At 43.1% G+C, this 144,179-nt stretch overlaps 4 protein-coding genes across 11 annotated transcripts in view; 1 reads left to right on the top strand and 3 right to left on the bottom strand.

Annotated features, from left to right (window-relative positions):
* Positions 1 to 52,750: 52,750 nt before the first annotated feature.
* eng (endoglin) lies at positions 52,751 to 88,644 on the bottom strand. 2 transcript variants are annotated; one of them, XM_028974831.1, is made up of 14 exons: positions 88,508 to 88,644; positions 86,848 to 87,059; positions 79,233 to 79,369; positions 68,545 to 68,676; positions 62,768 to 62,936; positions 62,468 to 62,627; positions 62,273 to 62,375; positions 61,871 to 62,072; positions 61,308 to 61,444; positions 60,613 to 60,846; positions 60,072 to 60,138; positions 55,528 to 55,635; positions 55,377 to 55,435; positions 52,751 to 55,263 (listed from the first exon to the last, which is right to left on the bottom strand). In XM_028974831.1, the coding sequence occupies exons 2-14, from the start codon at positions 86,906 to 86,908 to the stop codon at positions 55,246 to 55,248; spliced, it is 1,587 nt and encodes a 528-aa protein (XP_028830664.1). In that variant the 5' UTR covers positions 86,909 to 87,059; positions 88,508 to 88,644; the 3' UTR covers positions 52,751 to 55,245. The 2 variants fall into 2 exon arrangements, with proteins under 2 accessions (XP_028830664.1, XP_028830663.1); XM_028974830.1 differs by having other exon boundaries at positions 55,388 to 55,435.
* A 3,328-nt stretch (positions 88,645 to 91,972) lies between these two features.
* Positions 91,973 to 99,253, bottom strand: ak1 (adenylate kinase 1). 2 transcript variants are annotated; one of them, XM_028973927.1, is made up of 8 exons: positions 99,113 to 99,182; positions 96,453 to 96,507; positions 96,106 to 96,141; positions 94,739 to 94,774; positions 93,931 to 94,094; positions 93,046 to 93,162; positions 92,752 to 92,943; positions 91,973 to 92,061 (listed from the first exon to the last, which is right to left on the bottom strand). In XM_028973927.1, the coding sequence occupies exons 3-8, from the start codon at positions 96,110 to 96,112 to the stop codon at positions 91,993 to 91,995; spliced, it is 585 nt and encodes a 194-aa protein (XP_028829760.1). In that variant the 5' UTR covers positions 96,113 to 96,141; positions 96,453 to 96,507; positions 99,113 to 99,182; the 3' UTR covers positions 91,973 to 91,992. The 2 variants fall into 2 exon arrangements, with proteins under 2 accessions (XP_028829760.1, XP_028829759.1); XM_028973926.1 differs by lacking the exon at positions 96,453 to 96,507 and having other exon boundaries at positions 99,113 to 99,253.
* Positions 99,254 to 100,748: 1,495 nt separating this feature from the next.
* Positions 100,749 to 120,218, bottom strand: gpsm1b (G protein signaling modulator 1b). Of its 3 annotated transcripts, none has more exons than XM_028973517.1 (14): positions 119,993 to 120,218; positions 112,369 to 112,590; positions 112,047 to 112,182; positions 111,105 to 111,247; positions 109,896 to 110,019; positions 109,695 to 109,810; positions 109,435 to 109,590; positions 109,231 to 109,339; positions 108,804 to 108,918; positions 106,484 to 106,554; positions 106,232 to 106,390; positions 103,402 to 103,564; positions 102,723 to 102,928; positions 100,749 to 102,631 (listed from the first exon to the last, which is right to left on the bottom strand). In XM_028973517.1, the coding sequence occupies exons 1-14, from the start codon at positions 120,049 to 120,051 to the stop codon at positions 102,434 to 102,436; spliced, it is 1,977 nt and encodes a 658-aa protein (XP_028829350.1). In that variant the 5' UTR covers positions 120,052 to 120,218; the 3' UTR covers positions 100,749 to 102,433. The 3 variants fall into 3 exon arrangements, with proteins under 3 accessions (XP_028829350.1, XP_028829349.1, XP_028829351.1); XM_028973516.1 differs by lacking the exon at positions 119,993 to 120,218 and adding an exon at positions 114,784 to 115,277; XM_028973518.1 differs by lacking the exons at positions 100,749 to 102,631; positions 119,993 to 120,218 and adding an exon at positions 114,784 to 115,278 and having other exon boundaries at positions 102,739 to 102,928; positions 103,353 to 103,564.
* Positions 120,219 to 139,132: 18,914 nt separating this feature from the next.
* lhx3 (LIM homeobox 3) overlaps positions 139,133 to 144,179 on the top strand; it is an 8,197-nt gene continuing 3,150 nt past the window's right edge. The window contains exons 1-4 of one of the 4 annotated variants that reach the window (XM_028973500.1): positions 139,133 to 139,354; positions 142,670 to 142,841; positions 142,928 to 143,127; positions 143,657 to 143,808. In XM_028973500.1, the coding sequence (XP_028829333.1) occupies positions 139,285 to 139,354; positions 142,670 to 142,841; positions 142,928 to 143,127; positions 143,657 to 143,808 (594 nt within the window). In that variant the 5' untranslated portion in view covers positions 139,133 to 139,284. Of the gene's footprint in view, positions 139,355 to 141,459; positions 141,637 to 142,669; positions 142,842 to 142,924; positions 143,128 to 143,656; positions 143,809 to 144,179 lie in introns of those variants that run through there. The other 3 variants (XM_028973499.1, XM_028973498.1, XM_028973501.1) reach the window with 3 other exon arrangements.

The following is a 144,179-nucleotide window of genomic DNA, read 5'->3' as shown; positions in this document are numbered from 1 at the left end:
TGTAGATATAATTATGGCTTACAAGCCTTGGTTTTGTTCGCATGAAGTTGAAAGGATAAGTGGACAGATAATTTTTGGCCATAATTAATGTCTTCACAGAATCCGAAAAAAGAACCTGTGCCTTTTGATCTTTGAAAAGTAGCCTTACTGATCTTTTGCTGTTCATGAAATGCTGCTATGATGTCATAGGGTGGAGAATTTTGCATGTACAATAATTATAGAGTATCTTAAAATTTGTGTCATGCTGCTCTTCGTCAAAAGAATGAAGAATATTTCAATGGTTTTATTGTACTTTTGTGGTTTGAAATGTAGTAGTGTCAGTGCCATTTAAGAGTAATGCTAGTTTTGAAATTTGGGGCATTGACTTTGATGGCCAGACTATTGCATAACAGGAATTTTTTTTTTTTGTGAACAAATCCAAAGTTTGTAGGATACAATTATGAAGAACACAAACAGAACAAAATACCACCTTAAATATACATCTACTGTCATGGTGCGAACCACATTATTTCATTTGTGTTTACTTACAAACGTATTTGAACATTGTGGTGCTATTTGCAAATGTGTTCAATAGTACTGAATATTTGTCAAGCAAATTCATAACTCTTTTTAACATTAAACGCTTGAACCTCGTAGGTGACTGCTCTGCAAAGCCTTTCATATTTCTTGCTGATCTTAAGAAGAAATTCTTCCTTTTGTAAGGAAGGGAAAACAATGAAAGTCTCTTCCTGTGTTGATTAATTGTAAGACTCTATCGGTGGTAATCTCTACCATTGTCTTTTGTCCTCTAGCAGTGGATCCGATAGCATCAGGGCACAGAGATGAGAGCCTATGCAGTGCAGATCAGGTATTTTATATGATAATGAATAACTAGAACAGACTGATTGATTTGGCTCTAAGTTAAGGTAAGTCTCAGATGACCGCTGTTTTTAATGAGCTTTCTCTCTCTCTCTCTCTCTCTCTCTCTATCTATCTATCTATCTATCTGTCTATCTCTCTCAAAACTCTGAGGATAACTCCTAAATCTTTCTCTCCCCCCTTCTGTCTTTTAGCAATCTCTTTTTTGATCAGTACAGTTGCATGGAGCATGTGAAGGCTGTAGCAAATGAACTCAATGGAATATTATTTCAAGCAACATTTCCACACATATTCATTTAGTTGCTATTTCAGTGTAGTGCTGCAGAGGTCCTTGAGCAGTAATTGGCAAAACTTGTGATTCCTTCTCAGGCAGTAACACATGCAATTTCATGTTACTTCCGTAAAACATTTTTGGCTGTGTAGGGCATTCACTGAGGAAGTCTGCAGATCATCCATGTAAATATCGCAGACAAGATCCTTTTAACTCACATACACTCTAGAAACATTTAGTTCTAGTTTTATTGCCATTAAATATAATAACAGCATTTCAACATGTAAGGTATTTAAGAGCACTTAAATTGACATGAAAAGGTACAGATTAATAGTTTTAGCTGATGGGAAACATTGTGGTAAAATCAAGAAATCGTAGATGGCCTGTATTCCAAGAAAAACTTAAATGCTGAGAAAATTATTCACAGCATGTAATGACACACTCACACACACACACACACACACACACACACATTTACATTTTACATTTACGGCATTTGGCAGATGCCCTTATCCAGAGCAACTTACAATGTGCTTTCAAGTTACCATCGATGAAGAGATAATTTCCGGTTCACTAGGACCCCCAAATATGAATACAATCTTTTTATTCACTCTGTTGTAGATTCTGTACACAAGTTCGACAATAAGAAAAGTTACACGTTAATCTAGATATTCTTTAAAGAGGAAGGTCTTGAGCTGCCGTTTGAAAATACTCAGTGACTGAGCTGTTCTGACCTCGAGGGGAAGTTCATTCCACCACCGAGGGGCCAAGACGGAGAAGAGTCTAGATGAATGTTTTCCTTTAACCTTCAGAGATGGAGGGACCAGGCGAGCAGTACTGGAGGCTCGGAGTATACGAGGTGCAGTGCGAGGTATAATAAGGGCTGTGAGGTAGGATGGTGCTACTCCATGTTTGGCTTTGTAGGCCAGCATCAGTATTTTGAACCTGATGCGTGCAGCTACTGGGAGCCGGTGGAGGGAGCGTAGCAGAGGGGTGGTGTGGGAGAATTTGGGAAGGTTGAAGATCAGTCGTGCTGCTGCATTTTGTAGTAGTTGTAGATGTCGGATGGTACATAGTGGTAGACCAGCTAGAAGGGAGTTGCAGTTGTCCAGTTGTGAGATTACTAAGGACTGAACCAGTAGTTGGGAGGCCTGGTTTGACAGATAAGGGCGGATTCATCTTATATTGTAGAGAAGGAATCTACATGAGCGGGAAAGGTTGCTGATGTGAGTCGAGAAGGAGCGTTGGTTGTCTATTGTTATGCCAAGGTTGCGGGCTGTTGTAGAAGGAGATAAGGAGTGAAGACGAGTAGATCACTAGAAGGTAGTTCATATGCAACATAAATATCATACATTTTCATAAACCTAAACCTTTTGCCTTTTTATTTGCTCCAACAGAATGTCCTGTTTTCCTATTGCTGAGACCTTTTGTGACCACTTAAGCCACCACACTGACCCTCCTACCCACAATGCTCTGCATGATGTAAAAGTACTGCATGTTAATAAACAAGACAACAACATTAAGGCAAAACAAGACTCTGGATTAGAGCCCTGGGTCTAGTGTCATGAACCTATAACATGAGTAAAGAGTGTAAACTAATGTATTCTTAACCGTTTCATTGAAAAGGCTGCCTTCTCGTTAATATCCTGTTTGATTTTTTAATTATAATTTTCCGATCTCTTTGTGTCCCTTTACTGTCTGTTTTACTGTTTCCTGGAAGCAAGTCAGTCACCAGCAATAGAGACAAATTAGTTCCATGTCATAATCATAAACACTTTGTAACTTTCCAAATAAGCTGTTATTTAAAAAAAAAAAAAAATGTAATCAGGGTGTCACACTCGAGAGCAAAACTATATAGGTTGTCATGAGAGTGCTGCGATAATTATATATGCGCACAGGGATTAACAGCATGCAGCTGCTCTAGAGCGCTTGCACAGATACTGTACATACTGTCTAAGCGCCGCTTTTAAGCAACCGTCAGACAGCTGCTAATGATAAACTCCCTCTGTATGCATTTGTCATCTTTTTGAATTTGATACTATTTGATATACATTTAAATGTACAACATTTATGAGACACCCTTATACAGAGCTACTCACAATCAGTAGTTACAAGGACAGTCCCCCTGGAGACACTCAGGGTTACGTGTCTTGCTCAGGCACACAATGGTAGTAAGTGGGGTTAGGCTACAACCAGCTACCAGTTGCAAAAAAATAAGTTCAAGCACCATATTTGCATATTCGTATTTTTCTGATCTGACAGAAGACCCTCTTGGGAGAAACAAAAAAAAAAAAAAGACTTTCAATTATTCTCAAAGAATGTGAAGCATAAATGACAGCCTTGCATTTTGCACCATTATAATTATGGAAGCATTTGAAATTACCAAGTTTAATTATTGTGAACTTTCTATCAGTCCTGCTGTTTGGTTTGTTCTACTTGATATCTTTTCATTGGAGAAAAGTAGACACAAGATTTTTAACATGTATTTTAAATGTTGCCATTTACAGAATCATATGGAAGAAATATGTAATAACTAAATATCCAATATCTAATACCAAATGTTCTTTTATCTCTGCTTATAAGTGATTTAAAAATAATGGGAGTAGTTGCAATTGCCAGAAGTCAGTTTCACAATGAAAATCATTTTTTTTGTGATGTGAAGTGATTGTCATTGTGATACACTGCAGCACAGCACACAATGACAATCACATCACAAAACAAAGTGATTTTCATTGTGAAACACTGCAGCAGAGCACACGGTGCACACAATGAAATAGTCAACCAACAATAGACAACCAACTCTCCTTCTCGACTCACATCAGCAACCTTTCCCACTCATGTAGATTCTTTCTCTACAATATCAGATGAATCCGCCCTCATCTGTCAAACCAGGCCTCCCAACTACTGGTTCAGTCCTTAGTATCTCACGACTGGACTACTTTAACTCCCTTCTAGCTGGTCTACCACTATGCACCATCCGACCTCTACAACTCATACAAAATGCAGCAGCACGACTGATCTTCAACCTTCCCAAATTCTCCCATACCACCCCTCTGCTATGCTCCCTCCACTGGCTCCCAGTAGCTGCACGCATCAGGTTCAAAATACTGATGCTGGCCTACAAAGCCAAACATGGAGTAGCACCATCCTACCTCACAGCCCTTATTACACCTCGCACTGCACCTCATATACTCCGAGCCTCCAGTACTGCTCGCCTGGTCCCTCCATCTCTGAAGGTTAAAGGAAAACATTCATCTAGACTCTTCTCCGTCTTGGCCCCTCGGTGGTGGAATGAACTTCCCCTCGAGGTCAGAACAGCTCAGTCACTGAGTATTTTCAAACGGCAGCTCAAGACCTTCCTCTTTAAAGAATATTTAGATTAACTTGTAACTTTCTTATTGTCGAACTTGTGTATAGAATCTACAACAGAGTGAATAAAAAGATTGTTTCATAGTTGGGGGTCCTAATGAACTGGAACTGATCTCTTCATCGATGGTAACTTGAAAGCACGTTGTAAGTCGCTCTGGATAAGGGTGTCTGCCAAATGCCGTAAATGTAAATAGAAAAAGTATGAAATGTGTCCTCTGATTTTAACCATCACCCTTGGTGAGCAGTGGGCAGCCATAACAGGTGCTTTGCTCAGCGACACCTCAGTGGCACCTTAGCGGCTCGGGATTCGAACCGGCAACCTTCTGATTACAGGCCTGCTTCCTTAACTGCTGGGCAACCACTGCCCCATATAATGTTATAAACTGTCATGGTGAGATAGCATGTGAGCAGTCAACCCAAAAGGGACGTTTGAATGGGTTGCAACACACCACGCAACAAAATGTACAGTGTTTTTATAGCTTGGTTTGAAATTAGATGGTATTATTGTGTATTGCATTTTGTTTTATGATATGTATTAATGTGGATCCATGTAACATGGGCACAGTAATGAAACTCAATAAATACTTCAATACTTTCCTTTTATTTATTCAAAAGTTATGTCTGAACTTTCCCAAAGTTAACAATAAAACTTCATGAAGATCTCAAAAATAATTGAATCTGTCAAGTCCTGACGTTACTTTCTGCCTGTACATGTTTCTGATGCTTTACTTTTTGGAAGAAGTTGTCCCATGCTGCTCATCATATTGCCTGTCCCCCTGAAAATGAAAGCAGAAACAGGGAGCGTTTAAGAAATCCCAATCTTAGGTGTTACTTGCACCTCAAAAGCTGTTCTCAGGGTAGATAAAACAGGATAGAAAAAATGAAAAGCCATTGCTCCTCTCAATGAAAAGTCAATTTGCAAGGACATTACAAGCTGGTTCATTTGTGATGGGAAGAAGTCAACAGAAATCATTTAATATATGCAAGCCACAGCAGATTGTGGGAAATGGAGTCACAGTAGGTGGCTGAGCACAACAAGAAACGTGAATGTTATTAATCTGTGAGACTCTTTATGAATCCCTGCAAATGCCATGACCTGTGATTTACTGACCTCATTGGGCTGAGAAAATTCAATAAACACATTCACCTTTTTTCCATTACTGTTACACAGTTTTCAGTTGAATTATACTGTGAAAAGGTGCTCTACATTTGCTCTTAATAGTATGACTAAGCCAGTTGGAGTATCCACAATCAATCTGAAACAGTAACTAATTAGCAAAAAATTAGCAAAAATATGGTTGTCACATATTAACACTGTTAACAATTACAATGATTTTGCTGCATCTGCAAATACATATAAAAATCCAACTAGTGGGATCTCTGATCCTCCCAAAATTAACAGATGAAACCTTGTGGCATGGCTGGTTATAAAAGAGCAGTGTTACAACGTGGCCCTCTTTCCCCTATACCACTGGTATATCGACTAACAACCTCTCACGAGTCCCTTCCTCAGCCAGAGGTCAACACTTTAACCTCTGTCTTCATGGACGGGAACAAGGTCAAAAACCCACATGCCCTGGTGCGCAATTCGTAATGAATCGTGTCTGTATTTTTACACTAGATTTGTAGTAGTCTAGTAGTCTGTCAACAGCATGTCAGTTACATTGCGTTTACTTACCGCCCTGGTTTATTGGAGTATCACTGTCTCATGTTATTCTTATTCCCAAATGGAGGGTGTTCGGGGTGTTGGGGGTGTTGGCCACGACTGCTTTTAAATGTGGACCTTTGGGGAGATTTTGCAGAGATTAATGAAAGGAAGCATGAATGCACAGACGTTGTGGACACACATTTAGCGAGCGTCTCCACCCACACAATAGTCAAGTATCATTGACTCCCGGAACCTGGAGTGTATCTTGTGCTGGCCAAGCAAGATGGGAGAAGGCGTGATTGAGCACTTCTCCCCAAATCAATATGCCCAGGCCAGGGACTGAGCCAAGAGGACAGTAACGCTGAAATCCCCAGCTCCACCTACACTACCATGAAGACAGCCCCAGGAGTGAGGGGGAGAAGATGGCAGGGAGCGTGATTCATCTCCAGCACTCATTTACGGGGCCGCTCTGGCTAAGCTGAGCCTCATTAGTCACTCAAGCCCAGGACTACCCACTGCGCCCGTGTCGTCCCCCCACACCTTCTGCCTCAGCCGTAATTGTTTCCTGAAATACAATCTAACCGCCACAGACCGGCCTCCCGCTTAGCACCTCGTTTCCACTTGATAGCTGCCGTTGTGTGTACAATATGTTTAAAATACCAAAAATAAAATGTAATAAATAAAAATACATTTACAAGACGTGCAGGTAAGACGGAAAGTTTCTGTTCAGGACATGATGGACAGAGGAGAGAGTACAGGCTCCGAATGGAAAGGCGACAGGAACTTTTTGTTATTTCTAACCACATCCTGGTGAAAAGAAATAGTGTTCATTACAGCATTATGAGTCCGGGGCTTGTTGGGAGGTAGGTTGGACTGTGTGGGAGGGTTGCATAACCCCATCCTGCTGCTACATTCTGTTTTATTTCATACCATGTCTAAAGCCCCAGTGTCATCCTGTCCTGTCTCTACATCGGTCATTTTGCCAAACAAGTAAATTGAGCAGCTACATGGAATGTGCGCTGGTTGAGAGGTCAGACATAAATTGTAAAAAGCACTCAAAACTCACCATTTTGTTCTCAGCGCTTACAGGATGATGACTTACAGGAACATATAACCGCTAGACTTGAGTATCTTTTCTCGCATACTAATAATGTACTGTATATTATACCATACTGAACTGAATATAAGAAAAGCTCCCCTAATGAGCTCACATGATGACCACCCCTGCACACTTTTCATATATCAATAAAGTTATCAGTGGTAACAGTAGGTAAATGTGTGTTACTAATAAATGTGTGTTAAAACTAATTAAAACACACTTTCCAAAATGTTTTCTTTATAATAATCTCCATAAATTTGGTGTGTGTAACGTATGTTCCATAATAATAACCAATTTAAATACATTATAATGGAACATTAATTTTACTGTTTATCACAATGTACTAGTTGTATGTATTCTTTATTCAACTTTGTATTAATAACCATATATTTTATAAATACTTGTTTAAGTGGACTCAAACATTGTGTATTTTTGTGACCCTATGTAGTTTTTGAAGACTTAGACCATCCATGCAGATATTTGGTGTGAACTTGCTGATGCTTTGGAGCACGTCCAACACTATGCGCTCGCAGCGCACATGACCACAGCTGTCTGGTAACCTCAACAGCACCTCCAGGTCAAGCAGACCAAATATGTTAGCCACTTGGCATGATGGGACAGCCACTTGGCATGATGGGATGTCTGCAGAGATGTTTTGCTGTTCTTTCTTTTGGTCTATTTAATTAAAAGCAATAAGTATTAAGCCATATGATGGGATGTGAGGGATGTCCGCAGAGATTGCCATGATCATGGGTTGTTCTTTTGATGTGGCCAATTAAAAGTGATGGAATGCGAGGGGTTTCAATCTCAATGGGAGATGCCATGTTTGCAGAAGCTCTCACTGGGAGTCCCCGTTGTGTGCATCAGGGATTCGCCATGTTTCAATGGCCACACCTAATACATAGTAATGGCCAACCCACACATGATGGGGACAAATCAATAAGTTGGAAATGTTGGAGAAATGCCCACTAAAGGATGTAACTATGCTAATTAATATTGTATATAGGACCATGTTGGGACGAGCAGAGTGCACTTCGTCCACGGGACCACGGCTGCTTCATCTTAATTAAAGAAGCTTGCTGCATTTTTTTGACTTTTGTTTTCTGACTTAGATTATTTTCTGAATGAGTTTCAGGCTCATTCAGAAACAACATGACCTAAGTTTGTACTTAGAATTTGTACTTAGCACATAGAATGTTCTGCACTTTTTGGGGGCAGTGGTGGCCTAACAGCTAAGAAAGGAATCAGAAGGTTGCCGGTTCGAGGTGCCACTGACCAAAGCACCGTCCCCACACAATGCTCCCCAGGTGCCTGTCATGGCTGCCCATTGCACGCCAAGGTTGGTGGGTTAAAAGCAGAGGACACATTTTGTTGTGCTGTGACAATCACTTCACTTTCACAACAGTGCCAGCTACCATCTGCATTGAAGTCATCAGTGTCATACAATAAAACACAGACCGGCCCAATTATGAACATTCAACTTGTCAGGTGAGTAAGGAAACTAGGTATATAATATTAGCATATACAACAAGTATATTTTATTTCGGCCAAAAGCTATTATTCCTGTCTGTACAGAATAGAAGAAAGTCATCCCAATGAATTGGAATGTGCGCATAATAAACCTCTAATTATAAGTGTTCATTTTAACATATTCATGCATGTTTCTTTTTCTGTAGATATATCTGACATAAAAAAAACTGATGCAAAGCTTCCTAATCATTTAAAATACAGGGGGGGGGGGGTAATTCTACCGCCATTACCTTTGGCAATGATTTTCAGCCACTCTGGAGCATCTGCCTCCTGGCCTGTGCCCCCGTTTTGAAATGTGACTCATCTTAGTCAGAGGAACGACACGTCTCAGAGGCTGGTGCTTCAGCTGTACTCCATCTGTTGGCCTCCTCAGACAGCTTCTGCAGATACATTTGTTGGCGTAGCTTATTTATCACCAGGGTGCCTGACTTTGTTTATTTCTATACGCTGGGCTCTTTGCTATTCCGCTGTTGCGGAGAGGTACAAGGCTCATTGAGAATATCAGAAAAAAGGGCTAAACCTGTTACGAATGCACCATTAAACCAGAGATTGCATATGATGGACTTTTTTTTTTTTTTTTCTTAGAGCAGCGTGATTTATCCCTGCACCAGGTAGCAATTCTATCAAGCATTTTTGACGAGTGTCAAGATTAAACGATAACTCCTACCAATCACTGATGACTCACCTTGAAAACCGCCTCCCAGTCAGCTGATTGACCCCAATTTCACCACATATACATTGCATCTTAGCAGGAAATGACCAGGTCATTACACTTCATGATGCAAAGGATGATTTCTCATCAGCGTGTCGCTGGGGTTTCTTCACTACTCCACCTGATGTCTGACAGAGGAGTGGGCATGTCATATTTACCTGGTGCTTCGATGCAAGGGCCAGACCTCTGGTAATTTAAGCAGAGGTGGAAAAAGTCCTGGAAAAATGTAATTAAGAAAAGGTATTTTAACTTCTACTCAATTCTACTCAAGTAAAAGTAAATGTACCTATCGTGAGTAAAAGCAAAAAATGACTTGATTTAGAATTTACTTTGAAAGTTACTTTCAATTACTTGATGTAAAAACTGACTTGTCATAAATCCAATACAGAACTATTTGTTTTTATTCAACTTTTAGGCAGTATAAATGTACAAATGTAAAACATTTTTAAGCACAGTTGCAAATTCTGAATTGTATGGTCCAACTCAAACATTACAATAAAAAAGAGAAAGTAAAGCCAAAATACAAGTATTCAAAACATTTACTGTACATTTACATTTACAGCGTTTATCAGACACCCTTATCCAGAGCAACTTACAATCACAAGTTACAGGGACAGTCCTCCTCTGGAGCAACTTAGGGTTAAGTGTCTTGCTCAGGGACACAATGGTAGTAAGTGGGATTTGAACCTGGGTCTGGGTTCATAGGCGAGTGTGTTACCCACTAGGCTGCTACTTTCCCAAAATGGTGAAATTGTTTAAAAACTCCTTATTAATAAACTGTGCTTTGTTCTTTCTATAGCAAATGTATTAGTTGTCTTTAATGAAAAATTAGCTCACTGACTGCTGATAAAAGAAATAAAATAAAGCGTCCTGCCCAACAGACTACTACAGTATTAAACCGTAAAACTCTTGTTTAGTTTGAGCAACATAACAGGCAAAAATCATATACAGTGCATCCGAAAAGTATTTACAGCACATCACTTGCAGCCTTATTCCAGAATGGATTAAATGAATGTTTTCGCTCAGAATTCTACAAACAACACCCCATAATGACAACGTGAAAAAAAATTCTGGTGCATCTTGTTTGATCATCCTTGAGATGTATCTGCAGCTTAATTGGAGTCCACCAGTGGAAAGACCTGACTATATAAGGTCCCACAGTTAACAATCCATGTCAGAGCACAAACCAAGCATCATGTCAACGGAATTGTCTATAGACCTCCGAGACGGGATCGTCTCCAGGCACGAATGCAAATTCAGCAATCCACCAATAAGGTCTATATGGTAGAGTGGCCAGATGGAAACAACTCCTTAAAGGTTTATTTATTTTTATTTTTTTATTTTTTGCTTTTATACATGTCTTAGTGGTCCCTTAATACTGTATCTGAAGTCTCTTTTCTAAAATGGTGCAGAATTACAGCACATCCTGTATGGCGTAGTGTTTCCCTTTTTCCAGAAAAAAAATGTATTAACCCACCAGTTCTCCAGCATATCACCTGATGGAACATTTGTGCTAATTTTCACATCCAATCTATGAGCAATTGGAATGCTTCGCATGTTTGAAATGACGGTCGGTGGAGTTTTAGGGAAGGGGTGGGAAAATCCGTGGGTGGGCAAAAACAATAAGGAAACCTTTCCCCTCATGATGATATAAGGGGAAACAATGCAGATCCGACCACATGAGCTGCCCTCTCTGAATGGCCAAAGCACTCTTTACACATACCCCCATTTCTAGCCACTGCAGGACTATATAACATCTATATAAGTAAAATACGTGGGTAAAAATATACTTGAGTAAAAGTAAAATGACCTATTTCAAAAACAACTTAAAAAATTACTCACAAAAACTACTCAATTACAGTAACGTGAGTTAATGTAATTAATTACTTTCCACCTCTGAATTTAACCTATACATAACTATAACCTAGCTTCAACAGAAATAAATAAATAAACTCAAAAGGACAAATTTCCTCATATTGTAAAAAAAAAAGACATTTTATCCTTCAACTGGTGTAATGATGATTTGAAGCAAAACAGTGGTCTGGTATCTATCAAATATAACACAGATTGCAGGGTGAATCAATTAAACAACTCAAATTAAATGAGCAAATTCATGGAACGTGCTGCACTGCAAGCTCAACTCAAACGATGTTGAGGTGGTTAAAAAAAAAAAAAGCTTGGAGAGCAGAAGAGCTTTACACAACTCTCTGATCAGAGTGTTTTAGTAATTCTCTCTGATCTCCATGCTACTGAAACATCTCAGCAGATGCTTCAATATATTTCTGGAAGGGAGCTGATAAAGGACCATATGGGAAATTGTGTCCCACGGTGTGTTGTTATTCCCTACACGTTTGTTAAATGTTGAACCATAATCTCACAGTGAATTCAGCAGAGCTTTCTTAAACTTTCATCTATTATCCACAAATGTCTTATTTTACGGCAGCAAGCAATTTTCGTTTCTTATTGGCCTATTGCAGAGAATAGTTCCTTCCTTTTACAGAAGCTCTTTGCTAAAAACAGTCCCTGTCCTTCTATTGGACTTAATGACCAGATACTTGCTGCGCAGTGTCGCTTCTGCCAGAGCTGCCAGCTGCCCAGACTACTGGCTAAAGCTAGAACTTGTTATAGTAGCACCATCAGATAATTAGAATAAGAGGATAAGAATAATCCAAAAAATACTACAAGCCAGTAAAAAATAACTATAACGTATTATTCAACACCTTACTGTGAGGTTAATGAAGGACAGGGCAGTGAGGCAAATATTGAATTAAATTACTATTATCAACTTCCTTATTGGTTTTAGATGATCCCATCTAATTCACCTTTGACCTCTGTTTCTATAGCTAATTGCTAGCCGCGGTGCAAAATTGCTCTTTGGGCGCACATGCTTCAAGCTTCTGCAGGGTTGTAAGAGGCAGTGGTGGCGTAGGAGTTAAGGAACCGGCCCTGTAACCAGATGGTTGCCGATCCTCCAAGGGGCCAATGAGGAGCCACTCAGCAAAGCACCGTCCCCACACACTGCTCCCCGGGTGCCTGTCATGGCCACCCACTGCTAACCACGCCTATTTTCTGAGCAGAACAGTGCATTCACTGATTTCTGTTTAGTATAAAACTGGCTTAATGGTGTCCATCTTATATATAAATGAGCTCAACAAACTGGGTGGGACCTGGTTGTGGTTTAGATTCATTTATCCACATTGTCTCATATATGCTTATTGTAATTCTTCCGTAATCCTGGGCACTGTTATTGTCAATTATAATGTCAATTATATTATATTTCCAACAATGAAATATTTACTTGATCATTTCTACCAATAGAAATACTGCAGCGTTACTCTACTTTATAAGAAGAAACAGAAACTGTACGAAAGCAAATGAAGCGCATGAAAAAGATGTCACTCACTTTAATCCTTATTGATGGCTTTTGGTGGCAGGATAAAGCTGCAAACAAACATGTAGCTACCAAATCAGGACCGGCAATTCGTTACATTCAACTAACAATGTCTGCTTCATAGGGATTTTTAGGAATTGGCTGAAACATATTGGTACGGTGTTGCATACAATATGTTTATAATTTTATGTTTATAAAGTGAATTGATTGTCACATGTGATACACAGCAGCACAGCACATGGTGCACACAGTGAAATTTGTCCTCTGCATTTAACCTGTCGCCCTGAGTGAGCAGTGGGCAGCCATGACAGGCGCCCAGGGAGCAGTGCGTGGGGACGGTGTTTTGCTCAGTGGCACCTCAGTGGCACCTTGGCATATCGGGATTTGAACCTGCAACCTTCTGATTACGGGGCCACTTCCTTAACCGCTAGGCCACCACTGCCCCTACAATATTAAGATGCAACTACAATTTTTCGATAAGTAGCTTTAATTTAATTATACTGTTTCATCCAGTAAATAAAATGGATTACAATAACATTTTTTGTGCAATTAACTTATTTAGCGCTGTTATATGTAACACATTATTCCCCAACACTGTGCATATCACACTAAGAATTACCACTTTTCGCTGCAGCCAAAGGCTCAGACAGATGTGTTGTTTCACCCGTTATGCCAGCGTTTTAATTTCAGACAACATTAGCCCAATTCCCCAGATTTGGGAGGGGGCGCCGAGGATCAGAGAGACATAAAGCAGAGGACGCAAGTTCTGCCCCGTGGCCAAGAGTTGCCATTTTCCACAGTGTCCATTACGAGGGTAATGTCAGTGTACGACAGGGCAGCCGAGCATGGCCTTGAGGCGGGGAGATCAAATTAAGGATCAGTGGGTATGTACAAGGTATTAATCTAGCCCAGTTATTTTAACCATGCCTTTTAGTGAGCGGATCAAAAGGGCTTTGTGTCGTTTTGGCGCAGTTTAATGAAAAGAAAAAGAGAAAAAATAAAAAGTGAGGTCAGGCCTTGTCGATTACAGCTCGGATGGTGTGTGCCCCTGGACAATTTCTTCTGACAACAATTCCCACCCACTGAGTGTCTGTAGTCTCTTCTCAATGCTCAAGAGTAGTTAATCAGGCTTTGATAGCCTTCTTCACAGGCAAGTTATAAATAGCTCTAAAATGTGTTAAGCCTCAGAGGTGAGGTAAAAGGTCCTGTTAGTGTATACAGGATCTCCGCCCCCCACTCCCCGCCCATTTTTTGGTGAAACCCCTGGTGCTTCACTGGTCCTGAGATGTTAAGAGAGAAGGGAGCAGTGTCTTGAACAGTCTGCTGAAACCATAACCATTACTGCACAATTTTGTTCTTTTTAAGGAGCAATTATTCCGCCTAGAAGAATTTGCACGAGACCTGATTTTTACCATGTGCTGCGGAAAACCATGTGCCGTTTTGGGCCTGATCACATCTCCCGGCTGAAGGGGTGAAAATTCACAGGCATCCTACTTGCGCTGCTTCACACCAAATTTGGCAAGCAATTGTGAATTGAATGCATTAAGAGTAACACTTCCTGAAATAGACATGAAGTCAACACAAGCTGTAAGAAAAGCTGTCATTTGTTTCACATAGGCTAGTGGAGTCCACAACACCACTCCATGTATTTATCCCATACCCTGTGATAGTAACATGAAACTAAAGAATAATAAAGATCAGCCATAAGTAGTAACTGATCAATGGATTGGGGTAGAACATGCATTACCGATAATCCAACACAACAAACATGATGGGTGTTGACTGATTCGCTCACTCGCTGTCCATAAGCATTTATTTCTAATCAGGGACTTGGGTACTGGAACCAATCCCAGGACATGGTGCTCAGGGCAGGGACTGATGTTGAGCCAGTCCACCTCAGGGCACACAGACACACATTTCACTCCCACACATGGGCAATTTTGAGTCAACAATTCACCAAGTGTATGTGCCTATGGTTGGCAAGAAGACACCTACACTAACACAAGGAGAGCATGTAAACTTGTGGGAGCATGTCGCTGGCATGCAACTGTGCAGTCATTTCTGTTCATATTTTGACATTATGTCATAACGTTGCCATTGTTTATTAACCACATATACAGTCTTCGTGGATGAACACTACATCTTTTTATGAGATTAGATATTCATGAATGTTCGGTCTTGTATGGCACACCTATAAAGGAACACCAATTGCTTGTCATGTTCCAGTGCACTTGCGTAACTCAAAAAATGTCTAGCTGTAAAAACCAGGGAATGTAAATAGAGACTCTGTTCTCCCATATTCATATTTTGATGTCATACAACAACAACTTTCATGCACAGTAAAAATCATAAGCTTTTGCTATTGCTACTAGTAAAGCTATTATTTATAATAATATTTATGATTGGGATCCAATTAGTTGGCCCTTGGGCAATGGCAAAAAAGATCTATTCTTCTTTCCCTGGTTTCTTTTTTCAGCTTTTTTCAGCTGTCAAATCTGTGCTCTTGTGGGGAAGAATACCTTATACTGCTAGGACAAGCATTACAAAATTCACACATAACATGATATATTCAGTCATAATAACATGTTGAATAATATATGTACATCAGTCTGCACATGACAGGAAACATACTTTAATGCACACACCAGGTTTTCTTGCCTGAACATGATGCTGCTGAAATGAGTGGAAATGGTGTGGAACGTCTGTGGCACTTCCAGTGACTTCCATCTGTATGCTAAGAATCCATGATTTTTTTTTTTAACAAGACTCTGGGCCTGGTTGACAGCCTCATTATTTAGTGTAATTCACTTGTGTGATTTAAAGGGATTGGCGTAACTTGCCTCAGTCTTCACACATAAAAGCACACATAGAGAAAACTGGCGCACTCCTTTAAGCCTGTTAAACCAAAGGAGCCTTGGCTAAAAAGGAGGTGGTGCAGCTGACTGCTGCAGTAATTGTTCTTGTGGTCTCCTGATACATCATTAAATAATATAAAAATGAGCCTTCACAGCTTAAAACGGAGGCTGCAAATCTCTTTAATAATGACCTATATGCCTCTAATGAGCTTAGGAAGACAATGAAGCTATCACTTTAGAGGCAGAGCTGCTGGATGCGCTCCAACTCCGATATATAACACGCTCCTCACACTCCTCGACCAGGTCCTAAGTGTTAATTAGCACATGTATTTAACACCGTTTATAATAACAGCATGCATGTCACGTGAACGATTTTCAAAAGCCAGGCAAGCAGCAGTTATTGTGTTTGCACGTACGGTATATTCTTATAATCAGCCAGACATGCACACATATGAATAATGATTAGAGAAAAAGTAGCGTTTGAGATTCTTTGGCGAAACATATCACCGTTGATGTAGCTGAAACTAGTGTGGAGTGAGAGGGATGCAGAAAAAGTAGAAGAGATAAAGATCACCTAATACTAAAAAATATAATAACTGCATAATAAGATGCTGTACAGATACATCACAAGGTTAGGTGCACCTCATAACTGTATTACTGTTGGACATTGTGTGTGTGTGTGTGTGTGTGTGTGTGTGTGCGTGTATGTCTGTATCTTCTTTGGATTCAGTGTTTAATGTTGGGCATTCATTTCTGAATGTCATTACTGCTCGCTACGGTGTGTCTCTGTGCCTTTAAGGTTTATTTTAAAATTCGGAAGCCCTGAGTGCCTTGCAGACTGCCTGTCAGAGCACATCCCCATTTCTGAGCTCAGATCCAGCAGCACCAGCCTGCTTTATGTTCTATGAGTTCGATGCACGTCGAACTGCAGAGGCGGCCTTTTGTTTTCCGTGCATTTGAGCACTGTAGAGCACAATACCGGAAGGAAAAGGACTCTGTGGGAACTTTAAACTGAAAAAAATTACATACAATATTTTTTTACTGTGAGTCATCTTCGACAGCATTTTCCATTTTTATTCAAATCAGTTTTTTATTTCATGATAAAGCATACAGCTCAATCTCGTGATAGTTTAGCGTTTAATGTTAACTTTTTATTACATTTTTATTAAATTGATGCAGGGGAGCCGTCAGTTGCTGTTGTCCTTTATTCTTGTTGTCGCTGCCTTGTGACATGTTCAGACGGCCATTTATAGCCTAAATTCCATACGCCTCGCAGGAGCACCATTATGACACCGCACTCGTAGAGTTTTGACATTGCGACTGTCTCTAGGCCCGAGCACGGCACAGCGCGCCTCTATAAAGCGCAGCGAGGATAAGCTCATCAGCACTTGTAAAGAGAGAAAGCAGGTTAATATTGGTTGGAGGAAGGTGTCTCGGTGGGGGGTCAGGATGACAGATTGACAAGAGATGAGGGAGTAAGGGGGAACTCGGCTTGATGAAAGTCTATTTGTGCTGGGGTGCAAAGTGAGTGTCAGGGAGGAACTGTCAGAGACAGAGAGTGAAAGTGGAGCCAGGCATAGAGAATAGGTAAGAGAAAGAGTAAAGGAGAGAGAGAGAGAGAGAGAGAGAGAGAGGTGGTGAGATAAGATGGCAGTAAATATGGAGAGTTGTGAGAAACACAACACAATTTTTTACAAAGATGGATTGATGGATGGATGGATAGATGAATGGATGGATGGATGGGTAGATAGATAGCATGTGTTGTGCACAGTACATGTGGAGTTTGTGCTGTAAATATAAAAAATTCTGCTAATCTTCGACTGAAAAATGGACTTGGACCCACGTGTTTTTAAGTGTTTTTTTCTGTGCTATTTGTCAGATTGCCACATTATGGCATTTATTCATACCTACGAGGAAATTCAGTTTCACATATAATTCAGATATTCAGCTTCACATAATTTCAGATATTCACACATCAATACACATTAAAGCAAACACTAATTAAAAACATAAATTAACACAATAAAACATCATGCTATAGACCAGGTGATGCCTGTAATTTCACCTCTAGCCATGTAAATGTTCAGTGGTTGAAATTTGGTACAGTCTTTTCATTAAGCATGTTTTTGTTCCAGATTTTTTCTCTTTCCATTTTCAAAGGGCGTGTTATGCTGTGTTGGCATAAACAGCTGTTATGCAAATGAGTCTTCCTTTTCTCATCTCATGGCAAGATAAGAATTCAACATCCAAGGCCATGCTGGGTCTTTTAAACATTCAACCCTGGAGTCGACCGTGTCCTACACAACCGCTAATTTGCAAAAATTTAAACTGGAGTGTTTTCAATGAGCATTTTTCAATTCACAACTTTGTAATAACCCTAGGTTGAATGAAGTTTAAATCCCCCCATTTGTTTAGCCACAGTTGGCCAGTCTCATCCAGCAGGGCCCAGAGCATGTACTGCCTTCATTTGCATCTACGTAATCAATCCAATCTCTTTCACCAGGCCAGCAGACCTCTGAACTCTTGACCATTAGACTCATTCACACCCTCACATGGTCCAGAATCACCTACAGTCTGACTAATCATTACAATTAATGATTTTTCCCAATCATTGACATTGGCAGTTTGGGCAACATGCCTGTACAATGCCTGTATTGCACTATACTTCTTTTCTTTTTTTTCTCTATACAGTTGAATTTCTGTTTCAAAAACAAAACACTTTTTAAATCTGTAAATCTCTGTGCCCACTCAAAATTCTGAACGATTAGAAATGGTATCCAGTGTTACTTGTCTGGCCCGACTATGTTTTCACTGAAAATTAAAAAAATAAAAATCAGTTTCAAAATGGAACTGTCCATTGGATTGATGACTGGCATTCTTTTACAAAAAAACACAGTTTAAAAGCTTTGGGCCACTGAATACTCACTTGTTTATTGTAAAATTGGATGTGTAGAAATCAACTACTATAACTACCAGCCCAAATTACTACCTGGCCCAAAACATTTTTCACTGTACAATTTACCTGGGAACTCATGTGCAACTCATAGATTTATGAAAAATAGGGACATTTCCATGTAAAATAAATAGTATTGCAGCCTGCAGTATTTAAGGTGGAACAGACTATTTAAATAAGGAGGATGAATGCAAGGACGTACAGGAACCCTTGGGGGATGTTGGTTGGTCTGGGTTGGATCCCTGAGCATTCTGGATTTGTGTCTCCAGGGACCAATGGAGCGGGTTCTGAGGAGATGATGTTGGGAGCATGCCGACGAGAGAGGGCATGGTCCATTGTTGTATTGGCTGCCAGCTCGTATGATATGTAGAAGTAGAATCATGGATGGCATTTCTGATTAGGACCGCATTGAGACAGGACAGCACAAGCTCCTACATCTGATGCATCCACTTCTATGATGAATAAAAGAGCAGGATCCAGCTGTTGGAAGATGGGATATGTGGTGAACCGGTGATGAAGTGACTGAAAGGTTTGAATAGTAGCAGGGGTCATGTGAAAAATACGTCATGAGTTCATTGTGAGTGTGGTTAGGGAGGGTCTGTACATACCACCCTGGGTCTCCAGTGATGGAGAGTATAAGAGGTAAGCATACACCTACCATCCAGGGATGTCATGGAGGACATTGTTGATGAACTGCTGGAAGACGGCAGGTGTGTTGTATAGACCAAAAGAGACTCTCATAGTGCCCAGTGGGAGTGATGAAAGCTCTCTTCCACTCATTGCCCTCTCCGATGCAGATCAGATTGAATATCGAGCAAAGATCCAACGTTGTGAAGTAAGTTGCACTCGAGAGGGCGATCTTGGTGGTGATTGTTTTAAGTAAGTTGCACTCGAGAGGGCTATCTTGGTTGTGATCCTTCTTAGAAATGAAAAAGAACCCTGCCGCGGCCGGTGAAGTGGATGGACGGATGGTGCCATTGTGAAGAGCCCCTGCCACAAACTGCTCCATGGCCTGGTTCTCGGGAGTATAGGTTTCCCCGGGGTGGTGTGATGCCTGGGAGTAGGTCAATAGCCATATCAACCGGTTGGTGTGGTGGAAGTCGTGCTGCCTGGGGTGATATGGATGGTGCAGGATACAGTGAAGAAGAGGGCTGAGGCTGGAGGCATTGGCGGTGGCAGACGGGACCAAAACCAGACCTGAGAACCTGGAGAGATGGGGCTAATGGCTGGCCAGCCAGGGATAACCCAAAATGAGGGGTGCGGGGACAATGTTGGTGATCATGAAACCAATGGTTTTGGTGTGAACATCCAGGTGAAGGCACAGAGAAATAGTTTGATGGCCAGTGGTTCCTGCTTAAGTGGTTTTCTGGTCATCTACAAAGGTGATCTGGGTCCGGGAATAGGGTCAACGGCTCAGCTACAACTCATAAATGAGAGACAGAGTGGTATACACGGCTTCACCATTTCTCTCAGTGCCATTCCAGAGCTCAGGTAGAGCCAAGATGGGCTCCTAACCATAGGCTACTACCACCCATTTAACCTATCACCTTAGTGAGCAGTTGGCAGCCGTGAAAAGCACCCGGGGAGCACTGGGGACAGTACTTTGCTCAAAGGGATCACAGTGGCACCTTGACATTTACATTTACAGCATTTATCATCCAGCATTTATCAGACGCCCTTATCCAGAGCAACTTGCAGTCAGTAGTTACAGGGACAGTCCCCCTGAAGTAACTTAGGGTTAAGTGTCTTGCTCAGGGACACAATAGTAGCAAGTGGATCTTCTGGATTTGAACCTTCTGGTTCATAGGCGAGTGTGTTACCCACTAGGCTACTACCACCTCTACGGTTTGACGGTTTGATCCCGCAACCCTTCCACTGCTGCCCCTAAATAAACACGTATTGTATAGTGTCTTGTAACCGCTATGATGAATGTAACTACCCTTATAGCAGATATGTACAAGCTCAGGTGATTCACCTAGGTGGGGGACCAGTGTCTAGGTTCATGGAGGTAAATGCTGTGCTATGTGATAGTCATTGAAAAAGATGCTCAGACCAGGGGAGACAGTTGAACTTGCTATTATATTTAAATGGGAAAATAAAATGTACAAACAAACAGCCGGTATTCACTATAAAAAAAACACAACAAAAACGTCTCTCTTATACAACCATAACTTAATAATTCATGCATAACAATTTCAATAATTTTAAAGTCTCTGTCTTTTTCCTTCCTCCCAAGTTGAGTTGTTTTCTCCTGATCAGCAACGATGCAACAGTGCTGGGTTCAGTTCAGATTTCTCTTCTCAGTCAGTGCATTATAGTTTAGTCTTTAGGTCTTAGTCAGTATGTCTTAGTCAGTAAGTGCACCCATGTAACAGTCAAAGTCAATGATGTCAGGTCAAGTCCTACCACACCGGTGACTTGTTTGATGGAGAAGGAATGGAGAAGTTCCCTCTCAGATTGGTGAAGAACGTCCGCTTTCCCCCTCGTCAGGGAGAGAAATCCGGCTTTCAATTCCGACATCCAAGGAAGGCTCACTAAGGTGATAGGGAAAAAACCTAGCTTGTATAACAACAACATACAACCTGATTGTTTCAGGCATAACCTTAAAATCATTATGGCCTCTGTAAAATACTTGGTTTCTCAAAATGAAATAATCTTCCAATTTACATAGCATGGAATACTAGTTTTTTGTCCATATCCTTCTATGAGGTGTTGTTTTACTCTACTTTACTTTACTTTACTGTACTTAGCAGATGCTTTTATCCAAAGCGACTTACAAGAGGAAGGCAGCAGCAATTCTCGTTCGGTTTCTATAGATTTTGAGTTTACAGAACTGATAAGGCCTAACTTGTCAGGAAAAGAACCCCGTGAGGATGGAATTTTCAGTCTCATTTCGTTTGCAGATCTGAGAGAGCGTGCAGGATTGTAGCTGGCTAGTAGTGTATTGATATAAGAGGGTGCTCTTCCATTTACAGCCCTGTAGGCAGCATCAAGGATTTGAACTCAGTGCGAGCATTGAGAAACCCAGGCCTCCAGAGAAACAGGAAGCTAAATCAATGAAATGCCACATGTTTTAACAATTAATGATTAAATTATGATTAGTTACTCTTTTAACCATTAATTATGATTTCAAGTGTTACCATACAATTAACATTTAACTTTATGATGCTCCCAACATCATTCAAAATTAAATGTCTCAAAACACTTCTTTTCCTCAAGAAATGATTTTCTTAACAATTCAAGTCACAGAACATTCATGAAGTGAACTGTACTCATAAATTACAATTTTACTGTAAAAGTAACCATAAAGCATCATTTCACATTAAATTGCGCTAGCAGCAAGCAACTGCAGTTAGCTACTTTAGCTCAGAAAGACGGTCCGTACACAGACAATCACAGGTTCTGGGTAATTTCAGGTGCTTTGGGTATTTCTATTAACACTGGTTTTGGGGGTTAAAACAATTTGGGGGTTCAATTCTCTCTCTCGTTTGCGCGCCCTCTTTGTGGTGCTGCCTTGTACTGACTAACTTGATAGTACAAATGAGGGTGGGACTTTCTCCTCTCCTGCAATGGCGATACAGTACTGCATGGCCTGACCAATAGCAAATAAACAAAACTTGACAGGCACCCAAATAATGTTAATTAGTCATAGTTTGTTTTACCATGAGTGATAAGAACAAAAAAATAGCTTTTAATGAATTACACCATTCCTAAATGAAATGAGGGACTCTTTCTACTGAGTTACAGTCTGGCAAAAGAACCCTTCCATTTGTAATTTTGTCTCTAACTCAAATTCAAATTTTATTTGTCACATACACAGTCATACACGGTATGATATGCAGCAAAATGCTTTAGCGACTGCTACAGACCACAGTATTGCAAATATTGCAAGTATACAATGAACCAATATGCAAATATTGCAAACATAACCAAATATTACACCTTTATGTTGTAAGATTGGACATCACAGGAGCATGCTTTTGTTTTGCATAGCGACCATCTACAAGAAGATATGTGACATTCCTAAGCCAGAGGTGTTGAATTTTCACACACAACTATTGGCACAGGAATGTCACATATCTTCTTGTAGACGGTCGCTATGCAAAACAAAAGTATGCTCCTGTGATGTCCAATCTTACAATGTTTTTAACATAAAATATGTGTAACAGGTAGAGTGAAGGTGTGCAAATGAGTAAAGTGAAAGGAGAATTTGTACAAGAGTAAAAAATAAAAAAAAATGTAAGAAAAAATTTGTTCAACTTTCTTCAGATTTCTTTTATCAGTGTATAAATGACAAGTGATAGGTGATTCCATTTGATTGGCTGTCACCTCAAATCCAGAGGCAATCCCAAAAGCCTGCATACACACTGGCCCCTTGTGGTTAAGAATGGAGACTCTGGCTCTAAACCCAGACTAATATGAAGAATCATTTTTCAAAATGCAAATAATAATAATAATCTTTTTTTTTTTGGAGAGAGAGCGAACATTGACTGCTCTCAGTGCGAAGGTACAATGGACCCTGCTGAGGCAGCAGCAACGGGTGAAGAGCTCTCCTCACAGAGCCTTGTCGGGGAGCATCAGGCTAAATTCTCTGCATGCAATATGAAGAAGTGAGCAAGAGGGAGGAGCGAGATGGAGAGGGTGCTGCTCAGGCATTTCTCTCTGCCACGTGGCACTTGATTAATGGCACTATGAGGCTCCTCATCAAGAGGCAATAAAATATGGGGGCATAAGTCAGGCCTCATCCCAGAGTCTGGCAGGTGTTCAGGTTTCGTCCTTATCATGCACCCTCCAGTGTGGCAGCTCCGGCCCACAGCCATGGAGAGAGAGTATCCATCTTGCTTGCCATAATCCCTTAATTCGGTGCGGGGCATTGATCCGTCAAGATCATAATATCCTTTTGAGCGAAAATGGGACTATTAGTGGCATGTTGGTATTTCTGAGGCTGAAGATTAGAGGGGGGTGGAGGGCCAATTTTATTGATGCAATCTACATTCAGTTATTTCGGCCGGGTGCACAAGAAGTGGCAATAAAGCTTATAAGAAATCTGAATTTCAACAATTCGCCAGATTCTTCTGCACATCTCTTTTGATTTCACTCAGGTAGCATGTGGGACATTTCAGCGCCATACTTTTTCAAGTAATACTGCCTTTTTTAACACCCCTGATACCATACTCTTGAGTTGCAGAATTGGATTTTTGTCCTTATTGTGAGAGGCATACAAATAAACAGACCTTTGATGAAAAGTTCGCCATCTGTTTTTAAAGGCTCCGCTATCCTAATGGCTCCAGCCAGTCTCATGTTCACTCTCATTCACCGAGCATTGACTGTTTCTCACAGCTAGGCTTTGATCCTGACTAAGAGCCCATTTTGTTTTCTTTGAGCGCATTTACATTTGTCAGTATCTTTCAAGGCAGTTTCTTGATCCCAGGGTAATTTTTCATCTTAAGACATTAATTAGGCTGCAGAATTGTAATGTAGTCCTGCATAATTAGGAGTATGTGACACCATCTCGTTTTCACCCATTTTTTGTGTAGTTTTTAATATTTTGATGTGTGCAGGTTGCACACACATCATCTCAGCACTCATAAAATATAAATAACATCATAAAACTTACATTTTGGTGGCGAGAGAGTGAGACTAGAATTGAAGCATGCAAGAAGAAAAAAAAGCTGCTTTCTGCCATTTTGAAATTTATATTTAAAATACAAATAAAATAAGGCTCATAAATGTGTAAATATATTAAATACATTGAAACATGCCAGTCTAGGGGTACAGCCCATAACAAAAGAAGATAAAAGACGAAACCCACTAAGACGAGTAATTTATTAATGAAAAAGATAAATAAACAAATAAATAAATACGAAATGCATACAAAACGAATTGCAATGAATAACGACAAACAAAATGGACAAGCAGCCAGACACAACAATTTGCGTCGCCTCTCTGGGGAAGCGCAGGGGAAACCGGAAGTGACACCAACAGGAAATGCTAGGGAGGCGGGCGGATGGATGGTGCGGCAGGAGGTCGAGGCCCCTATTATTCTGGCTGTCCGCAGCAGGAACAGACGGGTTCAACTGGCAATCACCAGGCATCCTGCAACACAGCACAAAACACAGAAGGAAAGCACACCGAAACACCAGGACGTAGCAGCATGTCTAAAATATATTGCTTCATGTAAGAATGTATTGTCTCAGTATTGCAAGGAGGTCAACATCATCTCCTCCATATTCAAGCCCATATGGCCATTAGCATAGATTCTGAGTGGCTGCTTACAAGCAGATGCTGAAAAGTTGTGTTTGATGCTTTCATGAATGATGCCTTCAGCTGGTTACACATGCATGCAGATTGAGAAGTTTACCATAAACTTAAAGAATAAATATAGAAAAAAAATCACTGAAAACATAGAAAGTAAAAGTCAAATTGTCAAATCTTTTGTTAATTTTATGTCTGTGCATGGCAGAGACAATGTTAACATGGTTCTCCATGTTTGTGTGTCCCTCATTTGAGACTTGTTACCTCGGCAGCATCCAGTCATGTCTCAGAGAAGATGTAGATTGGGACATGAGGCAAATTAAAGTGCTCATAAGCAACGCTGCAGGTGCCCTGGCAGTGGAGACGCAGCGCAACAATGAAAAGTGTACTGAAGCACGGCAGCGTAAGCGAAAGGCAAACGGGGTGCTATGAAAGCAATAGGCATCATCAACAGGACACACATTGTGAGCCGGTGGGCTCCTTGTCATTCTGTTTATTCTAGATCCTTCTGCGTATCACCTGTTATGTTGCCAACAAGCCGCAGGCTGCAATAAAAATGTTGAACAACTTTGTCAGAGATCCCCCCCCCCCTCTCAATATTGTCACAATCATAGAAATTCACTTGCCACCAAAAAGCAATTTAATCAAAATCGTTCAGAACAAGATGTCTTGTCTTAGTGACAGGAACAATAATCATAAGCTAAAACAAGGTCACTTAGACAAATTTTTTTCGCCTTCTCTATTTTTCTCTCTCTCTCTCTCTCTCTCTCCAGACGTCCAGACAACTCTGACATCTGATTAAATAAAATCACATTAAGATTCAGCTGGGAAATGATGCAATACATTTTTAATGGATGTCCCATAATATGCTGGTTAGCAATATGTAGGCAGTCTGTATCCATTGCCATCCTCTGGGATGTAGGATCTTCAAGCATCATAGGCATAATTGGGGGGAAATCTGATTTGACTAAAAGGCTTCATCATTTAGAAGGTCTTTTAGAAAGCAACCAGTAAGATACATTACTGTGGAGCGACGCTTTAGATTAATCATCACAATCACAATTTGCACATTTCTGTCCCAAGCAAATCCAAAGATCAGGTTCAAGCTGCCTAGGTCAGCAACTGCTGATCAGCTGCTGAAAGGCACTTTAATTCAAATTACGAAGCAGAAAAGGTACAAACCTCCTCAGAAAGTCATCTCACAGAAACTGGATGGCAATTGAGATAAGTGATAATGCACTTTTTTGACACCGGGGTTACAAAAGAAGGCACCTGATTGCCCTCAGCCGCAGCGGGTGCGGTGTGATAGGCGCAGTAATGGGAACAGCCTCTCAGAGTCACTCACAGGAAGTCCCTTCACTCAGCGGTTTCTCTCGGCAAGCACCGCTGCTGATTTCTGGGGAGACATCAAGCAGGGCTTAAAAAAAGAAACACAACCAAAGAACATACACAGCACATACAGCACATGCAAACCTAACCAGGTTCTTAAAAAAAAAATTAGTAAGTGGCAAATTACCAATTTTTGCTGGCGTAGATACATTTATAGATAAAGATCTACATTGTGCATTTGACTTTCATCGGCGAGTAAATGTAACCTGGGAAGTAAATTAAAATTTTGCTTATTAAGAGTCTTTGTTTATTCAATTGCCAAAGACTGAACAATGAAAAAATGCCAGTAATCAGAAGTAACCCAATAAGTAAATAAACTAAAATAATTGACCTAAATGCTTGTTTAAATAATGGCAAATCTACTGCATGTTGTGTTAAAAGAAGCAATGGTAATTTGTTGTCACCCACTGACAGTTCACATAATATCTGAGGTGTCTGTGCAAAATCAAAGAATGCCTTGAACCTTCCATGCAAAGATCCGAGCTGATGCTGCTGTAGCACAAGCTGCAAAAAAAATGTTGATACTATTCTTGCATTCCTGCATATCAACACACATGTTGTCATTGTACCCAGAATAATAATACATTCTGACATTCTGACACTGCTACTCTGACACCTGGCGAATAATACAGAAGGAACTTCACAATTAATGATCATGGGCAGGAATTTGTCAAATTAGAGCTTGTTCTGGAAATTAAAAAACACAAATCATTAGACATGAAACATACTATGCAATGGAACAATATAATAGAATGTGATAAGGTAAAGTTTGATAGAGTATACAACATTTTAAAATGTCTTTTTCTTTTGAGAATCAGTTGCTAAATTCATTCAAATGATGTGTGTGTTTCTGGGGCAGTAGTGGTCTAGTGGGTAAAGAAGTGGACCCGTAATCGGAAGGTTCCCAGTTCGAATCCTGAACTGCCAAGGTGCTACTGAGCAAAGCACCGCTGCTCACCAAGGGTGATGGGTTAAAAGAAGAGGACACATTTCGTGCTGTATTTCTCAATCAAAAAAGCTCCTATAAAATTGGGCACGTTCACACTAGTAGAGTGTGAACGTGTTTTTTGTATTTTTTCTTCAATTCAAACCTATTTCATGATGTTGTTTTTCCATGGAAAAACACGGATACAATTCTAAGTGACCTTTAAAATTTGATAGTAGTTCATAAGCACCTGTCACTGACAAATTGTAGTTTTAAACAGTACAGTATTTTTTTGGCTTGAGCTTGAATCCAGCACTGGAAGCAGATACTACAACCTGACAGCTACCATATATGAGTCTTTTAGTATTCAGCAAATGCATCGACCATGTAATACATGGAAAAAAAGAATGGGTGTGATTTGGTTTATTTATTTATTTAATTTACAATGTATTTCCAAATGATTAATTATTCTATCAATTCATTCTTTTGCTGTTTAACCTGCAGGTTATATCAGTCACAGCGAATATAAATATGACCTGAGGAAAGAATGACATTCTGTGACTGCAAACACATTTTTTTTTGTTCAGAGCTGCATGCTGCAGTGTCTCAGGCAATGACTGACCTTTGCAAATGGAATTAGAAAAGCATGTCCACAAGAGCATCATTTAATTACTTGCCTTACTTTCATTTACTTTTCTAGGTATTTCCTAATTAGAGCTCTGCCAGCAACAACAATTTAAAACTTACTGCAAGGCGCAAACGTGACGTTTTAATTTGATTTAGTCAAATAATTACAGCCTTGACCTTAAAATGCATGTGTAGGACAGTGGAAGGTTTTTATATATATATATATACACACACACACACACACACAATAGAAGATTTATTTATATATATCACACGGTTTATAATTCACAGTAAGAATGTTGACCCTTTGTTCTGTCAGGCAGCTTTATCAGTCTAGCAAGCTTCAATTTCAATTCATCTCAGGACACACTCACCAGCACATGTATTAGAGGTACTTTACCTTGTACTTGCTTTATTAGTTGTACAAACTTCATGGGTATTTAGCTTTTACATTAAAGAGAATAAAGTGAATGTCTTAGGTCAAGATGATCAATTGGCCTAATGATATACACTGCTCAAAAAATAAAGGTAACTAAAAAATAAGACATCCTAGATCTGAATTAATGACATTTTCTTATTAAATACTTTGTTCTTTACATAGTTGAATGTGCTGAAAATAAAATAAAAAAAAATTATTGATGAAAATCGAATTTATCAACCCATTGGGGTCTGGATTTGTAGTCACACTCAAAATTAAAGTGTAAAAACACACTACAGTCTAATCAAACTCTGATGCTATGCCCTTAAAATAAGTCAAAATGAGGTTCAGTAGTATGTAGCATCCACCAGCCTGTATGATCCATTCAGTTCAAGCTTGGATCCATTTACCTCGAAATGGTTCAATTGCATCTGGTCATGTACATCTGTCTTTAAAACAGCCAGAGCTCTTCCAGTCCTGAAGAAACCCACCGCTGATCCTGCAGACATCAACAACTACAGACCAGTGTCTCTTCTATCATTTCTTTCTAAAGTCCTTGAGCGCTGTGTCTATAATCAGCTATCACTTCATCTGTCTCAGAACAACATTCTAGATCCCAACCAGCCCTTCTGGCAGTTTCTGAGAAGCTACATGCGGCCAGATCAGCAATCCTCTCATCTGTTCTTATTCTCCTCAACTTCTCTGCAGCATTTGATACAGTTAACCATAAGACTCTCCTGTCCATCTTGAAGAGACTTGGAATTTGGGGCTCTGCATTTAAATAGTTTGACTGCTACCTTGATGAGCGGTCTTACCAAGTGACATGAAAAGGATCCACATATTCTTCACGCAGACTCTCCACTGGTATCCCTCAGGGCTCAGTACTCTGTCCTCAACTTTTCTCGCTCTACATGAGATCACTTAGTGAGGTAATGTCCTCACGTGGGTTATCCTACCACTGCTATGCCGACAACACACAACTCATCTTCTTTTTTTCCCCCTCAGATGTACATGCCGCTTCCAAATCTGACATTTCATCTTGGATGGCAGCCCATCATCTAAAACTCAATTCCACCAAAACAGAAATAATAATCATTCCAGCAGATTCTCCTCAGATCTTTCAGGGCCTTGGAGTAGCTATAGACAACCAATCATGTAGATTCCTTCTCTACAATATCAGACAGATCTGCCCTTATCTATCAACATGACTGGGTTACTGTAACTTTTCCTTGCAGGTTTACCTCGGAATGCCATTTGGCCTCTACAACTAATACAGAATACAGCAGCATAATTGTTTTTCAATCTTCCCAAGATTCTGTCAAACCAATCCACTGCTACACTCCCTGCACTCCCATTAGCTGCCTGTATCAGACTCAAAATACTGACGCTGACTTACAAAGCCAAACACGGGGCTGCACCATCCTAAGCCCGAGTCCTTATTATACCTCGCACTGCACCTCGTATTCTCTGACCCTCCAGTTCTGCTCACCTGGTTCCTCCACCTCTGAAGGTACGAGTGAGACATTCATTTAGACCCTTGGCCCCTAGGCGGTGGAATGATCTTCCCCTTTGAGGTCAGAACAGCACAGTCGCTGTGAATTTTCAAACGGCAAATTAAGACTTTCCTCTTTAGAGAATTCTTAGACTAACTTGTAACTTTCTTATAGTTTGACTTATGCAAGAGTGAATAAAATGATTTGTATTCATGGTTTGAGTCCCAGTGAACCAGAACTGATGTCAGGATAGGGGCACCTGGGGACGCATCTGTGCCCCATCAGCTGCTGCAACATTCTTTGTGGACCAATTTATGTATGTTTCTAGTTTTTCAGTTCTGGCAATCACCACACGCCTGTGGGTCTGTTCATGTTGTTCCACTTTTGGTTTCACTGTTTTCGAACCTTGTGCCTGGTTTTGTTTCCATTGTTGTGTTATTATTACTAATGGAGATCGTCTTAACAAAAGGGGCAGGCGAAGGTCGTGGTCACAATGTAGAATCCGTCTGGAGATCGTCGTCACAAAAGGGCCAGGCAAAGTTGTAGATCATGGATTCATGGGCGTGGGTAAATAAGGCTGGCATCTCTGGGACCCCCCAGCTGGTCTGGCGCTCTCTGGTGGGATGGAGGTGTATTGGCCGTGACACAAACTGATGAAGGGTTAAAAGATGACTGACTACCTGTCACCAGCATGCTGATAGTTATTTTCTGGCAATCTGCTGAAATGTTGGAAAATGCTGTGTTTGTTGCCTTTTTCCACTTCTACATATCTGCAAGTAGTCCGTCTTGAATAAACCTCAAAATATGTGGCACACACTGAATGTACCGAAATGAAATGGCCTATTTTATTCCCAAGCCAGCACTGCAAATGAAGAGGAAATGTTTTTCAAAAACACTACACTTGCGGTGCAGGAGAGGCGGCCAAGTTGATTGATGGCTGTCTGATGTGGCAAATGATAGTGCATGGTTTCATTAATTAAAACGACTTCTTGGCCAGAGAGTTTCCTCTCCTGAGTTCAAAAATTCAATTTCTACAATGTAAACCATTGCCAAATAGCTGAACTAAAATGTTCCGTTTTGTCTTTCAGTTTTTATTTTTCAAACATCACTACATGAAGTTCGCAAAGTTGCATCCATGCTTGATTTGCATTTTATGGGTAATTACACCTTGGCCACTTTTTTCCCCTTTCCCAGATTTTCAAGGGTGTGATTCAAATAATTTTCACGTTGTTCATGGAAGCTACTAGAAAGTGACAGATTTGACAGCCCATTATTACCAATAACTCGGATGAACTTGATGAAAACACAACCGACAATCACAAATTATCCCTCACTTAGCGTGACATTTTGGACAAAAGGACCGCCTCGTTATTTTAAAATGTGCCTACATTCTAATCCTTTACAGTGGAAAGTCACTCTGATTCGCTGGCTTGTTGCTAACGTGGCTCACAGACTTATTTTGAATTTGCGGAAATCTATTACCCAATGACAGATCACTAACTGGGTGCCTTGCCACGCCCCCTTTTGACATCAATTGTACCTAATGAGTACATCTATTTCTATCCCTGTGCTGATTGCATCCATGAAGAAGGTTTGTCTTGCTTGCAATCGAAGGCCAACTGTCATTGCGTTTGGGCTTTCGTTCTCATGCAGATCATGACAAAGCGTTTGAATAAATATAAAGCACCATGTATAAAGTGATTGGTTGATTGCTGTTTTATTGTGTCAAAAGCACATAATACATTAAATACGTTCAGCGCTGGACAATATTTAAATAGGGATAGTCCCTATTAAAAGGGGTTTGTTCATGGAGCATTCTTATATGTCTAACACATCATTTTATTTATTTATTCGGATGTGAGTTGATTACAAATGTATAGCTAATTAATCCCACATCTTGCAAGTGTGGGAAAGGAGCTCAAATTCAAATTTTATTTGTCACATACACAGTCGTAACAATGCGTTCACACGAACATGATGAAGACGTCAACGGAGGCACTTTCCATTCAAGCACCTCTGAAGTGAGTCATGTGTCTGTGGGTTCACTTTGTTTGTGAAAGATTTTATGAAAATATCCCTGCGTACGAGATAAGCAATGAGTCACATTTACACCAGTTAACTGGCATGAACAACAGTCAGTCAGATAATGCTGAGTTGAGATAAAAAAAAAGAAATTTAATTGTTGTGCTCCCTGTGCAGCGGAAACATGTCAACGCACAGTTAACGAATTATTTTAGCGATTAATCCATTAATTTTGAAAGGCATAATTATTGAGTTGTTGTTTTTGTGCTCTATGGATAAATACAGATTTCTGACTGAATGACTCTGACAATAACGTTAAAAACATAATGACCGGCCTACGCGCCTGTTTGACCCATCCGAACCACAACGACAGAGAGGTGCATGGCTGACTGTGCTCAGTGGCAGTTCATTGACTTTCTCCTTCAGAGATAAAGGTCGAAAGACACAAAATGGGGGAGCTCCTGCTGGAGCCAATCATTAACGAGCCTCCCGCCCTGTCAGCTTGGATATTTAACAGCTGGACGATATTGAACTGCATGCATTTGTGCCTCCATGCATCTGAGGAGCATTATAATCTGGTTTTGTCTGCTCTGATACCACACTGATACCAGACAGGTACTCAGCTGTTTGTTTTTTTCTATCTGGAGGTGACATTATATAAAGCATTCATTTTCTGAAGATATGAGGCCGCTGATTGTCATTATTGTCTGGCCTGTAGGTGATTGCATGTGACAGGCTGGAGGTCCCGTGTTTGCAAATAATGAGTGCTGCCACCAGAAAGGCCAAAGAGTCAATGGCGCAGCCCGAAGGATCTCCCAGAGATCAATGGTGGCGCGCAGGTGATGGCACCAGCAAATTGCCCCAAATCAGCTACACACACACGGCACATCATGCAATCTGGCCAAGCAGGACTTGAGTCACACTGTCTACCTTGCCGTGTTAGAGCTTTGCTGGGATGAAAAAACATCACCGATTGCAAAATACTGCAAAAAAATACCCAGTTACACTCGGGCGAAGTAGCACTGGCCACACATCTGTACCAATTTAATGGTTTGATAATGATTTTAAGCATGCCCATCCAAATGATCCAACTTTACAGATTAAATTTAAGTGTTGCCTAATTATGCAAGCATACACCTCTACTGAAACCCAAATGCAAGAACTAGAGGTTGTACATAAAGTGTCGCGTATACGTGGGTATAAGTAACATGTAAATCAAGGTGTAATTAATACCTTTAACAGAGTTAAAATTGTATACATTTCACCAGGAATAAATATCTTTCTTCCAAATATCTTTAAATATCTAAATAACACAACAACTTGCACATTTTAGGGCTCTTACTAGGATGTAAATAGTAGGCTTTGTTACCAGGAAAAGCACAAAGTCACAATGCTCTGAACAAGTCCATTTTAAAGTCGGTCTGATAAGGGTGTTTGCTAAACGCTATAAATGTAAATGTACTTACAAACGATGTAAATGGCGTCTAAACCAGCTTAGCCTGCACTGTTACATACACCTGAGCACAAACAGTAAGCATTGCTTTCTACAGTAATGTGTAAATACTGTGCTTTGCTACTTCTTCTTGTAAAATAAATACTATGTATTTATTTTAACTCCATGGGGATAACCCTACATGTTGTGATTATCGCAAATAACATTACTTTCATTGTTCCTACTGAGAATTTTTTTTTGAAAAATCATATTTGAAAAACCTTCCAACTTAATGAAGTATTATTTACATTTACATTTACATTTACAGCATTTATCAGACGCCCTTATCCAGAGCGACTTACAATCAGTAGTTACAGGGACAGTCCCCCCCCTGGAGCAACTTAGGGTTAAGTATCTTGCTCAGGGACACAATGGTAGTAAGTGGGGTTTGAACCTGGGTCTTCTGGTTCATAGGCGAGTGCGTTACACACTAGGCTACTACCACCTATTCTGCAGTAATTCACACACAGTACGGTTAGAAGTGTCATTTGATCTGCCACCCACCCATGTCTGAAGAACTTGGCTCCTCTGATACACCTGAGCTGTTTATTAACAGCGTTTCTCATGTAAATCAGGCCGCCCCCCAGCAGGGGAAATGTGTGGGAAACCAAATTGGATCGAATGCAATTCACTTCTCCCAGGGAAATGAATCAATAATGCCAAGAAATGGCTTTCACTAGAAAATGCCCACCTTGTTTCGAATGTTCACTTACGCTGTGCACTCAGGGCTTCGATAACTCCCGTCTCTCCATGGGCCGGTGAGGTAATCAAAAGCCCTAGTGTTCTGCTCTTCATGCTCTTCGACGCCCACCTTGTTCCGAATCTGACTGTAAAACCCAGGAGGAAGAATAGACTCTTTTTCTATTACAATTTCTCAATTACGTTGCTCTGCTGACTTGACACTTGTTCGAAAGGAGATTGCCATCACCCACAAACACGCAACGATATCCCTGCCAAGTGCTTCAGCTCACTTATAGACTGCCTTGGATATTCTAATCTTCTCGGCACAATCGCATGCCAGCTCCTTGATATTGAACTGGACCTGAAAGACTCACTGTTTTAATTGATCTAAGTCCAACTTTTTCTTCTTCTTCAAGATTTTTTGCCTCATCAGTCAGGTGACTAGATTTTCAAGTTTCATTAAAACAAAAAAAAGGTTTTCTCCACTCCTTTGATTCAAAGCAGTAATGTGTCACTGTCATTTTAAAATACCGCCCCTTAATCTAATGGAAAGATAGCAAGGATAAAGATAAATGAAAGGGAAGTATGTACTTGCATACCTTCAGTTGCCCAGTTTGAACTTTTTCCTTGTTTTTTTTTTCTCACCAGCATCCTGTATTACACTGTCGATATTTACACCACAGTCTGGCTGAACAGTCCATTCTGATTGGCTGGTAGGCGTATGCCAATGTCATGCAATGCTTGCACTGTTCCTGTTAAATTCAATCCCCATTCTGAATGAATGCAGTAGCCCTAATGCACCAGAACAGTCTTTGTAGCCATAGTAACCAGATGAAAGAGCAGCAAGGCCAGGTCTAACAGCTCGCACTATTAATGTTAATAAGACTTGAGAAAAACATTCAATGAGTATAAGTGAAAGGCCTTTTTATTAGATCAGCAAAAGGTTCAATGGTGCTGAAGGTTCCTTTGCCTCTGTGTTGCCACGTGATGTATTATGCTATACATTAGTTTATATGTATATATTGTGAAACTTTTGTCGTAGATATGAAATAATCTTTTTAACACGATTAGTGTTTGAAGACCTACAGCGTCATGACATTATTTTGGTAATAAAACCCCAAGAAGATTCATGTGTAATAAGCGATGTTTCTGTCTGACTTGCATGTTTGTGTAAACTGGCGCATGGGATGGTCCTACTCCGGCCAGCATGGAGAGTGCAGGGTGCATTAGTGGCCATTAGTGGGTGCAGGAGAAGCCCCATTTGTGTCTCATGCTGATAACAGACCCTCCCAGCAGACCGAAAGGACTGGAAGCATCCCTAATGACTGACCCGACTCTTTCCCGCATATCTGGCGAAGAAAATGAGGTGGGGGTCTTTCCGACAAAAAAAGCCCTGGTGGATGTTGAAGAAGTGGTAAACAGAAAAAAAGAAGAATAATAATAATTTTCTTTCCTGTCAGGTTAATGTGTTGTTGTTATACACAGAAAGTAATGTGATGTTTAAAAGTGTCTGTGTCAGGGCAGCAGAGCGAGTCTCCCTGATGCCAGAAAAAATACTTTGGGGAGCGACTGTGTCTGATGCCACCATTGATCTGGAAGTGGAATCTGTGACAAACAAAACAGGACCTGCAGGACTCAGCTGTCGTTCATGTCCACAACCCATCCTCATATGTGTGTGTGTGTGTGTGTGTGTGTGTGTGTGTGTGTATATATATATATATATATATATATATATATAGCTGCCTTGCTGGTCAGTGAGAATCATGTAAATGGTCATGAAAATAAAGAAAACCCATTGAATGAGAAGGTGTGTCCAGACTTTTGCCCTGAACTGTATACATGAATCAGAAGCAAAGAGAACAGTGACAGTGCCCCACAAAAAAAAGAAAGAAAGAAAGAAGGAAGGAAGGAAGAGAAATGCAGCGGCTCTGCTGGACTCGGGCAGACGAGACTCAAGAGCTGCCGTGCTGGTCACTAGGGGGCCCGAGTGCAATTAGAGCTTGTTTTGGAGCAATGATTTCCTGACGGATGGCTAGTGAGACACATTATTCCCGGCGCATGAGAAACACTTTGCACCGAGATATTATATCCACGCACAGAATGGAAGTGTCAGCCCAGACATATAAGCCCCCCCCACCCCACTGCCCCCCGCCCCAACACTCAGACATATTATTATTAAGCTATGATACACGGGCAGCTAAAAATAGGGACATCTTCCTCTCAACAGAGCCAATAAATAAATAAATAAAAGTGCCTGGCAATTATCACCTGCGCACCCCTGTTCAGCCTGCCACGCAAAACCACTATGACAGCCACGCTTTATCAAACGAGGCCAAAATTAAGTTTCGCCGTGACAGTGTTGGGCCGGGGCCCCCGACTGATGACAGATATACAGAAACGTGGAGGCTTGGCATTAACAGCTATGGCCTCCCCTGTCGGTTTCTGCTGTGGCATGCTATATACTGAACACACAGACAGAACCGCAATCTTTACAAATCCTGTCGGAAAGGCACCGGGTCCCTTTAGCGGGTAGAAGTGTGACAAGATGGATGTTTGGACCTACTCTTGTGAAAAAACATGATTCCACTTCACATCTAATGGACTGGCCAGGCGGTCCCAAGGGCTGTGGAAAAACAGTGGCCCCGCTCGGTGCTTATCCAACACTTCCGACGCCAAAGACAGAAGTCCCGCAAACGTGCATTTGTTGTGAGAGCTACTGGGAGAAGATCAGTCGAAAAAATTCACTTTATCACCTTACCGTACTTCCTGGGTCTCCATGGCAACCGCTCTTGACACCCTCTACAAGCAGATGTGCGATAATGTGTCATTAAGCTGAAGATAAGGAGTGTATTTAATGGAACAACACCTGATGTCACCTCATCACATCAACTGACAAAATTCCAAACTTTGGGTGACATTTACTGAACAGAAATTAATTAATTATTAATTGCAACAATTAATTATTCAAGACAAGCTTACTTGTACATGCATCACATTGCAATTTTTGGACAAAATGTGGTGTGAGGAAGTTATAGACGTCATTTATGGACTAAAAGAAGAATGGCCATCCGAAGCATTGCAGTTATAGACAGCTTGCCATTCCAACATGATGGATTCATAAAGAACAATGATGACAGGGTTCAGGTGTGGCTGGTTATCAGAGGGCATGACTTGTGATTAAAGGGACAAGAATGAATAATAATAATAATGACTAATTAATTGTTATTATTATTATTATCTTAATGGCAGCTTATTGTTCTCTTATTTGTACATTTGCTTTTGATAGACCATCAACGTTACGATCAATTAAGTAATCAGTTTTGGTTCACAAGGGCCAACTATGAATACAAATCATTTTATATGCTCGATTACAGTCTTTCTTGAATAAGTTAGACTATAAGAGAGTTACAAGATAGTCTTCTCTAAAGAGGAGGGTCAAAAGCTGCCATTTGAAAATATTCAGCAACTGTGCTGTTCTGACCTAGAAGTTCCTTCTACCCCTAGGGGCCAAGACAGAAGAGTCTCGGGCCTTCCTCATACCTTCAGCGGTGGAGGAACCAGGTGAGCAGCATTGGAGGGTCGGAGAGCCCGAGATGCAGTGCAAAGTATAATAAGATAGGATAGTGGCTTTGTAGGCCAGCATCAGTATTTAGAATCTGGTTACTGGGAGCCGGTGGAGGGAGCGTACCAGTGGGGTGGTGTGACAGAATTTGAGAAGGTTGAAATTCTGCTGCATTCTCTATTAGATGTAGAGGTCAGATGGCATTCAGAGGTAGACCTGCTAGAAGGGAAGTAAAGTAATCCAGTTGTGAGATTACATCTGGGTGGCCTGTGTTGATAGATAAGGACAGATCTATCTAATATTGTAGAAGAGTATCTACACGAGGGGACAGCATATTAGACCTTGTTTACATACAAGGCTACACCCCTACCCCACCTTGGACAATCAGACCACATATCCATACTTCTCATCCCAACCTACAGACCCATTATCAAGCAGTTCAGACCAGCCATCAGAGAGGTGAGAACGTGGCCCTAGGGCCTCTAAGGTCCTCTGCCCTCCAGGAATGTTTTGACTGCACAGACTGGGAGATGTTTAGAGGGGCAGCCACCTATGACCACTCTGAAGACTTGGAGGAGTACATAACCTAGGTTACCAGCTACATCAGAAAGACCATCATCCATTTCCAAGACCATCATCACTCAAACCACGAACCCTGGTGCTCCACTAAGCTGCGCAACCTGGTGAAAATCAGGAACTCTGCCTTCCAGTCCAAAGACAAAGAGGCTTATTCTACAGCTAGAGCCAACCTGTTACGGGCCATTAAGGAGGCAAAGCGAGCTTGTGCAGAGGATCCAGACCATCACAGGCTACAAGCCAACACATCAGGCCTACAGAAGCGACCCCTCCATGCCAGGTGAGTTGAACGACTTCTTTGCACGGTTTGAGGCAGAGATCAGGGATCCACTGAGGAAGACAACCCCTCCTCCTGATTACTGGCCCATAGCACTCACACCCATCATTATGAAGTGCTTTGAGAGGCTGGTACTGAGGCACATGAAGAAACAACTCCTGTAAGTATCTGCCCCCACTTCAGTTTGCCTACCGGCCAAACCACTCCACGGACAATGCAATCTTGTCTGCCCTTCATGCAACCCTCTTCCACCATGAAAAAAAAAGACACTTACGCCAGAACGCTGTTAATTGACTTCAGCACAGCACTGTCATCTCTCAGAAGCTTGTAATGAAGTTGGACCTGCTGGGAATAAGTTCTCCACTCTGCAGCTGGATCTGGACTTCCTAACTGACAGGCATCAGTCTGTGTCTATAGGAACTAACACCTCCAGGATCCTCAGACTGAGCACAGGTTCCCCACAGGAATGTTGACAACAGATGGTTGTCAACTTCAGGAAGAAACAAACTGTCCCTACCCCACTGCACATCGATGGATCTGCTGTTGAGATCCTTGGTGTGCACATGACAGACAACCTCTCCTGGAACCTCAACACCACCTCCACCACCAAGAAAGCCCAGCAACGTCTACACTTCCTCAGAAAGTTGAAGAAGGCCAACCTCCCTCTTCCCATCCTCACATCATTCTACCGGGGGACCATTGAGAGTGTTCTCTGCTGCTACATCACTGTCTGGTACGAGATCTGCACTGTCGCTGGGCAGAAGGCCCCTGCAGTGGATAGTGAAGACAGCAGAGCACATCATTGGGGTTCAGTTCCACCCATCCCTCTGCTCTTATCCTGTTCTCCCTCTTATCTTTTGGCAGACGGTTCCGCAGCATCAGAACTGTAACTGCCAAGACACCCAAGCAGTCAGAGCTCTCAATGCACTGACATTGCCAAAAAACTGTTAAACTCAACAACAATACACATTAAGCACCTTCTAACATTCTGCTCATTTTGCACATGTGTGCTGTTTTTGCACATTTCTGCTCATTTTTCATGTATGTCTGGTCCTTTGTGTCATGTTTGAAATACCCTGTGTATCCTCTTACAAGCATCAGGGGGGACAGTCCCCCCCTGGAGAAACTTAGGGTTAAGTGTCTTGCTCAGGGACACAGTGGTAGTAAGTAGGATTTGATCCTGGATCTTCTGGTTCATAGGCGAGTGTGTTACCCACTAGGCTACTACCACCCTACTATCAGCTTTAGTTATTATAGTTTAGTGTGTGTGTGTGTGTGTGTGTGTGTGTGTGTGTGTGTGTGTGTGTATATATATATATATATATATATATATATATATATATGTGTGATTTCACTATGGGGTGTCTGTGTGAAACAGCATTTCATGTACAGTGTATGCTTTTGTACTGACAATAAAGCTCTCTTCACTTTTGAATCTACATGAGTAGGAAAGATTGGTGATGTGAGTCGAGAAGGTGTGACGCCACAGGGCCATGGGTCTGTCACAGCAGGTGCCCATGCACCTGATTAGGGAGTCCTGATCCATTGCACCTGGCAGCAATTGGGCTTAATGGATCGAGACTCAATAAAACCGGAATGCAGCAGGCAGTCCATAGCTGCGACATTACAGAGGATTCTGTAATGTATGTATGTTTTCAGTTCCTGGCAATCGCTACACGCCTGTGGGTTTTTTGTTCCTTTGTTGTTTCCCCAGTTTTGTGATGGTGCCAGTTTTCCTTTGTTGGGTTCAATAAATCCCATTTGCACAATGTCCCGTCTCTGCGCTTCCTTCACGGACATGACAGAAGGAGAATTACTTGTCTATAGTTACTTTAAGGATGTGTGCAGTTGCAGACAGAGAGATTGTTCAGGTAGATAGCAAAATCCTGATGAGGTGAAGAATGAATATTAGTTTGGTTTTGGTGTGACTGAGTTTTAGATGATGGGCTGCCATCCAAGGTGAAATGTCAGTTAGACATGCAGAGATGTGTACATCTGTGTGAGGAAAAGAGAAGATAAGTTGTCTCATTGAGTGGAGATGAAAATACATTCTAGAGTTTTTGAATGTTGTAGACTGAGGCTTCCAGTTTTTCTCTGTAGAAAGCAGTATTAGCAGAGGTGAGGTTAGTGGAAAATTTGCATAGAAGATGCTCATAATGCAACAGGTCTGAGTCAAGTTGTGATTTCTTCTATTTCCTCTCTGCTGCTCTTAGTTCTCTGTGATTGCCGAGCGTATCAGAGAGCAAGAGAGCAGGGGGAGAAGTCGTTTTGGGTTCGGAAAATAGAGGACCGAGATGATCCATAGATAGGGGAAGTGAGGAGAGGAGAGTTAGTGGCCGATTTCAGTGGTAAGGAGTAGAATGAGTCCGAGGTTGAGAGGTGAAAAAGTGCAGGAAGATAGGCGAGACAGAGTGAAGATTATGTCGAATGAAGGATGGTTGGTAGTCAGTTTTGGATCCAGTAGGTAGAGTGAGGGTGAAGGACCGAAAGTGGTGGTCAGAGATGTGAAGTGGAGTGAAGAAAAAAAGGTTGATAGTTGGAACAAAGAAAGAGACAGTGAACAAAATGTAGATTCCTATGTTTCCAGAAGAGACCAATACAAAGATGGATTTGAAGCACTCAACCATGACTGCCAGTTGGATATGACAAGGAGACACAAAGTTGAAACTTACAAGGTATTTATTTATATCAAGACATATTGTGTTTGTGGAAGAAGATGGCGCTGCAGGACTCAGGTACATGATGGAAGTTATGATGATGTGATATTTGCAAAACATTATGTGTCTTGATGTAAAAGACATCTTGAGATCTTGAGTGATGCCTTAGTCCAAGGTTTTCTAAAAACATCCAATCGTTTGTGCAATTTGTTCACTAAGTTTTGTTTTCCTGTGGGTGGCCAGTGCAAAGAAGCCTGAAGCAGCTCCACACTTGTTCTTATCCCACTCCAAAGAAACCCCTCTGCCATTGAAAGCATCTTACCTTTCTTTCAAAGCCCATGGGAACCTTGAACACCAAAGCATGAAACAACAAAGCAGAGGGTGAGGTGAGGGATAAGGAGGGAGAGCAATGGAAAAAGAAGCGTTGACTGTCCTCACCTCGATGGCTGGTGAGTGGGTGACTTTGATATTCCCAGGGCATGTGCTGAAGGGGGCCTGCCGACAAAAAGCTCTCATTCACCATGACCTTTCTCTTGATTCTTCCTCAGAGAGTGCAGTCTTCACCAGCTCGCCGCTCTAATGACAGGCCATCCTCTGAAACAAAAGGGCAACTGGCAGGTTGACACAAAGTCAATACCGAAGACATGTTTGTGTTTGAACACATCGGATGGTGACCACTTAGTTTGCACCAATGACTTTGAAAATGGGGGTCTGTGCCCAAAAATGAGGGTTGTTGAGCAGCTAAAGCCAGGCTTCTAAAAGGGGCTTTATGGTCTAATGTGATCTTTACAAAATAAATATTGCACCAGAACGTTCTGTTTCCTGCACTGTGATACGAAGGAGGGAATTGCTGTTTGTTTCACAGCCAGAACTAAGAATAAAAAGCCCGTGCAGGTACTTTTTCCATTACTGGATTATTTTGACGTATCCTCTGTAAAACAAATCCATATTTTTAATTAATGAGGCACTTGAAGACAAATGCTTAGAACACCAGGGGGCAGTAACAGGAGTAATTTGATGAGTTTTTTTTTTTTTTTTTCTGGGTAAAAAAACTTGGCTAATTAGTGTCAACAGCATGTTTGTTACCCCTTACAGAAAATAAATAAATTCATTAAAATCTGCAATTAAAATAGCACAGCAGATCAGAGCATAAACTGTCTTTTCTTGCTGGTACGTAGCTAATGTCCATACATAGGTGCCACAGAAAGACCACAAGGGGGCATTAATTAACAAAGCAATAGCAAACATTTTTCCCATAAAAATTTAATAATACAAATCAAAAATGCAATAGTCTTCTAATATACTTTGTAGTCATGCTTATAATACAGCCGTATTACTCTTGAATAACATAAGAAACCTGCCGAACAGCTGCATGTTCTGGAGGATTCCCAGTAACGGGAAACATCTTGACGCTAAATGAAAATGAGCACTTTGATGGGTGAAGCTCCTGCCCACAAATGAATTCCGACCCGGATGAAGCCACAGCGTCCCTCTGAACCTCAGCGAAAGGGCCCCGTTGTGGACAGGCTACAAAGGGTTTCAGGTGGCCACCGGCCTTTGAAGGCCTTTGAGGGGGTCAGAACTCATAATATTTCCCGGAGATATGCGCACTAGCATGTTTGCTCAACCCTAAATTCGTTTTTTCCTCCATCCTTTGCCGGCCAGGGCGCTTTTGTAGTCCGGTGATTGGCTGTTGCTCACAAGCAACTTTATCTCCCTGGCCATGCCTCCATCTGCAGCCTACTCCCACCGACAAAAACTTTTGCTTGGCGTGCAAGGTTCTCATTCGTTCTAATTAAGGCAATTGAAAACAGAATAGAGGCAGCATTTTTATGAGGGGGCACCGCTGCTTAACATTCTGAGAGTGAAGCCAGTTGTCTTCACAGACAGCCGGAGCTTTACCTAAAGCTACTCCGCTAATTTGCATTTATGTTTCTTCTTGTTATTTCCATATCTCAGGCTTCAGGGAAATGCATGTGTGTATGTGTGTACGTGTGTGTGTAAGCAAAGTGTGTGTGTGTGTGTGTGTGTGTGTGTGTGTGGGGGGGGGGGGGGGGGGGGGGGGGGGTTGGGCATCAATCATGTTTTGCTTCAACTAACAAGGTTTGTTGATTAAGAGGATGTGGGGGAGGCATAAGATTTCTCTTCCCCTTTTCCGTAAATCAGCTTACTAAGGGGTGAGAGGTTGGGGCGTACACCTGAGAAAAGTAGCAGCTAAAAATGGAGGTGACTCCGCAGCCATGGCTTCTGGGTTCCGAAGGTGGCTGACAGTCTGCGAGCAATTCTGCCTTGGTGTCTCGGCTCTGGGTAAAATGGGATATTATTCAGAGTAATGTTCCCTGGCTTTGCTCTGGTCTTTTGTATAATGAAGAGGATCGTGTATTGAACAGCGATTTATAGAAATTCTGGTGCCTGTTTTTTTACTGAAGAATGAGAACAAGTGAGGTGTGCTCCCTCTACAGAAGGGGTTCACATTTTGTTCAACTGTTGCATTTTAATCTCAGCTAAAGGGCAAATGAAATATATATGGCTTGCTGATAGCAAACATTGAATATGGATGCGCCTTCCTTTTTTTCCACACTTGTTCCTGAGATGGTTTTAAAAAATCCGTTGATTGAAGGGCGCATTTCTCCTGACAAGAAAGAAGGGATTGAAGTAAAGCGTATGCAGAATAAATCTGCATCTATATGATTGATCAGTTAATTCAGTGGCAGTGGGCCCAAATCGAGCTGCTTAATCTGCAGTTAAACCCAAGCTTAACGTTAGGGCAAGCAAATGCAGTTTAGGACGTTTCCACGTTGGGCTCAGTTGCTTTCATCACCTGCATAGGATTCAATACGTGTTATGTTGGGATTTGAGCTCCTGTACGTGTGTAAAAAGTTTTCATCACGCTGCCTGCAACCTGTTATATCTTTTATTGACAGCATCACTGCACAGCATTCCATGTCACATTTGGTTTAAAAATTTTGTTCTTTGTGTTTTATTGATGGATGTATGCCACCAAAAAAACTATATGGTGGGGTAGGTAACCTAAAAAGTATGTGGTTAGCTTAGTCTGTGCTGACCTTCATTACTGGTGACATATTAAGTCACAACGCCAACTGTCAACTCTTCTCTTGTTGCTTTCTTTCCAAAAGAGACAATTGAATAAAATACAAATGGCAAATGGACAAATGCAAGCATTCCATAATGATTAATTAAGTCAGAAAATGTGAAACTACAGCGCTGCCAGTGTGTAGTAATGCAGCTACAAAAGCATACCATACCACATCACCTCTCTCTCTCTCTCTGTGAGCGGATGCCTCTGGGAACATAATGAACACTACCGATTTTGTAAATGTAGACTCATAGCTTTTTTGTAAGCCTGTATCAGGAATCTCCAGGCATACGCCTCTAGTACTATATGGAGATGTTTGACAGGTCACAGAGAGTTATCCCATGGCAGTGGAAATGACAAAACAGGAATCCACATATGATTTATTTGATGCAACGATGGTCTGTTGTTGTACTGTTCTATCCTTCAGAGGTTTGTGTTTATTCATATATCCCATGCTCTTGAAAACCTGACATTTAAATTATATCATATAGCCTATTGTATCACATGTTGTGTTATGTCCTCAGTCAATGTTTCCTGGAAGTTTCTTCCCAAGACGTTTCCTCCCAGAATGGTTTCAATTGAACCCTAATTCGGGCTCAGATGATCATTAATAAGTAATTTATGATTGCACTGTATTGGAAAGATAAACTTCTAATAAGAAGTATGAAGACTTAAGGTCACACTTTGCACAAAAGCACCAGTCTGACTAACTGGGTGGAACGCATTTGAGTTGCTATTCCTGGATGATGCTGTACTTTTGCATAGAATGACCATGACCGACTGATTATGGAAAAAAAAAACGTCTAGAAATTTCTGCCTAAGTATGAAGATGGTGGTGATTCAGCACCATCTACACTTCATTCATTCAGACTTATATAATACTATATATATTACATAATAGTCAGTGCAATGAAGTAACAGAATTTGTTGTATCTCAACAGAATTGCTTAGCCACACCTAAGAAGAAATAATGTATTTTTGTATAACCCAAAATCACAAGCAGAATGTCTCAATGGGCTTTACACCCACTTGGAAAAACTCCCTGGAAAACTCACACAAGTAATTTAGGGAGGGACCCGGTTCCGGGGTAGCATGACCGTGCATCATTATGTTGATCTGCAGTTCAATGGACATGAACCCCATACCATATAGAAAAATTATTAATTTCAAGATCGAAATAACATAACATGCAGTCTAAGTAGAAGGTAAAAACACATGTCACAATGTTAGATCATCACACTGGTTTATTGAGGCACCATAACTTAAGATGCATGACCTTTGGTTGCGACCTTCATCCCCATTTACTTGGGAATCTCAAAAGTTCCTGTGGTCAAGCATACACAGACATACAGTAGTAAGAACAATACTATGAACTGTACTGACATATCATGCTGCGCACTACGTGAGGCTGAGCAGAGAATGGGATTTTTGTTTACTGAGACAGACAAAAGATGTTTTATTTCCTCATATTTTCCTCTGCATGACTCACAGGCACCGGCATTTCTCACAAGAAGTTTCAGTGAGGCATCTTGCCTCAATCAATACAACGTATTCAGTAATGTCAGACTCTCGTTCTCTTTTTTAGTATTGTTCTATGGTTTGGAGCAATGCTACTGAAGCCTATTTCTGACTAACAAGGCTCTTGATTTCAAAGATTCAGCACAAAAAAACAGTCCATATAAAGAAATAGTATTTTAGCTAACATTGCTTCTCACAATAGGCCTGACACTTTTTTTATTTTTATTTCTTGCTAGGAAACACCAAAGATCTTTTGGAGTGGTGAGTCCCTCCACTCCAAAACCAGCTACAGAAAACCCTCTTTTTCATTTTATTTATTTATTTTCAACAACATTTTAGGAATTCACAAAATCTCCTTTATGACTATAGTAAAGGGTCAATAGGGCTAGGTCTTCTTTGTGCCAGGCTTAGTGCCTTTAGGGCTCCATTGCAAACAGGCTTAGTTATTTTCATAGTTTATGCAATTAATTAGACATTTTTATCAATTATATCAAGTAGAAGCCATAGAAAAATGAATCTTTTCTAACACAAAAGATGAAGTCTAAACATGTGAAGGCAAAGACCTGAAAGGGCAAATTATTTCTATTTGCATTCAGCGTGTGGACAGGCCATGCGGGAGGCACAGATAACAGCCTTGACGTAGCGATGAGAAGCAGCAACTCTTTCACTTGTGTAGGAGATGCAGAGCTAAATAACTGTAGAACTATTCTAGTCACGCAGCGAATGCAGCAAGCTGTGTGTATCTTCTGAGGGGAGAGGTCATGTGGAAGAGCTAAGGATTATTCTGGTGAGTGTGTGTGTGTGTGTGTGTGTGTGTGTGTTTGTGTGTAAGGGGTTGACAGAAAGAAAGATGGAAGAGAGACACTGAGGTTCTGTAGGTGTGTATGTTCATGAGAGCTTTTGGCATTGGCATATGAGGGGTGGTAGTAGCCTAGTGGGTAACACACTCGCCTATGAACCAGAAGACCCGGGTTCGAATCCCACTTACTACCATTGTGTCCCTGAGCAAGACACCTAACCCTAAGTTGCTCCAGGGAGACTGTCCCTGTAAATACTGATTGTAAGTCGCTCTGGATAAGGGCGTCTGATAAATGCTGTAAATGTAAATGTAAAATGTAAATGAGTGCAAAGTGTGTGTGAATGTGCTTGTGTGTGAGAAAGATCAAATTAAAGACAGTGTATGTGAGTATGCGATCTTGGCACCTATGCACATAGGTGTGTCTTTCTATGTGTGTGTCTACCCCATCAAGTGTGTGTGCATGTGTGTGTGTATGCATACTTTTATGAGATAAGAATGAGTTGTGTTGCTATATTTGTGTATGTACACATGTGTGTCTCATCTACTCAAGCGGACTTCTGATCATTAGGTTGCAGGTTTGAATCCACCAAGGTCCCCTTGAGCAGGGTATCGTCCCCTCACTTTGCTCCCCTGGCACCTTTCATGGCTGCCCACTGTTCCCAATTGGTGATGGGTTACATGCAGAGGACAGAGGACACACCTTACTCACTTTCACATTTTACTTTCACTAATATGTTAGTTGCATATTTATTACCGCATCAGCACAGTGACAGCACATGCATGTGTGTACTTGTGTACTGAAATGCGATATGAGCCACATATGAGCATATGTGCATATTTTGTGTACAGTGTGGTGCAGCAAGCTATGAGTGCCATGCATGTGTGTGTTTGTGTATACTGCTGTGCAGTGAGGTGAGAGCATCAGTATATGCTCAGTGGGCTGAAGCGTCAGTGCTTTGGCTGATCACTGCGCGGAAAAGCCCTTGGAGAGTGACCCCGGACAGGAACCCGCTGCTGCAGCCAATCCCCTCTCCCCGCAGTGGCAGCGCACAGCCGCTCAGCAGGTCGCTGCTCTCTGGCCCCCGCATCTTGTCACCAACAGATGGCCGTGCAATTTGTGAAAGATAATAGAGTCGAGGGGAGAGTTCTCTGGTGCAGTGGACTCTCGTGTGCATTCTGTACCATTCGTTCATTCTATCTTTCATTCATTCATTCATTCATTCATGTGCTCAACAAAAAATTATCTCAAATTTTATTTTTAAGGAGAATTGAGACTTTTTTTCCTTTGCTCGTCCCCAGCAGCGTGTGATTCTGCTGCTTCTGAACCTCTGCGTCTCAGAGAGCGACTCCTTCAAAGGGCTTCGGCAGTGGAGCACAATCGCGAACAGCCCCCGCTTGTGCGAAGCTCTGTTTTATTGACTCTTCTCGCTGTTGCTGATAAAGTAAAAGAGCATGAGAGATGGTCTCATGCAACTACATTCGAAACCGTCCCCGGAGCAGAGCGGGCACGCATGCACACACACACACACACACACACCTTCGCACGCACACATACACAACCACACTCGTGCACACTTATGTAAAGTCCATTAGCGTTTGCCGCTGTGACCTAATGTGCTTTGCCACAAATGCATTCCTGACAGCCTCTCAGAAGATAACATTTTCTACCGCAGTATACATGTGAAAAAAAATGTTAATATTCTACTTTGTTGAACTGTTTACTTTGGGTTTGGTTTATGACAGTTTTTTCATAAACCATGGCTGTCAATCACACTTTTTGAAAAGCATTAATCATGATTATTCAATTTGCAACTTAGACCTAACAATAAAACAAGCTACAATTCTTCGAAATGGTTTAAGAACCTCATGCTATTGCGTCACATTCACATTTCTGACACAGTGTGCTGTTAAACGAAATTGTGGATGCACCGTTTCACGCTGCTTTAGGAGCTTGCAGCAGAAAGTAAAAAAAATGATGGCCAATCAGTAGGTTAAAATGGCTACATTAACGTGAGTTCGACTCTACGATTGGTTGCACAGCAAACAGGCCCACTATCAAGCGTTGGCCGTTTGTGTTGCCGTGCGGTAAACAAAACACCACTGCGTTCATTTATATTAACGCTTAAAAAATGTTAATGAATCGCAGCTATAAATACATTAATTTTGACAACCCCAATATAAACTAATTACTACTAATTTGTACATTACTACTAATTTGTACTAATTGTTTTAATAAAGGTTCTGCACATTTACCCTGCAAATGTTTTTTGAATTAAAATGCATTGCATCAAGAGTTAAGGAAGTTAGGGGAGCTCGACTCCATCTGTAATATTTAAGACATTTAGGGGGAGCACTCGAAAGTTCTCCGCTTTGTGGTTTCTGTTGCACACTGAAAAAAGACGAGCCCTCTGTGTTTTATTAGCTAATGTAATCAAGAACACCCCAATTAATTTCGCGTCTCTTAATTAAACGTTCTTTCAGCAAGTATTCTGAAAAACAAGGATTTTAAGTGTCAGGATTTTTTTATGGCATCATAGCTGCGGGTGGACCCAGCAGTCACAGCTCAGCAGAGAAAGTGGGTGTCTCAGCATCACCGAGCCCAACTGATCAACGTGTCTCCCCTCCAGAGTTGTCATGACGGTGTCCCAGGCCCGCAATACAGCAGCAGCGATCCTCTGGGCCCGTTCCACCCTCCCTTCCACCTCCACCCCATCCCAACATTCCAAACGAAACTCCCCTGCAGACAGGCTCCACAGAAACGGGAGAACGGCAAACATCTGCAGCCGTCACAGCAGGCAAAACACGAAAAAATGGGGAGAGACGGCCGAACCTCCACAAACAAGCATTGTGCATGCAGAGCGTGTGTGCAGCTGCCATCGGGGGGAAAAACAAGTAGAATTTTAGAGGGGGGTAACGTTTCAAGCCTTGACGATCATGTTTTTGTGTGAATGCAGTGTGCGGTGTGGATCTCCTACGTCTTTATTTTGGGGGGTGGCTCGGCCCACAGACAGCTCATACGGATTTTTTTATTACATTGATTAAAATGTGCAGAGCCGTGCACCACTGGTCCACACTGGACACGGATTTTATGAACCTAAAGCATGAACAATGTCTAACGTCAATGGGCTTGTCTAACCTTACACTCGCCGGGTGACTGCAGTAAAATGTAATTATTCAAACTGGCTCAAAGTCAGAGTAAACTCTCTTTGTAACTTTGCAAGATCTCCATGCAAGATCATTGTGCACATCTGCACAAAGCTAGAAGTAGCTCTGCGGTGGGTTGGTGCCCTGTCCTGGGTGAGAGCCCACCCTGCACCCACTGTCCTGGGAGAGTCACAGGACTAAGTAGATGTGGCAAGCGGTTGAGTGAGAATATAGATGTAGAATAAAATGTATTATATATGCGAGCATGCACTTGCAGTGTGTCTCTTTTCATGCACGCCACCAGTACAAAGCAGGCACATCTACATTTACATTTACAGCATTTATCAGACGCCCTTATCCAGAGCGACTTATAATCAGTAGTTACAGGGACAGTCCCCCCTGGAGCAACTTAGGGTTCAGTGTCTTGCTCAGGGACACAATGGTAGTAAGTGGGATTTGAACCTGGGTCTTCTGGTTCATAGGTGAGTGTGTTAACCACTAGGCTACTACCTGTATGTGTGTGTGTGTGTGTGTTTTTGTGTATGTATATACAATTTGCAATTACTTAATTCACTATGTTCGTGTGTTTTGTATTTACAAATGAGATTGAGACCTGAGATTGAGTCCCAGTCTGTCTTTTCTCTATGTTATCCATGCGTTTCTGCAGACTTCCTTTGACTTCCTCCTGGGTACCTCCAGCGATGCAGGTTAAGTGAATTTGCTGTGATGCATGTTCACACTGTGATGGACTGTCGCGTCGTTCCTGAATTCCATGGAGATGCGATATTTTTGCAAACCTTGGTGCGTACCTCCTTTGGCATATGTACATTTCAGTGACTATGTATAGAGCTCCAAATGACAGGTGAAGTGAAAAACACTGATTACCTGCTTACAATGGTACCTGTCAAGGGTTGGTTATATTAAGCTGCGAGTCTACGGATCACTTCTCATGGTTGGAAAAGATGAGCAGAAGTAAGGAAAATAAGGTCAGAGGATTGCGAAAACAGAGGGTCTTCTAAGTTGTTCCTGGTTAGTGCCAACCAAAGATCATTCAAGAAAGCACAACCAGTGAGCCAGTGGCAGGGTTGCACATGCCTGAGGCTCACTGATGCTCTCGGGAAGGGAAGACCGGCACAGAAGTGCTGCTTCTGACCGCCTGAATGCCGGTCATGATAGAGAGGCCTTAGAACGTACAGAAAGGTCGTGGGGGGGGGTGGTGGCTGCAAGTAAATAATTGATAAGTAACAAAGAACCTTTTTTGCTTCTGAAACTTTGGTAACACTGGAGTCCGGACAGCTCAGGTGTGAGTAGCGCAAGTTCAAATGCAATGCACCCGATTCACCACATAGTGGCAGACAAGACAAGCAGCTGGTCCCCCCACGATGTCAGCGGCACAGATCTCTGTCTTGACTGTATATTCACACATAAACACCCATGAAACTGTCGCTCGCCTATTGATTAGAATCGTGCTGTTCTGAAAGGACTGGACCACTAATGCAACATGAATCCCACGTCAGGTACGACAGGAAGGATATTATTCATCACTCATTCGTGGACTATTGATACATGCAGGAGACGCGCTTGAAAGGCAACAAAAGGAGCGTGCCGTCCAACAGACCACTCCACACAAAGGGATGGAGGAAAGGTGATCCAATTTTACAGCTCCACTTACTTCGCTTTTAACTAAAGAAAGACTGAACGTCTGAAAGGCTGAACTCTGAACACCATAGGGGGGATGATATTCTGTATAGGCGCATTATGCCCACATAAAACAAGTCTAGTTACGTAAGGCTCATTTATATCACACAGGGTCCTGCTTAGATTATGACAATGAGGGAAAAGGCTCCATTTGTGTCTCTGCTCTCTCTTGCATGAAGAGATAGCAGAAAATTGCATTCCTGCGATTGTGCCTGGCTCTGTGGATAGTTGTGAGCGGTGTGTGTGTGTGTGTGTGTGTGTGTGTGTGTGTGTGAGTGAGGGAGACACAAAGGAGAGCTGAGCCTGTTCTGCTCTTCTGTTTTCACCTGCCTCTTGCACCGTTGCACGGTCTGACACTATCGACAGCCCCAGACGGGCAGGTGCAGTGGCACCTCAGATCAGCGAGACTCAGGTTCTAAATCACTCTAAGTGGCTTTGTACTTAGTGGGAATTCTAAGCATGGATCTGACACACCACTCACAAGTCCCTGTTTTTGGGCCATTCTGAAAAACGTACCATTATATATATCCACCCAGGCTTCTGCAGCGAAATACAAAAGCAAGAAGCTCTTACTTTGTGCCTACTTTCCCTGGCTTGTTTATTATAAGACCTTAGTGACACACAGAACCAGGCCACCCATTCAACAGTGACCAGTGAAATAGGGCTGACAAGGGACAACTCAGGTGCAGAATCTTTCTCAACACGACAATGACAGTAACATGAATGAAGAAATTTGGTGTCAGTGGGTGGCAAAGAAGGCATCTGGACAGGTAGAGAGGGGACACTAACAAGTATACAGACACCTGCCAAAATAGTGGCCACCAGTGAAGGACTGGAACATGCTGACAGCGATGCTACATTTACAGAACAGATGTTCCTAAATGCTTCTAGCAACGTGCGTACAGTCCAGTACACGATTGTCGTAGTTCTTCCTGGTAGATCCTGAATGGCTTCGCATTAGGCTCACAGGTAAACTGATGGTCCATTGAAGGTCATGTTTTTTACGTTTGGTGTCGTTTTTGTGGTATTTAGTGTCAATGTTCTTGTTTTTGAACAGAGTTTATGGGGAGCGCCGTGAGACCCGTCTGGGAATTTCTTGAACTGAGTAAAAAAAATTGACTTTTGTGATCTGAGGTCAAAGTCAGTCCCATAGTTGTCTACATTGATGGTATGGTCTCGTGTGCAAGCTGGTTGTAAAATTTAACAGCATGTTTCTCACCAGAAGATAGTGAAAAGATGTCAAGATAGTGAAACATGGGTGGTAGTAGCCAAGTGGGTAGCACACTCATCTATGAACCAGAAGACCCAGCTTCAAATCCCACGTACTACCATTGTGTCCCCAGGGGGGGACCGTCCTGTAAATACTGATTTTAAGCTGCTCTGGATAAATGCCGTAATTGAAACTTCACAAAAATACACCCAGTTCACCAAAAATACATTTGATTAAATTCCTTTTATTCAACTCTACAACACTACTATGACATGAATCTGGTCTGAATATGAATTTAATGATGAAGGTATGCTACCATGTGTCCCTGGGAACAAAAACATTGACACAGTCACAGCAGTCGCAAGATGTCTGACAAGAAAATGTCTGGGAAAAAAAGTCTCGTTGTGACTGTAACCCCTGCCGTGATCAAGTTCAACACTAAGCAGCGCGGCCGGGTGACAGTAGCTCGTCAAGATTAACCCCAGAACATCCTCCCCTGGCCCGGCACACATCCTTCCACTCCCTCTCGCCGATCAACCCCTATCTGTGTGCGAAAGGGGGTGCGCGCCTTTTTTTGGTTCCCCGCGCCGCTCCTCTATCTCTTCGCAGGAAGTGCTCGACGGAGGTGGGGAAGGGATTCTCAGGGATAACGAGGAGATTTGCTGACAGGCCGCCTGACTTTCCCAGCATCCTGTCAGGCCTCAGAGAGGGGAACAAAAAAAAAAAAAAACCCTGTCACTGACTGTCTAGGTCTCAAGGTTACTGCTCCTCCTCCTCACTGCACCGCGGCGCTCGTATCACAGCCACCTCTCTGTAACCGTGAGTGAGGGGCCTGCGGGCGCGCAGGACGATCTGTGCGGCCCCGCGCCGAGCAGATAAAGCCAGAGAGCCCGGCGCAAAACGCTGTACTCTGTACACTGTCAGAGATGAGGAACCGCAGGGATGCTGGTGGGAGAGGGGTCCGGGAGGCTTAAAAAAGCTCCGTTTAACCGAGAGAGGACAGAGTGTTCTGGGCTGTGTCAGTCAACAGCTCTTTTGTGAAAATGTAGGCAGATCACAGGCGTAAAACACCACTCTGGATCAGAAAACATGTTAATAAAACCCAAATAACACGTTAGGACAGAAATTATTTAAAATTGTGGTGTAATTGTAAATGCCACAATTTGAAAAGCTCATCAGATGACATAAATGCACTTGGGGTTTTTTTTTGTGGGGGTTACAGGGAAATGAAAATTTAAATCACTGACACAGAACATAACATGAATAGTTAATGCTATTGCACAAATGCTCAAATGACGATTTACTTCCTATTCTGTTAAGACCTTCTCTCAGTCACCAACAAAAAAAAAATCTGCCTCTCATTCGCACACAATCACATATACACACACATACTTAAAACATGTTCTCGCTGTATGTATATATATATATATATAAAATAACATGGGTCATATGGGTTCTACAGTACATGTTTGAACAAAAACGACTATAAAGTAGTGGATGATGATGATGATAAAAGCACTCTTTCCATATTACTAACAAAAAAAAAAAAAGAATAAGTTATCGTGAAATTATTCAATAATGTCACTTTTTAATACACTGCGAGAGTGATGAATTTTTCCAAAGGGGCTCTACAGGGAAATGCTATTAGGTTCTGCTATGCACCTAAGCCCTCCAAATGAAGGGAAAATGGTCCATACCGAACCAAAATGAAAAACTATACACATTTGTACATTTCATGGTGTTTTTTTAACCACAAAATTCACCACCAAACCAGATTTTTTTCCAAATACTACCAATTTCATACATATGTCTAAATTATTATGGAACAATGCAACATTCAAAAAGATGTCAGCCCTGATCAGTGCAGCTGTCGCTTGTTTAAAGAGACTGTGTAACAACGTGGGGATTTTTGATTTTCATGAGCAAGGGGGCTGCAGCACAAATGACGCAACGACACATGATGTAACTGGAGGGAAACTGCAGCAGGAAAAACACTGGGCCTGTGAATCCGACTTGGCCTTACTGTACGCCACCGAACATGCACATCTTCCCTTCATTATGAAGTTCTAGACTTCCCTTTACATAAAAAGTGGCTGCTGCTGTTCCTACGCGCTGTCAAAAAGTTACATCAAAAAACTTTTGAGGGGGAGACGTGACGAGTCGCCAACCCCCAATTTAAACAAAAAGAGCAGGAACGTTTCACGAAAGCAGTGTTTGTCCATTGCAACGGGCTGCACGGCTTCTTTAATAATGTTTCACAAAAGTTCATCTTTTGTCTCGCTCGTCCCCTTGTGGGCCTTATTGTGCCGCCATCAGAGAGGCACAAGTCGCTGAAAAGAATGCAGTGAATTTCCTGTTAGTTCTTGGGGGATATGCTTTGTTTTTCCTGTTGCTGGGAGTTGAGTGTGTGTTTTCTTCCCTTTTCTTTTCTTGTTTCCCTCCTTGTGGACTTCCCGTTTGCTGTCTTTGGACATGAGGCTAGAGAGGTGAGAGGAAAGGCCACAGATCAGACGGGATGGCCCCGCTTTAACATTCAGGGAGACGGGTGAGAGCGAATCAATTGGTGGTGTTGAGACGGTGGGGACGCCGGCGGCCCCTCTGGGTGCTGGGAGGGCTCAGGCCATGCTGCTGGTGGGCGTGCTCTGGGTGCTGCCAATGCTGGCGTTGGCGCTGCTGTTCTCAGAGGTAGGCAGGTTGGAAGAAGCCGGCGGCCGTTTGGTCAGACAGCAAGGGCATGCTGCAATGGGGGGGTGTGAGAGAAATAAATAAACCAGATGCCTTTCATGACATGACAGCATCTAACCATGAGGGGTCTCCATGTGAGAAGAAGCGTGGCCCGGCGCAACTAACCTGCGTCTTACCTGTCAGGTGCGCTGTGGCCGAACTCACTCTCAGAGCAGCTGGGTGTCCTGTCACACACATTTCTTATTTTCATTCTTGGATTCACGCAAACGCCAAATATCATTCCGTGATAGGAATTCGTGAATCAAACACTCTTTACCTGTGCGGATTTTAATAAACCACAGGGCACCAATCAGCAAAACCCCGATTAGAAAGCCCCCAAATGCGATGCCCAGGACAGCCGGCAGCCCGAAGTCAAAACAATGCCCTGCAACACATATAGATAAATAGATCTTTTAAGGTGACTGCTTTAACAAAGGTGCAATAGATTAATAGGAGCGAAATGCTGCAATAATGGCATAAACCTTTTAAATAACATAAAAGAAAGAAAGAAAGAATGCAAGAAAGAAAAAATAGACAGAGGGATATAAACACTCAGAATGTGTCAGAATGTCATTAATGGCAAAGGGAAGGCAAATAGGTTATTTTAGAACATCCATAAAGGTCATTGAAATTAATTATTAAAAGATAGAAAAGTTCAGTTCAGAAATTCTGTTTGACTTTAACATATATTTTCAGAAGATGCCTGTCGGTTCTCGTTAATATGCAAAGCCTTCACTCTCACTCACTCAGTGTCACAATTCACCTACAAGCTTTTGGACAACGGGAGGAAATCGGAGAACCCATAGGAGACCAACACGGGGGGATCATGTAATAACAACACAGACAAGGTCTTGGAGGTGTGAGCTCACATTGCTATCCACTGCACCGCCATGTGGCCCAGACGAAATTCAACTTTTGGGGACATTTGCCGAACCGGGTGCAGGTGGTCGGTGCTTTTTTGGGTGCGAGGCAGGCTCGCCTCGCTCGCTTTTTCAACGCGATGTGGTCATGCAGCCTGGTGCTGACAGGGACTCCCCAGGGATTTATTTTGCCTCGTGTCGGCCTGCTAATGCCGTTCCTGGCAATTACAGATGGGGGATAAAAACACAGAGCGGACGACCGCAAGCAGATGTGAAGCAGAAGGCCCCCACCGCCGCCTCCCAGACGTTGCGCCTGCTGACAAGCCACAAAAGCAGCCTGCTGGACCTGGCACAGAAACAATGAACATCCCTACCTGTCTTCATTCTCCCTTCCTCTCACGCTCTTCCTCCTTTTTATTTTCTACTTTAGAGGCAAAACAAAAAAAAAAAAAAAATCTCCTGGATGTCGCTGGTGTTGGAGTGCGGAAGCTAATCACAGCCCCCCACAGGCCGAGCCATCCTGCCGAGCTCACCTGGCCCTGCTGCATCCTGTGCCATGACTAAACCAAGAAAAAAAAAAAAAAACGTCCCCGAAGTGCCAGCGGTCTCATGAAGCAGGAAGTGAGGAGGGACTGGGCTCCTGCCTGCACTGCTTTTATTATCATTAACTACCTGTCTCAGCTTTCCTCTCTGCCTTTGTTTTATCTTCCCTGGGACACCCAAACAGGATGCTTGTAATATACGTTTACCCTCCAAAACCGGCCAATGGGGACGCAGCGGTGCAGCTCCACTATATTTGTCGGACTGTAGCCAGAGAAGGAGTCAATAAATACAAAACGCGGATCAGCACATAATACATAACAGAGGTAACCTTATAGGATCTGGACATTTTACATGTACTTACAGCATTAATAACATCATCATTAACATATCTAATCCATAAAATAGCACATTCCTGGAGCATTGAACAACAATCTCCAGATTTGTGTTTGTTCTGCACCCAAACCATTAGTTGCAGCATGATAACTATTGACCAGTGACTGGTTTGTTTCTTGCTGTATGGTCTCATACAACACTCTATATTCTCTACCTCTGTGGCATATTATATGGATAGTGTACAGTCATGGCCAAAAGTTTTAAGAATGACACAAATACTGGTTTTGAATACTGAGTTTGCTGTTTCAGTGATTTTAGATCTTAGTGTCAGGCTTTTATTTACAACTGCATATAGTTTATGCAAAGAGTCAATATTTGCAGTGTTGGCCCTTTTTCCAAGACCTCTACAATTCACCCTGGCATGCTGTCAATCAACGTCTGGGCCATATCCTGATTGATGGCAACCCATTCCTTCATAATGAGTACTTGGAGTTTGTTAGAACTCCCTGGACCCTTATCCAATTGAGATTAAACTGCAAACTGCATCGTTCTTCACCAATTTGTTCTTGGATGTTTGGGAGAAGTTGAGGTCAGGGGATGTTTTGGTACCATTCTTTATCCATGGAAGTGTTCTTTGGCATTGTAAGTGAGCCCACTCCCTTAGATGAGAAGCAGCCCCACACATGAATGGTCTCAGGATGCTTTACTGTTGGCATGACACAGGACTGATGGTGGCGCTCACCTTTTCTTCTCTGGACAATAATTTTTCCAGATGCCCCAAACACTCGGAAAGGGGCTTCATCAGAGAAAATTACTTTCCTCAGCAGTCCAATCCCTGTACTTTGCAAAATATCAGTCTGTCCTTGATGTATTTCTTCGAGAGAAGTGGTTTATTTGCAGCTCTTTTTGACACCACGCCATCCTCCAAAAGTCTTCACCACGCTGTTCATGCAGATGCACTCACACCTGCCTGCTGCCATTCCTGAGTAAGCTCTGCACTGGTGGCACCCCGATCCTGCAGCTGTATCTCCTTTAGGACACGGCGCTTGCTGGAGTTTCTTGACCACCACGAAGCCTTCTTCACAACACTTGAACCTCTTTTCTTGAAGTTTTTGATGATCTGATAAATGGTTAATTTAAGTGCAATCTTAGTAGCAGCAATATCCATGCCTGTGAAGCCCTTCATTTGTAAAACAATGATGACTGCACGTGTTTCCTTGCAGGTAACCATGGTTACAAAGGAAGAACAATGACTTCAAGCATCACCCTCCTTTTAAAGCATCCAGTCTGCTATTCTACCTCAATCAGCATGACAGAATGATCTCCAGCCTTTTGCTTGTCCACACTCTCACCTGTGTTAATGAGAGGATCACTGAAATGATCTCAGCAGGTCCTTTTGTTGCAGGGCTGAAATGCAGATTTTTTTTTTGTGAAAACTAGTAATGTCATTCTCAAAACCTTTGGCCATAACTAAAAAAAAAATACATATTATACATGCTGCACAGCACCAAGGTTGAGGGTCAATAATTTCATTATCATCTGATAAATCATTGAATCTTTGGATTTTATGACTTAAATGCATACATGACAGCCAACAAGAGCTGAGTATTCAGCCAGACCACTGTGTTTGAATACATTGAATTGAACAAGAAATAAGGACATTTTATGTCCTAATGAAGAAAAGAACCTAATGAAGAAAAAAACCCTGGCATTGCTTCACCCAGCAGGATATTTGCTGACAGCCTTCCTAGACCCAAATTCAGCAATCAAAGGGGCTGTGCGGTGGCTGTTTGTCCCTGAACATGGCTGGAGTCCTTTATGCCACACGGTTATTTGTTTTTCTCCCCCCAGAATAATTCTAGAAAGGACCCCTGCAAGCCAGCAGTTGAAACAGAGTTATTTGCGCAGCGGCGTTGACTGAAGGCTGAGCAAACAGAGGCAGGAAGCTGGTGAACAGGTGTGGAGGAGGCGATGGACACCAGGGCCCTAGAAGCTCCCAAACAGGAAGGACAGCCTGGGGGAAAAGCATCCTGCCAGAGACGCCCCACGCCGCCCCGTGGCCCTGCCCGCATCTGGAACATGTCAGCACTGCCTATCCGACCGCTGGGCCCACGTTTGTGAATAGAAGCGGTCACGTGATGGCGAGCGACAGTCAGGAGGGCTTTCTTGGCTGCCGCTCGGCAATGGAATTTGGCAGGCTGGCTTTAGAGCCAGCTCTGGGGTCAATGAGAAGTTGCTCAAGACCAAAGGGAGGAAGCATTTGAGCTGGCCACTGGCTCCAGCCCTCCATCCCGCAAATCCCAGCCTCCCTCGACTCACGTCAGCCCTTGCTGGCTTGAAACAAATGGGTTGGAGCAGTAAATGAAATTGAAAAGGACCAAGATTCCAAAATGAAAAAGTCAAATTAAAGGATAAAAAAAATAATGGGGATTCATGCGAGCTGCTAACATGAAAAACATGAAGCAACGATCACATTTTCCCCCCCCTGCCTTTCTTCCTGCACTCGCGTGCCGTTCCTTCAGCTCGGCGGTGAGGAATGTGTGCTTTGTTCCTGACTCATCTGCCCGGAGATTATCTCCCGCTTTGAGGAGTAACACCTTCCCCTCTTTGTGTGCCTCTGACAATAGCGGCCGAGGCCCGGCGTTCGGACGACTGCTCAGCCAGACCTCGGACACAATAAATCCCCAACAGACTCATTATTTTTGATTGTGGCCACAAGGTCAGGCAGCAGGCCTTCCTAAAGAGCGGGCCCCACCTCACATCCACCTCGTCGACCCCGCCGCACATCCTGGCCACGTCGCCGTGCACACACACCGCTGCCAGAGCAACGTGGCGTGCTCCACGGGGGACATGGTTGATGAGTCTTCTTATTTTGTTGTTGTTCGCTTTGTCTTTTTTTTGGTCTTTGTCAAATTCTTAAAAAAAAAACAATTACACCCGAGGTCTAACAAGGGAAACAGCCATGGGCCAATGAAATGTAAGCAAACTGGGGAAAGAGAGCGACAGGAGGTGAAAGTTGAAACGGCAGCGGGACAGACGAAAGCGAAGGTGGAGAAGGAGGGAGGGCTCGGAAAGACTTTCTTACTTGGTGCCGGATTGTACGCCTGGATGACCTCCAGACTGCGCTTCACTCTTCCTCCGTCTGCACACACCTGATTAGGGGCATAAATAACAAGGGTGAGATGATGATGATGATGATGATGATGAATAGAATCGACGATTAAAAAATAAAAAAAGGCGAACGTAGCGAAGCGTGAAACATAAAGGAATGAGCATCACAACGAAGAGCTCACTTCTTAAAACGCATATCCATCGTATTAGAAGTGACGTCAATTGAAGTTCATGTGCTTGCAGTCTGTTTTATTTTTTGGCAGATTTCCTTCAAGCCTTTTGGTTTTGCTCACAAATGTTATTGTGAGAATGTGGATGGAATATTTTATATATATGAGTAAAAAATGATAAAGAACGGCCATGACAGAATATTGTACAATTGACCATAAGGTGCAGGTTAAAATGCTGGCTTCCTGGAAGTAACTCAGAATAAAGGACTATCCAGTTCACATGTTTGGTTGCACTTTATTGAAAGATTTTTTTTAATCTGTGGCATGTGGGATAGAACTGCTCACCTCGGGAGCGTGGCACATCTGGACGGAGCAGTTCAGTTCCCAGCTGGTGATGGCCAGATCCTGTAGATGCTCCAGGGAGAAGCTCAACCTGGTGCTTCTGGGGCAGATGGTGGAGATGCAGGGCTCCAGTCGAAAAGGCATTTCCCTCATCACAGGGCAGGAGCCTTTAGAGTTCACCATACAGCTCATCACCTTAATGGTGATCCTGATATCCCCCAAAAACTCTGCTGAGATCTGGCAAGATGACACAGGCAGATGTTTCTAAAAAAGGGCTCATATTCCATTTCTAAGGCTGTTAAGTACTGCACACCACAGCTGAATTCACGCTTTGCTGACATGTTGCTGGGCAACTGTACTTAAAGAAAACTGGCAGAAGAAATATTTATATTTAATTATAATGAATAATAGTTACTGCAATCTGATCATTTGAGTGAATACATTATAAAGCATGTCAATGGGGTGGTAGTAGCCAACTCGGCAAGACATTCGCCAACAAACCAGGTGGCCACAAAGTTACAGGTTCGAACCTCACTTACTATTGTGTCCCTGAGCAAGACACTTATGTAAATGTTAAATGATGCAAAGGTTACCATAGCTTTTTGTTTAATAATTTAAAAAAATCATAACACATTATGCTCTTTCTCAAATAAACAGGTTCTCTAATCTTGGGTCAAAGTTCACATATGAGCATTTACTTGTGCATAGATCCTCTTGTTGCTCAGGATTTTGGCCGAAGTGTCAAGTGGTGACCTGAATTCGGGTGAGGTATACAGCTGCATCTGCATGGGCGCCATAGGTGACGCTGAGGTGGTCATCACCATCGTCGTTGGCTCTGAACAAGGGATAACGCAGCAAACCATAGTCAGTAAAGTGAAGTGATTGTCACATGTGATACACAGCAGCAGAGCACACAGTGCACACAGTGAAATTTGTCCTCTGCATTTAAGCCATCACCCTGAGTGAGCAATGGGCAGCCATGACAGGCGCCCGGGGAGCAGTGTGTGGGGACGGTGCTTTGCTCAGTGGCACCTTGGCGGATCGGGATTCGAAGTGGCAACCTTCTGATTGCGGGGCCGCTTCCTTAACCGCTAGGAAAAGGTTCTTCATTATGTTTTCACAGTGTTGTTGCCATGAAGTTGTGTACGAAATTGTGAAGGTTTGGCTTTTACTTGAGTGACTATTGGAAAAGAGGAAGAACCAAATGTTTGTGTCTATTGTGCAGAGACAGCATTCAGAGAAGATGGCATCCAAGTATTACCTGTAGCAGCCTCATTGTTCCCAATCACCAGTTTGATTGCGATTGTGTTGGCGTGAATCTCTGAGTAGCTAGTGAAGGTGTTCAATTTAAAATACTTGAGAGCCTGCCCCTGTAAATCCTCAGCCATGGGTAAAAGCTGAAGGTCGGTGGACTGGACAGGTGACGTGCTGGACAGGTGGGATATCTTTATCAAGTTGTTGGACTGTGAAGAGAAATGGAGGAGATATGCTCAATTCAGAAGCTCGTCATAAGTAGACCGTTCACGTGCATTAACAGTTCATAAACTGTCTTGAAAGATATTCTGTGTTTCTGCTTCTCTTTTGCTCATGAATAGAGTGCAAAAGTAATTCTTACACATCCTGCTAATGTATATGCACATTACAGATTCATATAATGACTTACCAAAAAACTGCTGTCTTTCAGCTCAGCTAATTCCCACACAATATCTTTAGGACCTCTGAGGCACAGCTTTGTGTCTTTCGGGACGACTTGCACAAACACGTGGCTGAAACAAAAGCCATTCATTTACATATCTGTTGTTGGGAGGCGCTCTGATTCCTTGTCGCTGTGCTACCAGGTAAAGTGTGCGCATTTTACCGGATGCTGGAGTCATCTGGGATGTTGATGATGTGCAACTGCGCCTGGTTCGCTAGAGGTAGATGGTAGCAGGACTTCACAGATGATTCTGGACTGTGATCAAGCTTTGGGTAGAGTCCATCAGTGAGCAGGAGTTTGCATTCGAAGTTGTATAATTTGCCTGAAAGGTTAAGCATATACACTGAAATAAATCTGAATAAATTTTAAAATTATGTTATGCAAAAATGAACCCTTTGTATTAAAACAGTATTAAAAAGGTTCACTTTCATTTCATTTCAAAAGATCAGAAAAACATCTCACCATCTCTATGTGGGAAGGCCTCTTTTGTATACTCAACAGCACTGTATGACGTTATGCCACCAAATTTTTTGAAGGTCCATTTCAATAGTTCTGCTGGGTTTAAGGGAAGGTCCTCTTCCATCACTTTAACATGATTACCGGGGAGATTTAATGTTGAGTTGGTTTTAATCTGTGGATGAACACAGACATTTGTGGTTAGACACCACAGCATCACAGCATCATTCAGAACTTTTTTTTTTTTTTGTGATTTGAACTACAAATTCATCCAGTGTTGCTACATAATTGCTGGAGTCGGCTCTTTATTTAAAGCACTTTAGCTCACATTTGTCCAGTTTGCCTGACTGACTAAAGCCCCGGGCCTTTTTGTCTGGAAGCAGAGCAATTTGAAAAGGAATGTTTATTATGGTAGTATCCACCAGTTGCACAAGACCATTGGAGCCAAGGTCTTTCCTTTGCTTCCTGAGTGGGGACAGGAAATGAGACCTTTTTAACATTGTGCGTCAGCGAGTTCTGGCCCTGTATGTGTATAAATATATACATCCAGTACATACTGCAGTACAGTACAGTCCCTCATTCCCAAGACAAGAGTGGAGAACAAGCGCTGGTAGATAATGCAGTTCAGGCCATTCCAGATGAAATCGTGTTATGTTATATAATATTTTGTAAAAGTTCATCCCCCCAAGTTTATTTAAGAATGTAGAAAGCAGTAAGATGATCAGTTCTACAGCTGATTGCCGAAATAACCATAAATAAACTGTACCCTGAATGTTCAAAAAATATGTTCGATACAGGGAATAAACAAATAAATCATATAATGGAATGCATTAAATCACTCTGGAATGATCATGACCAGGAATCATTCATTAAACTGTGCAAAAATAAACAGTAGAACATAAAACTGTGTTGAAGAGCATTTCCCCATGCATTATGTGTTTTAAGCCAGTGTGGCTCCAACAAGGGACTTCCTGACTTGAACCCCATTGGATGTCCTTGGGATGTGCTGAAGCCTCACCCATCCTTAAAATTAGATTTCAGCCCAAAAATATAAATATTGACATGTTGCATATGTTAATTTAATGTCATGATCCTAAACATCCTATACTATGTATTATATTGTAATTGTTCAATTTTCCTCCATTTTCATCCACCATTCATTTCACTTTCAGTTCACTTTAATTCACAAAAAAGAAAAACATGCAGGAAAAATTGTTTCTGACCCAACTCACTCAGGTCATTACCTACTTCAGAAACTCTCATTTGGGAAGTACGGCCAGCTTCTATGACTCTGAAACCACTCTGCACCTCAATAGCTTCCTTCCAAGAGCTGTCAAATTACTGAATAGCCGCCCATAGTCAGCGACTCCTGCTGCTTACGATAATGTTCTGCACTTACTGTAACTATCTGTCTGCAAAGTCTCTCTTGAACTTGTATATTTGTGTCATAACTTCCATACTATCAATATTTACATTTACATTTACAGAATTTATCGGATGCCCTTATCCAGACCAACTTACAGTCAGTATTGTATCAGTAGTTGCAGGGACAGTCCCCCTGGAGACACTCAGGGTTAAGTGTCTTGTTCAGGAACTCAATGGCAGTAAGTGGGGTTTGAACCTGTGACCTGTGGTCTCCTGGTTCTTAGGTTATTATATATGGGTTTACATGCATAGCACTATATATGTATAACTAAATATGGATCTGACCTGCCAAAGTTGGAATTCACATGGAATTCCTGAAAAACTTTCCTGTTGATGGTGTTAAACCTATAGATATATTGTCAGGGGCAAGGAGCCCAAAGCCTTCCTTTCACAAACAACTTAATTGAATGCGTGAGGTGGTGCCTGATGGCCTGTGAACGCTTCAGAATTTTCCAGATCTGACCTAGAACATCACCTGGAGCTAGAGCCCAAATTCAAAGTCACAACCTTGGTGGTATGAGTCCATGATTCTAACCGGTATGCCAGTGTGTATTTGTTAGTATTTGTCACATTATACTAATTCACAACTTTTCCTATCATAGCCTCTCTATGGTCCTGCAGTGGCAGGAAATGGTGATAGGTCTTAAGAGTGCTTTGACCATTCTGCATCTCCATTCAGAGAGTGGCAGCTCAGCTCTGGAATTTCTCATAAGGGGAAAGGTTACACAACGTCATGTCTGTGCCAAACGTTGTGGTTGGTGAATGGGTGGTAGTAGCCTAGTGGGTAACACACTGACCTATGAACCAGAAGACCCAGGTTCAAATCCCGCTTACTACCATTGTGTCCTTGAGCAAGACACTTAACCCTAAGTTGCTCCAGGGGGGGACTGTCCCTGTAACTACTGATTGTAAGTCGCTCTGGATAAGGGCGTCTGATAAATGCTGTAAATGTAAATGTAAATGTAAATGTGAATGGTGTTGCTGACATAATTTCTGTGAATGCCCGCTCACTACTGTAGGCCGCTCTCTCCTTCTCATAAGCATTTAAAGCTACAGACACCAAAACAGCCCGTCCTGGGGAAATCTCATTGTGGGATAAGTCTGAATTTAGGAAAGAGACTTCAGATATAGTATTAGGACATCACTAAGACTGATATAATTTTTTTTTAAATCTCATGTCAGGGGACCTGTAATGTTCATAGTCTAAAGGCAGTAAACATGTGTATGGGTTCTTTGTAAACTTGTTAATAACATTTAATAACACCAGATTGCCATGCCGGGAAAAAGAAGCAAAGAGAAATCTATTGAAAGCAATCTGTCAAGCCTGTCAATCTATCAATTTTGCTCTCAATAAGTAATAGACTTATTGGAGTCCATAGTGATTCAGAAGCCTTTTGTAAGAACAAAAGGCAAACACCTTGATGGAGAAGTGTCACATGAAAAATAAAAGTGTTGTTTTCTGGTCACTTTATGGCCTAGCAATGTAAAAAAAAAAAAAGTCTCAGTCGAACATCCGGCAAAGGTCTTTGATTGATTATTTCTTTTCATGCGTCTGGAGCTGGCGCCTGTAGATCGAAATAGAACATCAGGAAGCCCTGCCGGCACGAAAACAAAACAAATTCAAAAAATGGGGAGAGAAAAGCGGGACGACTAGAGGACAGAAGGAGCCGGATAGAAAAGAGCTCCTCCTCGCCCAGTTCTCCACCGGATCAGGACCCCTGGCTCCGCAGCAACCAAATGATAGCCGGACAATGAACAGACTCATCAAATTAATGCTGAGCGTGTGGTCTCTGTCATGTGCGGGACCAAGTTTCTGTCAAAATTATCTCTTGAGATTTTTGGAGGAAAAAAATGAAGCTGCAATTAGGAACCTGGGTCAAGGGCAGGGAAATCACACTGCCTGGTTCTGATCACATCCTGGAGAGACATGTCATTGAAACAAATTCCGTTTCATTTCAATATGTGCATCTGTCTTTTTTTTTTAACTGTTTCTTTTTTAATGCAACTACTAATAAAAAAAATAAACAGGAGTTCTGCCCACCGAGCCGTTGCCTTGGGGGGATTTATAATTTAACCCGCCATTTTTAAAGACCTGCAGCCTCCGCCATTATTCAGACAAAGGTATTGTACACGTGAAAAAGCAGCACAAATGCAGCTTCATTACTGAAGGCTCAAAAGGTCAAGATAGCAAACATCTTAATCCGAACAGCGCTGACAATAATGTCGTACTGTCAAAACTAGTCAAGATTCTACTCAAGAATGAATTCAGTCAAATCATCTGAATTTATTAGTATTATCATCATTATTATTATCACTAATGAATACTGTTCAATGAAATTGTACATACTTGTTACAGCTTTTAGGTTAATTCAACTGATGCTTCTATCCAACACAACCAGAATGTAAGTAACATCAAACCTGCAAGGTCCTCTCATAGATGAGTGTGTTACAGACTACTACAGTATCACCCTGTAGCTGTTTAAATATATTTTTAATATATAATTAGTAATGAATGTATAAAAATCAAATCAAATCACCGAAAAATGTTGCCAATTTTAGACTCTTGGCTCTGGAGGACTTGTGTGAGAGTGTGTGACCACTCCTGTGGGACATGTCTGCTTTAGACAAGGAGGAACAGCAGGAATGGGGCTTCCCTGCACCACCATGACAATGCAGCCTGCTCCCGTGTGACAGTCTAGCCAACAAAATATCTCCTTTAAAGGAGCGCTCCGTCCTGAATTATTTACCCATGACTGCTGACCACAGGGAACAACTGTCAACATCGAGCCCTATTATGGCTGGACGATGCAGCCTCAAAATGCCCGGCAATATGTTCCTACATTCAGCAAATTCTGGTATACTTATCACAGTGTGTGCTGTGCAATTAATCACCTGAAAGAAATGTGCATGGCTCATGCAGACCAAGTAGGTATGATGCACAACACAAATGTAGAGACTGCCTGCTGTCCCCTTCCAAAAATGATGAACTGATGTATGAAGTCATGGATAAATTTGTGACTGGTTTTCACGCACAACGTGGAGCTAAAACAATCACCTAATGCAAGGACGGGGATGGTGGCCTCCACAAAATGCACTGAAACCATTAGACACATTTTGTTAATGACACAGTGTGTTAAATTGTTAATAAAACTGAAAGTGGCTGTTTTCTTCCCATACTTGCTGCTCTTTCAGCAGGTTACTATGGTAACAGAAAAATAGTCCTCTACCATATGGCTATTACATTATCACATTAAAGTTATTAAACATGAATGGCACTGTTTGTGAATCACATGACTTTAATGCTCACCTGACAGCCAATCAGATTCTAGAGTTATTGTAGCATTTCCATAAAATTTACATCCACATTATTGGACTACAATGCCAATGTTCATATTTTGTTGTGATGCATGCCCTTTACAAATTTCAAGTGACAATAATATGTTGATGTGTATAAACTGAAGGGTTTGCCAAGTCAGTTTAGATTTTTTTTTCCATAATTATGTTTTATGGAATAAAATGGCAAATGTCACTACCACAGATGGTCCCCGAAATGAAAACTGTCTCCCCAGTAATCACAGCACACATTAAACTAAAGTGTAATGTCTCTTTAAATCTCCGCTTTTAGCGCTTGGTGTAATGCTTTGCAACAGGCCACATTGAGAATACATGAACGCATTACCCCCAAAATACACACCCTGCATCAAAGTGTAGCAATAGGGCATGAATTTTCATAAAACCAAGCGGGATCTTTATCGGTGGCTGGATCTTTAATATGTATGACCTGCAAAATCCACACTTTCCCCAGGGGACCACCGAGGTAAACAAACAAGGTTAATTGCTCTGAAAAACTGGCCCGAGGTGGCACAGCTGTAGTGGGTTTCATTGTCAAACAGCTGGCTCTCCGTCCCATATGGGCCCTCAGAAAGCGTTCTGTTTGCCTCTTTTAAACCTGCAGCGAGGGCCGGAGTCTACACCCATTACCAGAATGCACTGGGCAACAGACTCGGGTCTGTCTCCAGAGATCATTAGATCCTGTAGTTGCAGTAAAACAGGCGTCTACGTGTAAAGTGTTTGTCCCATCATTTGGTCTTTGGTGGATTTTTTCAGAATATGTTCATGAGTTAACCCTGTCAAGCTCTCCTCCGCAACTGAAATCATGTGATTAACAATTACCGTTTTTTTTTTTTTATCAATGATCAATAAAATAAACTCGCAATAGGCCTCTGTGTACCTGTGCAGTTTCTGTGCATCATAACAATAAGGCATAGCTCAGTGACAATGAACCTGTATTCAGCGGTTGTGTTTTTGAGCAGACTGTATAGAAATGCTCCAAATATCATGTTGATGGTGATACTCACATAAACTGTGATGTTAGGATTACTGCTGATGTGCGCGTAAGCATTGCTCCAGATCTTGTTGGTGATGAGGATCAAATTCGATGGTTTCGTTCCAGCCATGTTGATCGTGAACATAGGCATAGTAGTCTCAGCCTATGAAAACAAAAGAAAGAAAAAAATATATTACCCCATGGGCGCTTCCTTTATCATCTTTCCATGTGAAATGATTACATTCGGCCTCTGAAAGAATGTTGCTTGCAGCCTAGTTATGAATTATCGTAGGTCCTTTAAGTGTAAATTCTTTCCACTTATGCATTGCTTGAGCATCTAAAGAGCACTGCAGATATCAGTAAAAGCACAATACACTGAAGGATAAACACAGCAAGCCACCACTGGCATTTCTCTGTTATCTCCCACAGCAGAAATCACATCAGCCGGCCTTCAGGATCAGATCTGCGCCTTATGTGTACAGTGCTGCATAAACAACGGCACATATAGAGAGTTCCCACAGGAACGTTCCATTGATTGGGACGGGAAAGGAATCAAACACCGCAAACATTCCGTGGCCTCAGATGCATTGTTGTTGTTTTGCAGTTGTGCCGGGCAGACACGCAAACGCAGCGTGGCATGACGCGGGCCTCACCACTTAATCTCGGGGTCGATGCCGAGCCCTTCTTCTCCGCCTTGGTTACGCTGGTCTGCTTCACATTTTTGCGAAGCAGGAGTGCAGTACCCATGGGCAGGACACCACTACATCATGTTCCATAAGGCTTAGAGGCAGTGTTCCGATAAAGAAAAGGTGTTCTTATCAGGGTACATGGCAGAACAACCTCTCCCTTCAATGCAGTTGTCTGATGTTTTATCTAAGTGCTCTAACTTATGTATTATAAGAAACATGTGTATTATATATACACATGCACACACACACACACACACACACACACACACAGTGTGTGTGTGTGTGTGTATATATATGTACATATATATGTATATATATTAGAGTATATATATGTGTGTGTGTGTGTGTGTGTGTGTGTGTGTGTGTGTGTGTGTATACTTTTTTTCTTTTGTACCATTTATGACAAAAGCCATTGATTCTACCTCACCTGCTGGCAGTATAGTAGGAAAATGTCAACGTCTCCTCCCAATAGAAAAAAAGATGTTGAAGAAAGAATGAAATATCACCCCTTCTCCATAGCATTCCCGCAACATTCATAACATTTATGGCCGCTATATGGTGCGGTGAATACTAATGTTAATGAAGCGTACTAAATCTACCGCGATGCTGCCAAAACAAGTACCCGGGCAGTGAGGCGAGATGGGAATTGCTGGCTCACAAAATTGTGTAACAAAAGCTCTAAGCAGCAGCTATTCCCTCATCGCCTTTCCTCTCCATCTATATAAAACACACCATTTGACTGAGGCAGATGGCACAGATGCTGCCGGTGTCCTGGTGACCTTCAACCGTCATCCTCGTGCTCCTCATTCCTGTTGTCTGATTGGCCAGGAATGTGCAAAGGTTTCCTTTTCTGAGGAGGGGCTGATGAGTTACGGCCCTGGACAAAAGTAGGATGCATCACTCAGTGTTGCCTTGTACCAGTAAAGGTTGAAATGGATCAGCCCAACCACCCTGCTGTCTGCATTATTAAAAGGTAAAGTTTCATTATGTATTATCTTAAATAAACGAGAATAATATAATATATTTACTCATAAATCTTCACTACTGTCACATTCCTAAGTCTAGGGGTCTAAGAAACATGAGAGTGTGGAGAGGAGGACGTCCACTGTTACACACACAACCAAACAAAAGCATACAAACAGTGCTTTTATTTACTATTTTATTATTTTATTAACTTTTTATTTACTTCATTTACTTTATTAGCTAAGATGTACAATAAAATAGCGGACTCAGCACAACTAACCAACATCAGAACAGCCTAAAGGAAGGGTGGTCCAGAGGGGATAACTCAAACACGCACAAAAGTTAACCAAAAGGGCACATAAACACACACAAAGCTAACAGGCTGACACATGTTAACAACAAAGGGGTCTATCACACAAAGCAACACACGAATGAGATCCCCAACGGAGCTCCATGCAGATCTCCGTGGACCCTGGGGACCTCCCAAAAGAGTAAGGGCCTAGCAGACCCTGGGGACCTCCCTAACACCATCTGAAGTCACTTTATATAGGTGGAGGTGACCAATAGGCAGATGGTAGGTGAAGCTAGTAGGCTTCAACTTCTCCCCATGAAGTCAACCTAAAAGAGCCAGGACACAAAAATGTAGGGAGCCTACGTCCAGGGCCCTAACAACCCCACCACCAAATATCAACCCTTTGGTTGATCCAAAAGAGCACAAGATAAAGAATTCCCGCTCAAATACAATATCTGCACTATTCAAAGAATCTCTTGGTTCTATAATAGGGTATAAAACTTAAGCAAACTATGGTCCAACGAAATATGATTTCCCCACTTCCACAGAAATACGAAATGTCAGTGGTGGGAAAAATAATAGGGCAAACTGGGAACTCCACACTGTTCTGGGTACTAATTCCCTGAGAGACAATAGGCCCTCAAACAGATGCACCGCCATACGACAGCCGTCCTAGACTTAACCCGAATGGGAGCTTTACATAAATTCACACTGGTACTCGGTCACGTTCCATTCCAGCCTCCTGCTCCAACCTTCTGAGCTCAAGCTCATGCTGACAATCCAGTTGGTAGAAAACTGAAGCTCGTGCACCATCTTGAGAGGTTTTGGATTTAACTGCTGTTACAAAGTGCTTTAGATATAATCCAATATAACATAATCTAAAATAACCTATTAAAAGATAAATGATCACATTATCACATTCAGGCACTGTCAGTAGCTTCTCCCAATGCACTGTGATTCTGGGTCCTGTCCTGGGACAGATGGTGATCCCAGTGTTAATTTCTGCATCTATTTCATGCCTTTTTCGCTATTGTACTTACGTCTGTTAACATGTGTTTTTACAGTAGTACAATATTTGAAACCAATCACCAGTGAGCAGTATTACTAGAAATACCCAAGTAGCTTTGGACCTGGCTACCAAGAGGAACTAGAACTCTAACCTTTGGTGGTAGACCAGAAAACACACTTGAACCTATTTAGTGCCACATATTTCAGGCTATAAGAATAAAAGAGAGAACATGTGGCACTCATATGGTGCTTCAGTGATTGAGCCAGTAAAGGCTCAATAAATGTTCATATTCCAGAAGCACGTATTAAATCTAAACACCACGGCATCATTGTGAAAACTCTCTGTGGGAAATTATTGCTTCCCTTTTTTTTTTTTTTGCAATGATAAAAAAAGAGTCAAGTATACAAACAACCACAGGCAACCAACATTCAGCTCACGGCTGCCCCACAGTTCCACAAAACTGCTTAGCGCAATGCAGGCTGACACACAGTCACGCTTCTGTGGTAATCCATTCCTAACTCGCTGTTATTCCGACCTCTGGATCTGTTTGAGGCGTCCGATTGCATGATGGTCTGATGTGGCTGGAGCCTGATAGGGGGAAATAGGAGAGCTTCCAAGCCAAGGGGGCCATATGGATGGGATCAGTAGGTTGGGCCCAAGGCCCCCTGTCCACTGTTCCAACTCCAGTGGCGAATCAAGGTGCCTGGGGAGTAGCTCAGCCAAATCCACTTCTAATCTCTGGTAACTGCATTGTAAACAGCTCCACCTGGACAGCGCCTGCTACACTGGCTTAGGTCCAGGGTGTTGACGGGATCTGCATGGGCGCCCGCTGAATTTCTGCTTCTGACTCAACAGAAAGGGCTAAGCTGCTATATATGAAGGCCCGGGGGCCATATGGAGGAACACATGGACTCAAAAGCACCTTGCAAAACCTGAGAAGCCAACATCTGAATTTCATTTTAGCTCACCGAGAGACTGGCGGAGAGTGGTTGGAGTGAAATGCAGATGGCAGTACAGCTTCCGGGTTTATTATTCATTTCAAAATAGTCCATCTGACTGAACCAAAGGGAATCAGAATCAGCAGGCTGTTTGTGTTTCTCATAGACGTTAGTATATTAAGTCGTGATTGATATGGAAATCGTACTACTGCCGCCGATTTGTACAGCTAATCTCAGAGCTGATGTTAGGCTGCCTCACTGGACTTCTTGCCTCATTGTGTTGATTGAGGGACCCTCGCTGGGCACAGAGGGAACATCGTGTTTCTGGTTGGCCTTTATTAAATTGATCGGCCACCGCCTGCTGGTGTCAGCATGACGTACGGGGGGGGGGGGTCCTGCAGCGCTGATCCGAGGGTCTCCAGTAGAGCAGCTCACTAACCCCCCACCCCACCCCACCCCTGCCAACAGCGAGAGCTCTAAAATGCAGAGGCCTGCAATGGAGGTAATAAAGCTGTACTGTGGTCACCCCCAGTGTTTTGTGTTCCACACCACCCCACTGCCACTGCTGAGAAATAAACACACTCGCACGATGGTGCACCCCCATGACAGCCTTCACCATAGAGCTGGGATGGCATGACAGCGTGCAATTAATGTGCCGCAACAGTTTGTTCTCTGCGTGTGTGCATGTGTGTGTGTATGTGTGTGTGTGTGTGTGTGTGGTTGTACGAAAAAGTAGAAAATCAACATCACACATACACTGAACTACTGTGGTATACTGTTTCCACAATAAATCTGAAAATTATTCATATTCTATTAATATGAGAACATTGTACAATCGATTTTTCACACATTTAACATCTGAATGTGAAGCAGTAAATGGGAAACAATAAACCTGACAGGAAATGGAATATTACTGCCATCTACTGGACACCTGACACACCAACATTAAACATGTTTGATGGAAGGGAAATATGGATATAAATATTATAATCACAAGATATTTAAAACTCTGGCTTGTCACTGTAATCCGTATGTCTGGTACGAATCATGAAGTCTGGCTCGAATGATTGCTGGAATTAAATGTGAGGTACACAGGACCACTGGGAATCTAGTGCAACCCGAGCAGAAACTTTTCATTATGACAATTAGGTAAGGCAGCATTTTTGCTCATTTATGCATTATATGACATTTAGGCGGTGGCTTATGTGGCATGTATGGAAGTCATCCCGCGTCCTCCAAGCATGATGTAACGCGCACTGTCAGAAATGTCATTAGCAGTCAGACGAGAAGAATCAAGTAAGCTAAATCCAGCAACAGTTCCTGACGAGAGCCAATTTAAAATTGAGCCGCAAAGGGACGAGGCACAATTATCCCCAAACCCACCACTTGAGAAGGCGATCTCCGCTACTTCCACCCTTCAGCCCTCTCCCCCTGCATCCGCTCCGCACCACCTGCTCTCCACCTTCCACTCCTACTCATCGTACACCCTGTGCGCATCCTGTTGTGGCTCGCCGAGGACCATCAGAAACGTACGCGAGAAGACCCTCAGCCACGCTGACGTATTCACAAGCTTCTGTTTAGATCCCCTTATTGGCGGGTCCGGTGGAGGAGGCATCGTACTATACTAAGTCAAATAAAGGCACGTTTCAACTGTAATAATATCAAGCATTTTTATTTAAATGCTTGATATTATTACAGTTCTGTCACAAATCTTCAGTTTAAATCCCCATATTGGCGGGTCTGGTGGAGGAGGCATCGTACTATACTAAGTCAAATAAAGGCACGTTTCAACTGTAATAATATCAAGCATTTTTATTTAAATGCTTGATATTATTACAGTTCTGTCACAAATCTTCTGTTTAAATCCCCTTATTGGCGGGTCCGGTGGAGGAGGCATTGTACTATACTAAGTCAAATAAAGGCAAGTTTCAACTGTAATAATTTCAAGCATTTTTATTTAAATGCTTGATATTATTACAGTTCTGTCACAAATCTTCTGTTTAAATCCCCTTATTGGCGGGTCCGGTTGAGGAGGCATCATACTATACTAACTGTAATAACCCTAGGGTGGTAGTAGCCTAATGGGTAACACACTTGCCAAAAGACCCAGGTTCAAACCCCATTTAATACCATTGTGTCCCTGAGCAAGACACTTAACCTTAAATTGCTCCAGGGGGACTGTCCCTGTCACTACTGATTGTAATTCGCTCTGGATAAGGGCGTCTGATAAATGCTGTAAATGTAAATGTACTACTGATTGTATGTCACTCTGGATAAGCATATCAAGCATTTTTATTTTAGTTATAACACTGAAATTGGTCCCATAGTTCTGATCAGCACGCATGGATAAAGATGGACAAGCTTTTTATGCTGATCATAGGAGCTAATACCCTTTTTTTATCTAGCATTTTTGATGATATTAAATTGTGTTTTCATGATGCTTATGCTGGTCATCATGCTGTTTTATGCTCGGTTATGCCGGATACAAATTCACATTCTGTTAGAGACACTGATGCACATTAGCATGAATGTTTGAAAGGACGTTTATACAGCATTTTTTACACGTTATCGCCTTTAATAAATTTATATTTCAGATTCTCAAACTTTTCAAGAAAACAGAAAAAAAAAGAAACGTGAAAAACAAATGATTTATTGAGACAGTCTTTGCAATACTGCATGTAACCTGTGCAAAATACTGTTGATATTCACACACAACGCAGCATTGGGGTTTATTGAGATCTTCATTAAACTCGCCAATATTACAGCCGGGAACAAAGTGGAGAGGCTGAGATGAGCAGATGAGAGGGTCTCAGCGCTCCTTCACTTGGTTACTGTGGTTACTATGGCTTTTATAGCCCTGGTAGGAGTGAAATAGCTTCGTGAAGTGGCCGTTGATTTCCTATTGTATCATTAGGTGTGAGTCTGGGCCGAGGGAAGAGGCAAGTGAGGGCCTGGAGATCCACGTTGGAAACAAAACACATTTTTCCTTTTCAGAACTGTGAAATGTCCATGTGTTCATGACAGACACCATTGTGTTTTCAGGGTACATTTTTTTACATTTTTCGTTCTTGGTTATTGTCTAGATGTTTGTTTATTGGCTTCAATATATCTTTAGGGTGGTAGTAGCCTAGTGGGTAACACACTCGCCTATGAACCTGAAGACCAAGGTTCAAACCCCACTTACTAAAATTGTGTCCCTGAGCAAGACACTTAACCCTAAGTTGCTCCAGGGGGGGACATGTCCCTCTAACTACTGATTGTTAAGTCGCTCTGGATAAGGGCGTCTGGTAAATGCTGTAAATGTAAATGTATCCAATAACAGAAAGTGAGTTCAGGGTTCTTCAGGGAGTTTTCCACTACACTGATGCTGGTGCCAGGTGCTAAACTGGGAACCAACCGAGCACCAGTCAACATTTACACTAGTCAGGATCTCAGCAGCCGCATGATAATACGTCCCAGGCCACGCCCACTAAACAGAAACCAACATTTCCAGTTTTTGGTTGAATTTCTGTCAACGTCCGTATAGCTAGAAGAGCTTTAATTTCTTAGGGCTTCACGTTACTCTCTCAGCTATTTTTTTTTCTAAAACGGCCTATCTCTCAGCAACAACACTACATAGAACTCCAATACACTCCAGCACTTTCACTCTCAATCACTCTGGACTCTTTTCACAAAATCACTTGGCACAAAATCTCTGCTCTTTTTACTCTTTTTTTTTAATCTTGCACACCTTTCACCCTACCTGTTACACATATTTTATGTTAAATACATAAAAATGTAATATATGGTTATGTTTGCAATATTTGCATATTGGTTTTCATTGTATACTTGCAATATTTGCAATACTGTGGTCTGTAGCAGTCGCTAAAAAGCATTTCACTGCATATCATACCGTGTGTGACTGTGTATGTGACAAATAAAATTTGAATTTGAATTATCACATGACGTCACCGGTTCTCGCTAATAAACCAGCAATTTTAGGGGCCTGTTCGGTGCTTGTTTTTCTGTGGATAAGCTCAGCACTGGTTCCAAGACTGGGAATTGGCACGGGAACCAGAGCAGTGGAAAAGCGGCAAGTGACCCCTGTATCTGGGTTCATCCCCCAGCAGCACAGTCTCTGTGAAATAATCTCATGTAAGCAACAACAACAGCCACAAAGCCCTTTTGGGCCATCACCAGATCACACTGTATGACACAAAAGGTGAACCACTAAGTTAAAGACTCCCGCCAGCGATCTGGCTTCTGCCACTCCGTACGTGAAAACGTGCCGTTACCCCCGTAATTAGTCTCGCAGGAGGGACGCTGTCGGGCCGGTCCAGGAGCACAAAGTCCAATACAAAAGACATAACGGTTACGTTCATCTTTTAATTCCCCCCACTGATTCCAGAGCATTTTTTTTTTTTTTCAGGGCAACGTATAGAGTCCGAACACCCTGTCATTGTCCCATTACCACCGGTAACGCGAGATTGGTGGATCCATTACCATTTATATTTACAGCGGGTGACACCAAGTCCATTCAGAATCCATGTCTCTGCCGTGTTCCTGTCATGAAATGCCAAGAAATATGTAGGACACTTTCTACTAAATTGCAGCACTTGGCATTAAGAATGTAATATATCTAGCAGGCAATAAAGTGTCAGCGCTTCCTTTTTTTATGTGGGGGGGGGGGGGGGGGGCGTTTAGCAAATGAAGTCGTTAGATAGTGAAAAATGGCGCGGGGAACAATATGAGAGCGGAATTAAAAAAACGGGAGACGCAGCCTGTATCGTGCAGGGTTTAAATTTGATCTGAGACATCTGATGCACGGTAACGTTCCCATTCATGTAAATCTCCGGAGTTCAAACGCAAAATCATCCGTGGCTGAGAGGAGACGACTGTCAGTGATTCATCTATTCAGTCTGTACGGTCTGGGCCTTTTTCTGTTTTTCTGGAAATCAAGTAAAAAAAAAAAATTATTTTTTATTTTTTACTTGATTTCCAGAAAAACAGAAAAAAAATGTTTTTTTTTTTTTAGTACTTTTTCATTTCTTTTTGTTTTAGGTCAACATTCAATGGTATTTACAGAATACACTCCTCCCTTTGTAGCAGCCCTAATCTGTCCATTTTTACCTCTACTTTACAATGTTACGTTGCAGGCCGTGATCAGCCGTTCGGGCTATTTTTGCTCCTGTGCTTTCAAAATACAATTGTTTTCCATTTTTTTTTCTTTCTCAAGTGCTCTTTTTTCCAGGACTGGCTAATGCATAACAGCTTCCCGTTATTCTTCAGTTCTCCCCCCAGCCCGAGTCGGCTCCAGCGTCCCAGTCTAGGCTTAGGGCCAGCAGGCGGACGCGGCTGCCAGAAAGTGACATCAATGAAACCCCTGCATGCACCTCCCTCTCACCCCGGTCCGGCCCCGCGCTCCCGGTGGCACCCCCTCCCCGGCGGCCTCGCCGCCATCCATGTGCACCCTTTTCCACCCTCCTCGGCCCTCCCAGGGTCGCATGGGAAACACAACTCGTTTGCTTTCGCTTGCCACAATAATGGAAATGTACCGGGTCGCTACACCACGGAGGGGGGGGGGTTGTGACCCTTAAATGGCCGAGCCGTGTGTTGTGCAACTGATGTTCAGACAGCAGAAAATAGGCACATTAAGATGGAGACAGCGGATAGATGCTAGTCGGCGCGCTCCATCCTTCATCTGACTCAGACGGGCAAAAAAAAAAAAAAAAAAAAAAAGCCCGTGCTTTTGGCTCCTTTCTTTGTGCTGCGCACAAACTTTTAAACAATGCAGGATGATAAGTGTTCTGCTGACCCCTAATTCCCAAAATCGCATTCACAGGCTCCGGCCGGGCAACAGGATATGCGTACGAACTCTGCGGAATGTCCACGAGGTTCTTCCGTGACGAGCCAGACTCTTTTGTGTTCTTAAAAATCTTTCGTATTGAACAAAAAAGCCCAAGACGCTGAGAGAGAGAGAGAGAGAGAGAGAGAGAGCGAGAGAGAGTGTAAAAACAATGCATTTCAATGCGCTAGATGTTTCTCTCTCTCTCGCTTCTACGGCTGTACTTTTCCATTGACACGAGAAGCAGCTGACCCACCCCACGGGCTCACTTCCCCTTCATTCATACATCAGAAGCGAAGACGAGCATGCTACAGACGCCGCATCACCTGGGAGAAACCACGCATCACCACCGCCACCACCGCCATTTACTTCAAGCTTGTCGGCTTCTGATGATTTATCCCGGCTCCTCGTCACCCGAAGGGAAAATCCTTTTAATTCGCATTAGTATGTGTGTGTGAGGAAGGGAGAGCATCCGGAAAAATTATTAACAGTGTCGGCCCGACTCAAGGTCCGCAAACTGGAAGTCTGAGCGTTTCGCGTGGATGAAGAGATAAAATGAAGAAAAAAAAAAAAAGAGCTGCTATTACCTCTGTGAGCTTCAGTGGTCTTTTCACACCCATGTCTAGCCCCGTAACCACCGGCAGGGAGGCCTCTGCTACGAGGTCTGGCTTGTGTTAGCACTTATCAGAGCGGTAATATCATACGTCCCAAAGGTTTACTTCCAGTCACATGGGGAAATCTGGTATCAATCTTTACACAGAACAAGAGCACCCCCCCACCACCACCAGGAACAACATGCACAGCAGAAGCCAGCATTCCTTGCACGTGCTGGTGGTGAGCGTGAAGATACAGTTCAACATTTGTACCTGGTATACTCATGTCCATGTTCATTCTTCGCACTAGTATGCAATTCGAAATTAAAAAAAAAAAAAAAAAGAACTGGTCCTTCTGGCAGCGTAGCCTAGAGGACCATATCCTTCAAGTCTCTCTTTTTGGCCTCTTACCTTAATCTCCACATTCACAATGTGCACCTCATATCCATCGCTGTCCACATAATCTGACCAGCAGGCGGGGGGCATCCCTTCCACCGAGATCCACGAACTCCCAGAGGCGTCCTGCAGTTGGCAGCTTGTGCCGGATTCTGAAATAAGACAGCATATAGAACATCAGAATGTCCCCTATTGTCAACATACAGTGCAGTGGCAGTGGGCATACAGGGCAGTCGTGCCCTGGCGGATAAGGAAGCGGCCCCGTGACCAGAAGGTTGCCGGTTCGAATCCCGATCCGCCAAGGTGCCACTGACCAAAGCTGCCCACTGCTCACTAAGGGTGATGGTTAAAAGCAGAGGACACATTTCGTTGTGTCACCGTGTGCTGTGCTGCTGTGTATCACAATGACAATCACTTCACTTTCAAAACATGCATGTCAACATACACATATGTATCTCAATACATTATGAAGAGCTTTGTTTATATGATATTACACATTATATATTCATTTAGCATGTCTCATAAAGGTCTGTTTTTTTCCTCATTTAATATTCATTATATATATTGAACGTGTTTATATTTGTTAAACCTGAGAAATGTACTTAAGAAGGAAGAGGTGAGAGAACAAGCTTTTCCACAACCAGTTGAAATCACATGCTCATCTCTCCCTTTAAAATGTCTGGCCCTTGCCACCAGTTTTGGTGTGGCATCCGGCCAGCAGCCAATAAATATTCCCCACCAGTAAACGGAGTCCTTCCTCAGGAGGACACGGGCCAGGCACCAACAGGACACAATCGTGCACTTACAGGCCCGCAGACATATGAAGTCCCATCGTCTGCCTGGGGCTTTTTCAGTGTCTTGGGCCCGGACAGCTGGATAAACAGGCCTTGTCTTACATGTGCCACCCTCCGTCCTCCAGTGCCACTACACCAGACTTGCTTACATAAATGACTCAGGTTTTTTTTTGGCTGCATTTCGGCAAAGCCCAAGAAAAAAAACGTATGATTACCCCATTTAGTCCAAATAGTGGTATGCCGTTCTGAGTCTGATGCTGCATGCTTTGACATTCCTCCATCTACAAGGAGTGGAGAATGGGGGTAGGGAGAGGGGAGGAAGTAACAGGAAATAACAATGTTCGTGAGGCCAACAGGAAATGCCATGTTTACACGACAAACTGATGATGACGGAGTGCCCTGGCGGAGCTCTTGTCATGACTAGAGGGGGCACTGGCATCGCTATGCCAGTAAAACCGTTTATGATGTAAACAGAAGACAGCCTTCCCCCTTTGGAACCTCCAACTCCCACCTAAACCGTGACCTTGGCCACCTACTCTCTGTGTTTCTCATTCGAGGCCCGTTGAGCGTTGCTCCCAGCACATCGTATGGGACTTTCCTTTCTTCTTCACCCACTCACTGCCCATGTCTGTGGAGCGCTCCGTAATCGCCAGAGAGGAGACCAGTGGTGACTCCCATTCTGCCTACTTATCAATCATGTATTATTATGAACTGCAGTCATTCTGACCCCTAAGCTGGAGTGGGAAATGCCAACAGTCCCACTAAGCGGTTTTGCGTTAAATGAGGTATGAGCCCTGCTAGATATCCCCTGCTTCTTATCTATTTTTATCAGGCCGTCAATTTTCTTTTCCATGCAAACAAATGTTTACGGCTGTGGAATCCCACTTGGGCCTGACTGTTGGGGCAGACTGGGAAATGAAGGGAGCAATGCACATTCACTGGTGCTTTAAGACGCGTAGAGCACAACATTCTGCAAAACCGGACATACATCAACGTCTTCGGTGATTTGCGTTTCCCACACAAGTCATTCTACCGTCCACCGTTTGCTCCTTTTTGGGTTCACCTCAGGAAACCACCAAAGATCAATAGAGGTCAATGGCATCTCGTGGCAAAACAACCAAGTTAAATGAACCCCCAATGTCTCACTTTCCTTCCTAATCCCCAGAACCTGATGGCGATCCAAAATAAATGTCCAAATGAGCAGATGCCGGGACGTGGATGAGGGGAATGATTCAGCACTGAGGGGTTGTGTCTGACACAGTGCACTAAATGCCATGCCCCCCTTTGTGTGCAAGGTGTGATTAAGTACAGCATGTAACGACCTCGGGGGGGAAGCGATTTATAAGGAAAACAATGATTTGCCAGAAGACAGAGTGACGCTATTTATGGCCAATCTATTTTCTAGTCAATAGTCCATATTTCATGTGGAAATGAACAAAACCGCAACAGCAGAACGTTATGAATGATCTGATTTTCAACCAATCCCAGTGCCAAGTCGCTCGACTACAGCTTACTTCAACCCCCAACAAAGATGCCTGTTCAATAAATACATTTTCAGCACTATGTCAAATCGTATTCATTTAGTTTCATATTCAGGACTCAGTTCAGGACTCATAGGACGATATCAGTCCTTAAACAATTAATGTGAATTCAGGAAAGGATTCAATAGTTCACACTTGACACTGAATGACCCTAAAATGGCTCAGGTTTTTTCTAGAAAGGACAGAGCAAACATAACAATAAATATACACAAAAATTATGATAAATTGTTATCATTCTGGTACAACCTGGAAGATCTTCTTCCTTTTCTTCCGTCATTTTTGAGTCAAGGGCAGTAAGCAAAAGACAGCATCAGTAAAATAACAATGTGGTTTGAATATAAGTTGACATCCCTTTTTTTAAGACTAATTAAAGCACAGATTTTTTCTAAAAAGATAAAAATAAAACCAGGCCAATTCCCCCGAGATCTTTAGCTTATCATGTCATAGCTTCAAAACAGTGCAATAAGCTTCTGGTGAGCATCCAATGGGAATTACCTTTACTGAAATTTCCCAGACAATATTTACACGACAATATTTGCCACTCTCACAATACAGAGTAACACACATTCAAATAAATACATTTAAAAAAAACTCCTCAACTTTCTGGCTATTTTACAGGCCCTTTTTGTAAATATCTTTAGGGAAGTCCATTGTCTTCCCTTGTTATGTCTGAGACGTTGCCATAGATACAGGGAGCAGAATCTTGTCACTATAATAAGAAAAATTGAAAACTGACTTATTTTATTTACTTAAGACAATTTGGTGAGCAAATAAAACATTCCAAAAAGTATGCTATTGCTGTAATACCAAGCAAAGCCTTGGGACAATATGGTCTGGGTAAAGATTCCTTTTTGGCCACCAATATCCAAAGATATATTTCATCATTGTATCAGTGAGTTTGAATGTAACTTCAATTGGTTTTACTTAGAATCCTGGAAATGATGCAGGTGAGGTGGAGAGGTGGAGGTGGCCAGGGCGGATTAAAGTGTTTGAGTGCAGTGGAGGAGGGGGGAGGAGCCTCTGTGCGGGACTGGAGGCAGCGTCGCTGGGGTGGGGGGGTTTAGCAGGCTGGCTGGCCTCAGTTCTACATACCTATTGTCCCGGAGTTTCCGCCGCCGCAGACTGAAGCCTAACCATCCACAGGAAGATAAACAAGGTCTTATCAGTAGCGCGCAGAGCCCCACAGTGTCCCGTGGCCTCTGACCCCAATGCCGCACCCCCCCACCACCACCACCACCAAAATTATTTTTTTTTTTAATTATGACAATAACACAAAGTCATAACTACCGCTAATCAACATCATTGTCAATTTTACTACCTTTTACTTCACTCTGATGGAATTTTTTTTTTTTTTTGTTTTGTTTTTTTAGGGGGGGTGCTGCCTTGGCGGCAGACTTCTGGCGACTGTGCAGAGCAGCCGTGTTTAAACCTCGGGGAGCCATTTGTTAGAAATCTCATCACGTCGGAAATAAACAGAACAACAAACCCGATGTGGGGGGAATTGGAGCATGCTGCTCCCTCATCACTCATCTCCGAAAGAGAGGAGGCAGCTGTCTCTCGAATAAGCTGCGCTCCCTGTCCGCCGGTGCTCCTCCCGGCCTCCCTCGCTGCCGCGCCGAGCGTCTCGGCTAAACCGGCATCTGTACGTATTACCGGAGCTGCCGAGAATTGATTGGAGGAGGGGGGGGAACTTTTAATGAGTATATATTTTTTTTTTTGTGTGTGTGCGTTTCTGTGTGTCTTTTCGGCTATTTTAGTCCTTCAGAAGAGTTCGCGTTGCTTCTGAACTTTGGTGCGGCCTTAAAAAAAAAAAAAAAAAAAACAGCAACAGATGCCCATACGATCACAGGATCGGTTATTGAATGATGATGGGCTTCAAAGGTGCACCTCTAAGAGTCCATTCGTCTTGCCAGCATTAATTAGCACTGCGGCTTGGGGAGGAACTTCTAATTTAGTTCGAGGCTTTTTTTTTTTTAATCTTGGTTTTTTCTTCGCAGCGACCAGATGGAAACTGCCGAGACTCATTGCACAACGAGAACCCCCGATCGTTCAAGTTTGATGTAGCTTTGCACAACATATGTCACACAAAGAAATGACATTCCCGCTCCCACGTGCTGTTAGAATTCCTCAGCGTTCCGCAGATAATTGGGGTGCAATGTATATTACCGATTCATTAGAAATCAAAGGCAGGTTACAGACACCCAAAGCTGCATGACTTTTTTTTTTAATGCACGTTCGGCACAGGCTCTCTGTTACACGCTGTACTCTCAAATCATAGAGGAAACAAACATGCTGATTACTGGAAAAAAATGGATGAGTGTCAGATAATTAAGAGGGTTTTTTTTAAGAACATCCCATTCCCATGTCTGAGAAGGAACTCTGAAGGCGCTCCCTCCCACACCTGACCTTTGGGTGAAATGCGGTGCCACGAGAAATACCGCAATGGGAAACCGCCAGGCCTTTACTCTCACACTCACTCTGCGTAATGTTGCACGTAGTTTTCATGAGCAGATCATAACTCAGATGATCATAGTAATATCATTAAGGGGTCTGTTCAAGCTAAAAGTTCCACTTTAATGTTCACAAGTAGTGCACTCTCATCATAAAAAAGTGGTTCGTAGTGGTCCTAGTACGTACGTACTTTTGTTCATTTCGGCACTTAGAGGAACACGTCCTTTGACGTGTGGAAAAGTAGTTCAATCAAATATTCTTTCTGCAGTGGCAGTATAGAATTTCAAGCCATTTCATTCATAAATCGATGTATAAGAATGCATTTAATGGACGGCTGACAGGACAGTTGTTGGGTTCGCCCGGAGCTCAGTTTCGCCAGACAGGGCGCGATAAGGCGGCGCAACGCCATCCCTTATCTGGGCAGGCGGCCGCCGGTAGCGCAAATGCAAGCGGGCGACATGGGCATGGAGGTTTATCTCGGCACGCTGCTAATGAGCCATTCAGCCTGCCGGACCTCCGCCGGCAGCCTGAGGGACTGCACACCGCTGGGGCGGGGGGGGGGAGGATGCCCCTGTCGGTCTCGGGACCCTATAACTAAAATCAGCTTCTACTAACGTTGCGATGGAACGCATTGTGGTAGTAGCCTAGTGGGTAACACACTCGCCTATGAACCAGAAGACCCGGGTTCGAATCCCACTTACTACCATTGTGTCCCTGAGCAAGACACTTAACCCTGAGTGTCTCCAGGGGGGGACTGTCCCTGTAAATACTGATTGTAAGTCGCTCTGGATAAGGGCGTCTGATAAATGCTCTAAATGTAAATGTAAAAATGTAAACTGCGAGCATCTCTGCAGACATCTCGTACCGCGGTGCACAGGCAGGTGTCTGAAAAGTTGTAAACTCAGGAGTGTGGTGCTTTTTTATCACGCTGAGAAGCAGATTAGACAAACTTATGCTGTTTCTTTGAACAAAAGGGGGAAAAAAACAGACTGCAGGAAATGTGTAAAAAAAAAAAGGAGAATGGCCGTCAAAAAAAAAAAAAAAAAACACAGATTGGTAATTGCAAAGCAGATAGAAATCGGTCTCTTGGAGCGACAAGTGGTCGCGTCACAGGGTCTCCCTGCCACCCAGTCTGGCCGCTCAGTCGGCCCTTGAGTGCAGGGAAGTTGCTCGTTTAGTCTCCGAAGGGCACTGCTTTCGGCTGTCTCTTTCCCTTTTTTGGTTCCCCTCTACGTCGTCTGTCATCTCTGCTTCCCCTGTCTTCCCTTCTTTCACTTTTGTCAGCTCTCCGCCTTTCACTTCTTTCTCAATTTTTCTCCGGGCCCAGACTCCAGTCTAAGAAAGGGGGGTGGCTTACATAATGCCGCCTGTCTGAGGACGCCAGTCCACGGCCACCCCCAGCGTCCCCTGGTCCCCTGCATCTGCACCACCCAGAAGCTGCTAATAGCTTCTACACCATAGCTCCTGTCGGTGACACTAGCACCCTGCGGGTCGGAAGCGCAGCTGCAGCAGTGTCACTAGCAAGGCGGCAGGTGACAATTGGCAAAACCGCGGGGGTCTGTTCCTGAGGAGGACTGAGCGGCTCAACTTCACAAGCACAGCTAGATCAGGCAGATCTAAACTCAGCCGGATGACTTTTAAGTGATGATGAGCAGGATTTGAAAACTTCTGATTAAGAACTAACCTCACATTTACCTTTAAGCTGAAAACGAATTCATCAAATTGCATCAGATCTATGGAAACAAAGCCTATATTGTGATATGACCAGTTTAAGTCATAAGGATATCAATATAAATGCTGTAGGTATATATAGTATAGCTCTAAATGCTAAAATAGTATAACAACAAGTAAAGGCAAGACATACAATCATTTTTTTTGATTCCCACTCTGATGAGCACACAAGATTTGTGATAATATATCATAACATATCATTATATCTGTCAATGGCTGGATAGTCTGTCATTTTCAAGTATTTTCAGCAGATGGCTTTCATAATACAGAGGATATCATGAAAATATCATTCTCATGGCATTAACTTTTATTAAATAGTTAGAATTACAGGGGATGCATCTCTGCATTAAAGGAGAAAGGTGACATGTAATGTTATTAATTATTATCTAGTCCACTAAATACAATGTTAATCTGTAACAAAATAATTTTTATATATACTGGACCAATGCAAAAACGCATGAATTTTATGTGAAGATGTAAGAGATGTAAATGTGCGGTGTCCAAATAAAACATGCTGCAAACCAAAGATTTGGCATATAAAACAATTATAAAGTAGAAACAATGAAATGAAGGTACTTCATAGCCAATGAGGACACTATGGAGCATTTTATCTTCCACTTGGCCCACACCCTTTTATTTTTCTCGAGTTGCTTAACAATTACTGAGCACACATTATTAAATGCCCCAAGCAATTTATGGTGATGCTTCCATCTACACCTGTTGCAGACTGTGCATTTACTATATATTATACCAAGGAAAACTCCATAAAAGCAGTGAAAAGTGCTCCATTCTTGTGCCACCCCCCGTCACTGCAAAACGGCTGATGTACAGGAAAGCAACGTTTCAGTCCCTTCAATCCGAGACTTTGGCCCAATTAAACACGTTTAGAGTTCTAACTATGACCAGTTCTGTGCTCAATTCGGCAGGCAGAGTCCTAAAAACAGGTTCTAAGCAGAGGTCGAACATCCATTTGGTGTCTAACAGGGCATCTGTTCTAAAACTTTCATAAAGATTCCAGACGAGGTTCTCAAGAAAGAAAAATGTTTGCCTACAGCGATGAGGCGAAGATCCGGTCATTAGGGCGTGGTGTGGCCTTTATAGCCACGGGCTTACCTGAGGTTGCGGCGATGACTGACAGCACGAACAGAGGCAGCAGTGCATGCATGGCGTCCATGGCGTCGCTGGGCCTCTCCTGAGGGTCTTTAGCCAGTGTCCAAGTGCTCAGAGCAAGCTCCGGTCAGACGGCAGTGTGACAGGGACTGCGCGAGTGGTTCCGTTTCAGGGGGGTAACCACACCAATCCAGCCTTGATGCTTCCTGAGGAAACTGCACAAGAGGCGGGCATTAGCAGCTGAGTCCAAGTCAAGGGAAGGAAGGCTGGGAAATCTCATCAGGCGTCATCAGATATGTTGCATCCACCACACACAAGCGCACAAAAGAACAAACAGTACGAAGGACAGTGCTTATAACCATGCAATAGCACTCATGAACTCAACACACACACTGTATCTGCTCTGCTGCTACTACATTATATTTTACTACAACTCGTACCAGTACACCACCTCACTCTTGTACTTATTACGTATTTATTTTGCATTGTGCGTATCTTCTTTTGAAGTTACTACCTTTTAATCTTCTGCTCGTGTTTATGGCATTTTGCACTGGGGGTTGGTGGGCAGGACCCCAATTTCGTTGTGCTGTTGCACAAAGTGTGATTGTGCAACGACAATCAAGCCTTCAAACCAACCGATTTACTACACACTGCACAGCGGTACATGCCAGGGTAAACCACAAAAAGGCAATAATACATATACCGGGACAGGGACCTACACCACACACAACTCCGCCCTCTAGCCAAATTCAAGGGTCTCGGATGGCCATGATATTTCTTATTTATTATCTTACTCTTTTTGGTTTAATCGCCCTTATCGAGAGCGACTTAAAATAAAGCCGTTACAGGGACAGTCCCGCTGGAGACACTCGGGGTCAAGTGTCTTCCTCAGGGACACAAGGGTATTAAGGGGGGGAGTTGGGACTTTGTGGTCTTCTGGTGCACACGCAAGTGTCGTACCCACCAGGCCTGATCAATAAACGTCTGTGGTTTCTACTGACATCAGCTGCTGAAAAAAAGATCAGGTTTAGCTGGCTTGGGTGTCTAATTTTTATTTTCTTTCTAGACAGAGCCTCAAACGTGTATGTATGTACATACATGCACTGCATGGGTTCAATCTGCGTGCATGTAGAGGGGAACTTAATCTACCTTCCCGTGAAAAATCCAAGTCAGTCCCTTTAAAAAGCTCTTCACTGCAGCGACGAAGCGATGAAACTGGCCATTCGCACACGGCGCATCCGCAAATCCGCACTGTTAGTTCAAACTTTCTGTGGACTCATCTTGACGTTTAACCTCATAATAATAATCTCCCATACCAACAAGTGGGAACGATTTACGGAGCAGGAGAAAGGAAATAGACACGGGCACATTATAAATCACGCGTGGACCGTGCGCAGCGTGTATGAAGGAAGGAACTAAAGCTCATTACGGTACATTTTGCTCCCCACGTCTATAGATTTCCTTCATCTCTGTTAATGCAAGTGTGTCATCGAACACTCCAAATCCTTAAAAAAAATAATAATAATAATAATCATAATGGAAGGTGCGTATTTCGGACGTGGCAGGAAAAGAGTCCTCCGGCTTTAGAAAGAAAGAGAATCCGATCGTGATTTCGTTTTAAGCGGCGGCGAGACGGAGAGGAGAGACGAATGGACGCGCTTACATTTTCACAGAAGAACCGCCGTCGTCGTGCTATTGTAAATCCACGGACACGGACACCCACCGATCCCAGCCGGCGGACTTCTTTCTTTCTTTCTTTCTTTCTTTCTTTTTTTTTTTTTTTTTTTTTTGCGCCACTCCCACCCGAACTTGACCGCTGATTAGCGTCACTGACGCCGGACAGTGGGGTCCGCAGCCTGGTATGAACCTGCTTCCCCGCTCTACTTCCCTGGCCGATATCAACTTTGTCAACTTAGTTCGCTTATTTTTTACTTTTTTAATCAACCAAACGTAAAAAAAAAAAAAAAAAAAAGTTTAATACTTTTTTCCATCCATGGTATGTTTGTAGTTACCTTGGTGTGTCACAATCAACATTCAGTTATTCCTCCATATATATATATACACACACACACACACACACACACACAGTACATGGCAGAAGTTTGGACACACCTTCTCATTCTGTGTGTTTTCTTTATTCTCATGACCATTTACGTTGGTAGATTCTCACTGAAGACATCAAAACTATGTGTGAACACATGTGGAGTTATGTACTTAACAAAAAAAGGTGAAATAACTGAAAACATGTCTTATATTCTATTCTATATACAATAAAACAACAATAAGCCTCTCGGCACATTAACAAGCTTGCGAAGTGATCTTCAGTGGACTACGGACACACCTAAAATATATATTGTCTGCCTTTGTCATTTAAATAATGTATTACCTCATATAACAAAGTGTTATGAAAGTATAACTATAACTATGAAAGTATATGCCCTTCGTTTTCACTTTTTTCAATTTCTTATAATTTCTTTTAAACAAATATGCACATTGCTTTTTTTGCTTTTAACACATCAGAGGGTGGGCCTGTAGTCTAAGAATAGAAGCAGTGAGTGTCAGCGCTACACATTTTCTATGAAAGACACACTTTGCAAAACAGGAGGGTCCTGCGAGCAGGATGTCCACCCCAAAATAAATAAATAAATAAAATAACCACAGGCCGTCAGCACCTCGCACCGGTCAGACACAAACATTCCTCCGGCCTGCTGGCTGAATGGGCCCGGTGGCGCCCTTTCAAAGGGCCTGGACGCGAACAAACATCGCGGTGAGCGCGCCGAGGCACGTACGCAGCCGCGCCGAAGGTGCGTCCAGGGCAGCCCCGCACTCGTAGGCTTCCATTCTGGGGGCCCGTGGAGAAGGTCCCTGCAGAGCTCCAATAACAGGAAACAATACGCACTTGGTGGCCACCGTCTGTCATCGCAGGGCCAACGCGGGTTCCAGTTTGGTGCCGCGTGTTTCCACGTTTGTCAGTCTTCGGCACATTAAGCTTTGGGGGGGGGGGGGGGGGGGGGGGGTCTGTGCGTCAGCCCGCAGGCTTCCTTATGGGTCTCCTAGGATGGCCTTCAGGGCGAGATCAGGGTTCATGAAGGGTTTCTTTTTTGGGGGGGGAAAAAAGGGGCTTTTATTTTGAAGCCGCTTCTGTGGGTGACATTTTTGGCATTGTCCCCGTCGTCAGACCTGCAGACGTGACACGTTGCCGCTATAAAAAAAAAAACTTGTTTTGTCCGACAGAGGAATTCAAACTGTCCCCGTGACACATTTCCTGCCTGCTTGTTTCTGGACATGTATGTTTACCCTTCATTGTTCTCCCCCCGCATTCCTCCTTTGATTTGCTCCCAGGTAGGGTCATGACGTTCCGTGTCCTTGTGCTGCACCTTGGAAGCTGACTGCTCTGCGGAGGGGTACATCCTCTCTGCCCCGGCCCACCCCCCCCCAGGACCACACTCTGGGATGGCCAGCGGCGGGCTCCCCGGAGGGTTGGCCGGATACCTGTAGGAAAGTGTTTCTGAGTCGCCGGACGCCCGCGTCTGAGGTGTGAGGCGCAGGAAGCCTGCTGCCTGTGTTGGTCTCCCGAGGAAATTTCCTCGGGGGTGATTTAGCCCTGGGATTGGGAGGTGGGGGGTTCCAAAATTGTGGCACTTGAGGGGTGGATGCTGGATGCTGCTGCTCTCTGCTTAGTCTAAATTGAAAGAAATGCGCGTGCCCTTCAAAAGCACTTACCGGATGAATAGTGAAAAAATTACAGTGTGAGTGCATTGGCTTCGTGCTGCACTGTTCCCTCTTTTTCATTTTGGATTTTCAGGGCTGTGAAGACCTGCAAACTTTTGTCTTTAGTTTGTAAGAGAACTGAAGCACTGGGTGGTGGGCAGAAACTGTTTTTAAAAATGCTGCGTTGAGAAGAACGATTTATTCATTTAAATGAGAACAGAATCATTTTGCCTTTGTTTCTCTCATCCTGCCTGCTGTTGAGGCAGAATTACTAATAACCAATAATAACCAACAATAATACAAAAAAATACAGTCTAATATGACTGCAACGATCCAAAAACTAGTCCATCTGTGTCACTGCATGGTACTGTACTCATGGCAACCATAAAGGGTCAGTCCAACTTTTCGATTGGCACAAGGGCTCAACATTATTAAAATTCCTTTTGACTGTTAGTCATAATGATCTAATTTTATAGAAAAGAAAGGAATAAACTATTGTTTTCCTCTTATACTGTAATGCAGTGGTGGTAGTAGTGGGCAACACACGCGCCTATGAACCAGCAGACCCAGGTTCAAATCCTATTTACTACCATTGTGTGCCTGAGCAAGACACTTAACCCTAAGTTACTCCAGGGGGGGACTGTCCCTGTAACTAGTGATTGTAAGTCGCTCTGGATAAGGGCGTCTGATAAATGCCGTAAATGTAAATGTATGACCGGATTAGGCCATAGTACAGTACTATCTGATACATGTCTATTCTGTATTTTATATTTATGTTTTTTAGGTGCAGGACATCAGTTCTGATTAAGTTATGGCTTCTGAGGTTGTTTAAGGCCATATATGTTTATGACAAATTGTATGTACCTCTTGTGAAAGAGCAGCATGAGGAAATGTGCGTGTTGGGTGCAAAAATCACACTTTTTCCAGACTTTCAGCATTTTGCCCCAATCTTTCCCAAGCCTAATGGCTCAAATCGAGCCGCAGCACCTCTCTGCGACTTACCGCTCCAAGGCTGCCATCAAATGAGGCAGGAAGGAAACACATATGTGGATGCAGGTGTTGGGTAGGAGTTTTGAAGGTGACGTTTTAATGAGAGCACAGAAGTATGAACACGTGTAATGAGCAGTGGCAGCGCACTGGAACACCGTACTGGCAGGGAAGACAGGACAGAGGGCAAATGCGGGGACTGCTCGGGTGATGATCACCACTGGGAAAACATCGTTTCATGGATGTCAGGTCCTGCTGGTCGCTGCTGGAGCACTCTGAGTGATGTCCGCAGTCAGGACCAAGGCAAATCAGTCCCTTAATGGCCTGTCATTAAACCAAGGTGACTTGGCAGAGAATTTCGTTTTTTTTTTTTTTGATAAACGGTTAAACATTTAAGCGAGACAGAGGAAGAAAAACACCAAAACCACAGTTCATCCAGGTACATTCGATTTACTTCAAGCCGTCAATGGCTTTGCTCACTTGTGTGAATACTTCATCCACAGGCAGCTCAGAATCGACCTACGGAGACAAAAAAAATGACCCATTAGAACATGATTTGTAAATCTCGAACAAAGTGCGCCTAGCCTCGCCCGGGATAAACATGCACTTCAAAGTAGAACTTAGGTTGGGGTGTCAGGTGCCTGTTTCCATACTCTAGTCCATGGTTTGATAAATATTACTTGTTTTATGTAATTCATACATGGACTGATGGATTTGTGAAGGATCTCATGTGAAAATGTACCATGAAGACGGTTCTGTCATATCCTGTTTTGTTTCTGTAACAGCTGGCTAGATGTTTTCTCAGGCTGTGTCACACCGTGAATCAGTTTATTCCTGCTCCTGTATCTGTGTGCAGCCATGCTGGACGCAGTGAAATCAATTGCTTCAATGTTCATTTCTGCGCTCATTTTCCTGGCCAAAAAAAATTCTGCTTTTGTCAGCTTTGAGAAAAAAAAAAACATTAAATGTAACCATCTCAGAGATTATGAAGGTCCTGTCCTGCCGACCTGTGGCCATCAGGGGACACCACCATTAACATACTGGATTCGTTATTCTACGACTTTCTCCCCTTTTAATAAATTGTACACTCGCACCCAGGTTATTGTGACATATTGAGCTCTTTTAGTTCCATAAATGAAATAAAAATTTAATTTGCATGTTTCTTGGACAACATAACCTTGCTGAGAAGTTATGAAGAGACACACATACCTTCCTGACAATGCCACGGCCCTCGTAGAAGGCAATGACAGGCTCTGTGGCTTTGTAGTAGAGGTCTAGGCGCTTCTTGATGGTCTCCTCGTTGTCGTCAGACCGGCCGCTGGTCTCCCCACGCTTCATCAACCTCTTGGTCATGGTCTCAGCCTTGGCGTCCACATAGAGCAGGAGGGCAGGGGCACCGATCTACCCGTCAAGAGAAAGCATGAGGTCAGTCCCACCTTTTCAGTTAAAGTTTAAGGGTGACGGCTTGTCCCGATGACCTGCTGCTTTCACACCTCCACCTACCTTCTTCTCAAACTCCTCGCCCTGCTTGACTTCACGAGGGTAGCCGTCAATGAGATAGCCCTTGGAGACATCAGCCTTGGCAATCATAGCTTCCTTAATCATGTCCAGAACTGTGTCCTACAGGAGGAGACAACAAGTTGAGGGTCAAATGCCACTCAAATGTCAGACCCTGACTAGATTGGGGTTTTACTTTGCCAGTCACATCCAATTCACGCATCAACACAGTGGCATCAATCTGGAAAGTGCTAAGTGAAGCAATAAAAATGTGTCTGAGATCTCGTGAATTAGTTCTGTGGACCTTGCTTGCATCCTGATGGACAGGAGATAAAACTCAGGATGCCAATCAATCAGTCAGTCAAGATTAAAGGAGAATGCATTCCTGTTCAATATTGCATTTGCCAACTGTTGAGAACAGATCAGGGAATGTTATCCTTTCTGCTTTTAATTTGTCCAGGAACTGTTTCCCAAAGGGTAGTTCCTAAATCAAAGGCATTAGATCATCAGAACACAGCATCATGTGACCTACAAGAACAGTATTAAATAATAAATCAATCTGTAGTCTGGGAAAATTTGTCTGCTGTTAATGATCTATTATTGTGAGGACACGGCCACATTTGGGTGGGGCACCAGTGCAATAAGGAGAAATTGAAGCATATCAATAAATAACTTTTTTTTTGCATCCTAGCTCTGTGCTGTTTCATGAGTGCCCTCTAGTGCCTGAAGACTTGAGAACTTCATCCCTGCACCCGAGATTTCATTTTTTGGCAAATTTAACCCCATTTTCACAATGATAGCTATTTTGCAACAATAGGGTTGCTGTTTTTGAATGAGCCAGGGTACTTTTTGCAGCATGTGAAGTGCACAATGTGTGAATCCTGCACTCACTAGAGGGACCAGCTCTCCCTTCTGCATGATTGCAGATAGCTGCTTGCCCCTTTCAGAGCCGGAGGCGACCTCAGCACGGAGCAGATCTCCTGAAGAGAGGTGAGTGTAGCCATATTTTGCCACAATCTTCTCACACTGAGTTCCCTTGCCAGATCCAGGCCCACCTGCGGGAGACACATGTTCCTGTCACTAACCTGAGGCTTCTGGGGAAGTTTTGCTGATGGGTTGAACTTGAACTGATAAAGTTTGTCTTGTTTTCACTCTAAACCGTAACACAATTTTAAACTACAACACTGATTTATTTAAAGACAGTTTATACAGTACTGTGCATTGATATTTGACACTAATTAACTTTCTGAAAAATGAACATTTGATAAGTTATTAAAATATATGACATAGGTGCTCTGTGTATTTATTAATTTATTTCACCCTTTTTTCTTTTTTTTTTTTTTGGCTTTTCTGTTTTCACAGCATGGTGCTCAGTCTCAGAAATACACCTACTGGGAGCCAGTACATCCCTATGGATCCCGACAACATATGTCTGAAAACAACTTTCAGGCTTCATAGAAAACCACTGTGCCGTGCAGTCTTTTAATGACTCAGATACAGTGCTCTCAGCCGCCAATATAACTAGAGTTAGAGACCCCACCAAAAGAATATTATTTGTTGAATGATTTATCCTTATAAAGTGGCCACAAATTTTGATTCAGTGCCCCTTTTCAACAGTATAGATACAGAAATTTTAACTCAAGTTTTAAAGAAACACTTACATAATACATCAATGTGTGCATAAGGAAATCAGACTTACCCACAACGAAGATGATCTTTTTGTCTTTGAGCTTGTCTGCATAAAATCAAACAAAACAATGAAACCATCAAGATAAATACACATTTAATTCACTTGATCATTTTTTTACCTGACCCGCTTTTTTTAGCGGAAGACTTCTGCGGGAATGAACATCCATTTCCCATTTTTTAAGAGCTGGTTTAACCTCTTCACAGATAAGAGTTGTGTTTTACTGCTGCGTAACTAAGAAGACAGGAAGGCCTTTCTGTGCTCTCTAACTGTCAATTATCTAAAGCGTGCAGAGCGTTACCACGGAAACTGTTACCAGCTACATTTCAATGTAAACCTCTTGGAGCAACTTACAAACTGCATGCAAATTTGAGCACAATTGTTGGTTTTTGCTTTCTACACCTTTACATTTGAATGTAAAAAAAAAAAACGTGTTTGCTTATTTATCTATTGACTTGAGAGCATAGTTCCACGCTGTTTCATTCAGCATATCTCTTTGTCATTTCACTATACACTTATAAATATGACCGTACTGAGGTATTGCTGTTGACACACTAGAGTTGTTTTCGGATAGATAGCAAAAAATGCCTGCAAGATTTAATGGGTTGCATTTTATCTAGGTCTTGTGTGGAAGGAAAAAAAAATATGTATACATGGGCCATGGTTTATTTTTTTCATCTTCTTATTTTTCATATTTTTATGTATGAAACAAAATAGTTGTCTTAAAATTAAATGTGGGGTGGGGCTTGATTATAATAATATAATGTAAAAAATCATTCCTGATGTATTTTTTTTTCTTCTCTAATAAAATTGACATTTTATTGACAGTTTCTCCTCTGCATACAGTAAGTAAAATGAGTAGCAAAAAGCGGTTCTCATTTACTATTTTTGTTTAAATTTTTTCAGGCTAGGAATCTATTTCTTGGCAAATTGTTTTTAAAAACCCTAATTAAATTTTTATGCAGGTCCTTGTGGACTTAATTTTCTTTCGCAGTGTTTGTGCGGCTCCCCCGAGTGCCGCCTTTTCTTATTTTCATATGTAGATCCTGACTTTAATATTCCCGTTCTAATTAAACTAATCCCAGGCATGCACCATTAACCTCGTAAACCATCCAGCTGAGTACGTCAAAATGTGACAGTACAGAAATAAACAACAACAGCAACCATGCTCCCTGATGAATGCTCGGAGCCTGGTCCATGAGGCTGCACTACACAAGACGTGCAGCAGGCGTCGCTGTGCACCAAGCAGACAGAGCAGGCCAACGGCAGGCTCACTGGCCACCAGTTTCTTCCCTTTCCTGGTCTATCCCTGAACAATGGTCAGAACACTTCACTCTCTTTTTGTCTCGCTATTAAAAGTGTTAAAAAATTATAATTACCTGCCATGGTGATCTGTTATGCTGGGATTGTTGACCCTGAGAAAACAGAGAAGCCAGAGGAGGGAAGATTGAATTTACTTCTACAGCATTAAATAAATAAATACAGTATAAATACATAAGCAAAATTGATCAATGATGATGTGGATTGCAATTTTTCCAGAAGATTATTTGTCTTGTGCATATAATCATTTGTGAGTTCACTGTCTTTGAGTGTGCACTTGTGAAAAGTTGTGAAATGATTGTCACTTGTGATACACAGCAGCAAAGCACATGGTGCACACAGTGAAATTTGTCCCATCATTTAACCCATCACCCTCAGTGGCACCTTGGCGGATCGGGATTCGAACCTGCAACCTTTTGATTATGGGGCCGCTTCCTTAACCGCTAGGCCACCACTGCCCCCTCAGGGTACAAACAACAAAGTACCAATGTTGAAATTTCATCACCAGGAAAGCAAACAGACTGATGAAACAAATTCATCAGTCTGCTGAACATGGACACAGACTTACACACTTACACACACTTAACTCTGCTAAAATACAGCAGTGGGCCAGAACTTGGAAGAAAGGCATGCAACGCAGCACTCTCTGCAGGTATTTTAAAGCTGCATTGGCTTCTTTTCTCGTGTCCCTTGTTAGCTTTTTTTTTAGCTGCATGCTAAGGTCGCTGCAGGTCACCATACAGAAGAACAATGCAGCATAGCAGTACGGTGCAGAATTAATGCGATTAAGGTAAATATGCTAAAGACCAAGAAGCCACGCATTGTGTGTATGTGTGCATTTGAAAGACAGTAACAGCAGGAGGAGACTCCCAGGATGCACCAGGGCGTGTGTAAATAGATCCCTTAGCTCAAGTGTCTACACGTCTAAATCATGTGACTGCTCTGGGTGATGCAGCTTCCTCATATTCTCGCCGGGCACCATGCACATGTCTGAGCTATCAGAAAACGTGTGAGGCCAGGGAGCTTTTGCTCTGCGTTTATGGAATGAACTTCGTAAAATGATCACACCTCAGTTACGGTGTGCAGTGTTAAAATGCATTATTCACTCGTACAGGCAGGGAGAAGTTGGGTGTTGGGTGTTGTGTAATCATATCTCAGGTACACTTGTGCAAACGACACCTCCTATTAGTGGTTTCTTAAACAAATGTCTAATCATGCGGAACACAGTAAGAAGCATGAAGGTTTTTTTTTTTTTTTTACTGGATAGATATAATATAAATGTTCAGGAAAACAACATCCCAACAAACAACCAGTGCATGAATTATGAAATAATTTCTAAAATCAGCTAGATGTAAAATATTTAATAATTGCTTTGAGACATTTTGATGTAATAAACATTGTCCTTCTTGGAATTAATTAATGAGGTAACCATGTCAAATGCGATGCAACCTCATACCATGTCTTTAAGGAACACTGGAACATGAGAAGAGAAGGAACATTGGGACCCTGATGCTACTTCAGTCACACCAGTGCTGCGGCTCCTGCAGCTCTGAGGATCCCCTCCCCGTCCCCACCCCTCTGTAAATGTCACCCAGACACCTGAGTCGACGATGGCTGCTCTGGGGCTGCCTCACTGACCAATTATGGTGGATTCATCAGCTTTCTTAGCATGTGGCACCTTGGCATCACATGTGTACTACTAGTAGGGGTCAGAAGGGCAATATTCTAAGCAGACTGACCTGTAATTACATAACTATGACCCCACATTTTCTGTGTTTTTCTTATATGATTGTGCAATGGTTGTGGAATTAAATTTTGCATTTTGTAATATTTATGTTTAGCTACCAAATGTAAAAATTTATTCTGGTAACAGCATTGCAAAAGCCTGTGACCTTTTGCATGCTCACAAATAAATCATCTAAACGTTTGAAACTCAGTACTGACACTCAGTACACTAACTATGAATACTCAACACTGTATTTATAACACCTACTGCCATGCACATCTAAATTTACATTTACATTTAAGGCATTTGGCAGACATGGCATATATGCATTAGACAAACATATCTTATTAAAACCACAAACATTTTGTTGAGTATGTTCAATATCCAAGAATGTCATATTTATTTCTTTATACATAAAAAAATCTACACAATCAATTAACATTACATGGAGCCTGGAATGTTACAAGGGACCATAATGACATTAGATGGTTTTAGCTTGATGCACTGTGAGCCACTGTCCTCCCCGAGCAATGCTATCTTCCATAGGAAACCTCTGATACCCTCCGAGTTTCCTGTTAAAGGACATTTGATGAAGATCTCACACTCAAGCCCAAGGCCCTGCTGGCATCGTCTGTCATTCTTTAAGGCTAAAAAAAGCCTCAGCTGTTCACTGGTCAACCACCATTGCATGGCACCAAATGCATTTAGCCAGTATCTATGCTTCCCAAGAAAAAAAGACCTGTTCCTTTAAGGGGAACGAGTGGTCGTCTCTGACGTCAGCAAAGTGCGTGACTGCAGTGTTTACAATGGAGTCTGGAGGAGAATGGATGTACGAGGAGGATGGCTGTAGGTGCATCTGTGTGTGGCGGGCTGCAGAGACTTTCTAATGGCTGAACAGTGACATGCACAGTCTTGTCAAAGCTGAGGGCTGTGGCTGCATGGAACATGACGTTCTCACAGACACATTTCACACGTCTGCTATGCAGTTATGAGAATGGTAGTTTGGTTTGGTTTAGAAAATTTAATTTATTTTTTTAGGAGGACCTTAGGCTGTTCTCCATTTGCATAGTTTTCTAGGCACAACTGTGGAAACATGTAGGGTGTCACCACACTGGAGTTGGCCCTCCTCTGCCAAGCTGGACTCCCTTGCATGTTAAACACCCCAGCTCCGCTAAATCACTTAAAGAGCTTGAGCAGGCATCATGCCATTCAGCACTCTCTCTCTCTCTCTCTCACACACACACACACACACACACACACACATGCACACACTCTATCATTCTCTCTTTCTGATTCAGTAAACTGAACACAGGTCCAGTCGCTGCGTCCTCTGCACTGACCTGTCACTCAGCTGCCCGGCTGTCCAGCGAAGCTGTCCTGGCTCCCTCCTGTCTAAGCACGGCGGCACCCTTCCCTCCTCCCTCCAGCAGCTTTATATAGCGCTAAGGCAGCTCGCAGTGCGGTGCATTCTGGGAGAGAGAGAGAGAGAGAGAGAGAGAGGAGGGCAGGAGGACGAGAGAGGATAACGCGGGGAATGTACGGGCTCGCCGTTCCTCACGTCCTGCTGGCCCGAGCGTTTAGTGAATCTCCATTTTCCAAAATGGTAGCCTGCATGCGAGGAAGAGAGAATGGAGGAATGGCTGTAGGGGGAGCGGCCGGTGAGGAAACTGAGGAAGTGGCATGTTTGTGTACGGGCCAGATGATCTGAGAGTACGCCGTTCCGTTTAATCAGGGCTGGAACACTTGCCTCGCACCGCCCTCAGCACGGAAGGGGGAAGGGGTGTGTAGCATTAGCATGTTAGCATAGCTGCGCTCGAGGAACAGCTCGTGCATCTCGTTGACCTTAATCCGTTGTATCACACAGCAACCGTGTTGTGGTGTGTGGATCAGGTGTCTTTCAAGTCTTTTCACATTTTCTTTCTGAGATCAAACATGCGAATATGCTGCTAGACGTGTTTTGGAACGCGCCTCAAAGCCCAACACTTGCACCACACCCTCATTCCTTTTTCTCCCACAACAAAACACATACATATCTTATTATTTCGTTTTGATCAAACAAATTGAATAGTGTCTCTTTCTTTACCTTTATCAGCATGGATAAGTCTATTGTTCCTGCAACAGAGCGTGTGAAGACTTGTGCTGATAATGGCATTTGCTGTTGTTCATTACTTGGTTCTGGCTTTGTTGAAGAGCACCGGCTTGCTTCTCTTATCTGTACCCTGGTAATGTCTACTCACAAAGTGAAATTCGAATCTGACCAGCATGGGAAGCTCTTTTAATTCCACAGAATGAAAATATTGAAGTCCAGATCCGCCGACCTGCTGAAGTGAAAGTGATTCGTGGTCACACGTCACACACCACAGCACAGCACCTCTGTGCTGTGCACAGAAAATGTGGTCTCTGCTGATAACACAACCCCTGAGGGAGCGGTGGGCAGCCATGACAGGCGTGTGTGGGGACGGTACTCTGCTCAGTGGCACCTCAGTGGTTTCGAACCAGCAACCTTCCGATTATTGGTCCGCTTCCTTGGCCAATAGGCCACCATTTCCCACTGAGGGGTGCACACATAAAAAGATGACAGACAGAGAGACAGACACACACACACAGCACACATGAAAACTAACTAAACACACCCCCAGGCCAGGGAAATCTGACCTGGTATAATTAAATTAAATTATAAATCCCTTGGACTTTAGCTCCTCCCCACTTTTAGCATTTTTCAAATTTGTGCAGTAGGAACAGACATTACTTTTGTATACTTATGTTAATACTTATTTAGCTAACACACCCAAAATGAATTTAAACTGTGAGTTAGAATATGCAGAGTACAAAGGGAGAACATCTTAAAGAGATTTAGGAGCATTTAAAGAGCATATAAAACGTGTACACACAAGTTTTTGTGATCAACAAAGAACTGTTATACAGGTGAATACACATTCGCAACTAGTTTATTACATAAAAATGATGCATGTTGGACAGATTTCAATTTGTATTTTATTAAAAGCACTGAGGGACAGTTGCATGTCCAAAAAAACAGAAAATAAATATAGAATCTTTGTACATATGGCAGTGATGGGGCAATTTTGCCTGAAGCTTAACCTGAACATACCAACGATACGGCAGCCAGCCTTGGAAAAACGTTTCTAAATAACACACTCAAGTATAAAATCTAACCAAGGAACAACTCAGCAAGGTAAAGTCAAGGTAAAATCCGGGCAACTCTAGGTTTTGATGATGCAAATGGCCTTTTCTTATCCTTACTTCTTTCACTACAGTTGTCACTACATTACAGTCCAAAATTTATATTAATGTTGTCACTTATTTCTTTTACTTTGTTTGTTGGTTTGTTTGCTGTCTTGCTTGCCTATTTTTTCATTAACTCATAACTCATTTACTCATTGGTTGACTGGGACAAGAGAGACTACAGCTCACTACGTGAAAAATGGGGAAATAACAGGCACTAATATCGGGTGCAAATACACGCTCACATTTCAAAAAGAGGTTGAAAAAGACAGAATACGCAGTCATGTATAATTTCTCTCTTTCTTTAAATATATTATAAATTTATGAATAATTTTACAGCCACTGCTCCTGCACGGGGGGCAAACTCACAAGCCATCTGAACCACAAGGTGGCAGCACATTTACAAAATTTTCACACCACACACATTTTTCAAACATTGTCATATTTTCTGTCTGACCCTGTATAACCCTAAACTCAGTCAAAGCAGCCCTAAAAGCTTTAACACCTTTCACATGGACGCATGGCTTTTGGGAGAGGAAAAGTGTACCCGTCAGGATCTGCACCACTTCAACGCATTAAGGTAGGTCTGTAATTACGAGTGAAGAGGTCATTCAATACATCTCTCTGTGGTCCACTTTTTAAATGTGAAAAAACTACATAGGGGCACATGGACCTCATAAATGTCACTAATGGGTGGTACATACCAAAAAAAGTTGTCAATATGTCTTCATTAGCCTGATGGTGACTCTGTTTGGCCAGAGGCAACCTGTCCAGTCAATGTCCTTACATAGTTTTGTTGTTACTGATTAAAGGGTCAGCAGATGCACTGTTGGCCAGGTCAAATAGACCTCCCTCTTATACAAGCCAACAAAACACTGAACACAAAATAAAATCTGAATATTCTGTAATTCTGCACATCACCGTCTCTATATGCTGCAGCTGTTAAATAAAAATGAGTTTCACAGTCTTCGTTACTTTATACACACACTACAGAGCAACCGAGCATAAATGCAGAACTAAATCATTCAACCCCGAGTTACGATTAATACTGTCATCCCTCAGCAGAAATCCTGTACAATGAAGCTTCAATTAATAGCATGTACAACACAGCAAAACTCAAACTACAGGTTACAATCGGAGTCAGAATATTTAAGGCAGTAGATGGAGCAAATCTAATGCACATCTGTTGGCTCTCCTCAAACTAAAATCACAAATCTTTGCACATCATAAACCGACCATATGTCTTGGTCAGACGTAAACCACAACATACAGACAGTGGCTCATCGCCAGATTTTCAGAAGGTCAATAAAACCCCTTTGTCCTGTCAGTGGTTATCCTTCTTCATCCTTTAGAGTCCCCTGGAGTCGTTTTCATTCAGTTCTCTGCAGAGGTCAGGCTTCCAGGCGTTTCCACAGGGTCTAGCTGGAGTCCCCAGAGGGGGCCTCTGGCTCTGAGTCGGCCTCATCCGGTTCCTCGGAAGGCAGCTGGACCCGCTGCTCATCCATGCGTTTGGCCTGGACCCTCTGAATCAGGCTGAAGAAGTCCTCATCAGGCACTGTGGGGGCACGAGGGCTAGGGTCTGGGGGAGAGCATCGCTGGTCGTCGATCCTGGAGGACTGCAGGAAAGAATTTGTTTTAATGGCGCGAGGGAGATGTGAGGGAGATGTGAGGGAGAAGGTGGAGAGGAGCTCGGTCCCCCCGGCTCACCTGGCACTTGATGAGCATGTTGAAGAAGTCGTCGCTCGGCTCCTGGGGGTCGGCGTCGCCGCACAGGTGGCCCAGGTTATTGTGTGTGATCCTCAAGCCAGGTAGGTTGCTGACGCTCACTCTCTGATCGTCCAGCCGCCGGCTCTGGGAGCTGGCTATCAGGTCAAACAGTTCCTCTGTCTGAGGCGAGGTTGTGAGGCTGGGGTCTGAGAAGACATTACAAAGGACGCGATTCATTGTGCGGTATCCTTTAAATCCTTGCCCTTTACTCAATTTGTTAGGCACAACTGTTGAAAGTGTATGAATCGAAACATTTCAGTAAAACTGGCTGCTATATCACTCTGTTTTTAATAATGGTTACGACTGTAGAGTTTTGTATTAGATCACACAGTAATTCTAAGAGTGGTTGAATTTCTATAATCGTGGCCTGGATTTTAACCTGAGCTGATTTAAAAGCATGATATTGTCAACAATGGCACAGGCAGCTGAAAAGGTCAAAGGTTATTTTAATGCCGCACTCCGTTGCTGCTTTCACTGGTCCGTAAGTGGCTGTCATTGATGTATGCACTGTACAAGTAGCCAAGTGGAAATGGGAACTGAACACAGAAGAAGAACATAGGGCGTCATTACTGAAAGAGAAGATGCTGGTGCTGCTGAAGAATGAAGAACATCAACTTGCCCATCATTTCATTGAGAGGTGAGATGGAGTCGGAGGCGCTCTCCCCGTCGTCCCCATTTTGGGACTCGTCGAGGTGGCAGCGCTGGTCGTCCATGCGGCTGCTTTGGAACTTGCTGAGGAGGTCGAAAAAGCAGTCCTCATCGGAGGGGTCACGTCCTAGCTTCTGAAAAACAGGAACACAAAGCTACATGTTAAGTAGATGATTGTTACAGTTGCCTGCAGTACTTTATGTCCCAAAGGTTTGGTTCCTGCTCCATCTCCATGCGTACCCTTTCAGTGTCTGCAGTTATCAGAAAAATTCGGACTGAGAGCCCAGAGCACGCCAATTTATCACACTGACCTTTGGACACCAATTCTGAAGCACCGTACGAGCACAGATGCCAGAGCCGGGTGTCTCTTAATGAATAAAAAGCAAACCTGTCAAGCGCATTACCGAGATTTATAATTTCATAGCGCCGAGCACAATCTGCACTGCCGGTCTGAGCCATGCGTCCATGAAGGGGTGAAGAGAGGGCATTTAGGACCGCGCATTCCAGGAAATCAATAACAACTAATGACCCGGAATCAGCCTCCAGATATTCCCTTCCCAACAGCGACAGACAGATGAGGCAGAATTCAGGGAAATTTAAATTAGTTGATGATTATAAGTGTCATTTAGACATTTCAATCTTGCAATAATAAAGCCAGACGTGTACTTGGTATAGCAAGGAGTGTGTGAGGCTACCAAACCACAATGAGGAGCTAGAACTATCAGAACATCAGCAACAATACACCATAGTAATCAAATCATATATTCCTAAGCACATTGCTAAAAAAAAAAAAACATTTAAAGTAATTAAACAATTAAATCCAGCATCATGCATAATGGAAACATAGGATGCAGAAGTGCTGTTACTAATGGCAGCAGTAGATAATGAAGCAGTAAAGCAGTAAAGTCTGTAACAGATCACCTCCCCCGACAAACGAGCCTCCGACCACGAGAGCGTCTCCCTCTCCTCTATCTTCCCCCCGTCTCATTCTCCTGTTGTGTGCACCCTATCCCTCCCTCTCTCACTCTCTCTGTCTCTCTCCCTCTCTCATTCCTCTCTACCCCCTTCCCGGCCTGTTGCCTCCTCTCTCCTCCTGCAGGCCATGTCTGTCCCTGATACACACTGTGGGAACAGCACTCATTATGGGGAGAGGGGTTCCCTCTCATCAAGGTCACATTGTGAATGGAAATGAGAGCGAGAGAGAGAGAGAGAGAGAGAGAGAGAGAAGAAGAAGAAAGCAAAAGTATGAAGATATTTCATGTTAAACACTTTCAAATTAAATGAATAAAAGCCTTTTGGCAGTGATAGTCTCATGGTCTTACTGTGCCGGCGTCATGTGATCGCAGTTCTCTTCAAAGTAGGACCTCTGCAAGCCCTCCATTCACCCTCGCTCAGCTCTCATTCACCCGCTCCCCCTCATTCTCCCTCCGCTTGGTGTCATTCACTCACTCATTTTCTCCCCCTCTCTCTCTCTCTGTGGGCGTGGCCCCTGCTGCAGCCCTGTGTATACGGTCCAATTATTCAATTACAAGGAGGGTGAAGGGTGCAGACCACGGGGGAAGCCAGAGGCTGCCCTGATTGGCAAGAGCAGAGCTCCATTTGAGTGACATCACAGTTGCTATAGAAACCGGCCTCCCAAAGTAGACACGCATGATGCACGCATGCACACACACATTCCTCTGTTCCTTACAGTCCAATTACAAGGGCCCACCATTGCGACGTATGCCTGTTATTGCTCTGCGTCCAGAAATCAAACATCCCATCACGCTTTAGACCACTTATTGATCGAGAGGCAGAAATATATTGTCCTTCCTGAGGACAGCAAGTGCCTGACATTTTACACCTTTTCACGAGCGCCGCCGACGCCTTGAGGCCACAAGCGCCACAGTAAAACAACTGTGTGAGAGATGAGTCAATATGAAAGCCAACACTGTCTGCATGGCTGTCCAAGGGATGCAAAAAAAAACAAAAAAACAGAGCAATATCTGGCACAAATGAAAGGAAAAAGCCTTTTCTTGCCCTGAGTCTCCAATCTCACATATCTGCAGTATCACATGCTGTGTGCCGGATCAATTTAACTCGCTGCATTTAAGGTCTGCTTTATTATTTTTTCCCCACCCTCCCTTATTCTCTTTTTATTGATTGTTTAGGGGGCTGGCCTGCCTTAAGCCAGATAGATGGAGACTGCAAGACTGAAGCCCTTCCGCAGAGCACTTTTTTGACGTCTGAGCGGAACAATAAGATTTAATTAACGGCTTAAAAGCAGCAAGAGGCTCAGGCCATATCACCTTGGTCAGCGGAATAAGTAATCTTGTACAGAGCTCTCCCACCTATAATGGACAGCGCTGCACCAACGTCGGGCCATAAAACATTACATTATACATGAAATTCGGTCACACCGCAGGCCAAACATGAGTCTCATAAATGCATTCAGCAAAGATCAAGCCAGTTTCCCAGAATTTTTGCTAAGTTGCGCCCCAATCATATCATAAATGCTCTGAGATTTTTATTTATTTTTTATTAAAACAAAAAGCTGAATTCGCATTTTATACAAATTCTTAGATTGAGCTGGGTGATGTGTCCAAAAATTATATGTCTACATTTTCAGACAATAATACACATACATTTGTGTAGACAACAGTAAATCATGTGTATAAATATTTTTATTAGCATATAATGTTGATAATGATGTCAACATTAGATGCATTAATGTGTGGAATTATATTTAATGCAATTTAAATATGTCCTTATTCTCAGATAGTTTGTTAATAGTTTGTGACCACTGTGACCTCTGCTCTTACCAGAGGCGGGACATGTACTGTGATGTCATCAGTATCCACTGGGGAGTCGAGCCACTGCCTCTCATCTGAAGACTGGCTGTCCGCGTAGCCTTTTCTCATGGACTGAGATGACTGGCTCTTGGGTCTCCTCACCCCATCTAAATCCTGTTCATATCCATTCTGTGTACAAACAGAATTTAGGGATTGCAGCTTTACAACTCATTAAGGGGTCAATGGGGTTATAACATAAGACAAACAAAGGCTTTAAATGACCTTTTCAGAGGAGTATTTCCATAGGTCCACGCTGTCCATACTGTTTCTCTTTGTGAATTTTGGTCGGGCTCCTTTTGAGAAAAAAACAACAACATATCAGTGACCAAGAGGACTGAAGAACAGAAGTTTGAAGATCTACTATAAATGACTATGAATAATTATGAATAATCAAGTGCTCTGTTGTAATAAATCATGCCAAACATAATAAATAAATGTCCTGCCAAACAAGACCTCTGGTTACACCATGTTTGGGGGGAGTACAGGGAATTGTCTAAGCTATTAAGCACAAGAAACACAATGCTATAATTGACTACAATTTTGACATTTGGCTTTTTTGTTACAAAGCATTTGTAACAATGAAATACAGTAATGATGTGAATGACTAATCACTAAAACTTCGAAATCTTCGAAATGGCAATACGCACAGCGCTAGATGTGAGGCTTGTTCACTAGTGTTGTAGTATCTTAACTACCTTACCCGTTTGTTGTCTCTGTCACCCAGTACCTGATATTTAGTAATGTTTTTATGAACAGAGTTTATAATGACAGGAGGCAGATGATTGGCGGGATCATTTAAATCCGTGATGGTCTGTACTTTTTACAGTACCACGTTGTACTGCGCTTTGAAAATAGTGCCCTTCATTTTGCAAATGTGGAATATTTTGTAGAAATACATACAGTGAACTGAAAAAGAAAGGACTTGCCGAAAACTAGATGTGGTCCTGGTCTGTTTGCTCTCATAAATAAACTTTAAATAAAGTTTGTGTAGTGTAATGTCTACATGAGTCCATCCAGCAACCTAAGCTGTCTATGATGTATGACTCTTATTGTTCCCAACGTTGCTCACGTTTCTGTGCCAGAGACACACCTAACTGCACTCTTCGCCAAGGCAGCTTCCCCTAAACAGACATGCCCTGTTTCAAATAAACAGCCACAGGGACGTGTTCACACAGAGCCCAGTCTGTCTGCTCCCTTGGCCCAGACGTGCTGGCCTGAGGTGACCTGCTGCGTGGCATGTCCCCGTCACGTCTCCTCCTTTCAGGTTTCAATTGCATCACAGTCTAACCCAGTTTAATTCCATCGCAGGTTCTTGACACAAATAACCACAAAAAATGTTCAGGGTTAGAAGGGCACTGAAAAAAAAAGCTATGAAGACCAACAAAAGCAAAGTATCTATTGCCATTGCACACAGGACAGCTGCTTCAGACTGGAAAGAGAAGAGTCTCCACTGCATGGTGATCGATTGACTGAACCAGGAGAAGTTTACTGACAGCGGATCCTGCATTATGGATCGAACAAGAGAACGCCTTGGCCCTGACATGCGCTGTCAACAGAAAACACATAATGACTGCTGGAATTAATACGAAGGATCGTTTTTTGCAATCTCATTCCAACTGAGCCTAGTGGATAACACACTGGCCTATGAACCTAGGTGTTCACAGGTTCAAACCCTGCACACTCCCGTTGTGTGCCTGAGCAAGACACTTAACCCTGAGTTACTGTAACTACCGATGGCAAGTTGCTCTGGATTGAGGGCGTCCACTAAATGCCATAAATGTAAATGTATTGATGCATCATCATCCCCACCCCAAAAAAAAGACCAAGCAAATGAAAAACACATATTGTAATCACTTGAGCTCTGTTATCATTTCAATGCATAAAGCACTATTATTAAAACTTGACCCATGCTTACCTCGAACCCCGGAGAGATTCATGGCTAAGCTGTCCCTGGAGTGCTGATAATTGCTGTCAGTCGAGTGAGCGAGCGGCGCTGTAGGATAATTAGTGCCCGAGCGCTGGCGTATGCCTGGCACCATTGCTGCACATCCTCAGAGCTGTGTCCTCTCCGAGCTAAAGGCACCTACTGGGACTGGACGAGGTTGTCCTGGTCCACTGTTTGCTATGTGGGTTGCTGGGGCCATGAGCAGGCAGGTGATGGGTGTGTCGAGGGAGGGGTGGCTGACTTTATTCTCTGTGTATTTTGTGCTGGAATTATTTGTTTGGCGATTAATGTCTGTCTCATGTTTGTGTTTAACATATTGTCTAAAAAGCAAGCCAAAACTGACAGAACATCAGCATTGTGTGTAGTTTCTCCAAAGTTGTTCAAAGTAATTTGTTATAGTTATGCTTTTGCAGAAGAATACCACACTTTTAATATAGAAAACCATTTTAATGCATTTTAGTGAGCTGTCCTGAGTTGTGGTTCATTGTAACTCCAAAAAAAAAGTTCTCACAATTCACGTTCAATGCAGATAGCTTGGACAGCTGGCGATGGAGACGGTGATACAGAAACACTCGTGTAAATAGCAGTGTGCCTCACCTTGAACCTCAAACTCTGACCCACATGGTGACAGGTCTCCTTCCTTCATCCCCAGAGCCTTCAGCAGCTGCTCAACATTCATCCTCGCTGTCAGCTCTCCATTCCTGTCTCCGATCTGAGAAAACGGTCATGTCTTTACCTCTTCATAATCTCTAATGTACAAAGTATTTTAACAAAGGCTCCTGTGTTATCCACAGGACTGTCTGCTTTAGGGAAATATGATGTGTTTGCACTCCAGAAACTGTTAGCATTGCTTCAGACTGTGAAATGCAATCTGTAATGCACTCCGGCACTAATCCAGTAAGACATTCTTAAGCCAGCAAAACAGTTTGAGAAGGATCCGGCCTTGCCTCCTGGTGGTGCTGCATTACCCATTATAGAATTCAGTAAGCGAAGTAAATTAAGTAAATTTGAATATCGCCGGCACCTCTCTGGAGATGTCTAGGTGCTTTCGAACGTAGTACAGGGCCTGTCTGTTGTTCCCTAAAGACACGTAGGCATTTCCCAGACTCCAGCATGCACGTCCTTCTCCGACCCTGCCAGCAGACAGAAAACCCATCATTAGCACTGTTTGTCCAAGCTTCTCCTTTCAAAGAAATCCACAAGTATCATCTCAAGTTGAGAGTGAGACCTGTCAGTCAACTCCTGGGCGATGAGCAGGTGTTTGAGGTGGTAGTCTATGGCACGCTCGTACTGCTGCAGCAGGGTGTACGTGTTCCCCAGGCTGTAGCATGCTTGAGCCTCCATCACTTGGTCCTTCAGCTGACGAGATAGCTGCAGAGTTTTCCTGCAGTGAGAAGTGTAGAGAGAGAGAGGGATGGAGGCCTGTAAATTAGCACTCAAAACCAGTATTCTCAAGGACCTCTAGGTGTCACCATAACCTTGTTTTACCTGTAGTACTCTGTGGCAGCGCTGAACTGCCCAAGAAAAATGAGAGCGTTGCCTAGGTTACTATAAGCCCTTCGTTCTGCAGCTTTGTCACCAAATTCTTTGGCAATTGAGAGACGCTAAGAAATTAAGGAAACAATACACGTAAGTATGAGCATGATGTTACCTTTAGCATTCAGGTAAGATTATTGATCACCGTGTCACCTCGCGGTGGAATTTGATGGCTTCCACAAAATTTCCAAGCAGGTAGTGCGTGTTGCCAAGGTTACCATATGCCCTTCCCTGGGCAGCACGATCTCCCAGCTCTTTGACCAGGGAAAGATTCATCCTTAGGAGGAGAGTGCAAAATAGTCAGATGGGTCAATGTCTATAACTTTTATTTATTCAAAAATATCAATGGAATTCATGATATAGCCTGATGGGCCTTACTTGGTCGGCCTTACTGACTGACTGACAGCCAATCCGAGCCGTGACTTGACAGATCAACAGAAGCGGAAACCAAGCACCTGATTAAATTAACTAACCACTTCCTTCACCGGAGCCAAGGCTGGAACTCCGTAGCTAATAAGGACATTCAGTGTCACTCGGCTGCCATAACCAGGAGCCAGGAGAGAATTAAAGGCATTAAGGAGCAGTACAATAAGCGTTTGTTTCTGACGCCATCCACTGACCTAAATGCAAAATAAAATCACCAAAGACTTTTTGTTCAATTTTGCACACAAAGTTTGTGTACATTCATTGTTTGGTGATGGCCAAATTCTTCTGGGGATTATACACTTGCTCTACAATTTTTCTATCCTCTGCACTGTCATCAATTTCTCTGCAAGTTTGATTATTTCACTGACATGAGCCTATAGAATTTCTACAGCAGGCAAGTGACTGTCAAAATGTCACATGATGCTAAATGAGCATCAGATGCCAGCATCACTGGGTTTGTCACTTGTAAAGTAACCTTATACATGTGATCACAGGGATCTGCTTTATCGTTTATTCCATAATCCAGCCTTATGCAAAAGAAAAATATACTTTAACGAGTCCACACGGTCAATGAGTGACACTGACATTCATAACTGGAATGATTCTGAGGGCATTTTATATTGATTTGACATTCAACACAACTGCATATTAAATTGCAAGAGAGTGTTCCTAGAAGGTTCCGGTAGCGAACAAATTAATGAATTAATCACAGTAAATCTATTAAAGCACACCACTTTGTCTTAGGAGGCCATCCAAAGAAGCAATTAAGAGGCTTTCAGTAGTGAGTAAGTATCATTTCAGGGCAAGCGGAACCTGGAAATAATGTCAACTAAATAGATCTTTTCGGACATCTATTAGAAACATATAATAGTTGTTTGCATTGGAGATGATTGGGTGGTCCAGCAGAAATATCACAGTGTTGGCTTCATAACTCACTCGTAGAAGGCCGTGGCTCTCTGCAGCGTGTCTCTGACATCGGGGGGTAGGTCTCCGGGGTCCTGGGAAGAACCCCACAGCTGCTGTTTGCCTTTGGCATGAAACACATTTCCCATGTTATACAGCGCCCGGGCCTCCCCAACCTGAAACATCACACATGGGGTTTCAAAGGTACCAAAACCAATCTTAGCATTTTTATACAGCTAATTCACAAACATTCACAGATTGAAAATACTCTCAGCAGCTACTTGTGCATCACAGCTTTATACACCTTTTACACTGTAAAAGCAAAGTCCTGATGTTATGCTGTTTGCTGTATTTTATGTGCCTACCATAGGTCACTGCGGTCAGCACTGAGGAGTTTTCACTTCTATACCATCAGCAGCATATGGGGTGGTAGTAGCCTAGTGGATAAAACACTCGCCTATGAACCAGAAGACCCGGGTTCAAATCCCACTTACTACCATTGTGTCCCTGAGCAAGACACTTAACCCTAAATTGCTCCAGGGGGGGACTGTCCCTGTAACTACTGATTGTAAGTCGCTCTGGATAAGGGCGTCTGATAAATGCTGTAAATGTAAATGTAAATATTATGCTCCTCAAAACCATTGTTTCACTTTGGTTCTGCCAGAGGCTCTCCTTGAAAAGAAAGCCCTGCCAGCCTCCTGTGCTTTCAACCAACCACATACTATGTAGTTAGGTTGCTAACAATTACCACATCCTAATTAAGAAGTGGTTGGAAGGCCCCACTCAGTAGGTTAGTTTAGTGTTTTGATCTAATACAGAGCATGGTTCCACTGTACTGACACTGCAGAGTGAAGGATGGATGCAAAACAGGTTTAAAATACTCAGGAGTCAAATGAAAAATAAAAACCTGGGCAAAAATAAAGAGCATTGTATTCTCACTCCTTGGAAGCATTAAACATGGCACAGCCAACCCACCTTGTCTCCCTGCTCTTGTGAGATGTCAAGATGTCTCTGGCAACACACTGCAGCCTCATCGAATCGCCCGAGGACTTTCAGTGTGTTTCCAAGGTTGCCACTAGCCTTGCCTTCCCCAACCCTGTCACATATCCTCCTGGGGACACATAGTTGGCGGAATTTGAAAGAGAGTTTGAAATACAAATGCAGGGTGCTGTCAGCATGTCACAAATTTGAAAAATCGAACCTGATTACTTTAACAAAGATGTCCTTTTAAAATACATTAGGTGACATGTTTTGCAGCCTTCAGTCTTGCTCTGTATTCGGAGTGCTGAGCACTCACCTGGCCAATGTGAGGTCATGCCGATGGTATTCCATTGCTTTCCCATACTCCTTTAGGTAAAAATATGCATTGCCCAGCTGGCTGTAGATGGCACTGAGGGTCTTCAGGTCTTCTGTGCCCACCTGCACAGCTGCTTCAAAGAATGCTGTGCCTCCTTTGAAGTCTCCAGCTTTGCAAAGTCGTTCCCCCTCCAAGGCCAGTTCGAGACAAGAAGCCTCCATTCTAGGTAGAATACAGATGAAGCGTTAGTTCTTAATCTTAATTTCTAATCTTAATTTCAGCAAAGAAAAGTATGAAGACATTCATCAAGTTGAGTTGATTATTGGCTGTGGCTAAATGTATATTTGTTCTCATTAATGAGAAGATAATGAGGACAAAATTAAGTTTCAGTCAGTGTAACAGGGACAGTCCCCCTGGAGACATTGAGGGATAAGTATCTTAATCAAGGACACAATATAGTAAAAGGGGTTTAAACCCGTGACTGTGGCCTTCTGCATTGAAGGAAAGTGTGTTACCCGCTTGGCTACCACCACCCTGTCTGGTCATCCTAAAAATCCAGAGAACCGGAACCAAATAAACACAGGTTTGCTGCTACATTTGCACAGGCCAGCATCTAAAAGGACTGACAGTCCTATTCATCAAATCTGACATTATTACAACTAGTCACAAGTTTGGGGGTTCTGAGAAAACAATATTGCATAAATATCATGAAGCATCAGGATGTGAATCATTCAGTGTGACAAATATGGTGACCTATTTTTTCCTGTGAAATACACATTTACAAAACTCTTTATCCATTTATTTGGCAACGGTTGTTATTAATATTTACCTGAGGGATAGAGGATTGATCTTTTTTTAATGGGTTTTGGTCATGGAGACCAGAGTACTCTCCATTAACATGCTAGCTAGCTAGCAACATGTTCCAGATGAGGTAGCTGTGTAAAAATTGTCCCACAATGACCATAAGATTCAAATCATTCAAACCATTCAAACCAACATCTCAAGCTTTTACATAATATTATTTTATTTCATCCATTAAACATCCATTACTCTTACAACTTAACTCGCATGCCTAGTTTTTTGTACAATTCTGCATTAATTAAATTGAAGTGATTGTCACTGTGATACACAGAAAATGTGTCCTCTGCATTTAACCAGTAACCATTAGTGAGCACACATTTATGTGTACTGTACAACACCATTTAACAGGGTACATTTACATTTACAGCATTTATCAGACGCCATTATCCAGAGCGACTTAAAATCAGTAGTTACAGGGACAGTCCCCCCCTGGAGCAATTTAGGGTTAAGTGTCTTGCTCAGGGACACAATGGTAGTAAGTGGGATTTCTGGTTCATAGGCGAGTGTGTTAACCACTAGGCTACTACCACCCTTGTACCACAGCCACTACTGTAGGGTACCACTACAAGTCTTCCCATGTTTCTGTAGTTATGTGGGCAAACTGAATTTCTAAGACCAAGGTCATACTTGATTAAAACATGCAATTCGTGTTGTGTGAATATTCTTTTTTGTCCAATATCTGCGCTGGCAGGGGAACAAATAAAGAAAAAAGTTTTTTTTTTTCCGTTGGATGGCTATTCTGTGTTTCTCTATAGACAGGTCATAGCGCTCTTCTGGCTCAGTGAAAAAAAAAGATCGTGTATGGTCTCTCACACAGTCATCTCATCTGTTTCAGCTCACCATCAATTTCTGTGCTACCATAGCAACAGTACAGTATATGGTGAGTTTGTCGAGATGGTTTTTCAGTTCTGCCCCTTTGGCAAAGTATGTTTTCTTTGGAGGAGGTTTAGAGAAATGCATAGTATTTTTTCATTAGACCAGCATAAAGCATGAAGCATGTAACATGAAGAATGTAGCCATATTTTAAGGCAAATGTGCAACATCACCTATTTAAGATAAATATCTCATTTCTATTGCATTTGATCGTCGCTCAACTCACAATTTTTTCAGAACTATTTAGCTCTATTTTACGTAAATTAAGTAAATTATGCCTTTGTCGTAAATTTTGCATGCAGACTCATGGGCCACTAGTGGTCTTGAAAGATTTCCTGGAGATTTTGGCTCTACAGCACGGCCAGACTGGTCCAAGAATGCACCGTCTCGCTCCAAGATATTTAGGCCTATCAAAAACAGACCTCTTTCTTTATTCTTAGAAATGGAAAAAACCACCGTTGAACTAATGTGTTCACCAGCTTCCACTGGCAAAAACAATGGTATAATAAATCCATGCGGCTTGAGGAAAAAAACGTATGTGCACGCTTCAGCGTTCCCGGCATTGTGTCTGTTTCGCCGAGCTCATCTACCTTACCAACAGCGAAGATAAGTGTAGGTTTGAGTGCAGATTAGCCTCTACAATCCAATGGTATTAGAAAGTGGGTCTGGCTCCACGTGTACCTGTGCTTCTGTTTAGCGCGGGTCTTCTCCACGTACAGCCCCAGTTCAAGCCTCAGGGGTTTCAGCGTGGGTTGGGGTCGGGGGCCGTTATGAACCAAGCGGCATATGGCTATCTGTGCCCCACTTAAAGGACAGGCGTCAGTGGACATGGCAGCAGTGATCCACGTTTCCCACGCACACAAGCCGGCCAAGAGCCTCACTTTAGGATTTTGCTGAGCTCTGCAAAAACCAGTGTGACCACTGTCCACACCGTCCAACCGGCTCTGTCAGGTCTGCAGGGTCTTGGCAATTGTCAAATCCAAAGTGACAACACAGAACATAACAAAAGTAAATCCTGGCAAATCCCTGGTAGTGCTCTAAATGAATAAAAAGAAAAATCCTCAAGGTGTCTCACTCATGGTACATCCAGCACGATTCTGCAGGGGCCGCAGCAGCAACGCGGCACACAGCCCAGGTCTGGGTCCTGTGGCAAATGTCACATGAGTCTCTAAGCAAGAATCCTGAGTGACAGAGGATGACGGCACATGACGCCACGCGAGTGCGGCACAGTGGGACAAATGCCTGAGAGAGATGCAAGCTGGCCTAATTCTCAGACAAGGGCACCCTGTGCTGTTTAATCCTGAGCCTTGCTGACCCAGACATAAATACAGTTAGGCCTGATGTGCTCTGGCAGAGAGGAAGGACCTTGAGATGGCACAGCGTCTCGTCCATAATGCATGGGTACAAATCGATTGGCCGTCAGGGGGTGCCTAGGAATAGATGTGAGGGGTCATGTGGGACCACCGCAGCAACGGGTTTAAAAACAGGGCTGCTCATTATGACTCTAAATGGGCCTGCCAGTTAGGCTGAGCCTGTATGGTCGTATTAGGGGGATGTGACATCATGTGTTTTTCAGTGAAAATAACTGCCTACTCAGCTTTAGTAATTCTCTATAATTTTCAAGCGGTAAGTAATTTTGTCTCAGAGTGACACACAGTTTTCTGAGGGCTCTGTGCATTTTTCTGCATTGCCCTTGTCAGAATGTTGTCCCTGAGGTCAATGCGGTCAATGCTCACTACGTAATTGCCACTATAATCCCATTTCGAGCTTAAGTCTCTTTTAAACTACTTGTTGATTAGAGGTGCCTGTGACGTGGCATGCACATAATACAGTGTACTACAGTGTACAACAAAAGCTGTGCATCCGCACACATGGCCATGAGCCACTCCAATAGTCAGAAGGTTGAATCACAAAACTGCCTTAGGTCCAGGCTGAGCCTATGCGTATGCTGTAAGACTCCTGGCCTGAGCTCCAGACCCACCGTCAAGCATTCATAAATTAGAAGCTGGGCTTTACATATGACACAGGGCTGCTCGGCATCACAGCACGACCCTTGTCTGATGTGACACGTCTAAAACCCAATACTGAGATCAAACACTGCATATTCAAGGACGCGTGTGAACGGGACGTAATGGCCTGTCTGTGATCTGCGGGGAGAGCGTGAACACCAAAGTCTGTGGCCGTCCTTTCGACAAGTCTACGCTTACCTCTAACGCACAAGCTCCCTGACCTAGAGACCTATTTAAACCGGTTAGTGCCACGCAGTAAAGAGACATTTATATACTCATTACAAACACAAGAGACAAATTGCCTGCTGACTATTAAATTTACATGTATAGTCAACACATTTCTATTGTGTATAGTCATCACAGATTAAGGCATTGTTAGTTCATGTTTGGGGGGTTTTTACATGTCAGGTGTGTCCATTTTTTTGTGTAATGAAGTTTTTGTTTAAAGATTAAAGGTGAAAGTGACGTGATTGTCATTGTGATGTGTGGCTGTGTGGTGGTTGAAGCGTGGTTGACTGTTCGACTTCCGGTACTGCACTGTTTGGTGTGTTTGGCGTGAGCTTGTGTTACTTCCAAGGACTTCCTGAATTGGTGGTGGTTCTTTGTAGATGTTACAGCTAAGTGTAGTGGCTTGGAAAACTTTGTTCTCTGAAGCATAAAGTTTGCTAACAGGGTTTTATATATATATATATATATATTGTTAGCAACCATTATTCTTCATTATGTTAGCAACCATTTTTCTAGGTGGCCTAGAAGTGTGCGTGTGTGTGATATATATATAGTATACAGTATTTTTTGGAAAACCAGTCAGAAGTGCAGCCATTCACTTCAACCTCAGTTTATACATGGCTGCTGCTACTGCTATTTCTTACACAACTGGACTGAGCCCTGGGGTTTGCACACACATGGGAACATGGATGGACCACCAAAATTTTGTTTAAAGAACGCAGCTGAGCATGTCCTAAAACCATAGGAATTTCTTGGAAAGAATTTAACCCTAAACCAATTAAGCCCGTAAGACTGGACCTCCTCCTAAAGAGAAAAGTCTGTTTAGATCCTGGTCTCCACTTCAGATCAACGGATGTCTGCTATGTGCACAGAAAAACCAGCAAACATATATTTTTTTAAGTTCTAGGACACTGTAGATTACTGAAAACTGTGTAATTAATGTCTACAATACTACATTAGAACACAAAATAAAATGCATGCTGCCGTGACAAAATAAATACCATACAGAATAAAAAAAAAAACAACATGGCACTAGGCAGTAAAATAAAAAAATAATAATGTGCAAAAGTAGGTGTCCAGCAGGATCAGTTTTTCTGGCTCGCTGTGGTGTGCGGAGAGACGCTTGCGGCCTGCCCTAGCATGTGCCGCTCTGACTGCATCTCTAACTGGCCGGCTCGGCTCGTTGCGTAATGACACGGCTGTCGTTTGAATAAGAAGGCGCTTTTGCCTGAAGAAGTCGCCATGGCAGCCCAAGGGACGATGTTCTCGTTGACCATTTCAGCAGAAAGTCTCTTTTGGGTTAATAATATTGTGTCGTTGAGTAAATTGAGTAACAATGCAGTGCCAATGGGATAGAAACACTATCCCACTACATTGCACTACATTGTTCACATTGTTTACATGGTTTGCACTCTCCACCATGTGCCCTTATTTGTATATTGTGTTTTTAAAATTGTATTTATACCTTTGTATTTAATGTTACTGTTTGTATTTAATATTACTTGTAAGCACCATGGGTCTGAGAGTAACGCAATTTCAATTCTCTGCATGTCCTGTACATGTGGCAGAATTGACAATAAAGCTGGTCGGGATACTTTACTGACTATTTGGGCTGAAAACTGTATTGACTAAGAATAGAGAATATTATATTTTATTAGGACAATACATTATTGAGTACATTACAATTACAACACATTATTTGGGGCAGTGGTGGCCTAGCGGTTAAGGAAGCGGCCCCGTAATCAGAAGGTTGCGGTTCGAATCCCGATCTGCCAAGGTGCCACTGAGGTGCCACTGAGCAAAGCACCGTCCCCACACACTGCTTCCTGGGCGCCTGTCATGGCTGCCCACTGCTCACTCAGGGTTATGGGTTAAATGCAGAGGACAAATTTCACTGTGTGCACCGTGTGCTGTGCTGCTGTTTATCACATGTGACAATCTTTACTTTAATACATTAAATACTGAGTACAGTGATAACATTTCTAAAATGTTTGATGCATCTCATCGTCTGTATGATAAACGTGAACATTTAAGGCAGATTGACTTTGTAGATCACCCCCTAGTCCTAGGGCCGTGGTGGTTTGTGTTTTCTGCTGTATGTGTGTGCTTGTCTTTCAGATACTTGAGGGGACAGGCTTGGCTATTGTTGCCTGTTCCTTGTGCATTCGCTCCCTTTTGTGTGTGTGTGTTGTGTTCCTCCTGTTAGTTGTTGTTTAGCACTGGTCTTTGGTTTGGTTTGTTTGTGGTAGTAGCCTAGTGGGTAACACACTCGCCTATGAACCAGAAGACCCAGGTTCGAATCCCACTTACTACCATTGTGTCCCTGAGCAAGACACTTAACCCTAAGTTGCTCCAGGGGGACTGTCCCTGTATCTACTGATTGTAAGTCGCTCTGTAAAAAGGCGTCTGATAAATGCTGTAAATGTAAATGTGTTTGTTGTTTTGCTTCATTCGACACTGTAAATAAATAAACAGCATGATTCTCTAACGTGGATCATTTTTAGTTGGTTCCTGCTTATAAAATAGGTTACTAGAAACCTTGCTAACATTTTCAAACACCATGCTTATACCAGTAAATGTCATAAAAACGGCCATCAACCTGGCCTCAGTTTATAGCCTACATGGCCGCTGCAACTGCTACTTCTCACACAACTGGACCGGGACCTCAGATAAAAGGAGCAAACGGCGAGCACCAGACCAGTCTTCAGCAAACGAGACACGTGTCCAGAGGGTGACTCATTCCCTCAAGGCTGAATGGAAAGGAAAATGGCAAGAAAGAAGGCGGCCGTGACTGCGAAGGTCCGATCGTGCCACTGAATGAACGTAACTCCAATTACAAGACCCAGCCAGGGACAAAAGGAAACACAGTTGATGATGTCACAAATGCCCTCTGGTGTCCCTGTTGTGAACATATATTGGTTTCGCTTTGATGTTCTTTTGGTCACTGCACGCACACACAAGCTTTCTTTTTGTTGGGTTGTGTAACAAGTTGTCGACCAGGCGGCACACGTGACTCGCTAAGAAGACACGGCATTGTGTGCACGGCTGGAGATGGTTGAAACTGAGTTGAACTTTCCGGAAGAGAAGCGTTAGCCAAATGCACGAGGAAAAGGCCGCTAACCGTCTTAAACAAATAAAAAATATACAAATTCGCCCCCCCCCCCCCCGCACGCAGAGCGGAGGGCAGAATGGCCTGTTCTCCTGACCGTTCCCTCCAAAATCTTCAGCGAGTGTGAGAGTTCCTGCAATTATGTGGCTTCTGTGTGTGAGAGCGAGAGAGAGAGAGAGAGAGCACCATTAATAGTCAAGGCACACTCCCTGCCATGGCTGAAATCTGCCACGCAGTATCCCACCCACATGTTGTGTGGCTCCTGCACGGCTCAGCTTTTATCTCGGCCTCCCCGAGGACCTTTGGCGCTGAGGCTGCGAGAGTCGGCCGGGGGGAGAAGGCGGGGTCCTTCCTCTCCCACCTTCACCCCCCCCCCCCCCCCCCCCCCCCCCCCCCCCAGAGCCCCTCCTCAGACAGACAGAGCCGGCCGAGCCGCCGCTCCTTCTACCCCCTCGGCCCCCTCCCCTTAAAGCAGAAGCGGCGTCTCGGCTCCGGCGCGGCAAATCCACGCACGCACCCCCACTCCACCCTGCACGTTTCCTACCTTGAGTGGAGCCTCTTGCTGGCCAGGTCCTGGTCCATGGCTTTAGCTGACTGAGCCATGGGCTGGATCCGGTAGCCCCTTCAGACCAGATCTTTCTCCTTCCACACGGCTCCCGGCAGCTCTGTCTTTCACCCTCTCTCTCCTGCTCTCTCTCCCCCCCTCACTCTCTCTCTCTCTCGGCTCACTCACTCTCTCTTTCTCAGCACAGCAATGGCAGATTCTGAGGAAGTGAGGTATTGTGCAAATAAACCATAAAAAGCAAGCACCTCCCCCAGCAGTGACATCAGAGATAAGTGTGTGTGTGTGTGTGTGTGTGCATGTGTGCGCGAGCAGCTACTGACTGCTGAAGGGCAGAATGGCCTGTCTCAGTCAGAGCTTACTACTGTGGACCAGAGAATATTCCAGTTCCCACGTTGATCTTCAAGCAACTTCCGTGGGTGGCTGCTGTTTTTTTTTTTTTGTCGTTTTTTTTAGGGAATGATGAATACCAACGCACCCCGGATCCTCCCGTCAGTCTTCTCGCCAGTGATGAGTCTCTTTTCTCTGTTCCTCCCCTCCCCCGCCCGCTCTCTTGTGGTCCGCTCTTCGTTTTTTTTTAGGATGCGCGGCTACTGGCCATCACCGTGTTGGATAAACAGATCCACAAGGCCAGGCTTGGGGGGGTGTCAAATGGCGCGATAGTCGCTTCATTCACACTTCTGTGATCTGTCAAAATGAACGCTCAGGCATGTCATAATAATAGTGGGATGGGTGGTAGTAGCCTAGTGGGTAACACACTGGCCTGTGAACCAGAAGACCCAGGTTCAAACCCCATTTACTACCATTGTAGACACTTAACCCTAAGTTGCTCCAAGGGGACTGTCCCTGTTACTACTGATTGTAAGTCGCGTCTGATAAATGCTGTAAATGTAAATAACAACAATATTAAAATATGATGGGACGCTGCAGGACACATATGTGAAACGTTATACTTTTGGTGCTAAATTACAGTAATGTCCAGCTGTCACAAACAAACATACTACAAGAACCAAACCTTAAGGAAATATTACAGCTAAATGGGAAATTTGTTTTCTGAGCAGCATTATATTGTTGTTTTCCATATGTAGACTTTTGCTTGTAGGAGATCATTCATTAGTTTACAGACTTAACAGAGAGACTTTATTTAGCATTTTTACATTTACATTTACAGCATTTATCAGACGCCCTTATCCAGGGGCGACTTACAATCAGTAGTTACAGGGACAGTCCCCCCCTGGAGTAACACAGGAACTGTCCATGTGTCTTGTGTCCCTGAGTGTCTTGCTCAGGCGACACGATGGTAGTAGGTGGAATTTGAACATGGGTCTTCTGGTTCATAGACGAGTGCATTACCCACTAGGAAATCTAAACTGTCTGTAGTATCGCTCCCTTTTTTTAATTACTTTTAAGAAGCTCTTAAGTGAAAACCAATGCATTCTCAATGCAGCTTTATGCCGGATGGCCCTCACCATTTGTACGGGCTTTGGACTGGCACCAAGAAATACACTCTGATGTGCATCCCCAGCGGTTGGGTTAAGACTCTTTTTTTTAGAAACACAATAACCCATTTATAAATCTGTGAAAAGTTTTTTTTTTTTTTTTTGCCAACATTTCGAACATCTATTTTCTAAACCCCATCCAGGTCAAAGGGACAACCCTTAGTGAGACAAGTAGTTCATCAAAAGGTGAGGACAAACCAGGACCTACTGACACTACTGAACCAGGTCTCATCACTAAAAGTTCACAGAGGGATTCCACGGCTAACCCTGCTGGTTGACATTTTATTTGCTGGTATGGATCAGTGTCGGTAGCACAGCCAGCCAAGGAACCTGATGAACACCCACTGGGTACTTATGCTGACAGCTCCAGACTCTTAGCTGCCAATTTCTGGTATGTGACAAAATACAGCCACTGGTGATCTCATCTGCTTTCGGAATTCATATTTGAGGTTCCTGAAAGGAATAGCTGAGGGCCCTGTGGGACGTGTTTTGGCCAAGACCAATTTTGCATGGTGTTCCTGCTGCTTCTCCAGAATGGATGTTTGTACATTTATTGCACAAAAACAACTAAAGGCTTGAGTGCATGAATGACATTCATTAAATCTCCAGGAATGTTCTTCCCCCTTTGTTCCTCTGCACAAGGGACAGTATCAGTACAAGAATACAGACAAAAGCACTTTGACTATGGAGTAAACATATAAACATTTTTTAATAATTGAGAGAGCTACCCCAGCCTGTCAAGGCGAAGAGAGTCTATGTCAGTCTGTGTCCCTGTCCTCATCTATGGTCATGAAGACTGGATCCAAGAGGCCGAAATGAGGTTTCCTTAAGCGGTTGCTGGAGTTGAGCAGTGATCCGGGAAAGCCGGTTGTCTCCCGGTTGTCCTGGGGACGCCTTGGGTTCCCCCAATACTGGGTGGAGAACGTTGCTGGGCTGAGGGATAATGTCTGGTCCGACAAGGTCAGCCTGCTGCCTCCGCAACCCTCATCTGGACAAGCGGATAGGAAACTGTATTGTGAACTAGCATTTTAAACTGTAATATATTTACTGAGATGAAGAGGTGAGGTAAAACAACAAAAAGAACTTAATTTGAATTCTATTCAATTTCCTGCATGGTGTAGACTTGGGAAATTTGAGAAATTTTGTTATAGTGTTGGCCCAGTCAGCTCCAGTAGATAAAGAAGCACTTGTCCTGTGCAGATAAGATTGCCTAACCCAGAAATAGAGAGCTGCACTTGAGTTGATCACACAAAGGGAACGACGGCATCTGCATGCCTGACTGCTACATGCTAATACATGCTTAATACCTGCTGTGATAAGAAGGTTATTGGCGCGTTACTCTTACCTCTTAATCAACTTAGCTTCTGACTGATGACCTTTAGCGTCCATGAATTCTGTTGAAGTGGAAGTTGAGCTTTATTGTCATTTCAGCTTCAAACATGTTAGACAGCACATAGTGAAACAATACAACGATTCTCCAGACACAGGGGGACACAGGCAGTGCAAGAGTAACATTTAACAACAAAAAAACATATAGACAACAATGAGACACTAAACTAGTGAAATGAATAATAAGTGTGCAAAGTAAAATAGTGCAAATACTGCTGTGAAAAATGGAAAGGTGCATTAACAGATAAAATCACAGATAGATAATATCACTCAATATAACAGAGGTAGTGTGTGTGTGTGTGTGTGTGTGTGTGTGTCAGTCCAGAGTGGAAAGTCCCTGAGTAAAAGCCCCTGAGTTAACGTGCACATTGTAGCCTCTTATCAGACCAAATCTCAGAAGCTGTAAAAACTGCACTAAAACAAAATGCAGGGGTCCACTTGTCCCCCATCAATTGTACCAAAACTTATCGATTCTTGTTCTGCCAAAACTTTGGAAAACTGTGGAGAATAGAGTAAAACAACTCTCTCTCTCTACACACAAAAGCGCTGTATTAAAAACCACTCCAAACTGATGTTACCTGAATATTGTATGTAAAAAGGTACTAATGTTACAGAGAAAACCAAAATGAAAAGAAAGAGAAAAGGTGCAGAAACGTCATGACCCTGCGACATCCCATCTTAAAACTAAAATAATTTTTTTTTGGCACATCACACTCATTTTAAAAATCCCATTACATTGAGGGAAATTAAAGTTCTGAAAAAAGTCTGAAGCATTGTTTAACAAAGACAATGATTTGAGATGGCATGAAAAATGAGTGTTACGACCGTGATCTTCTGCGCTCCTCATGTTGGATCAACCTCTGGACTTTTTATAGCCAATGCTTTGAATGCGGCTCTGTCATTTGTCAGAGCACCATGGTCAAGTTTCTCAGCCATTCATGTTTTTCTCATACTCTGTGGTGGGGCTCTGGGGTCCTGTGGTCACTGTCGGGGCCATAATACACATAGATTCCCATCTCCTCTTGGCAACCTCTCTCCGGGGGAACATTCATGTGGGCTCGGCAACACAGCAGCTTCACTGGAATGATGGGAGAAGAATGCTGAACTTTGTTTTGGGCTGCAGAGGTGGTGTGAAACAATGTCTAGTCAGAGAACAGAGAATGCTGACATAGAAACATATGTAAATATATATATATCAGACAGTAAATACTTAAACAAAAAAAAATGCTTTTTCTTTGTTTTGTCCTGCGTAAAAAACAAGTCCAGAAGACATTAACATTTAAAGCACAAAGGGTCATTCATTTCAGTTCTGGGATCAGGAGGTCCTTATTGTTGAACGAGGATAAATAGCTTTGTGTTCGGGGATGCATGTGCAACAACGCTTAAAGAATTTATTTTAGTAATGTCATTGGAAAATAACTTCTAGACCCTAGGTTGACAATCAGTGAGTAAAAAAATTGTATCTTGGCATTCAGTAAATAGCAATTTTCTACACTTGCTGAACCACGCACAGCTTGCTGTATTTTCTTTCCTTTTGCTTAGAACGGTGCATCTGAGACTTCACTTAAAGTTTTCCAACCCCAGTATTAGGTTTGTTTTACCTTTTTACTCGCCCATGGTCAAATGTGAGTAAAAGAGCACCTTGAACTGTGGTTTAAAATAAGGACTATTTATGGCACAAAACAAACAGTCGCCATGCAGAGGAGAAATTGCCCCTCCTTTGGCTGCTTTTCATCAGCAGAACGTGAGAATATGGTGGATGAAAGTAAATATTCTGCAGTCTGCTGAAAAGCTGGGTTTCATATCATGTTTGAAGCTGTTTAGGAGCTGACCTGCTTTTGCCACTAGCAGTACGCCAACGTCATTGTGAATCATTGTGTGAGCACAATGTGCATTTAGTTAGCTCGAAACCATATTGACTGTGAACTTATTCTTTTTTCTACTTGTAAATCTTATACTGAAATAAAAAGTTTAAATGTTCACAGCTTGATATGCCACTGTATTAGAAGATAGCAGTTCATAATAGTTATGACAGATATGACACAAACATGTAAAAGCAACTGTTATGGAGTGGCTAAATTCACCAAACTTAATGAAACTTGCTCATTTAAAAATTTGCACCCATAGCTTGCTGTGTAAATAAAATGAATGAACGGGATGGAGCTGGGGTCATGTTTTCCGAAGGGAGATTGCGCCCCCTGGAGGCATTTACCAGAAAGTTTTCATAATAATCTTAGCTCAGATTAGGTTCATTAAGAGGGTAGAAATTCGAGTTCAAAAACTAAACACTCGCACCAGAATTTTGTTCCAAACATTTAATTCAATTGTTTAGCTAAGAGGCAAAAAATAGAAGGTCAGGCACTAAAAAAGTGTTGGCTCTAAGTGGACATTATGAGCACAGAACTTGCCATTTGTCAGTGTTTTTAGAATCTTTACAACGTTTTAGAGTCAAATTTTTATAGTATTTTATATAAAGTTTTAGATGTCCAGGAGAGGGCGCCAAACCGCATTTAAATCAGCTGCTCCATTTCAAACCTACATGTCATTCGGGCATGCAACAGACATGTTGCTTTAGTAGACTATTTATAGGCTATAAAATATGTTCAACCATTCGTTCATTCAGTAAATCATTGAGGATGTCTCTAGGTAACTCTGTACTGACGTCTGCCCTTTTGTAGGGCCTTTACCCTTTTTGTAGGGCTTTTTGTAAGAAAAACTGCAGCCTCACATCCTCTTCAGCTCTTGCACAGATCTGTGGGAAAGTTTCCTGCAGCACAACAGAGCAATTCATTTCTCTTCTGTTTTGGTCCCCTCTCCGAACTGAACAAACGGCTCTTTCAACCCTCGCTGCCAACCATCTCCACCCCCCACCCCCTCCCCTGCCACCACGGGCTGCACGCCACTTCCAGTGCTGCCTCCAACAGTGATGAAGATGCACTTTTTTTGTATTAGGAGTAAATGTGCAACTTTTTATTAGACGTGCACAGCGTAAGCAGCTATTGTTGTTGGGGAGATTTGCTCCTCCACTTTTGAGACTGTGAACTCTATTGTTTCATCAGGCGGCGTCTTGTGCCAAGCCTCCCCCCACCCCCACCACACCCCACCCCATCCAAAACAAATCCAACAACCCCACCCTTAACACCCCCCCCCAAAGAGCTGTGTTCATAAGGAAATAATTATTGTATGGTTTACAGTAATCTCCCCTGAGCAGTCTATCAGTCAGAGTGGACGAGAGGCGGCAGCGGCTTTAGCAACTCTTTATTTAATGAGGCATAAATCTTATGAGTACAGCAAAAATAATGGGTAATGATCCATTCTTTTGGCACAGCAGGACGGTGGGCAGACTTGGCGGCCTAATGCACACCATCCACCCCCCCACCCCTCCGTCCGCACCCTGAAACGTACCCTCTCCCAGTTACAAAAAAAAATGAAGAAATGAGGTGGGGGGGCAGGGATAACATTAAATATGTCTGGTGCAGTAGCTTAAAGGATCAACATTTATTGAGCCCGACAAATATGGCCTTCCTGGAATTCTGTCATTCAATATTGACCAAATACAGGAGGAGCTGTATGTTATTGTCGTTTTGTGTGTGTGTGTGTGTGTGTGTGTGTGTGTGTGTGTGTGTGTGTGTTGATGTGTGTTTGTGTGTCTGTGTGTTTTTCCTTAGGATTAGAATTGATCCACCCTCAGCAGGATTTAAGATATGGAACTTTAAATAGATATTGCTCCCACCAGACTTACAATGCTGTTATTGTTATTGCTCTGAAAAAATTCCAGTGATCCTTGGATTGCTTGCAAGGGTGACGAAATTATGTGTATAAAGTGATGTGCCATTTGGGGAAAGGTGTCCCAATTCATTCTATCGGAATAGGATTTTAGCTTGATGGAATATGCATGGGACACCATTAGATATAATTGAAACTGTGGCTATAGAATAAAAGAGTCATTATTTCCTCTGTTTAACTTAAAAGTGATCTATTTCAGTTTTATTCATAATATGCTGTTTAGTGTTATTATTAGGCTAGTATCAGTGATTAACACTTGTAGTGTAAATTATTTGTTTCTAAAAATCCTTTGTTAACATTTTGCAATGAAAGTTTTTTATTTGAATTGTAAAACCATGATTTATGATTTTAAAGCACTGAGACTGGAATGCATCATGCAGCCACGAGATGTCGCTGTGAAATGATTTAGGCTTTTCAGGTTCATGGCCTACAGGATTAAGAATTAATTTATTTTTTTATTGTACTATATGCAAATTTTGAATCAAGTATTTTTACATAATGTAAATAGTTATCTTGGAATTGAAGTGCACAATTAACAATTTCTAAGGACTGAACTCAGAATCTAGAGGGAAAATGGATGATCTTACTTCGAAATTCTGACGAGACATGCTAAACCTGGCCACTTACAGGCGGCCTTTTCAACCTGAATTTTCTACTACGGTGGGATGTAAGCACGATTGTCAGCCGGTTGACCCATGAGTTCAAAATCCCACTTTCCTGGGCAAGACTAACCCTTGCAATTAGTGAATGGAAGCCACTGAGGATAAGCGTGTCAGCCAAGCAATGATTTTAGTTTCTTTAGCAAATGCCATCTGAAAATATAAACCTGGAACAAACATATAATATTAATAAAGATTTGTTTTCTTGTGAAACGATGATCGTGCTGCTGAAAAAAAAAAAAGTTGTTTTTTAGTTGTTTTCACTTCAAGTGCCCTTGGTTATGGTTGAGCTCTAATCTAATCTTTTCCAGCAGCTTTTTTTTTTCCAGCATCAATGCACAGCTTATTATAGGCTAGAAGAAAAAACTAAGACAAAATGAGATTTGAATAAGCTGATTGGTGATAGATTTAACGCAAAATATATTTCAATTTTTCAACATCCCATTCTGCAAAAACACCAACCATCTGTCTCTATTACCTTTTTCATTATTGTTATTGTCTTTGTTATTGTTATTGCCATTGTGTGCTTGCAAGGGAAATTATCATTTATGATATGCGGTATGAATGACCCTTGTCTGTAGTCTGTCAGCCTAATTTTAGTATGGCCCATGTAAGAAAATGTTAAATAAATAGCTAAATAAATAATTTTCTTTTTAAAATTAACAAATAAAAATTCTATGATGTATGTATACATTTTACATAATGGTTTGTGTGTGATGTGTACACATGTTAAATAGTGTGTTGTGTAGAGATGGAGTATTATTAGTTTGATTATTGAATAATACAGTGAAACAGGTTTTTAAGGGGCGAAATCATAATTTCTGTTGATGACATAATGTCAGCCTGTCCTGTGCTGATGAATTAATTCCATATTTGACATCCTGCTGCAGACATGAGATTAATGCGTTTGCATGTGTGAGTTTTCATAAATTACCCTCTGTGAATTAGCACACTGCTCATTTAAAACAAAAAAAAAACAGCTTTCATAAAATACATATAAAACACCTAATATACTCTACATTATCAGCATGGCATGAACTAGAGTGTAAATGTTATTTAAAGGTGCAATTTGTAATAATTGCTGGCCATTTAGCTGTGTAATGTGTACAGAGTGGCTCACAGTGTGCTCTGTGAGACTTGGCAAATTAAAGATGAAAAATATTAAACTAATGTCCTTTTTTAATACCAAATATCTTCTCTTCAACCCGCTTAATTATGACCCTTTAACGTTGAATTGAATGGAATTATCTGGCTGGAAAAGGCAGGTTGAAATCCCGTCAGCTTTACAAACTCAGTGATTGGTGCGTTCCAGTAAAAGTGATTTCCGTCCGACTGCACGGGTCCATTTTAACAGCCTCATTAGGCCATCCGCTAATGATCCTCATCAAGGGGGCAATTAGTCCCGCCAGTGTTGCCGGCCCTGGCACCGTCATTAGTGGCGCAGTCGGCCTGCCCCCCCCCCCATTGCGCGTTCGCGGCCCACCGCACAGGCTTATCGTGCCGAGCGGGAAGGTGGCGGCTTAAGCGGCCCACTCTGCCGTATTGTCCGAACAGCGCGCCGTCCCTGCACCACGCCAGGCCTCGGGTGCCTTGGGGGTGCCTTGGGGGGGGGTTTAGGGGGGGGGGGGGTGAAGGGAACCAATTTGTCTAATGAGAGAGTAGGAGCAAATCTTCCAAAAGCCCGGCTCTTAGGTGCAGGAGGAGGAGGCCGTGGGAGGGGGAGGGGGGAGGGGGGCGATGAGCCGGCAAATCCCGGGAATTGTTGTCATTCCTCTCGGCTGCATCTTTCGGGCTGAAGTCTTTTAGTCCCCGCCGCAAAACCTCTTACAACTCGGTGACAATGCTGTCCGGCGTGGCCAATCTCCTTACGCTAATGGCCATTTTGCCTTGCCCTGCGCCCACTGGAGCCATAATTCCTTGAGCTCTGGATTGCCGAGGGAGAGAGAGAGAGGGAAGGGGGGATAAAAAATAAATGAAATAAAAGAAACACTAAAGACTATCGGCAAAGGGGGGGAAAAAATCTAGATCAGAGAAAGAGGGATGAATTTCAGATAGAGTGGCGAGATTTTCCCCTCTCACCATAATGCTCTCCAATCCATATTGTTTTCACTTCATTATGTAATGGTTATTGTTTTGGCCTCCCCTATTTTGCGTTATTCCTCTTGTGCTTTACTTTTTTACACAGCAGCCCGGGATTACAGCATCTGATGAAATGGAATCTGCCCGGTTCATGCAGCCCATGGCTTGTGTAGGCCGTCGGTAGGGGCAGAGCGTCTGCATCTGTTGTGTGTACGTGTGTTTATGCCAGTGGTAAAGTCCTCTGAACCGGGGTCAGCGACTTTGTCCGGCCGCGACCCCGGCTTGTATGAAGAGGGAAAACAGGAAGGAGATCTGTTATTCTCCCTCTCTTCCTCTCATGCCGGGGGTATCACCAGGATTGCTTCTCTCTTTTGTCGTGCGGAAGTTTCGCTCAGACAAACACAGACGGACAGCAATGCCCGAGACAGCAGCTGACCCATCTGTAGCACCACGGCGTATGTTGTGTCTGAGGGGTTTCGTCTCTTTGTTGGTGACCCCGTTGCTTTAGGGGGGTCAAGAGCACATACCAGACAATGAGTTGCGTAGCTCTTGTGGGGTGGTCAACGAACCCTTCCATCAACCACCCAATACACAAAAATGTGTAGGCTCAAGCCTGCTCGGACTCATGCTGCAATGCAGAAACTGATAGCAGTATATCTATATAGTGGTGACAATAATCATTTTTACTAAATGAGGAAAGATGAAAAATTGCGATGTTAATTTCAAGTGAACATTTATTCCATTAAGCAGCTTACTGACTATTTTAATGTCACTTGCGTGAAGAGAGCAACCTTAGTCTTAACAGTGTATTATACATGAACTAAATAAGTCTAAACTCCTGGAATGTATTAATTATAATGAATTTAAAGTTAGGAAATGAAAAAATATATATATAATTACATACCAATGTGCAATGTGAAAAGGATGAGGCGCAAATGCTCGACATTTCAGCTGTGAGCATTTTAATCAACCAAAATACAGACCGGAAAAACAAAATAGTGATGCATCAAAAGTAACAATGCCCACTTCAACCTCCTGGCACACTATTAAAGGGTCAGGTATCAAGGGTCAGGTCAATAATCAGGTAACAAGCATCACAATGTAGCAGCGGATCTGAAGGATCACATCATGTCACATCCGTGACCCAGGTACAAGTAGTGCACACAACTGAATACAAATGAATATAGGCAACTGAGCAGTGTTCTTGTTCCAATGTTCTGTGAATGTTTGTTATGTTGTGATAATACAGTGGTTATTAATTCAGTCTGCACCATGATGTGTAGTACGTTCAAAACTATTCATTCACATTTGTCCTTGCCATGGAGGGCATTGTTAATTGATGTGTAATAAATAAGGCAAACCTCTGAACTTTGTATGTGAAATCTTTTTTATCCAAAGATTGTGTTTTCTCACAAAACCTCAGCTTCTTTTCAGCTTCTTTTCAGCTTCTCGTGTAGTTTAATAGAGCGACCAGAGGGTGGCAGTGTTCTGCAGGGCGCAGCTCCTTCCGTTTGAACTAGAGAGCTGCAATTCGCTTCTTTCAGTCTAATGTCGAGTGAGTAATAAATAAGGCAACCCTCTGAACTGTGCAGGACTGCAGGCTTGCACCGCATCAGTTTTGCTGCTGTGAATAATAGTAGCCATTGTTTCCTACATGGCATGGCTATGTACATTTTTGTGTGTTTGTGTGTGTTATTATTACAAAAAAATGTACATTCTACTTTCAGCTACACAACAATGAATTGTGCAAAGCCTGTTTAAAAAATGAAAATGAAAGGAAATGCATGAAGGCTCAACTCCAAACGTGGAACCAGGAAGAAAATCACATTCATCAAAATCAAGAACGGGTTTGCCTGAACGCCTCGTCTGGTTGTGTGTGACACGCGAAACGTGGCCCAGATGCTTTTCCCGGACGGCTCTTATGTTATTGCTGCACGGCGGGCTCGCCGCCGGCTTTGTGAGGCCGCGTGTAGAGCCTGGATTGCGTTACCCTTTCAGAACGGAGCTGGCCAGTGACCAGATGCTGATGGGGGGGGGGGCTGGCTCTTCTCCTGCGCGGGTTCTGTTACACGCAGTTGCCAAGGTGGCCGCCTTCAATGTCTGCAAACTGGTGTTTCGGACACATGCGCCTATTCGCGGCGTCCTCCCGGCGTGACCGGCAGCGTTGCTGGCTCCGTACATTTACTGCTCGTGGGGCCCTTTGCACCTGAAGAAAGTGCACGGCTTAATCTGGAGGAGTGGGACTGGAAAAGTCTGGACTCCCTGCGGCCCTCCCACCCAACCAGCGGGAGTCTCAGCTGAGCTGGGCCACGCGCAAGGGCCACTCCGGTCGGCTGGGGATCAGCATGGGGCGTGTGTGTGTGTGTATGTGTGTGTGTGCGTTTGCTGCTCTTGGTCCTTGGCCTACTTTGCGAGAGGTGAATTGGGGGCATCCCTGAATCTAGGGGTAAGGGGATTAAAAGCCTCTCGCTCCTCTCCAGTTTGGGATTTTGGCCCCGATGCCAGACACTTAAAGTCTGACAGAGATTAAGATAAAGGGAGAACAGAGCAGAAGTAAGACCAAGCGTGTGCCGCATGGAGGAGCCCCTAATTTTTATGCATTTATGCAAAACAAGGGGGAGTTTTCGTACATGATCTAATGCCCCGTTTATGTTATATTTCACTGGTTCCATGCGTCCAAGATAATGAATCGGAATAATGATGAGGTCAGTCATCACATAGTAAGAGCAGATGGGCTTTCTTTTTAATACCAAAATGGCCATAATGCTGTTCAAATGCCACTTTTCACTGTAAGAAGACTTTACACACACGGAAGCAATTTCCAAACTTCACCATTAACCCCGTAACACATCTGAAATCAGCACCACAGACAGCTCATCTTTATTATTCAGCAACTCCATATCATTCGTATTATTAATAACTAATAAAAGCCCAGACAAATGCTGTCAATTAGCCACATTTTTTACGTCTAGTTTCTCTGGGTTTAAACTCTACATTTACAGCATTTATCAGACGCCCTTATCCAGAGCAACTTGCAGGGACAGTCCCCCCTGGAGACGCTCAGGGTTAAGTGTCTTGCTCAGGGACACAATGGCAGTAAGTGGGGTTTGAACCTGGGACTTTGTCTTTTGGTTTCAGTAGCCCACTAGGCTACTACCAGCCTGAAATGTAAGTGACTGGTATTCATGCCATCTAACCACATTGGTTTTGAAGACATAAGAGGTGTTAGAAGTCTGGTGGGTAACACATCCGCCTATGAACCAGGTTCAAAAACCCCCATTGTGTCCCAGAGAAAGACACTTAACCCTGAGTGTCTCCAGGGGGGGACTGTCCCTGTAACTACTGACAAGTGGCGCCAGATAAGGGCGTCTGCTAAATGCTATAATGTTATTTGCAGAAATTGCTCTGTGCTGCCATGATGAAGACAATAGCTGTGTCTTTTCACATCTTTTCATATACATTCAAATCCATTTGCGCTTACAGTGTAAGTTGCTTTCTGTGTTCGTGGTAGAAAGCCCGGCAGATGTTCCTCATAGTTGTCATTTTAGATCTTACTTTTTAATTCTGCAGATGTGTCAGTTGCTTTCTTGCTCTGCGAGTCAATAACTTTCCGAGTTTGGGTGATGGGCCAGTGTCTTGGCTGAAAGAGGTCCCTGGGGAACGGGGTGTCTCCCCTGCCCTCTTCCCTTTGTGTCTGTGGCCCCTCCACCCTCCCCAGCCTTCTGGAGGGTCCAAGGTTTGGCTGGGCAATAGGCCGATCATCCTGCTCCTCCAGGAAAGTGGGTCACGAGTCTGAGACTACCGGATTATACGCGAGTCGCGAGTCGTGTGCCTCTTATCCGTGATTTCCAAATCCTGTCCCTGCGCCTGGAAAGAACGAAGAAAAAAACGAGGCGTACCCCCCCCGGCTTGGCCCCTCACCTCCCACGCCACATAAATACACACGCACAACATGGTCATGATTTACCCCACTTGTTTGTGGACTCACTGTTGTGACCTAGCAGAAGCATTTCAAGGTGATACCGTACCTTCAGACACCTCGCGTTCGTCTCATTATCGCCCCGACAGTTAAGCACGACGCAGCCGGAGATGAAAACAATTTGGGGGTCGACAAGGAGAGGTGGGTAGGACGGGGAAAAAAAGGAAGACAAATGTAATCCCCGAGGCAGCATTGCACACTTGTATGATTTGCGGAGGGCTCGATGAATTGTTTTCTAATTTACCGAATCAAGGCCGGCGCGGCGATAATGACGTCTAATAATGACACGGTGATGAATGCGTGCTTTTAAACGCTTGACCCTTCAGGTCTTCGCGGCAGCCCATTTGTCCAGCATGAGCTGACGCCAAGTATGATTAATAATCAGATAAATTACAAATAATAAAAACATTAATTTTGCAGAGGGGTCATTATGTCCATCATTAACAGAGTTTGCCCTGAACTGAGGCACCCCACATCCCCGCCTTCCTCAGAGATGATCCCTGATTGGAGGTCTGGAGGACAGGAAGAAAAGTTCAATATTTCTGCACCACAGATACTCTTTGGTCATACTGTACAATGCTTAACAGTGCACTGCAAAACAAATGTATTTAAGTATTTAAATGTGTATGCATGAGCCTAAGTTCAGAATACAAATATTAGGCTTTAACTGAGCAAAAACAAAATTATTCAGTCGCTCATCTATAATTCTGTTTTTTAGGTTTTTGCTTTTTTCAATACAACACAACTCTGCTTGTATATACATTTTTTCCACTCCAACCACGCCTTACATTTATTATGTATATATTTTGTATGTGTATCCTCACATTTGGATTTATGGTCTTTTTTTTATGAATATGTCTTGTTGTAGTTGTTCTGTAACAGTAAAGGAGATTCAATATCCTTGAATTGATGTTTGAAATGACGTCTCCTTTCTAACTACACAGCTAAACTGACTACCTGGATCTGTACAAACAAATACTTGCAACAACATCCTATCTGAAGACAGCGTGTCAGCAGAGGAAAATGTGTAGGAGGCCAGCAGACCACCTAGAAGCCAGACAAGGCCATGGCGGGTCATGACCTCCTGAGTTTCGATGCGCTTCCTAAGGGTTTTGAACTTTGACCTCTCACTGTGTGTCTGTCGTCGCAGCAACCGCAAACGCTGTGGCGACAAAAGCACAGGCTGAAAAAGGCCGCATCTACGTAAAGTGGAGGCTCTCGGGGTCATTCTGGGCTGTCCAGAATACGTGGCTAATGGCCCCCCGAAACCTGAAAGATTCCTAAAGCGGTGGACAGTTGTCGCCTCTCATTGTTTCCCTGCTGAAGCAAGTGACACATGTTGGGTTGTAAAAGTGTCAGGGACCAAGCTAAGGGCCATTGTGTGGACATCCAGCGCCAGTGACACGCCATTGTTGTCGGAGTTGTACATCATTAGCATCTCAATATTCGGGGTCTGATGCTCGATGGCATCACCTTCTTTAACCTAAGCACACTCTCACTGCTGAGGCCAGTCTATTCACGGGGTCCCTGCTGTTGGTCCAAATGTTGGACCTAACAGGACTGCAGGCACCCTCATTTTGCAGCAGCTGGCCTGTTTAAAGACATGCGGAAAGCAGAATCCGTCCGGACGTCCAACGCCCTTGTTTGCTCAGCTCTGCATGCGTGACAATCCCTACAGAAATTCACCAGTGATGCCAGCTTTTAAAAGCTATAGTGGCGTTCTTAAAGACAGTTGTCACTCTTTTCCACATGTGCCCCTCTGGTCCAGGCCACTGTGTCAGACAGTTACAGTGGGCCAGGGCTCCCCTCTCTCCAGAGAACAAAGAACCCGTCCAGCTCTCCTCCGGTCCGCTGACCCCCCGTAAGGCCAGGAGGCGGCGGTTACGCCGAGGAGCCAGCAGAGTAGCGGTTGGGCAGTTTAGCCAGCTGCTGTGGTCGCCGGCCCTGGCCAGCCAGCGAAACTTGGCAGATGGACACGGGTGAAACAATGAGAGGTTGCTCCTGGGCTTTGGCAGCTCGATGGAAGGGACCGATCGGAGACGGCGTAATCCATCACCGGGTTGCAGAGAGAGGAGAAGGTTAAGCCAGGAAGCTTTTTCAAGCAAGCGGTGGCAAACCTGGCCGAAGCCGACAAGCCGAATACATTTTTTTTTGTTATGTGTGCGCTACTGCCTTTAACTGCAACAGGCCTAGTGTCCTGGGACCACTCCTACATGGAGTAACCAAGCCTGCTTAATGAGGCGTGTGATCGGTGCCCTCCTTCCCAGCACAAGGCCGTCCATTGAGCTCCATGATTGATCATGACAGCCACACAATGGAGACCCGGTGTCAGAAGGGTGGCAAGGCCGAGCATTTTGAAATCACGAACTCTCCACAGCGCGCACACACACGCACACAAAGACATATAGCGAGTACAAAGTATTGAGCCACAATACTGAAAAGCATGCTTGTATCTGGAAATATATGTGCAAATATATTTAAAAAAATCGTTTGGTTTTCTTTTTATCTTGTGGTCAAATTTCAGCTTATGATTCAAAATAAGGAATTGTTTTGAATTATCCATATACTGGGATAGAACAAAAAAGAGAGGAAAACGAATTGAAAGCAAAGAAAGGTTAATGTCTGATGCAACCGAATTTCAGAATTGTAGGTTGGATGGACACCATTTGTTGAGAGATGGCTTCTGGATATTTGCATCAGATTCCAGTGTTCCTTTTTTTGTCCTGACTATTTTGTTTTTTTTTTCCTATTCGCACCACAGAGAAACAGGCAGGTTTAGGACAAAATGGAACATGCATACAGCTGATACATATACAGAATGCAAAAATAAAAACAAGAAACGTATTTAATTTTTGCCGTTGCGGTTTCTGAGCTGCAATATGGGGAAAAACATGGTGAACTGCAGATCAGCAAATAATAATAATAATCGGGTTGATGTTTTATTCATGTGGGTGGCGATATACCAGTTGCTAACTGTGGCTGAATATTGTTTATTACTGACTGTCATCCATACCTGCCACTGAGATTGTGAAGGGGAAGTGCGCCCTTGTTAAATGGTCGCGGGGCCTTTTTCAGCCGTGGCTTTTATGACTAATTGAATGCAATTGTCGAGCCAAAATATGCAACAAGGGGGAAGCCCTGTGCCCAAAATCCATGTTGACTAATCATGTTGATATCTTATTCATGCTGATGCTGATCTGCAAAAAAATGACGCTGGCAAGTTCACCGGCCAAAGAAATATTACAATAGACAAATAAGCACACAATGAAACAGTACAGCTGCTATACGCTGTGCATTTTATCGAATAATATTCCTTTAATAAACACATCTATAATGCATTTTATGTAAACAGCCATCGCTGAGCCTTAACCATCAACCTCTTTTCTTTTTTTTTGCTTGCTTCATAAAGTATTATTATTTCAGAGAGCAAACGCCTCAGGCCACCTAATTAAATGTTGGTTTTAAAAGGTCGTTTCTTGGAAATCTGTGCTAGCACAGAATATTTGTGACATTGTTTTTGTGTTTTATGAGAAGGAAAAAGTTGTGTGTCTAATGCCGTAAATGCAACTCGCTGCACGTGTTAAGGGCTCACCTTAACAAATTGCTCTTAGTCGAGCAGGCGGACGGGCTCGATCCACGTCCCCGCCACATCAGTGGCATCATTCTTTTCATCTGCCTGGGTCCCGGGTAACACTGCCGACCCGGCTCTATGGATTCCCGCCACCAGATCAGGCTGGAAGTGGAGTGCAGGCAGAGGGGCACCGCTCCACCGCGGGGTGATGATTCACTTCCCCAAATGGCCGTCCGGCCATTTAGCTATCAAGTCAGCGCGGTGCTGGGCCAGTCAGGCCGTTTAGCTGAGTCAACAAAAGCAGCCCAACCGGGTGGGGAGGGGGGATGTATTTAGGCCTCCGAACTGTGCCGAGGCGGGACTCGATGTTTAAGATCCCGAGCGAAGACATGGGCGCAGAATCACCAGGAGAGTTCACTAATGGAGAACTCCTGGGAATGGGATCTGCCTCTTTCCCTTCATATATAACCCTGTCAGTGCGTTTGGCTGATTGTGACATTTTGCCCACCATTTACAGTTTGTTATTATGTATTAGGTTATATATCAGGCTTGAGTATGCCATAAATTTGAAAATGGCTTTGCAATCAATATCACCACGCTGCATATGCAAAGGAGTCCGCGGCTTACCTCATGTGGGGGAGGGCAGGGAGGAATGGGGGAAATGTGCCGCTCTTGGAAAGAAAAGAAAGGGGGAAAAATTTTACAGGGCCGTAGAGACCCACATAAATCACGTGTGTTGTAGTTTTTTTTGTTGTTGTTGGTTTGTGTGTGTGTGTGTGTGTGTGTCGGTGAAGCCGGTGCAGGTGCTCGCATTTTATTGCCCATCTGTATAAATGTATCGAGATCACCGGATCTCCGCGCCCCCCCTCCTCCTCCTCGGATGCTCGTCCTGTCGCACTCCTCCGTCGGCCTCATTTGCCGAGATTGCCGAAGTGTCAGTGCACCTGGGGCCCCCACTCCAGAGGGCCGCCGCAATCAGGCTGCGCCGCGCCGAGCCGCCGACACAATGCCCCCTTGACCCGGGCCCGAAAGTCGCTTGAGATGGCGTGTTGTGCCAACACGCCGTACCCCCGCCCTTGAGCGCCTGGCCATTTCGAGGGCCGAGAATTCGCACAGCCGCTTGTGGATGGTTGATTGATCTGTCTGCCGGGGCCGTGGCAGCGGGCGCCAGGCTGAAGTCGGGTGAGGGCGCTCCTCTCTGCGGCCCCTCGCGTTTCGGCTCAGTCCTGATTCCAAAAAAAAAAAAAAACGATCGTTTTGAACATGATCCAGCACATCTGAGGTTCTTCGAGATCCGAGCGGCAAGGCCTTGTCCCAGGGCCGGGATCTGCTGCCGCTTTGAAGACCGACTTTAAGGACTTGGCACCTTGATCTTTACACTCATGCCACGGACACAACAAAAATAAGTACAATTCAAATGACAAAAATATCAATAATACTAAAAACAACAGTAGTTGTAAAATACATTAAAAGAAATGTATATAACTGTAATATTTTGAGGTGGAGCAGTTATTTGCAACAAGGTTACTGGACGGCTGTGGCTCGGGGGAAGCGTGCGCTCTGTTGTTATGTCTTGTCTAAGCTCCTTTGAGGCTCCCTCTGGTTTAGAAACCTAGTTACAGTACGCGCTTCGTCCAGATTTGCGAGCGTTGCTGTATAATCTCCATAAAGCCATCAGACTGACTTGTTGACGGGGATTACTCGTATCTGAACATGCGCCCCGAGCGAAGAAAACAAATGCATCATGGGCCATGGACAGATAGATAGATAGATAGATAGATAGATAGATAGATAGATAGATAGATAGATAGATAGATAGATAGATAGATAGATAGATAGATAGATAGATAGATAGATAGATAGATAGATAGATAGATAGATAGACTTAAATCCATTGGTTTAAGTCAACACACAAACACACACACACACACACACTGTCCGAAACCGTGGCCGCAATGGGTGAAATGAAGCTGCTGAGCCGAGATGTCTTAAAAGGTTTGAATTAAAGACAATCGTGCGGGTGTGTGTGTGTGTGGGGGGGCATCACGACTACAGAACTCCCCTCTTCAGGACCACGGACAGAGCTACGACCCCGCGCACCACGCCCCCCCAACACCTTCATCACGCGGAAAGGAGCACCAGCCGCATTCGGAGGTCAGATGACGCGCAGCGTGGTCAGGAGGACCCCACCTCCTCTTCCTCCCTCCTCTTCCTCCGCCCACCGCCCAGACACGCGACGCGCGGACCGGACGCGGCACCTCAAAAACTTTCACCGCGCCGGCGGCAGCGCGCGCGCCTGATCCCGAGCCAAGATGCTGCTGGAGCACCCGGGTTCGAGCTGTCAAAATGCGGGGAGTTATTCCAGATACAGTTCCGGTCAAGGTACGTGCTGCTTTACGGCCTTTTTCCTTTCGGCTTCGTTCCTTCTGTCTGTGTCTCGGCGGTGTTGTCAAAAAAAAAAAAAAAAAAACGTAACAACGAGTGCATTTGAATTATAAATTAGTTTTTAAATTTTAATATTTAGACATTACTATTTGTTGAAGCAGGTTGGTTCACCTGTCGGACACAAGTCATTTTAACCAATTGTCGAGGGTTTTTGGTTACACTCGAGGTGAAGGTGACATTTCTTTTCTATACACATCTTGATGTTTAGGTATTAGTTTTTTTTTTTTTTTTTTTTGGTGTCGTTAAAAGCCGTCGCCTCGCCTCCCGTCTCTGCGTGATGTGGCCGCGCCATGAATATGTGATGAGCAGCAGATGCCAGGCGCGCGCTGCCATTTCGGTCCCCACGGTCACCACCCCCCCCCCCCCCCCGGTGCCATCCGCAGCGGACGGTGGCGACTCAACAGGTATCACGTTCCCCGCCCCGCGTGGACAGCTGCGGCGAGAAGGCACCCCACCACCACCGCCCCGCCAAAGAAACCCCCGCGTGGGTACGCACGTCGGGATGAACGTTCGAACCCGCGGCGATTTGACGAGTCTGGGGGGGTGTGGGGGGTCCCACTGGCCTGATGCCTCGGTGGAAGCCAGAATTATCTACTAGTACTGTCCAAAAAGAGAAGCGAGGGGTTCTGAGGCGACACTTTCGAGCTTTTCGGGTTCAAGTGGGCAAAAGTGTTACATTTGTCGTTGTCGTCATCAAAGGAGCAACGCGACTGATTCGGTACCCGCGTCATGAGATATAACCTTTTTATATATAATTAAGGATACGTAATTAAATCGAAAAAAACGTCCGTCTGTCGAGCATTTTTAAAACTGGGAAATATTACAACGCTTGAGCCGAAGCGGGTTTGATACACTCGGCGAGAAATACTAAGAATAAAAAATAAATAAAGAGGTGAATGGGGCATTGATTTTGAATTCATCACGGGCCCCGGCAGCGCGCACTACGCCTGATTTCCCAGGGCGCCGTTTAGCGCCGCAGATCAGCGTCAATAAAATTCATCAGCGTTTTATCGAACCACCGGCTCTGGCCCAAAGCAAACAGTTGTCTTTCCCGACCCACGCACACGCGTCGTGTTTGTCCGCGTGTGGCGGTGTGATGTGGCGTCGCGACACTGTCGGGTCGCGTGATAACGGGTCTCGGGTTCGGCAGTTGTCGCCGTTCCCCGACAGGGCAGCAAACAGCAGAGCAGCAATATCACGATCAACCAAAATCTCGGCGTTTTTATTTTTCTCCACAGTACGAAATAACCTCGTGGCGTGAGGTTCGGGATATATTATGCAGCATGGACAATCTAACGTGAAATAAATATCAGAACATCAGACGTTTACGATAATAACACGTTGTCTGGATTATGACTACGTTACAACAGCGGCACCAATAATAAAAAAATAATGTAAAATAAAAATAAAGAATAACTATAATAATAAACAGGAGACGCAGTTGTTGTATAGTTATTACACATTTGTGTATTCTAAACATTTTTATTATTTTTTATTATTGTTATTGTTAGTGGTAATTGTGTTATTATTATTATTATTATTATTATTATTATTAATGATAATAATAACATTTGTTATATTATTATGGTTGTAGTAGTAGTAGAAATTTATTTTAAAGTTAGAAATAGTCGAAATGGTAAAATTATTATTTGTAGTATCCGTAATAACATTGTTATGAATGCCATAAAAAGTGTATTTAATGCCAGTTTAAATAAATGAAGAGTCTAGTATTAGGTTGGACCTACTTTTGGTACTTTATTACTGTACTGCTTTTTGGTGCAGGTTAGGTTTTAGTTTTTTTTTTTTTTCTGCTTGTGTCTGTACGCGCTCCAGGGTTCGGTCTTCGTACGTGGGCGACGGTAACCCGCCTCGCGCGCGCTTTACCGGTCCGGTCGCCACGGTAACGCGCAGCCGCACACCGACTGTCCTCGGCCGGGTCCGGGTGCTCGGGTCGCGCTCCGTGGGTGCCAGCGCCGCGCCTGCCGTGGAAGGTTGGGGCGGGGTGGGGTGGAGGGGGGGGGGGGGCGTTCTGGAGATGAGCGATGGACGCGCGTAAGGAACGGAGCTCTCCAAAAGGCGCGCCGAGTAACGCGGAGATGCTGTTCGCGCTGCTGACCCGGAGCGACGGGCTGCGCAGAGGTACGAACGATCGTTCGAGATGAACGTCACCAACAGACGAAAAAAGCGTCGAGACGACGATATTAAAGACGGAGGACCGGGTACGGCTGGATAGGTTTTTTTTTTCTGTTTCCCGGTTTCCGTGAGGAAGCTGAACGCGCATTTCCGGGAAACCCTGCTTCGGGACGCCTTCCTCCGTCGCGCCGTGTAACGCCGTGGATCGAGGCCGAAAACGAATGTCGGGAGCACCGTCCTTCTATTTCCTGTCGTGGCTTTAAACCCAAAGTTTATAGGGAGGAGGAAACCGCGCGATGACGTCTGCTCGCGACTTCTAATATCGGTTATTATTCTTCATTTATAATGTATTAGTGATGTAAACAATCAGAACACGTCGGCATGAGATGCTCTTCGATATTTTATGAGTACCTTGTCATTACGGGTTTTTTTATTGTGGGGGGGGGGCGGTATTAAGATATACTGTTTATTTATGTCTTTGTTTATTTGTTTGTTTGATTATTTATTTATGTTTGTGTGTTTATTGGATGGAATAATGTGTCGTGTGAGGTGGTCTCGCCCGCGAATGAATAATTGAGGACGATTTTATTCCACGCAACGTGTGCGTTGGTCATTGGACACTTGGACACGCTTTTGCGCTTAATTTTTAACCAGACAAAGTCTCTCACACACCCTGCTTACATAATAATAACTGTAACAGCAGTTTAATACATTAAAATTATTACTGCTGTTGTTGTATTGCGGCGCGAAACAGAGTAAGTTGTTAAACGCGGAATGCGTTGAATTAAAAAGGTTTTTTTTTTATCATGAAACGGCTTTTTTCAGCATCTACTTGTCACGTTGTTATTTTTTTGTTTGCATTTTTTTCACGCAGATTTAATGTTAGATCTCTTTTTTCTGTAGGACGTGGCGTAGCCAGCTGCATCCTGGGAACTTTAATTTTATAAAACTGATCGAAATGAGCACAAATTGCTGGCATAATGAAGAAATATTACGTTTTTTTTTCAGGAGTTGATCGTGTAAAATATATATTATTCCTTATGAAAGATTGGATTGTTTTTAATTGTTTATTATTATGATGATGATGATGATATCTTTTTTTTGTGGGACCCACACCAGACATCCCAGTGTGCGCGGGCTGCAGTCAGCACATCGTGGACCGCTTCATCCTGAAGGTGCTGGACCGCCACTGGCACAGCAAATGCCTGAAATGCAGCGACTGCCAGTCCCAGCTGGCCGAGAAGTGCTTTACGCGCGGCGACAGCGTCTACTGCAAGGAGGACTTCTTCAAGTGAGTCTCATTTCGGTGTAAAAAAAAAAAAACCCACACCCGCCGTCCCGCGTCTCACCTCGACCCCCTTCCTTCCCCAAAAGGAGATTTGGGACCAAATGCGCCGCGTGTCAGCAGGGCATCCCGCCCACGCAGGTGGTGCGCAGGGCGCAGGACTTCGTGTACCACCTGCACTGCTTCGCCTGCATCGTGTGCAAGCGGCAGCTGGCGACGGGGGACGAGTACTACCTGATGGAGGACAGCCGGCTGGTGTGCAAGGCGGACTACGAGACGGCCAAGCAGAGAGGTGAGTTCCGATAATAACCAATAATATCGTAATAACGGCAACAAGGATTATGGAATATTACTATTCAAATGTATATTTCAAATAACGTCGATGATCATTGTTGCTATTAATAATCATTTTTAAAGAATATATTATAAAGAATATAAAAAATATTCACAACCTAGTTTCGTTTAGAAAACGAAAGTCCACATTTCGTCCTGCCCTAAAACCATCATCCTGAAAATAATTCTGTATAAAATAAAAACATTCCAAAGCTTAAAACATTCTTTAGGTTCAAATAAAAATCAATTAAATCACCACATTTCAGCAAATGAATGACAACGCGTCGTTTCTTTACATTCGTTTCTTTTCTTTTTTTTTTGGACTCCGAAGCGTGAACTTGACCCCGGCGGTGCGGCGGGTCACCCATAAACACGTGACCCGCCCCCCCTGATCGATAACTGCCATCTTCCATTAATTACCCTCCTGCTAATGAGCGAATTGAGGTGTGTGAACCGGCGTGTGTGTGTGTGTGTGTGTGTGCGCGCAGAGGCGGACTCGACGGCGAAGCGGCCGCGGACCACCATCACGGCGAAGCAGCTGGAGACGCTGAAGAACGCGTACAACAACTCGCCGAAACCGGCGCGCCACGTGCGGGAGCAGCTGTCGTCCGAGACCGGCCTGGACATGCGAGTCGTGCAGGTGACGTCACCGCCGCCACGCCCACTTTTCAATTCAACAAAGCTCTAACTGTTTTTTTTTTTTTTTTTTATACTTATTATTCTTTTTTTTTTGAGAGAGAGAGAGAAAGAGAGAGAGATTTGGGTTCAGGGGTTAATTTAGGTTGCCGGGTCCCTGGGTGGGTTGAGGACTTGTAGCTGTTGGGGAGTTAATTACAGTTCTGTGATAAATCTGCTTGGGTAAGTGGGTCTGTGGGTGGGGGTCGGGAGTTCCTACATTAGTGCTCCATCTTACTGTTTTAGTCACTCTCACGGGTTAAAATAAAAAAAAAAAACGGACGGTCCTTGGACGATGACTTCACAGCTAAACTCTTGTTTTTTTTCCTATAATTA

Source organism: Denticeps clupeoides, chromosome 3 (genome assembly GCF_900700375.1).
Source record: "Denticeps clupeoides chromosome 3, fDenClu1.1, whole genome shotgun sequence".
In the NCBI taxonomy this organism is placed as follows: domain Eukaryota; kingdom Metazoa; phylum Chordata; class Actinopteri; order Clupeiformes; family Denticipitidae; genus Denticeps; species Denticeps clupeoides.
The sequence above is the reverse complement of the archived record's forward strand: the minus strand, read 5'-3'. Positions and strand labels throughout refer to the sequence as shown.

Excerpts from the sequence above, each read along its gene's own strand:
- eng (XM_028974830.1), bottom strand. The coding sequence starts at position 86,908 with ATGGACGCCATGCATGCACTGCTGCCTCTGTTCGTGCTGTCAGTCATC. Across the intron at positions 61,445-61,870 it reads GAACAATGAGGCTGCTACAG|AGCCAACGACGATGGTGATG; the intron begins GTAATACTTGGA and ends TCCCTTGTTCAG. Across the intron at positions 55,436-55,527 it reads GTTTATTAAAATCCGCACAG|GACACCCAGCTGCTCTGAGA; the intron begins GTAAAGAGTGTT and ends TGTGTGTGACAG.
- ak1 (XM_028973926.1), bottom strand. Across the intron at positions 92,944-93,045 it reads GCGAGGAGTTTGAGAAGAAG|ATCGGTGCCCCTGCCCTCCT; the intron begins GTAGGTGGAGGT and ends CTTGACGGGTAG. Across the intron at positions 92,062-92,751 it reads GCCGTGGCATTGTCAGGAAG|GTCGATTCTGAGCTGCCTGT; the intron begins GTATGTGTGTCT and ends TTGTCTCCGTAG.
- gpsm1b (XM_028973516.1), bottom strand. The coding sequence starts at position 114,932 with ATGTCCACTGACGCCTGTCCTTTAAGTGGGGCACAGATAGCCATATGC. Across the intron at positions 110,020-111,104 it reads AGAGCCACGGCCTTCTACGA|GATGAATCTTTCCCTGGTCA; the intron begins GTGAGTTATGAA and ends TCTCCTCCTAAG. Across the intron at positions 102,929-103,401 it reads ACCTCTCAATGAAATGATGG|ACCCCAGCCTCACAACCTCG; the intron begins GCAAGTTGATGT and ends ATGTCTTCTCAG.